This window comes from Lithobates pipiens, unplaced genomic scaffold (genome assembly GCF_037356315.1).
Source record: "Lithobates pipiens isolate NorthernLeopardFrog02 unplaced genomic scaffold, aLitPip1_a1.2 Scaffold_18, whole genome shotgun sequence".
Classification (NCBI taxonomy): Eukaryota; Metazoa; Chordata; class Amphibia; order Anura; family Ranidae; genus Lithobates; species Lithobates pipiens.
In genome coordinates, this window is record NW_027507758.1 from 594765204 (window position 1) to 594872819 (window position 107616).

At 44.7% G+C, this 107616-nt stretch overlaps 2 protein-coding genes across 5 annotated transcripts; one reads left to right on the forward strand and one right to left on the reverse strand.

The window, feature by feature from the left end:
• The first annotated feature begins 13485 nt into the window (after nt 1–13485).
• LOC143989168 (zinc finger protein 783-like) lies at nt 13486–56743 on the forward strand. Of its 4 annotated transcripts, XR_013277001.1 has the most exons (7): nt 13486–13635; nt 20079–20205; nt 22876–22974; nt 27154–27330; nt 29609–29707; nt 50855–53390; nt 54325–56743. XR_013277001.1 is itself a non-coding variant. In XM_077489199.1 (6 exons), exons 1-6 carry the CDS (start codon nt 13615–13617, stop codon nt 51610–51612), a joined length of 1281 nt encoding a protein of 426 aa, XP_077345325.1. In that variant the 5' UTR covers nt 13486–13614; the 3' UTR covers nt 51613–56743. The 4 variants fall into 4 exon arrangements, 3 of the variants coding, with proteins under 3 accessions (XP_077345325.1, XP_077345326.1, XP_077345327.1); XM_077489199.1 differs by having other exon boundaries at nt 50855–56743; XM_077489200.1 differs by having other exon boundaries at nt 22876–22950; nt 50855–56743.
• A 2792-nt stretch (nt 56744–59535) lies between these two features.
• LOC143989173 (extracellular calcium-sensing receptor-like) lies at nt 59536–81498 on the reverse strand. Its single transcript, XM_077489202.1, has 6 exons — nt 81244–81498; nt 76701–76992; nt 72851–73669; nt 71648–71872; nt 63094–63217; nt 59536–61289 (listed from the first exon to the last, which is right to left on the reverse strand). Exons 1-6 carry the CDS (start codon nt 81444–81446, stop codon nt 60355–60357), a joined length of 2598 nt encoding a protein of 865 aa, XP_077345328.1. The 5' UTR covers nt 81447–81498; the 3' UTR covers nt 59536–60354.
• Nucleotides 81499–107616: the final 26118 nt, after the last annotated feature.

Consider the following 107616-nt stretch of genomic DNA (forward strand, 5'->3'; position numbering starts at 1 on the left):
AACTTTCATGAATTAAAAAATAACAAAGCAGAAAAGTTATCCCAATTTTTTTTGTATAACGTGAAAGAAGATGTTACACTGAGTAATAGATACCTAACACGTCACGCCTTAAAATTGAGCACACTTGCGGGATGGCGCCAAATTTTGCTACTTAAAAATCTCCATAGGCAACGCTTTAACATTTTTTACAGGTTACCAGTTTAGAGTTACAAAGGAGGTCTAGTGCAGCTGCGCTCGCTCTAACGCATGCGGCGATACCTCACATGTGTGATTTGAATGCCGTTTACATATGCGGTCGTGAATTAAATGTGCGTTCGCTTCTGTATACGAGCACGCGGGGACGGAGCACTTAAAAAAATGTTGTTATTGTTTATTTTACTTTCTTTTTTTATTGTTTTTTTTTACACTTTCTCTTTAAATTTATTTCTAGGATCACTTTTATTCCTATTACATAGAATATAAACATCCATTGTAAAAGTAACAGTGCATAACAGGTCCTTATTATGGAGATATGTGGGGTCTATAAGACCCCACATCTCTCCTCCAGACTGGAAAGATTGAGATAAAAAAAAAAAAATTAACTATCTCTTTCTTTTCAGCCAAGATCTCGGCTTTAATTACTTCCGCTGGCTGGATTTGACGTCATAATGTCGCACTCGGACCTCCAAAGGTCATAGAGACGACTGGTTACCGGAAATCTCAGATAATTGTCCGGTGGCGGCGGATTCTTTCTCCGGGTCACCAATCGCACGGACGAGCCCAGAGATGCACCGGAGGGCGGCTGGAGGGGGGGGTGTCTCCTCCCAACGCCTGTAAGAATGATCAAGTGGCTGAACTGACACTTTTGATTGTTCTTACAGTGAAAGTAATCGCCGGTTGTAAAAGATGATATCTGAATGATGCCTGCAGCTGCAGGCATTCAGATATCCCCTTTGAAAGTCAAAGATGTCATATGATGTCCTTGGGCTGGAAGTTGTTAAGGACCTGGGCATGCTGTTGCATCCATTCTATGGATGGCAGGATTGACCCCCAGACCAGAACTGATATGGATAATTTTGGTAGGAGAAAGTTCAGACTGTTCTGTCTTCGATTCAAACACCCTGGTCCAGTCTTGAGCCCAATGGTAGTTTCTTTTGAGGTAGTCTTACTTGCTCATTTTCACTGTAGACCACTATAATGCAACTTTCTGTTGGTGTGTGACAAGTCAATCCAGTCACTGGGCAGGTGGATTTGTCGCTGAAGACCATGTTGTCCTTGGCTTGGTGGCTCTGGAATTGGGGAAGTTATTCCTTTCTGTCTGTGGAATAATACTCACAGCCTTCTGGGCTAAGGAATCCTGGTTACCTCATCAACATTATGGACCTTCGGGAAATTTGACTGCCTTTGCAGCACTGGACTGTCCTCCTGCAAGAGGGTCTTCAGACCTGGATTCAGTTTTACAACCATCAACCAGTAGGGAGAATTCAAAAGTCTTGTCCTGGCAAGAGAGGTAAATAAGATCTTGTCCTGACAGTACATCATGTTGCAGCCTTGGTCATCTACTTACAAGGTATAGACAACTGTCTGGCAGCATCGGGACCCAGAGAAGGGGGTCCCTGCACCTGGAGTTTCAGAAGCTGTGTCACAGGCGGGTGAAGCCAGAAATGGACCTCCTGCCATTCAGGTTCAATGAAAAACAGGACAGGTTTTTCTAAAGATACAGGAATCTTCTAGTGTAAGTAGTGGAAGCTCTGGTGGCTTTGTGGAATCAGTATACCCAAATCTATATCCTTTCTTTGCGGAAATTTCTTCCTTATCCACTTCACAGAGATGGAGGGCTTTCTTGTGATCCTTATTGCTTCAAGATTGGCCCATGTGAATGTGGCTCTTGGTGGGTGTTCTTTCGACAGTGCCAGATCCTCCAGATCTTCTGTCCCAGGAACTATTCTGCTTCACAGCTGCTAGCTTAGCAAAGTTATTGAAGCCCAGGTTCCGAGGAACAGGCGTATCTCTGAATCTGGGAATCCTATGATGTTAAAAGCTAGGAAGACAAGATTAAACAGTGGAGATTGAAGGCCTTGAAAAAGTATCCATACCCCTTGAAATTTTCCACATTTTATCATGTTACAATCAAAAACATACATGTAGTTTATTGGGATTTTATGTGATAGACCAACACAAAGTGGCACATAATTGTGAAATGGAAGGAAAATGATAAATGGTTTTCAATTATTTTTACAAATAAATATCTGAAAAATGTGGCATGCATTTGTATTCAGCCCCCCGGAGTCAATACTTTGTAGAACTACCTTTTGCTCCAATTACAGCTGCAAGTCTTTTTTGGGTATGTCTCCAGCTTTGCCCATCTAGATGACAGTGACATTTTTGCCCATTCTTCTTTACAAAATAGCTCAAGCTCTGTCAGATTTGATGAAGAGCGCTTGTGAGCAGCAAAGTCTTGCCACAGATTCTCAATTGGATTTAGGTCTGGACTTCGGGCCATTCTAACACACGAATATGCTTTGATCAAAACCATTCCATTGTAGCTCTGGCTGTATGTTTAAGTTCATTGTCCTGCTGGAAGGTGAACCTCCGCCCCATCCTCAAGTCCTTTGCAGACAGATTTTCTTCTAAGATTGCCCTGTTTTTAGCTGTATTTGGCTCTATCCATCTTCCCATCAACTCTGACCAGCTTCCCTGTCCCTGCTGAAGAAAAGCATCCCCACAACATGATGCTGCCAGCAGCGAGGATGGTGTGTTCAGGGTGATGTACAGTGTTAGTTTTCTGCCACACATAGCATTTTGCTTCTTTTTTTTTGCTCATCTGACCAGAGCACCTAATTCCACATGTTTGCCGTGTCCCCCAAATAGCTTCTCTCAAACTGCAAACGGGGCTGCCTATGGCTTTCTTTCAACAATGGCTTTCTTCTTGCCACTCTTCTATAGAGGCCAGATTTGTGGAGTGCACGACTAATAGTTGTCCTGTGGACAGATTCTCCCACTTGCTCCTCCAGAGTTACCATGGGCCTCTTGGCTGCTTCTCTGATTAGTGCTCTCCTTGCTCGGCCTGTCAGTTTAGGCAGGCCTGGTCCTGGTAGGTTTGCAGTTGTGCCATACGTTTTCCTTTTTTTGGATTGAGCAGTGCTCCGTGAGATGTTCAAAGCTTGGGATATTTTTTTTATAACCTAACTCTGCTTTAAATTTCTCCACAACTTTTTCCCTGACCTGTCTGGTGTGTTCCTTGCCCTTCCTTCACGATGCTGTGTGTTCACAAACCTCTGAGGGCTTCACAAACCAGCTGTATTTATACTGAGATTAAATTACACAGAGGTGAACACTCTTTACTAATTAGGTGACTTCTGAAGGCGATTGGTTCCACTAGATTATAGTTGGAGGTATCAGAGCAAAGTGGGCTTGTCAGAAAGGTTACCTGGCTGGACGACTTGCTGGCTGCTCTGGTGCACGCCGGTGCCTGCAGGTATGCGTGCTCCTGTGGGCACTGGTGTGCACGAACGCATGCGTGTTCTCTGGGGGGCACTTGTCTGCATGCTCCTATGGGCGCTGATGTGCACGCGCCTGTGTGCGTTGGCGCAAACACGTGCGCACTGTTTGGCACCAATAGGGCTATTTAGTTCTGCAGCACCCCTTGCTCGGGGCTGCCTGATCATCAGCTTCCTGTGACCTTGCTCCTGTACCCGTATCTGTATTCTGATCTCTGTACCTCGCTGCCCGCCCGTTGCTGAACCCGGCCTGAACCCAGACTTGCCTGCTCCGCTCCTGCTCGGCACCTGTTGCCTATGTTCCTGTCTACCATCTTGCTGTCTGAAGATCCCCTACTTCCAGCATCAGGACACTCATCACCAGGCTCTCATATCATTCCTTACTCCTGTGCTACCTGTCCTCTCTACCAGGGGCCGCGAGTCGGATACGTAAGGGAGACCACCCTCTGCCCAAGCGGACTCACCAGTCAGGTACGTAGCAGTCTGATAGGGCTGAATACAAATACACAGACATATTTCAGATATTTAGAGCTATCACATAAAATCCTAATAAAATAAATTTATGTTTTTGGCTGTCACAAAGTGTGGAAAATTTTTCAAGGGGTATGAATACATTTTTAAGGCACTTGGTTGTGAGTCTTGGGTTTTTACCCTAGGAGTTTCTCTATGAGATGAATCCTTTCCTTTTTGGGCCCAGACTAGTGTCTTGCTCTCAGGTTTCTGCCCTTTCCATGTTGTTTCAGAGACCATTGACCTCTCTCTCTCTCTCTCTTCTTGAGTAAAACCTATCCAACAAAGCTCTCCCTGTTGGTTACCCTATGACTCCATGGGATCTGAATCTGGTTCTCTTTGAACATCAAAAAAGCACTGTTTGTACCTATTAGGAGGCACACCTCTCTGTACATACACCCAAAAAAGATGGTATTCCTTGTAGCCACCACCTCTTTGAGTATAGGAACTGGTAGCTTTAGCCTGCAATAAACCATTCTGGTTTTGCATTCTTCTCGCCTATCATACACCTCAACTAGGGCATCATTCTTCTGTCCCTCAACCAGCACATCCAAAGCAAATTCCCATTTATTGTCTGTGGTTTTGGCTGTAAGAGTTTACCTCCCAGCCACTGCTTTCTTTAGGGAGGACTGATCCCCTTTTGTAATCCCGTAAGGGTGCTCAAGCTTCTCGTTCCATTGTCTCTATGTGACTCTGGTGCACCATCATCCAAGCTTATGGTCTTAAGCATCTCCTTTCCTGTTAGGGTGCACTCTGCTAGATCTGTGAGTGCTTCTTTGGATTTTCATCTTCAAGCAACTATTTCCCCCATTTCTGAGGCTGCCACATGCTCTTCTGTTCACACGCTCTCTAAGTTCAGTCTGTTATGTCCAATGCCAGCTTTGGACATAAGGTCTTTCAGGTGGCTCCTTGAACCAATGGCAATCCCCAGTTTTCTGAGTCTTGGACCTATTGGTGTTTATTTGCTGTGTTACCCACCCCCCAGTTAGACTCATTTTGGATGTCCTTAAATTGAAAGACTTTTGCGATCTTTAGTCGATGAGAAAGAAAAAAAGATTTTTGTACTCGCCATAAAAAAATCTTTTTCTTAAGCCCCATACACACTATCAGTTTTTCTGCTAATTTTTGTCTTCAGATTTACCAAAACCATGTAGTGCAATGGCCTGCTCGATTGCATACAAATTAAAACTCCTAAGGTTTGACCTCATATTATAGGTTTTTTGTAAATCTGAAGGAAAAAAATCTGAAAATCTGATAGTATGTATGGATGGGGCTTTACAGTCCATTAGGGGAGACAAGTCATACGCACCTGTGTTTATGATCATGCTCTTCGTACTGCTTTGCTACAAAGCTGAAGCATGCTGGTAGAAGGGGTTATCTTGGGCTGACCTACAGTTTTTTTGTTTGCCAGTCTTTCTGTAGGTGGCAATATTACCCAAAGGTAAAAAAAAAAAAAAACATGGTCTACAAAAAAGGATTTTACAGTAGGTATAAAAATCCTATTTTTTCCCATTACATTGGGGAAGAACCGACCACTCACCCACAGACATCCACAGCACCACTCGCTTATCCATGGAAAACCTCAGCACTACTCTCTTGTCCATGGACATCCATGTTATCCATAGGTATCTTCAGTACCAGCCAGTTGTCTATGGATATCCACGGCTCCGCTTGCTTGTCCATGGACTTCTTTGGCATTACTCACACGCAGGGCAGGACTTAGGGTGGTGGGGGCCCCTGGGCTTGAGTCACTTTTGGGCCCTACCTTCTATACATTATCGTATTGGCGTACAACTCGATCCGGCATATAACACGCACCCCAAGTTTATGAGGGAATTTTAGGGAGAAAAAACTTACATTTAAATGCCCATCAATGCAGCTGGCAGTGTCATTTGCAGCCTTGTCAGTGTAGCCTTGTCATTTACAGCCTTGCCCCAGTGCCATTTGCAGCCTTGTCATTGCAGTCTTGAAGTTTAACCACTAGAGATCCGCGCTATAGCCAAATGACGGCTACAGCGCGGACCTCCTTTGCTGGGACTACGTCTATTGACGTCGTCCCGTGCATGAGCTGCCTGCGCGCCCCCTGTGATCGGCGAGTCTATGAGACTCGCCTGATCACGGATCCGAGCAAGGGGTCAATCCCGACCCCTTACCACGTGATCAGCTGTCAGCCAATGACAGCTTATCATGTGATACAACGGAGCCGGTAATCAGCTATTTTTCCTAACAGCGCGAGGAGAAAAAAAAAGAGCCGATCACCGGCGGCCGTGATCGGGACATCAGTCCCGATCACGGCCAGCCCTGCCAGTGCCCACCTGCCCCCTGCCAGTGCCATCTCATGAATAAATAAGTGCCCATAGTGCCACCCAGCAGTGCCCACAGTGCCACCCATCAGTGCCCACAATCTGCCTCAACAACGGTGCTGCACCGCAGTGCCACATATCCGTGCCCATCAGAGTCATCTACCAGTGCCCAGCAGTGCCACCTATCAGAGCCACCTATCAGTGCCACCTATCAGTGGTACCTATCAGTGCCCCTTAGTGCCACCCATCCGTGTCACACATCCGAGCCATCTTATCTGTGCCCATCTTTGCCCATCAGTGCCGCCTTATCTGTGCCCATCAGTACTGCCTTATCTGTGCCTATCGGTGCCACCTTATCTGTGCCTATTAGTGCCGCCTTAACTATGCTTATCAGTGCCCACCAGTGCAGCCTATCAGTGCCCACCAGTGCAGCCTATCAGTGCCGCCTCATCAGCGCACTTCAATGAAGGAGAAAAATTACCTGTTTGCAAAAATTTTTAACAAACTATTAAACATTTTTGTTTGTTTAGCAAAAAATAAAACTCCCAGCTGTAATTAAATACCACCAAAAGAAAGCTCTATTTGTGGGAAAAAATGATAAAAATTTCATTTGGGTACAGTGTTGTATGCCCGCGCAATTGTCATTCAAAGTGCATCAGCGCTGAAAGCTGAAAATTGGTCTGGGCAGGAGGGGGGTTTAAGTGCCCAGTAAGCAAGTGGTTAAAAACGGCGCCGCCGAGATACAGAGTCCTGTGTATCTCAGGGGCTCTCGGGTCCTCTCGTCAGCTCTCGGGTCCTCTCTGGTCCTCTCGCAGTCCCGAGAGGAGCCGAGAATAGTGTACTCGGCTCGGCTTACAGTCGCGCCCAGTCCCTGTGTCATGTCCATCATAGGTCGAGACTGGGTGTGACTGTGAGCGGAGCTGAACCGAATACACTCGGCTATGTATCTTGGCAGGGCCCCCTATTGGGCGGGGCCCATGGGCTTGAGCCCAGTCCAGCCCAATGGTAAGTCCTGCCCTGCTCACACGTCCCTGGACATTTATGGCAACACTTGTCAATGGACATCTGTGGCCACACTTACTTGTCAGTGGATATCCATGTCCCTGTTCACTTGTCAATGGGCATCCATGACACCACTTACTTAATGAACAGCTATGTCACCTCTCTTTAGTCAATGGACTTTCTTGGTATTGCTCACTTGTCTATGGACTACAATGGCACCTCTTACTCATCCATGGACATCAACAGCACCTCTTACTCATCTACAGACAACTTCAACACTACTTGCTTGTCCAAGGACATCCACAATACCATTCACTTGTCAATGTACATCTATGTCACAACTTACTTGTTAATATACATACAGTGCCTTGAAAAAGTATTCACACCCCTTGAAATTTTTCACATTTTGTCATGTTACAACCAAAAACGTAATTGTATTTTATTGGGATTTTATGTGATAGACCAACACAAAGTGGCACGTAATTGTGAGGTGGAAGTAAAATGATTAATGGTTTTCAATTTTTTTTACAAATAAATATGTGTAAAGTGTGCCGTGCATTTGTATTCAGCCCCCTGAGTCAATACTTTGTAGAACCATCATTTGCTGCAATTACCGCTGCAAGTCTTTTTGGGGATATTTCTTCCAGCTTTGCACATCTAGAGAGTGACATTTTTGCCCATTTTTCATCTTTGCAAAATAGCTCAAGCTCTATCAGATTGGATGGAGAGTGTCTGTGAATAGCATTCACTGCACCTCTCACTTGTCCTTGGACATCCACAGCACCTCTCACTCGTTCACTGACATCCATGTCACCTCTGTCAGGGCTGGGCTCAGCCCTTCCTTCTCTGAGCTGGCCGCTTAGCTGTTGGCTAATTGCCAGCTCCCATCTCTCTCCACAGTTACTCAGCTTTTGATGATCCTGCTCGTCAGTCCTGCCTACTTAAGCCGTCCATTCCAGAGGAGCTCTGGCTTCACCTTGGTCACATCACAAGAAACTATCTCCTGCAGTCCTGTTTAGAGTGTCTTTGCTGACATCCCTTCTGGCTCCAGATCCTGCGTGCTGTTCCACTACTTTGATCCCTGACTTCTGGCTTGGCTGACTATCTGTTCCGGTTACTGAACTCTGGCTATGTTTTGACTATATTTGTTCATTTTACTTTTATTATTAAACAAGTGTGATTTAACTGTACTTCTGTCTCAGTCTGATTTCATGGTTTCTGACAACCTCTCACTTGTTCATGGGCATTCACGGCACCTCTCACTTGTTCACTCACATCCATGGCAGCTCTCACTTGTCCATGGGCATCTATGGTGCCTCTCACTTGTCAATGAAAAAACAGAGGAGGTGCCACTGGGATTTTATGGGCAAAGGATAAAAAACAAATAAAGAAGTAATAAGTGTATATAAAAAAGTAATACAAAATGTATTAATTGCAAAAGACAAGTTTATACACAAAATTGGATTATTCTAAAAGCAAAATGGATAGTCATGCTATATAGATATAATACAGCTAGGTTCTGGAACACATGATTGGTCTCATAGTGGGAGGCCAAAGGAAGTGCGTGTACACAGAAGTCCCAACAAGTTTCGGAATATATGCTTAAATATTTAATTCCTTCTTCAAGGGATGATTTAGAACAAGCTGAATTATAGAATGACAATCTCTGGTGAATCATAGTACACATCAGAATTCACACTTAGGCAGGGTTTGAGTCTCCGTACTGTCCCATCGCACATTAGAATACTTTTGAGAATAGATGGGGAGTGTGTGCATGTCTCCAAACCGCCGATGATAAATAGTTCACCGTAGTAAAAAAATATATATATTTTGATGTATGAGATAGACTGGGTAGGGCATAAAGCACTCCTGCCAAATGGACATCAGAAACCACAAGGATTGGCAAAAATGGAGACGGCCTTATGACTGCTGATATGGATGGAAACTCCCTTCTTTGTGGGGTTGCGTGATACTGGCTGTGTATCACAAAACCCCACAGAGAAGAAAGTTTTATCGGCAGTCATAAGGTCGTCTCCATTTTTGCCGATCCTCGTGGGTTCCGATGTCAATTTGGCAGGAGTACTTTATGCTCTACCCAGTCTATCTCATACATCAAAATTACATTTTTTTACCACGGTGAACTATATATCACCAATGGTTTGGGGATGTGCACACACTCCCCATATATCCTCTAGAGTGAGATGGGACAGTACGGAGACACAAACCCTGCCTAAGTGTGAATTCTGATGTGTACTATGATTCAACAGAGATAGTCATCCTATAATACAGCTTGTTCTAAATTGGACCCTTTGTTTGACTTCCCACTATGAGATCAATCATGTGTTCCAGAACCTAGCTGTATTACATCTATATAGCATGACTATCCATTTTGCTTTTAGAATATCCCAATTTTGTGTATGAACTTTTATTTACATGTCTTTTGTAATCAATACATTTTGTATTACTTTTTATATACGCTTATTACTTCTTTATCTGTTTTTTATCCTTTGTCCATAAAATCCCTGGGGCATCTACTGTTTTTTCTCTGTATTTTGGGATGTGGCTTAGGTCTCCAGTCCAATATCTATAGGTGGCTCCCCATTGTTTTTTCTCTCTAGTTTGTCAATGGACTTCTTTGGCATTGCTCACATGTCCCTGAACATTTATGGTACCATTCACTTGCCAATGGACATCTGTGGCCACTCTCACTGGTCAATGGACATCCATGACAAAACTCACTTGTAAATGGATATCCACAACACCGCTTATTTGTCAATGGACGTCCACGCATCACTCAGTTGTCCATGGACGTCCACGCATCACTCACTTGTCCATGGACGTCCACGCATCACTCACTTGTCCATGGACGTCCACGCATCACTCACTTGTCCATGGACGTCCACGCATCACTCACTTGTCCATGGACGTCCACGCATCACTCACTTGTCCATGAACATTTAGAGCACCTCTCACTTGTCCATGGACATCAATGGCCACACTCACTTGCCAATGGACGTCCACAACACCACTTATTATTTGACAGCTATGTCACCTCTCTTTTGTCGATGGACTTTCTTGGTATTGCTCACCTGTCTATGGACTACAATGGCACCTCTTACTCATCCATGGACATCTATGTCACTTCTCACTTGTTCAGTGACATCTACAGCACCTCTCACTTGTCCACTGACATCCACAGCACCTCTCACTTGTCCACTGACATCCACAGAACCTCTCATTTGTCAATGGAATTCTTTGGCATTGCCTAAATGCCATTGGGCATTTATGGCACCACTCACTTGTCAATGGACATCTGTGGCCACACTCACTTGTCAGTGAATGTCCAATCCACCATTTGCTTGTCAACGGACAGCCATGACCAAACTCACTTGTTAATGGATGTCCACGACACTGTTCACTTGTTGTCAGGTCACCTGAGACCAGGTGACAGATGCACTCCATAGGAGTCGGAAGTGCACGGCTAGGTAATGGACCTTAGGACTGACTGCTGTGGATTGTACCCAGGGAGAGTCAGGATACAGGTCTACTGGATCACTAACACAGATCCCAGTGGGAGCTAGAGCACAGATTCTCCAGGAAGCGGAGTCTAAGAGCCAGCAGGTGTTCACCAGAGCCTCCAGTGGTGAGGATGGACTTTGCTGCAGTCTGGCTCCAGGTCGCGTTCTGGGTCACAGGCAGACAAGGATGGTCCAGGACATGCCAAAAGATCAAGGTCACAAGCAGACAGGAGTCATTGAGAACACGCCAAGGTTGGTAACAGCGACAACCATAGAGCACACAGCAAGCAGGAAACAGGAAGCCAAACACACACAGTGAATACACAATGGGTGATCAGCATCGGTTAATATAGGGTTCCCTGATAGGGCCTGGGGTGGAGCCATGCTTAGAGGAGAGGTTATAAAAACCACCAGGTGGAAGTGGCTGGCCTCTTAGTCTGAACACATGAGGAGAGGTAGGCAAACAGAGAAAGATTACTGCATAACCATGACACTTGTCCATGGGCATCCATGCACCACTCAATTGTCCATGGGCATCCACGCACCACTCACTTGTCCATGGACATCCATGCACCACTCACTTGTCCATGGACATCCACACATCACTCACTTGTCCATGGGCATCCACGCACCACTCACTTGTCCATGGGCATCCACACATCACTCACTAGTCCATGGGCATCAGCGCATCACTCACTTGTCCATGGACATCTGTGGCACTACTCACTTGTCCATGGACATCTATGGCACTACTCACCTACTCACTTGTCCATGGATGTCCACGCATCACTCTCTTGCATAGCTCTGAACTGTCCCTTATTTTGAGGGACTGTCCCTGATTTGGTGCAATTTCCCTCTGTCCCTCATTCCTCCTCATGTGTCCCTCATTGTGGTCTGATCTATATAGATTTGGGCTGTTACTGATTAAAATTCTCGGGTTCGATTAATCGATTTTTTTAAAATCAATTAATCAACTAATTTCGATTAATTATAATGCACATACAGATCCAACTACTTGTTGTGGCAACGGTCAAAGCCGGACATAGCGGGGCATGGCTAGGACGTCACATGTCAGCCTCACCGTGCCCATAATGCAGTCTCACCGTGCCCATAATGCAGTCTTATCATGCCCATAATCGCAGCCTCACCGTGCCCATAATTGCAGCCTCACCATGCCCATAATCGCAGGCTCGCCGTGCCCATAATTGCAGCCTCACCATACTCATAATGCAGCCTCGCTGTGCCCATAATGCAGCCTCTCCGTGCCCATAATGCAGTCTCGCTGTGCCCATAATGCAGCTTTGCCGTGCCCGTAATGCAGCCTCACCGTGCCCATAATCGCAGTCTCGCCGTGCCCATAATTCAGCCTCTCCGTGCCCATAATGCAGCCTCGCTGTGCCCATAATCGCAGCCTCACTGTAGTCAGGACCTGTGCCTGGATTACATGGTCTACGGGCATCTCCCCAGTATGTGTCTCAGAGCTGAGTGTGAAAACTTTGGCCGCACTGTGAGAAAAGTCCCGCCCTCCTCCTAGATCAACTCGTGTGATAGACAGAACACTGCGTCTATCACACGATGTGATCTAGGAGGAGGGCGGGACTTTTCTCACAGCGCAGCCAGATTTTCCACACTCGGCTTGGAGACACAAAGCGGGAGATGCCCGCAGACTGTGTATGGCGTATCGTGGAGGAGGAGGGAGCGGAGGGCTGCGCTGCAGCCACAGCTTGGCCCAAAGCGGCCCCAGGGCAGGCAGCAAGAATTTTGATCGATCAAATAAACGATTAATGGAAGGAATTAATCGTTAATTTCCGCAGCCCTAATATAGATGTATATAAAATGCACTTTTTATCTATCAAAAAGTGTTTCCCAGCGCTAAACCTTTCATCTGATTTGTAAATTGCTGCATTTGTAAATTCCAAAAGCCAATATAAAGGAATAGTAGTGGTAAAAAAGCACTTGTGGGTATAAACACTCTTGTTGCTTTGTACAATTCTCCTTTAAGGAGGGCGTGGTGGGGGGTGTGTCCTATGCCTGCATACTTTTGCTGATAGGTGTCCCTCATACCCATCTCAGAAAAAGTTGGGAGGTATGTTCTTGTCCATGGATATCCACAATACCATGCACATCCATGGCACAGCTTAATATACAGACGTGGCACCATTGAGGTATCAATGGATGTCTTCAGCGCCATTCACTTACTTGTGGACAACTTCAGCACTGTTTACTTGTCCATGGACATCCTTGGTGCCATTTAATTGGTCCAAACATGTGATTTTTATTTGCGTCGCTCATTTTTTCCCAGGAAATTCTGGTTATTTTCTGTGATCTTAATAATTTTACAACAACTTGTAACTCAAACCTAAAATGTTATCACTATGATAATAAAAAAAATCTGCACTCCCTGATTGGAGGGGGCCGGTCACATGACATTGGTCAAGCTATTAGGCCTAATATCTCCAGCCTGTCTCTGTTTGTTTTAGAGCCCATTTGTAAAGATTTATATTCATCCCTTGTTTCCTAGAGGTAACCTGTGATTTCTATTCTCATGGGAAGACTACTTCTGCCTCTCCTACAACAGACATCAATGAACGCACCATGTGACCACAGAGCCATTAGGCGAGCTCACGCATGCGCAGTAAAGCTGGCTGCCCGTAACTCCCGCGCAAGCGCAGTGGGCGGCATGGAGGCGCTTAGCGCCTGCGCAGTACGCCACCCTCTCGCGGTCTGGTCCTGCGCGGTGGGCGGTGGCTAGAGACCGGAAGCGGTGACCGGGCAGAGGAGCGGACAGGAGACTGGTGAAAGATGGAGGAAATCCGGGACCCGGTAAATGCAGCAACCTAGTCTCCTCTCCCGCAACCAATGAGCGCACGGGAGGCCCGGCCCTCCTCAATTGTAGGCTCAGCATAGCACTGCGGGGACCAATGGGTTCGCTTCTCCCTTCTCTACCCTGAAGGGGCCCTACAGGACCGTGCATGGGGTTTCCTGAGACCTGCAGGGCCACAAAGGCAGGGTGGGAGGAGTCCCAGCATGCCAGTTGTCTGTCTCTGCAGGGGCATGCTGGGAGTTACAGTCCTCTGCAGGGGGCGCTACACCGCCATGAGCTAACACACCCCTAGCCAGGCTGAGCTGTCATTGTCCATTGGCTCTAAAACTGGACCATCTGGGTTAGAGGTGTGAGCTTGAGGGGTCGGAGGTCCCCCTGAGGTCTGAGCTTGAGGGGTCGGAGGGTCCCCCTGAGGTCTGAACTTGAGGGGTCGGAGGGTCCCCCTGAGGTCTGAACTTGAGGGGTCGGAGGGTCCCCCTGAGGTCTGAGCTTGAGGGGTCGGAGGGTCCCCCTGAGGTCTGAGCTTGAGGGGTCGGAGGGTCCCCCTGAGGTCTGAGCTTGAGGGGTCGGAGGGTCCCCCTGAGGTCTGAGCTTGAGGGGTCGGAGGGTCCCCCTGAGGTCTGAGCTTGAGGGGTCGGAGGGTCCCCCCTGAGGTCTGAGCTTGAGGGGTCAGAGGGTCCCCCTGAGGTCTGCGCTTGAGGGGTCGGAGGGTCCCCCTGAGGTCTGAACTTGAGGGGTCGGAGGGTCCCCCCTGAGGTCTGAGCTTGAGGGGTCGGAGGGTCCCCCTGAGGTCTGAGCTTGAGGGGTCGGAGGGTCCCCCTGAGGTCTGAGCTTGAGGGGTCGGAGGGTCCCCCTGAGGTCTGAGCTTGAGGGGTCGGAGGGTCCCCCTGAGGTCTGAGCTTGAGGGGTCGGAGGACCCCCTGACATCTGAGCTTGAGGGGGTCGGCGGTCCCCCGAAATATCACCTTCAGATTCCGGGGTTATAGGTATAGTCTCAGTTTGAGGGACAGAGGTTCTCTAACGTATCAGTTTGTGTTTCAAGGGTCGGAGGTCCCCAAAAATCTCAGCCTAAATGCCAGTGGTCAGAGAAATCCTAAAGTCTCAGATTGAGCATGAAGTGCCAAGGGTCACCTACAGACATAGCTTAAGGGTCAAAGGTCATCTAACATTTCAACATGAAGGTCAGAAGTTCTCTAAAGTTTCATGCTTGGTGCTGTGGATCAGAGGCCTCCTAAAGTCTCAGCCTTAATGTTGGGAGGCAGAGAACTCCTAAAGTTTCAGCTTTAGGGTCAGGGGTCCCGTAAAGTCTGCTTGAGCATCAGGGGTCAAGGGTCTCCTAATGTCTTGTCTTATTGGTCAGAGATCCTCTAAAGTCTCAGCTTGTTGAAGGTCAGATGTCCCCTAAAGTCATCACCTGAATTTCAGGGTTTAAAAGTCTTTCTGGAGTATCAGGAGTCAGATGCCTCCTAAAGACTTTGCATGAGGGTTTTAGGTCTCCTAGAGTATCAGACTGAGCATTAGGGGATCAGTGGTCCCTAAAGTCTCAGTCTGCTAATCAGGTGTCAGAGGTTACCTAAATTCTACGCTTATTTGTGGTCCTCTAATGTTTCAGATGTCCTCTCAAAAGTTTGCCTGAGTGTCAGGTCTCCCAAAGACTCAGCTTGAACATCAGCGATCAGAAACCTTCCAAAGTCTCAGCCTGAATTCCCAGGGAATAAAGTCTCGACTTGAGGGTCAGAGGTCCTCTAAAGGTTTAGTTTTAGTGTCAGAGGCCTCCTAAAGTCTCTCTCTCTCTGGGTGTCAGGGGTCAGAATTCCCTTAAAATCTCAGCCTTAGGGAATAGAGGACATCTAATATGGAGGGTTAGGGGTCGCCTAAAGTCTCAGATTAAATATCAGGGTGAGAGGTCTCCTAAAGCCTTAGTTTAAGGGTCAAAGGTTCTGTAAAGTCTCAGATTAAGGGATGTCCTCTCCCGTGTTCGCATCAGGAGTCAGAGGCCTCCTAATTCCGCAGTATGATGGTAATAGGTTTCTTAAAGTCTCCACTTGAACATCAGAAGCCAGATGCCTTCAAAAGTCTCAGCTTGAGTGTCGAGGGGCCTCCTAAAATCAAGTGGTTACCAAAATTCTAACATTTGTTTTTGCTGGAATTAGGTGTGGCCCCTGGAAAATCGTTCAGCTCACTGCTTCATTTGAGTCTTGACATACCGGTGTAAAGTAAACCCTTTACCTGGTGCGTCCAGCATTTTAGTCAGGGCTCCTTTACTCAGTAGGCAGAATTTGTGAATCCACCAAGTCCATATTACACTGTCCCTATAGCTACAGCTATTGACCATTTTGCAGATCACCCACTCTCAGAAGCATGTCTCTGGGGGCCCATGATTAATAAGCCACATAGTTTGGTAATAGAATCTGGATTAAAGATTTTTTTGGATAGGGATGAAATCTTTGCCCCTTCCACCAAAACACACACATGGCCGGTGGTATCTGGCTGTTCCTTCTCGGTTAACCGGTCAATGCTTGGAGAAGACTTTTGTGTAGGCAGAGGGGGTGTGTCAAAGTCTGCACTGGTAATGCCCCCTCTGCTGCCAGCCCCTTGTATTACACCAATGCTATGGAGGTAGCATGGCACTTCGTAGACTGTTGTTGCTTCCAAGGCCAGTTGTCCAGCCTCTTGATGAAAGGTCCACTTTACTATATTTTTTTTCACTTTGTGTAAATGTAAGAAAACCTGTAAGGGGGAAGCAGGCCGCCAGTAATTTCTAATTGATTGTGTCTTCCTGATCACACCACAAGCCCCCCTAATACCTTCCAACTCCATTAAAGCTGATGTAAACAGGCCCACATACTGGTTTCAACTTCACCTCTGTTCTCCTTCCTTCGTTTTATTTACCCCAAAAAATATTGTAAGTTTACAAAGCCCAGTTACATCACAGACCCAGTCCCCACTCCCTCAGCATACTTCACCTCAACAGGGGCTTCTGTTCAATGGTCTCGTGTTTGTGGGTTGGGGAAACACGTAAAGGCAGTAGGGAAAGGGTCTGGCGGAGAGCGATGTGCTGTAACTGGACTTTGTGAGTATGTTTAAAGAGCAGAATCTTCTATCCTGTTTTCCGAAGACTAAAGTATAAGAAGCTTACCGCTAGGGACCATTTTGCGGCTCACTTACTGGCAATGGGTGGCGACTCACTCAAGTCCATCCCTCCGTGACAATCCAGCACAAACAGAAGAACCCGCACATACAATCCTCCTTTCTTTTGTATTTAAAAAAACTTGATTGTAACTTATTACATTCATTAGAAATTTGGACTTGGGGTGAATGGTAACTAAAAAGATTGTAGTGTAAGCTTTGAAGACACTCTGGCCTCTTCTTCTTCTTCGGGCACTACCTATTTTCCTGAGGAAGGGGTCAGCAACCCTTAAAAGCTTCTGCTACAAACGTTTTAGTTGGTATCGCCTGAAATCCAAACTTTTAATGAATAATAAGTTGCAATAACGTGTTTTTTTTAATACAAAGAACTGAGGACGATTGTAAGTGCGGGTTCTCCTGTTTCGATAGTGGAACGTCATGGAGGGATGGACTCAAGTGAGTCGGAACCCATTGCCGGTTAGCGAGCTGCTACATTGCCCAGATCAGTAAGCTTCATATACATATATCGCCTCTGTAATCTCCAGAGTCCAAACCCTTTATGCAACTTTGCTCTTCAGACACCTCCTTCATTACTGCAATGGTGCCACTGCACACATCAATACTCTGTAGATAGGGTTTGCCAGTGTCTTATTGCCTCTCATACTGTTTTTCTGCCCATAAATCTGCACAGAGCCCTAAGTCACATTACCGGAATCCCCTGAACACTTGGCACCCATATAGAAGCTTTCAGGTAGTCCTCTGCCTATGTATGTAGCCACCTCTGAAAAATAAAATGACTTCTGAGTAATGTTGTGTTTTGCACACCAGGATTAAGGGCCAAGTCACGCTATATGCGGTGACAGACATTTTACTACGTCGTAAAATGTTTGTAATCGCAGGGACACACAGGAAAAAGTTGTTTCCTATGTATCCCACTAATACTGCAATGCAGCTTGGCGCTGTGCTAAAATGCAGGCAGTCTACGTTTTTTTTTATTGCAGCGCAGCAGCCTGAATTGCTTTGCATTGCCGAGCAGCGCATGGTGCCACCCCTACATTGCTGTGAATGAAGCGTACGTTTTGTACACTTCAAATAAAGATTGTTAAAAATAAAATAGGGACAGTGCGATGCGATGAATTGTGCACTACACTGCCCCCTAGCCAACCGACATTCGTTCCGGTTGCTCTGCGATTTGGCTGAGGGCCAGTGTGAATTAGCCCTAAAAGCCTTTATTGCTAGGCCTTGGGCTTTTGTTGATGACACCAGCTTAAGCCGCTTTTGATATCAATCAGAATTCGATAGATTAACCACTTTCAGACCGGACCAATTTGCTGGTCAAAGACCAGACCACTTTTTGCGATTCGGCACTGCGTCGCTTTAACTGACAATTGCGCGGTCGTGCGACGTGGCTCCCAAACAAAATTGACGTCCTTTTTTTTCCCACAGATAGAGCTTTCTTTTGGTGGTATTTGATCACCCCTGCGGTTTTTATTTTTTGCGCTATAAACAAAAATAGAGCAAAAATTTTGAAAAAAACACATTATTTTTTACTTTTTGTTATAATAAATATCCCCCAAAAATATATAAAAAAACATTTTTTTCCCTCAGTTTAGGCCGATACATATTCTTCTATATATTTTTGGTAAAAAAAATCGCAATAAGCGATTATTGATTGGTTTGCGCAAAAGTTATAGCGTTTACAAAATAGGGATAGTTTTATAGCATTTTTATTAATAATTTTTTATTCATTTTTTTTTTTACTAGTAATGGCGGCGATCAGCGATTTTTATTGTGACTGCGACATTGTGGGGGACCCATCGGACATTTTTGACACATTTTTGGGACCATTGTCATTTATACAGTAATCACTGCTATATAAATGCAGTGATTCCTGTGTAAATGACACTGGCAGTGAAAGGGTTAACCAGTGGGTGGCAGTGTAGGGGTTAAGTGTTCCTAGGGGAGTGTTACTAACTGTGGGGGGGTTGGGCTTTCATTTAGTGTACACTGATCTCTGCTCCAATCACATGGAGCAGAGATCAGCGTCACTAGTTGCTAGGCAGAATAGACAAATGTTGTTTACACAGCATTTGCTCTATTCGGCCGCTCCGTGAGACGATCGCGGGGATGCCCGCGGCGATCGAGTCCGCGGGTCCCGCGACCGGACTCACGGGGGTCCCGACCAGCGCGGGAGCGCGCCACCGACGGCGCGCTCCCGATGGCAGGGCGGCATCGAATATTGGACATACCTGTACGCCAATATGCCTGCCCGTGCCATTCTGTCGACGTACATCGTCGTGCGCTGGTCGGGAAGTGGTTAATTTGACTTATGGTTGACCTCGTTCTGACTCACAATTGACCACATCTTGACCTGCAGTGGACCTCCTCCTGACCGCAGTTGACCTTCTTGTGGCCCGAAGTTGATCTCATACCGACTGGCAGTTGACCTTCTCCTAACTCTTATTTTAACCTCCTTCAGGTTGCTTTTAGCATTACCGTAGAATTCTGGCCTGAAGTTGTCCCCCCTCTGGCCTGAAGTTTGCCCCCTCTCGACCAGCAGTTGGCCTTCTCCAAATGTCTTTTAGCATTTCCATTGACTTGTATGAGAATGCAAAACCCATTTGAAGTGAAATGCTCATTGACATAGGCCCCCAAGCAAATTCAAAATTTGGCATTACCCAGAAATCCTTTCTCCTTTTAGCAGGCATCCAATGTGTTCAGGTTTACTGCACCTGCTTCACATTAAGAACATGCATTCTCAATCGGGGTCTCTTTAGGAGTTGCTAGGGGTTCCTTGAGTTGTGGCTGATTGACCTCTAATCTCCATAGTTATAGGAACAATGACACTTAGCGGCATTAGAGAACAGGGATCTTTTTAGCCATCAGTAAAGGGGGCATTCTTCCCACTGGCCAGCATTGTGAGGAGCATTTTACCCCCTGACCCCTGGTTTTGGCAGAGATTCTTCAAGACCTGAAATTTTATTTTAGGGTTTTCTCTGGGGTAATAAAGTTGCGAAGGGCTGATCTATAACGTTGCTGAGTGTGGTTTCTACATCACTGATTATAATAGGAAGAATATCCCACACAGTAAGTGCACAGGAGTGCCCCCCCCAGTATCTGTAGAACAGAAGCCAGTCAGCATCTAAAGTCCTTGTGTGTCTGTAGTTCCACCTTAGAGGGCTTTTCGGGACCAGTTGATTTGGTGTTGATGATGAGCCTGGTTGTCTACTCCCTGATCTTCCCCTGTCCTCAGTGTTCTCCTGTAGTGTTGGTGTGACTCTCATTGTGGTCCTTCAATCCCTTTCTATCTCAGGGCACCGTGACATTTAATGATGTGGCCGTCTACTTCTCTCAACGGGACTGGCAGCTGCTGGCAGACTGGCAGAGGAAGCTGTACCAAAATATCATGAAGGAGATCCACGGAGCTCTCACCGCACTTGGTAAGCTGTCTCTACTGTAAATTACACAGACAATGTGGGGGGTAGGATTTGTAGAGGAGAGACACAGGCTGAGATTGGTTAAAAACAAGCCGCATGAACCCTCTATTGTGATATCAATATTGGTGCATTCCATTGTGGTCATCTGTCTCCGACCCAAACCCACCAACCACCCCCTCCTCCCGTGTGTTATTAATATTGGTGCATTATGCCCCCATCATATCGTTACCTGCCTTCTACCTCCTCCATTGTGATATCAATATTGGTGCATGCTGCACCACCATATGGTTGTCTGCTCTCTACTCCCCCCTCTTCCCAATTGTGGTATCAATATTGTTGCATTCTGCCCCCCATCATATGGTTGCCTACCTTCTACCTCCCCATTATAATATCAATATTGGTTCATTCTGCCCCCATCATATGGTTGGCTGCCCTCTACCTCCTCCATTGTGGTATCAATATTGGTGAATTATGCCCCCACCATATGGTTGCCTGCCTTCTACCTCCCCCATTGTGGTATCAATATTGGTGTATTCTTGCCCCCCTTCATATGGTTGCCTGCCTTCTACCTCCTCCATTGTGGTATCAATATTGGTGCATGCTGTCCCTACCATATGGTTGCCTGCCCTCTACTTCAACCGTAACCCCTCCATTGAGCTATCAATATTGGTGAATTCTGCCCTCACCATATGGTTGCCTGCCTTCTACCTCCTCCATTGTGGTATCAATATTGGTGTATGCTGTCCCCACCATATGGTTGCCTGCCCTCTACTTCAACCGTAACCCCTCCATTGAGCTATCAATATTGGTGCATTCTTCCCCCATTATATGGTTTCCTGCCTTCTACCTCCCGCATTGTGGTATCAATATTTGTGCATTTTGCCCCCCATCATATGGTTGCCTGCCCTCTACCTCCCTATTGTAATATCAATATTGGTGCATGCTGCCCACATCCTATGGTCGCCTGTTCTTTACCTCCCCCATTGTGGTATCAATATTGGTGCATTCTGCCCCCACGGTTATGGTTGCCTGTCGTGACCCACCCCCTCCCATTTGTAATTTCAATTTTTTTTTATTGATTTTTTTATTGATTTTGCATCCATTGTTATAGTTGATATATTTGCTCCTCCCCCCCCCCCCCCCATTCCCATCTTACAGAATCTTGTGACCACTCGCTTTCTACCCCTGCACAACCGCTGTTCAGTGACCCCCTTCTCCACTCAGTGCCATGTGTCCCAGGCCTTCCTTCCCAACTGGAGTAATATTGCTCCATAATACCAGAGAGGCTAGTTGACATGTGTGTCCTGAGACCATTGCTTGTAGTCTCTCTACTTTTACATACTACTGCCGAGAAATCACCTCTCTGGTGCTTTGTGCCGCCAAGGTGATGTGACACTTTTAAGAGACCTTGTTGCCGGACCATTAAAAAAAAAAACACCTTCCCATAATATTATGTGTGCATTTTTGCATGTTATATCCCAGTAAAAGCCTCCCTTGTGTAGACATCCAAAGGCCCTGAGACTTTTGCTGGGCACCGCCATCTTGTATGTGATGTTCGCTACCTCAGAGCTGTCACTCACTCTACATGAAAGATTATGTAAAGAGGGGAGTGGTGGAGGAGCTGGGCCAGCAATAATTAGACACTCTCACAGTTTGCCTGTCTATAAATAGGCGACTTGAAGGGTCTGTTAACTTTGTTAGTCCAAAAGCCCTTTTCTGTGACCCTCCCTGAATCAGTCCAGTTTCTAGTGACTTTATATCCTTAGCCTCTGGGCTAAGCACCACCTACTTGCCTTCAGCCAGGCCAAAAAAAATTCTGTTAAAGTGGTTGTAAACAAGTTTTACCTGTAGGTTCAAGAAATATCTCCTAAACTGTGCAAATGACAAGCACCGCTGTCTACAGCGCATGCGGGGGTGACGTCACGGTGGCTCCGGCCAGTCACAGCGCCGAAGCCGCAATACCCGTAAGTCACTCCGGGTATCATGGCGGCGTCGGAGGAGGACGTCGAGGGTCGCTTTTGGGGGCTTCCATCTCAGGTAAGTTATTCATAATGAGCTAGTATGCTATGCATACTAGCTCATTATGCCTTTGCCTTGCAGGGTCTATTTTTATTTTTATTAAGGCTTTACTTCCTCTTTAATGGCTACTAAAAGGCTCTCTGGTTGGTACCCGATGGGGTATCGGGCATTTCTCTTTGCTCCTGATGGCTGAATGGAGCAATGAAGGGTACAAATGAAAGGTGACTGAGGGAGTGAGCATTAAAGAGGACCCGTTTCATAGCCCTAAGCATTTGCCTGCAGAATTAGTTGTAGCCTTTACAAAACTTTATTGTTCTAGGACAAGATCTCAGGAAGTCTCCCTTCAAGGAGGCATGGTTAGTGAGGATTTTCTGTGATCTTATCGGGAACAATAATGTTTGGTGAAGGTTGATGTTCCCTTATTTGTTCTACATTGGATGTGCTGATCAGCAGCCACCTGTAGCGGCAGAGGTGGGTGGATTTCAGGCTTATGTGTAATGGCTTCCTTTGGTATTTTTGCAGTAACGCCGGTGGGGTTCTTCTCCCCTTTTACAGAGAAAATTGCACAGTTCTTTAACACCATCAATTCTTCCAAATAAACCGTAAGTGTGTCTGTTTATGATGACCCCCGGCTGTTTTCCTTCCCTTCCTCAGGGTACGAGATCGCCAACCCCGGGACCCTGGTGAAGATTCAGCAGCATGAGGAGCCGTATTTCAGGGATGAATTAAGTAAGGAAGAAATGGCAGCCAGTGGTGAGGATCTATAGCACTGTACACACACGAAAAAACAGGCAACCCATTGCTACCCTAACCTTATCCCACCCACCTACAGGCTGTGTCCACCTTTTGCAAAATAAGTAAATGCATCCACGTTTGCCAAATTTCATTTTTTTTTTCTTTTGCAAATGAGCCTGTAGAGCAGTGCATATGCTCAGTGGGTCAAAGGTGTAATGCACAGGCTCCTGCAGACTCTTCCTCCAGCTCCCTGTCCATACGGTACAGACTTTCAGTTACAGAGCTCAAGGAAAAAACAATGAAGTACAATTGTAGTAATCTTTAGTGCTGCAGTGGCAGTTGGGGTTTCTAGTTCATTCACAGATCTCTGTGGATGAATGACAAGGTGGTGGGTGGTGGTCTACAGAGCCATGCAGAATCCAAAGGGAGAAGAACCCTTTGAACGTGCCACATTCAAGTGAATGGGGCTGCTCTGCAAGAACCCTGCAGTCACATGCAATTATTATTATTATTATATAATTATTATTATTATACAGGATTTGTATAGCGCCAACAGTTTTACGCAGCGCTTGACAATATAAAAAGGAGACAATACAGTTATAATACAAGAGGATAAAGAGGGCCCTGCTCAGAAGAGCTTACAATCTAATAGTGTGGGGCAGGTGGTACAAAAGGTTGTAACTGTGGGGAATGAGCTGATGGAAGTGGTAGAAGATTCATTGGAGACGTGATAGGCCTTCCTGAACAGATGAGTTTTCAGGGATCACCTGAAGGTAGCAAGAGTAGAAGATAGCCGGACAGGTTGAAGTAGCGAGTTCCAGAGGATGGGAGAGGCTCTGGAGAAATCCTGGAGATGAACATGGGAGGAGGAGGAGACGAGAGAACATGAGAGTAGGAGGTCCGGAGACGGTTGCGGCATGCTAATGCAGGGTTAAAGCAGGCTAAATGGATAAACTCAAACGATTGTGGGTGTAATTTGCCATCATCCCAATACGTCATTTTTAGAGCGTGTCCTCATTTAGTGGGGTTTTTAAGGCAATAAACACATTGATTTTTATAAAAAATCATTTATTGAAAAAAAAATGTTGTCATTAAAAATTTTAGAAAATTGTAAAGGGGAAATTATACAATCATAACATGAACTTGAGTCAACATATCATTATATCAAATATTTCAAAGATGTTTTGCAAAGTGGTTTCCCCCATCTAGAGGCTAACATCCCACCCTGTTGGTCCATGGATGGATGGGTCCAGTAAGGTGGGAGTATCCAACGCATTTCAAAGTATAGGTACAAGTAACTTCTTCCTCAGGGATATTGCCACATCTGCAATGCAAAATAATAGTGCTTACAGCATTGGTACATTTGATATACATGTATAATGATTCCAAAATTATATCCATGTGAACGGACTCAAAAACATACCATACAATCTATATCTAATGTGAGCGCTTTCATAGCTTCATAGCTTCAAGAAGAGCCCCAATATGCACTTCTTGCTACACAAAGACCACAGACTATTGTCCAAAATGAGGCGCCATTTGCCTGAAAAAAAATAAAAGCGTGTACACATATGAGTATAACTGGCCCATCAAACAAGCTGAAACAAAAAGATATTTCACAGCCCGCTGGTCTGGTCTCTGGATGTGGCCGTTCCGGAGACGGGCATGACGCAGTGGCGTATTATGTCACCACGTCGAACATGCGCACTTTATGGTAACGCCGAGGACCACAGCAGGCACCATTCCTCCTTCCCACTTCGGTGGAGAAGGATACATGTTTGTATCATCTTCAGCTTACTTGAGGATGAATTAATAAAGCAAGGATTTCATGGCAGCAGCTTCTACTGTGCAATATATGCGAAAAATACCAGGCATCAGTAAGTATAAATATCCCCGGGCTGTGAAACATCTCTTTGTTTCAGCTTGTTTGAGGAGCTAATTAGCCTGATATTTGTATACTCTTTTTTTTTTTTTTCCAAGCAAATAGCACCTAATTTTTGCACAATAGTCAGTGGTCTTTGTGTAGCAAGAACGTCTGACAGGGAGTGCATATTGGGGCTCTTCTTGAAGCTATGAAACGCTCAAGTTAGATATAGATTGTGTTGTAAGTATGTTTTTTGAGTCCGTTCATATGGATATCATTTTGGAATCGTTATACATGTATATCAAATGTACCAATGCTGTAAGCACTATTATTTTGCATTGCAGTTGTGGTAATATCCCTATGGAAGATGTTAATTGTACCTATACTTTGAAACGCGTTGGTTACTCCCACCTTATTGGACTCATCCATCCATGCACCAACAGGGTGGGATCTTAGCCTCTAGATGGGGGATACCTCTTTGTACAATATCTTTGAAGTATTTGATATATGATATGTTGACTTAAGTTCATGTTATGATTGTATAATTTCCTTTTACAATTTTTAATGACAAATTATTTTTTTCAATAAACGATTTTTTATAAAAATCAATATGTTTATTGCCTTCAAAAATATCACTAAATGAGTACATGCTCAAAAAAAAAAGAAAAAAAAAAAGGGGGAGGGGGTTAAAGCAGGCAACTAATGCCTCCTCACCACCTATCAAATGACCTCTGAAGAGGGATACGAGGCAGATTGCCCTTCAAAGAACTAAGGTAGAGTGAACAAGCCCCTCAAGCGGTATTAAACCCAAAACGTATATTATCTTGAAGCTTACCAATTCTTATATCTGATAGCTGATATAGATATAGCGAGAGAGATATAGATATATCTATATATTAATTAATTAATTTATTTTTTTCTGCAAGTTTATTTCTTCTGTTCATCTGCTGATCCAGCCACCAAGTCTGTTTGTCACAAGAACAAGCTCTCTTCCAGATGTATCAGTTTACTGGAATGAGACAAACCATTTACCACTGACAGGGTGCCTAAAACGATCAGCTTTTATTTTATATAACACCTTTACCCTAAGACCTCTTTCACACTGGGTCGTTTTGCAGGCGCTATTGCTCTAAAAATTGCGCCTGCAAACCGACCTGAAACAGCAGCTGCTGTCTCTCCAATGTGAAAGCCCCGAGGGCTTTCACACTGGAGCGGTGTGCTAACAGGACGGTAAAAAAAAAGTCCTGCTAACAGCATCTTCGGAGCGGTGAAGGAGCGGTGTGTACACCGCTCCTGCCCATTGAAATCAATGGGGCAGTGCGGCTACACCGCCGGAAAAGCGCCTCTGCAGAGGCGCTTTGCGGCAGTTTTTACCCTTTTTCTCGGCCGCTAGCGGGGAGTAAAACCGCCCGCTATCGGCCGAATAGTGGCGCAAATCTGACTGTAAAGCGCCGCTAAAAATAGTGGCGCTTTACCGCCGATGCTCCTCCTGCCTCAGTGTGAAAGGGGCCTAAAAGAAAAAAAAACTGCTATACTGTGGATCCTGGCAAGGCTTTGGGGAGTAGATGCAGCGCCTCACTTTTTCCAAATTTTGTTATGCGACAGCCTTATTCCAAAATGGAGTCAATTCATTATTTTCCTCCAAAATCTATGAAAGATAACCCATAATGACAACATGAAAGAAGTTTGTTTGAAATCTTTGCAAATGTATAAAAAATTTTAAAATAAGTATCTGCTCTATGATTTTTGTAAACTGTGTTTACTTACTATGCTTTGGTTTATGAATGAACAGAGGTATTCCTGTCCATTCATTCTGTGCAGCTGAGGCTGCAGAGATGGATATTGAGGGCTATGTCCTCTTGTCTCTCCTTTCTCTGTCTCTAAGAACATCAGAGATCTGTTTAGACCCCTGATATCTCACCAAAGCCCCCCAACGGGTAAGGTAAAAATTGATTAAAATTGTAAAAAATAATATAACAAAAATAGTCACACCAGTTGTGGAACTAAAGGGCCCCTGGCATTCCGCAGCCGAGGGGGAGCCCTTTATGGTTTCTTGCATCGGTGCCCTGAAGGATTTAGTTACGCTTCTGACAAAGCATATTGCAGGGATATGCAATTAGCGGACCTCCAGCTGTTGCAGAACTACAAGTCCCATGAGGCATAGTAAGACTCTGGCCGCCACAAGCATGACACCCAGAGGCAGAAACATGATGGGACTTGTAGTTTTGCAACAGCTGGAGGTCCGCTAATTGCAGATCCCTGGCATATTGCTTACATTCCCTTTTTATAAAGAAGCCTTGTAGTCATTTTCCTCCTCTGTTGTTCCCCTCCAGCCTGGGTTTCACACGACGACGATCTGCAAGAACGTATGGCTGACGTCTCGGACAGCGTGCCGCAACTGCCGTCCATCAAACCTGACATCTTGCTGCGTGTGAAAATGGAGGGCGTGACCAGCGAACGAAGCAACCAGACCCCCGCGCCAAAAATGGAGGAGGAGAGCAAAGACCCCGGTACGTAAGCAGCTGTCAGGTCACATAAAGTGCAGTGAGTCTTCATAACCAATCAGGTTTCAGATTGCAGGGGCCAACCGAATGGGAAAATCTTTTATTTTTAGGAAATTTCGATTCATATGTGAATGTGGTCAGAATGATTTAATTTACGTAAACGTCAAGCTCCAAACAGATGCAAGACCTGGACTTGTAGTTGCCTTCCCTCGCTGGAGATCATCCAGCATCATCTAGCCCTCCCCAACTCAACTGTCCCTAGCCTGCCCCTTTCGTTGATTGGATTCAGTGCTTTAAATCGTAGAAGACCGTTTGCTGCACTTAGAGTAGATCAAATTCATATATACATGCAGAACACAAAATTAATAACGTCCCATTAGGTGATGAAACAAAGTGCTCGTGCTGAAATTGACTTCTCCTGTGCAATGGTGCTCAGACTGGGTGCCCCACATAGATGTACACTCACCCTGGATGTTGACCAACTATTGCTAGTATGGTCTCTTAAGCATGTGGGGAAACCCCTGAGGAGCCTGTTGAAATGCCGTCTCATGCAAAGATACCGTATATACTCGAGTATAAGCCGAGGCACCTACTTTTTACCACAAAAACCTGGGAAAACTTATTGACTCGAGTATAAGCCGAAGGTGAGAAATGCAGCAGCTACTGTAAGTGGGAAAAATAGGGTCCACAGTGCCCATTGCAGCCTTCCCTGTGCCCCTTGCAGCCTGCCCTGTGTCCATGCCTGCCCTGTGCCGATCTGCCTACCTGATCAGCCCGTGTCATGCAGTCAGACAATGGCCATTCCGGTGTACAAAAGCCGTGCCTCCTCGTCTGTGATAGGCTGAACACTCCGTTTCCCAGCAGTCATTGTTCAGTGATAGGCGGAACACTGACTCACTGCTGGTAAAATTAGTGTTCCCCTATCACGGACGAGGAGGAGGCACGGCTTTTGTGCACTGGTTGGCTGCTGTCTGAGCATTACACATGGGCTGATCAGGCAGATCGCAGTGACTCGCGTATAAGCCGGGGGGGGGGGGGGGGGGCACTTTCAGCACAAAAAAATGTGCTGAAAAACTCGGCTTATACTCGAGTATATACGGTATACCTAGGGATGGGTGGAAATGACCAAGGAAAACCTTCATTGCGCAATTCCATTTAAACTGGTTTATTCAATACACAAATGAAAAGAATCCCACTTACATTTAGAATTGCCTTTATAGTCCTGGCACCCGGGTGATTGTTATAGGTAATCAGCCCTGGTAGGGAAAGCTGACGCTCACGGCGTTCTGCTTGATTCCTGGGTAGTTTTGTATGGGCGTAAGTGACGTGATGACGCGCTGTAACCTTCGACGTTTCGGGCTATCACAAAGCCATCATCAAGAAATGGCTTTGTGACCATTTCCTGATGATGACTTTGTGATAGGCCGAATGTAAACATCCCTTGTGTAATAGAAAAAAAGCATGACAGGACTTCTTAAAATGTGAGATCTGGGGGCAAAAAGACCTCACATCTAACATTTACACTAAAATTCAACTAAAAGAAAACAAAAATGTCCCCTCTAAGACCATTGGGGGTGGACGTTAGGTTTGATGTTGTTTCCACCATCCAATAGTGTGGGGGCCGTCTTTCCCTCACTCGGCTCCATGCCCCTCTGGGAAGAGGACCCGATCGTCTCCGCCTTTACCGGTCCGTAAGTGGTTAATAAACTGGTGGTATTTATTACGTTTTATACTTTGAGCAGAACATTAGTCTGCCCCCTGCAAGAGCTTACTATGCAGTATAACCTTCATCATTCATATACACACACTGCTGTCCTGATCAGAAACCAGTTAAAAGGGAAAACAGGAAACCACTAACACAGCTGAATTTACGATATACTGACCATTTGTGTTCATTAAAAAAATGGTAAAAAGGTATATTTGGGGGAGAGAGAAAAAAAAATAAACTGTTTAGTACATCTCGTCAATGCCTGTCGAATGCTGTCTGTAAAGTGATCCAAACGCAGACGGCACTGAAAGCTGAAACTTGGCCTGGACAGGAAGGTGGTGAAAGTGCCCGATACTGAAGTGGTTGAATAAGCTAAATCTGGTGCAGCTCTGCATAGAAACCAATCGGCTCCCAGGTTTTATTTTCAAAGCTTAATTGAACAAGCTGAAGTTAGAAGCTGATTGGCTACCATGCACAGCTGCACCAGATTCTGAGTGCTCCAGTTTTAGTAAATCTTCCCTCCCCTATTTATTTCCATGATGTTATTTCACTCCTTGTTCTCCCCCCCCCATGCAGACAATGCAGTGTTTAATCCAGAGTTGGCGCTGTGGATCAAGCAGGAAGAAGCGCATTCCTTCCCGGGGAAAGAGGACGGGACACTTCCTGCCGTGGAAGGTGAGCAGAGAGAACATAGTACATGAATTGGACCTGCCATGGACCAAGCTGCCCAAGGCCGGCACCAAGAGTGTCCAGTGAGCCCATTAACATGGGAACTCTGCCTGCAAAGGTCAGCCTCCACCTCTAAATGAGGAGCTCTGTTACGCCCCCTGCAGTACTTGTTTGTAGCTGCAGCATTTCATTGGGGGATGTAGGTTAGAGGGAGGGTCTGGACGTGGCACAGCTTGGACATTGGAGATTGAGGCTCAGACAAGGCAGACACCTCGGGGGCCGGCTTTGGACAGCAGGTTTTAGGTAAAGACTAGTATAATTTAAATAGCAAGCAAGTGTTTTTTTTTTTCGTTTTTTTTAATTATTGGATCCTTTACCTGAGAATAAATTTAGCTTAACTCTAATTTTATACCTCCTTGCTGTCCAACATATTTTCACATATGGATCTGTAGATTGTCCTGCTATACAGCATATATAAGCAGAAGATAATAAAGGCCTCACATTCTTGAATTCTAGTCTCGTTATTTGTAGAATCTCTTGACCTGAACATGCATACCATGCATATTTCAGGCCAGAGAAAAAAATCCATTTAACTACTTGGGTTTTAGTTGCTTACATTTGCAAATATATATGGAAGCCACACTGCTACATCAAAGCACCCCGGATAAGTGTGGCCCCCAGCTCTGAACTATCTATTGGAGACATACTCTGATCAGCCATAACATTATGACTCGCCTGCCATAATCCGTCTAGGCATGGATTCCACTAGACCTCGGAGGTTATGCTGTGGTATCCGGCACCAAGCCTTCAGTAGCAGATCCCGTAAGTTGTGAGGTGGACCTTCATGGATCTGACTTGTTTTTCCAGCACATCCCAGAGACGCTCAGTTGAATTGAGATATGCAGAATTCGGAGGCCAAGTCAATGCCTCAAATTTATTGCAGTGTTGTTCTGACTGTTCTTGAATTCATCAGACCAGGCCATATTCTTCCGTTGCTCTGTGATCCAGTTCTGATGCTCACGTGCCCATTGTAGGTGCTTTTGGCTGTGGACATGGGTCAGCATGGGCACTATGACCGGTCTAGGGCTACGCAGCCCCGTACACAACAAACTGTGATGTACTGTGTGTTCAAACATCTTTCTATCTAGCATTACCCTTTTCAGCATTTTGAACTACAGTAGCTTGTCTATTAGATGGAATTACATGGGCTAGTCTTCGCTCCCCACAATCATAAGTGGGCCTTGGCCGCCCATGACCCTGTCTCCAGTTTGCTGGTTCTCTTTCCTTGGACCACTATTGGTCAGTCCCGACCACTGCAGACTGGGAAAATCCTACAAAAATGGCAATTTTGGAGTTGCTCTGACCCAGTCATCCTGCCATTATAATTTGGCCCTTGCCAAGATCCCTCAAATCCTTTTGCTTGCCCTACAAATCAACTTCAGGGACAACACATTAACTTGCACGTTCACTTGCTGCCTAATATATCCCACCCACTTTCAGATGTCATTGTAATAAGATAATCAATGTTATTCACTTCACCTGTCAATGGTCATAATGCTATGGATGATTGGTGTATATGACTTTGCACAAAGATCAGGAGCAGTGATGTAGATGTTAGCACTTACCTTGTTTGTATGTTCATTCTTCTTTTAATGTTGTGTCTGCTTTCAAATCCTCTTTTGGAAATTCTTCCCTCTCTGGTTCCTTTCTTCGGGTGACTCCATTCCCTTACAGAGACCCACGGAGTCACCGTTGCACGCGCAATCCTATCTGGCTACATGGGCAAGTCCCCTTACGTCCATTGAAGCTGATAGCCTCAATGGCAAGCCACTCCCCTGCTCCTTGCTCCACCTGCTGATTGGTTGAGGCTGTGGGGCCTGTGCTGTCCTTAGAGTTCTTTTCATGTGAAGGGCATAGGGAGAGCATTGCACCACCTGCAATTTTGGGGTAAGCGTTGCTGAAGACTTGGGACCTCATTTAACCCAGCGCTGAACCACCATGGTGCAAAGCCTCAACTCTCCTCTTCTGGATACACAACATATGTAATAAAATGGCAGCACTCATAAAAACCTTTGTCACTTTAATTTCAAATGCAAAGTCCATAAAACAGCAATCGCCGACATGTTTCTGACCTACAGGGGCCTTAGTCATAGCATCTTATGACTGCATAATGCTAACTGAATGCTAGTATATATTCTGATATTAAGTCATGACAAATGCTTTCTATTAAAAGTTTCCCACTGAAAGACAGCTACAGCGTGGGTCTCCACTTCTGGGAGGACGTCCTCCCTTGTGCGCACATCGGGCATGCTCGATGTGCTTTGGACACAGCTGAACACGCATCAGGGTAAAGAGCAAATCACAGTGCCCCTTTACCATGTGATCGGCTGTGTCCAATCACAGCTGGTCTCATGTTAACAGGCTTGCTACTTATTGGCTCTCCTTTGCTCAAATAGACAGCGTGTGAGGAAAGGAGAACTGATCTGACAGGGCACAGGGAATACATTGCTTGCGCTGATCATCAGTGCAGCCTCATTAGCGCTCATCAGTGACCATCAGTGCAGCCTCAGCTGCACACATCAACGAAGAAGAAAAATGACTTACCCTATTTATCGGGGTATAACACGCACCCCAAGTATAGGAGGGCATTTTAAGGAAAAAAGTTTTAGGAGGGAAGTTTAAGGAAAAAAAAAACGTACATTTAAATGCCCGTCAATGCAGCCTTATCAGTGTGCATCTGCAGCCTTGTCCATCATTGCAGAATGATCAGTGTCATTTGCAGCTGGCCCAGCATCATTTGCAGCTTTGCAGTGTCATTTGCAGCTTGGCCAGCGCCGTTTGCAGCCTTGCCCATGTTTAAATTTCCCGCCGCCGAGACAGACCAAGCGCGCCGAACAAGACAGAGCCGACTTGCTCGGCTCCGCTCGTAGTCCCGCCTCCCTGCTGTTTCTCTAGCGAGCGCTGCCGAAAAAGACCGAGCCATCTGTACTGTGTATTCGGCTGGGCTCCTCTCGCAGTCCCGCCCAGTATGGGCGGGACTGCAAGCCAAGCCGAGTACACAGTACAGTCGGCTCGGTCTTTTTCGGCAGCGCTCGCTCCAGAAACAGCAGGGAGGCCGGACTACGAGCGGAGCCGAGCAATGGGCTCTGTCTTGTTCGGCGGCGCTCGGTATTTTAGACTCACAGACAGTGGGGATCGGCATATAACACGCACCCACGACTTTCCCCCGATTTTAAGGGGGGAAAGTGCGTGTTATACGCCGATAAATACGGTATTTGCAAAATTTTATAACAAACTAAGAAACATTTTATTTTATTTTTTTTTATTTATTTTTTTGTTTACTTAGCAAAAAAATAATAAAACCCAGTGGTAAAGAAAGCTTTATCTGTCTCAAAAAAATAACGTTGAATGACCGCACTGAAAGCTGGAAATTGGCCTGAGCAGGAAGGGGGTGACGGTGCCCAGTATTGAAGTGGTTAAGCAGTGTAACACCACAAATACACTGTCTCTCTTAGCTAGAAAGAGAACCTTTAATTAAATTCTGCTTGTATTCATTTAAAAGAGGTCTATGCTACGAACGTGGGGTTATAAATTGATGAGAAGCCTGCCTATTTTTTTTGTACTGGATGCATGTCAGCAGCTGCTTTCTTGCATGTTGCTGCACCTCTGGGGGGATGGATCACCCCCTTAGAGGGTTTGCACTGAAAGCTTTTTCTCGTACCCTGTGAAGCAAAATATCCTTGCCTAAGTTGGGTCGTCCCCACCAATGCCATCTTTGGGGGTGGGACGCTAATCCCGCGCTGCATATGTACCAAAGCCAGTTGGCCCTTGACAGTCCTTTTGTGCTGATGTCAAGGCTGCAGCCTTCTCTTCTGAATCCTGAAAGGGACCACAGTACTGGACAGGAAATAGGAAGGAGGCATAGGATTGGAATGGCAGGTGACTGTGGCTTTAGGTTGGTAAAAAGGGTATTTTGGGCTGGAGGTACGACTTGCCCATGGGCTTCTGAAACTCTTTGATACTTCATGCATCACAGAGGATTTCATAGTTATGGCTACTTGAGTTCTACCACCACATTCGGGTAAATGTTCTGAACACTCAGATTTTGCGACAACTTTGTCCGACCGTGTGTATGCAACACCAGTTTCGGACAAAATCGGATTCTGTAGACAGCTATCTCCAGTGTACTGTGTACAGGAGGGACATGCTGGCATGGTGTTTTACAGGTTCAGGGTACAGTTACATAGTTTGAATAAAGACACCAGTCCATCCAATTCAACCTGAGTGTCTACAATGGTCCCTATCCCTGTACATTGCACACTCACACCAGTCCCTACCCTTAAGGAGCCCACAATCCAAGGTCCCCATTCATATACTAGGGCCAATTTTGGACAGAAGCCAATTAACCTACCTGCATGTCTTTTGGAGTAGCAATACCTCAGAGAGGGGAGTCGAGTCCCTGAATGCCCATGTACCGTGATGGGTGAAGATTGGGTCTGCTGGCCCTGCTACATGGCCAGATGAGTGATTCTGGGCTATATGTCACATGCGGCAGTTTTTCCCTTGGTGTTCTGGTGTTTCTGGTAGTAGGACCAATTTGGCTGTGTTTTTTCCATCAGTAGTGGTGTTCCGAAGGGGAAGACCATCATGTTATGTCTATACAGTGATTCTATTGAACATTCATGTGTAATTGCCATTTTGCCAGTTATATTTGGACTAGCAGCATGCATTTACAAATCTTCTGCAGCTCAGAAACGGCTAGCAATTCTACTGTTGGAATACAGCATCTGCATGACACAGCAAGTGTCCAGGGACATTTGGTCAGGGGATTGATCGTTGCTTTAGTGGTACAGTTCACCCTGCACTGGCTAACCGAAGGTTCAACTTCGCTATTGAATATGCCCTTTTCTTGTATTTCCACTGTCTCGGACACAGTCTTCTTCCTTTGTGTCAAGGGAAGAGTTATTTTGCAGCCCGTTGTCTCCCTGTAGTAGGATAAGGGGTCAGAGGAACATCCTCAAGATGAGGAATATAAGGAAGCTGTCGAGGATTGGGGATCCTCTATAGACAAGTCCTCACAGGAGAGATCTCTGGGTCTGGGGCTGTCCCAGACTCAGCAGACCACAGTGTATTTCCTAGCAAAAAATTTGTTTTTTGCACTAACTCGAAAGAACCACTTCCAGAATCCTCTTCTTCAATGGCCACTAGTTTTGGGTACTGGTGGCTGCCAAAAAATTCCAAATCTTTTCTGGTACTCCCTCACTTGCAGGAAGTAATGTATGCTGATCCCAGAGAAGGAGAGTGCCCCTTATGCCGCGTACACGCGACCAAATTGTCCGGCGAACAATTCGATAGTGTGTGGGCTCCAGCTGACTTTTTCATCGTAAAGTCCGGCGGACTTGGAAAGTAATTTTGACTCAAAATTTGTCCGCCGGACTTGGCTTTCAGCGGACAATCCGTTCGTCAGTGTGCTAGTCCGGCGGACTAAGAATGACGCATACTCAGAAGCAAGTACGAGAAGGAAGCTATTGGCTACTGGCTATTGAACTTCCTCTTTCTAGTCCCGTCGTACGTGCTGTACGTCATTGCGTTAGAAATTGACGGACTTTCCGTGTGTGGCCAAGTCCGTTCGTTAGAAAGTCCGGCGGATTGTTTGCTGGACTAAGTCCGCCGGACAATTCGGTCGTGTGTACGCTGCATTAGAGGAGGAGTTCTACAAAAAAATTGACTCTGCTGGCCTTCAACCTGGCTATTTGCTACTTGAACAAGACCCTAACAGTTGCTTTGATTAAGGTCCTGGCCTTTAAAACTGAACTTTAGCCATGCCAACTTTATAAAAATGTATGTTCTTTAGCAAGGAACATGCATTAATAATTATGCTACCAAAATTAGTGTGTGCTGTAAATTGCCTTCAGCATTGCTCCTGTTTCTTCTTCCTGGGGGTTGCCATTTTGCTGAAGCCCAGAGCCCCTGACCGATAGTAAATCTTCAGGCTGTCAGCAGATCCACCTCTATATTTTTCGCCAGGTGGCAAAAAATAGAGAGCAACTGAGGATGTGCAAAGCAGGATATATTGCTCCATTTTAAACAGTATAGGCATGTATTTTTAATGGCAGAAAAATGAAAGAAATGGGACTTTGAGTGAGGCAGGTCACTGAATGGATACCCTATTCAAATCATTTGTATAATTATTTATTAATAACAAGTCACGTTATAGAGAATGTCAATCTGTAAATATGGGACACACTATGCTATGATACACTTGTAAGAATATATAATTGGTATACAGAATAAGGTAAAACATAATCAGCATTACAGTTACATAAAAACACTCATCCATTCATAAAAATTAAATGAATATAATCCGTTGCTCATGGTCAGCCAAACTTGCCTAGACATCAGCTCGATGCAACTCGACGCACGTTTCATGGCTCATGCCAATCGTCAGGAGTAAAAGGCTCTGAAATTAAAGCAATATTCTCTATAAATAGAGGATATCCTTTAAATGGGGAACAATCTCTCAATATTTACAATACGGCCCAAAGGTGGTGCCCAACCTTGGATCCAAGGGAAGACGAGGATGATCATCTCCCCCGGGGGTGAGGTGAGGAGTCCCATCCAAACCAGATACAGCAAACAGGTGAAGACCAGGCGATCATGTCATGACTATGTGAATCTAGTGTATGTTTAACAGTCCACGCTGCTCTGCAAGAGTATGGAAATAAAACCATGTGAAATGAAACTACTCATTTAATGAAATAAGCCTATACCTGTGAGGGAGTGACCCTTTTTTGGTCCGCACCAGAATCGCCAATTCATGTCCGAACTATTATTTTGCAGTGCGATATTCGCGTTGAAATCGGGGTGTGGTTAATATTGTATGACGCTCCCCAGCAGTTCGCATACGGCAGTGTGAACTGCCGTGCGAGTCAGGTGCGATGCGAGAACCCTCACTGGATTCGCAGGGTTCCCACATCACACAATTGTGAACCCATCCTAAATCGATTTTCAGTATGTTGAGTTCTGACATAGGTCTGGTACAAGTGATCATATTACCTCTATCTTGGAGTCCTTGCACTGGCTACCTGTCAGGTTTCACATAAACATTTAAGATCCTCTTGCTCACCTACAAGGCTACATGGCTTGGCAGTGCACCCCATTATCTCTGAACTTTTACAACCTAACCCCCCCCAAAACACCCGCTCCTCAAATTCTGGTTTACTGTGTGTCCCCCCCCCCCACTCGCCTGCACTCAATGAGAGACAGAGTCTTCTCATGCTATGCTCCAAAGCTCTGGACTTCTTTTCCTAAGAACGTCAGAGAGTCACCTTCTCTATACTCATAAAAATCAAATGCAAAAAACGTTTTCTTTAGACAAGCTTTCACTTAATTGTCAGTTTTTCCCCTATGTTATCCTGTGTATTTCTTGTACAGCGCTTTCAAAAGCCACCTTTTAAAGGCGCTATATAAAATAAAGTTTATTATTATTACTATGATGATGAGGCAAGTAAGGTAGGATGGGAGCATCTTTGCAATGTTCTAGCAGCAAGGTAGGATGGGAGAACACCATATCTGGGAGTTTTGCTGGCAAGGCTTTGGGAAGTAGATGCAGTACATCCAGAAAGTATTCACAGCGCTTCACTTTTTCCACATTTTGTTATGTTACAGCCTTATTCCAAAATGGATTAAATTCAATATTTTCCTCCAAAATTCTAGAAAACAATACCCCGTAATGACAACATGAAAGAATTTTATTTGAAATCTTTGTAAATGTATTAAAAATAAAAAATGAAAAAATCCCATGTACATAAGTATTCACAGCCTTTGCCACAACACTCAAAATTTAGCTCAGGTGCCTCCTCTTTCCACTGATCATCCTTGAGATGTTTCTACAACTTGATTGAAGCCCATCTGTGGTAAATTCAGTTGATTGGACATGATTTGGAAAGGCACAAACCTGTCTATACTAGGTCCCACAGTTGGGCCCCTTTCAGATTAAATACGGACATACATGCATCCCTATGGGATCTGCGGATGAACATCCTCTGACATCCGATATCGTCTGTCTCCACTATGGTCCGATTTTGCAGACGGAGGAGAAAAAAATTCTATCCGTCTGCAGAGCGGATCAGATGAACACGTACAGACGGTCCGTGTTCACCCGATCCCCCATAGAGGAGAGCGGAGATCTGACAGGTTGGTCCCTGCACAGTCTACTGGGACCACCCTGTCATCCACCGGCTCAGCGGGGATAAACCGAGCGATCCCCGCTGAGCAAGCGGATCATTACGGATCCATCCCGTGTGAAAGGGGCCTGTATTATGGCCCGTACACACAATACGAATATCGTATGAAAACTGTCGTCCGAGGAAGAATCGTATGATAATCGGATCATTAGTACAGAGCCTTCGAGAGCCAATCACAAAAATTCATCTGATATTGTTCGATCAAACAAGCACGAAAATTTTCCCCGTAGGATACCAGATTATACGATTTTTGTTTTAGTCAGTATAGTTATCGTCTGAAAATACAATACAAATACATTACAACACGTGACATCGCTTCCGATTTTTTTTTTTTTTTTCTGTCGTATGAGAATTTTCATGGCTTTAGTAACCTATTCAATTTCTAATTGGGACTATTAAGCGAAAAAAGTCGGACGATCTGTCGTCCGATTTGCGGATCGTGAGTACGGGCCATTACAGAACACAAACCAATCCATGAAGTCCAAGGAATTGTCTGTAGACCTCCGAGACCGGATTGTATTGAAACACAGATTTGGGGAAGGTTACAGAAACATTTCTGCAGCATTGAAGGTCCCATTGTGGCCTCCATCATCCGTAAATGGAAGACATTTGGAACCGCCAGGTCTCCTAGAGCGGGCCGCCTGGCCAAACTGAGCGATTGGGGGAAAAGGGTCTTCGTCAGGGAGGTGGCCAAGAACCAGTCACTCTTACAGTGCTTCAGTGCTTCTCTGTGGAGAGAGGAGAACCTTCCAGAAGAACAACCATCTCTGCAGCGCTCCACTAATCAGGCCTGGATGGTAGAGTGGCCAGACGGAAGCCACTCCTCATTAAAAGGCACATGACAGCCTTCCACTTGGAGTTTGCCAAAAGGCACCTGAAGGACTCTTAGACCATGATAAAATTCTCTGTTCTAAAGAAACAACTCTTTGGCCTGAATGACAAGCGTCATGTCTGGAGGAAACCAGGCACCGCTTCTCACCTGGCCACTACCATACTAAAGAGAAGCGTGGTGGTAGCATCATGCGGTGGGGATGTATTTCAGGGGCAGTTACTGAAAGACTAGGATTAAGGGAAAGATGAATGCAGCAATGTATAGAGACATCCTTGATTAAAACCTGCTCCAGAGCACTCTGGACCTCAGACTGGGGGGAACATTCATCTTTCAACTGGACAAGGCACTAAGCAAACAGCCAAGATGACAAAGGAGTGGCTACAGGACAATTCTGTGAATGTCCTTGAGTAGCCCAGACTTGAACCCGATTGAATATCTCTGGAGAGATCTGAAAATGGCTGTGCACCGACACACTCCATCCAATCTGAGCCCAAGAGGTCCTGCAAAGAAGAATTGAAAAAATAAAAAGGAGCGGTCTGGTGTCACCGGTAACCCACCCCCATCCTTGAAATATGCAACAAAAGAATCGCCCTAATGGGACTTTAAATGAGGTGGGCACCATTTGGCCAAAAAGCATCATACCAGTAATTGAAGTATAAAATATATGCGTTTATTCAGGTAAAAGTGCTGATCATCCATTTGTGTACCATTGTCCATTTTACATGTATGTTGTTTAAAAAGTGGCCATTGCTGATGATACCAATATATGCATGACTTTTACCTGAATAAACACATATACATTATACTTCAATTTCTGGTGTGATGCTTTTTGGCCAAATGGTGCCCACCTCATTTAAAGTCCCATTAGGGCGAATCTTCTGTTGCTACAAAGAAGAATGGGAGTAACTGCCAAGCTTGTAGCACCATACCCAAAAAGACTTGACGCTGTAATTGGTGCCAAAGGTGCTTCAACAAAGTATTGAGCAAAGGCTGTGAATACTTATGTGCAAAGATTTCAAACAAAGTTCTTTCATGTTGTCATTATGGGGTATTGTTTGTAGAATTTTGAGGGGGAAAAGGGGAATTTAATCTATTTTTGGAATAAAGCCCCATACACACTGATTTTCTGCTGCTTTTTGTCTTCAGAGTTACCAAAACCATGTAGTGCAAGGGCCTGCCTGATTGCATACACATTGAAGCTCCTAAGGTTTGTCCTCATATTACACATTTTTTTCCTTCAGATTTACTAAAAAAAATATATGGCGCTTTAGGCTGTAACATAACAAAATGTGGAATAAGTGAAGGCGCTGTGAATACTTTCCGGATGCACTGTGTCCTACATGTGGAGCAATAGTAATTTTCTATTTTATTCAAAATTTCACGTTTCAATTTCAAGTTTTTTAATAAGCAGAACTTCACCCAAAAGTTCCAGTCTTCCTTCTCCTTTCCCCTACTCCTTTACATTTGGCACTTTTTTTTGGGGAGTGTTGGAGCGGGTACCTGATTTTGACAGGTACCCGCTTTCCCACCCCTGGGTGGATCGCCGAGGCGCTCCGAGCGGAAGTTCACCCCCCCCTTTCTCCGCAGCGTTCTGTGATGCATCACAGGTCCCAAAAGACTGCAGGACCATTCACAAATGCGTGACTCAAGCATGCGCAGTGGGAAACCGGCTGTGAAGTCTCACAAGGCTTCACTGCCGGTTTCCCTTCGTCAAAATATTGGCGCCTGGACCAAAAGTCGATTTTGAAGAATCATCTCGGATGACAGTGCTGTATCCAGGGGCAGGTAAGTGTCTTTATATTAAAGGTCAGCAGGTACAGTATTTGTAGCTGTCGACTTTTTTAGTTTTTTTGAGAGGACTGGAGCTCCTCTTTAACTTCAGACACCCCTTACCTGCATAGGCAATTTTTTGGTAAATGGGAGCTAACCCTGGTCTGGTACTTTCTCCATATTGAGTTGAGAGCTGAGCCATGGCCTCTGTTCTCCAAAGAGCTGCTTAACCACTTGCCGACTGCCTCACGCACTTATACATTGGCAGAATGGCACGGGCAGGCAAAGCAACGTGTGTATATATACGTTGCGTTTAATCTGCTGCCTAGCGGGCACGCCCGCCATGGTCTCTGTCCGCCGGTGTCCCGCGTTCGGGTCACGGAACTGCAGAATGGGGGGGATGTCTTTTGTAAACAAGGCATCTCCCTGTTCTGCCTAGTGACAGGACACCTCTCATCAGGAGCAGTGATCAGTGTCGTGTCACAGTAAGCCCCGCCCCCCACACAGTTAGAATAACTCTCTAGGACACACTTAACCCCTTCCTAGCCCCCTAGTGGTTAACGCCGTCACTGCCAGTCACATTTATACAGTAATCGGTGCATTTTTATAGCACTGATCGCCTTATAAATGTGAATGGTCCCAAAATAGCGTCAAAAGTGTCCACCATAATGTTGCAGTCACGATAAAAATGCAGATCACCGCCATAACTAGTAAAAAAATAAAAAATAATAATAAAACTACCCCCTATTTTGTAGATGCTATAACTTTTGCGCAAAACCAATCAAATGCTTATTTTAATTGAATTAATTTAAACTAATTTAATTTATTTTATTTTTTTTACCAAAAATATGTAGAAGAATAAGTATCGGCCTAAACTGAGGACTAAAACTGGGTTTTTTTTTTATATTTTTTTGGGGGATATTTATTATAGCAAAAAGTAAAAAATATTGCTTTTTTTTTTCAAAATAGTCACTTTTTTTTTTGTTTATAGCGCAAAAAATAAAAACCGCGGAGGTGATCAAATGCCACCAAAAGAAAGCTCTATTTGTGGGGAGCCACATCGCACGACCGCACAATTGTCAGTTAAAGCGACGCAGTGCCGAATCGCAAAAAAGTGGCCCGGTCCTTTGGCAGACAAATCCTCCGGGGCTGAAATGGTTAAAGTAGAACTGTAGTCAGAAAATTAAATCCTGCTTATATCACTTCAGGCTGTCCCCTTTTGCACTGCACATGCTCAGTTGCTCTCTATTTTTAGGCACTGTGCTGCATTTGTAGAGGCCAATCTGTTGATCGCCTAAAGATTTACTGCTACTCGGGCTCTGGGCTTCAGCAAAATGGCAGTCTCTGGCAAGAAGAGACAGAAGCAATGTTGGAGGCAATTTACAGCACACAATACGTTTGGTAGCATAATTATTAATGTGGAATGTATGTTCCTTGCTAAAAGAACATTTTTTATTATCAAGTTGTTATGGGTAAAGTTTTGTTTAACCACTTGCCGCCCGCCCTATAGGGAATTGACGGCGGCAAAGTGGTTTCATAATCCTAACCGGACGTCATATGACGTGATTAGGATTATGAGCCGCTGCGCGCCCCCGGGGGCGCGCATCGCGGCGATCGTTGTTGCGGGGTGTCAGTCTGACACCCTACAACTACGATCTCGGTAAAGAGTCTCCGACGGAGACTCTTTACCATGTGATCAGCCGCGTCCAATCACGGCTGATCACAGTGTAAATGGGAAGAGCCGGTGATCGGCTTTCCCTCACTCGCGTCTGTCAGACGCGAGTAGAGGAGAGCCGATCGGCTGCTCCTCTGACAGGGGGGGTCTGTGCTGATCGATTATCAGCACAGCCCCCCCGAGGATGCCCACACTGGACCACCAGGGACACCACTAGACCACCAGGGAAAAGGTAATAAAATCCATAATCCTCCCTAGACCACCAGGGATGCCAGTCAGCACAATGAGTGCCAATCAGTGCCCATAATGGATGCCAATCAGTGCCCACAATGGGCATCACTGATTGGCACTGATTGGCATCCATTACTATAACACCGATGCCGCCTATGAGTGCCCACCTGTGCCGCCTATGAGTGCCCACCTGTGCCGCCTATGAGTGCCCACCTGTGCCGCCTATGAGTGCCCACCTGTGCCGCCTATGAGTGCCCACCTGTGCCGCCTATGAGTGCCCACCTGTGCCGCCTATCTATGCCCACCTGTGCCGCCTATCTATGCCCACCTGTGCCGCCTATCTATGCCCACCTGTGCCGCCTATCCATGCCCACCTGTGCCGCCTATCCATGCCCATCCGTGCCGCCCATCCGTGCCAGCTATCAGTGTCCATCTGTGTCGCCCATCCGTGTCGCCCATCCGTGTCGCCTATCAGTGCCACTTCATTGGTGCCCATCAATGCCACCTTATCAGTGCCCATCAGTGTAGCCCCATCAGTGCCCATCAGTGAAGGAGAAAACGTACTTATTTACAACGCTTTGAAACTGAAACAAAAAAAAACATTTTTTTTTTCAAAATTTTCGGTATTTTTTTATTTGTAGCGCAAAAAATAAAAACCGCAGAGGTGATCAAATACCACCAAAAGAAAGCTCTATTTGTGGGAAAAAAATGATAAAAATTTCATTTGGGTACAGTGTAGCATGACCGCGCAATTGTCATTCAAAGTGCGACAGCGCTGAAAGCTCAAAATTGGTCTGGACAGGAAGGTGTTTAAGTGCCCTGTATTGAAGTGGTTAAGGAAAACTTCACACGCCAAGCGGAACACTCGATTGGGAATTCCATCGTCGCATTCAAGGAACATTATTCTGTATACTTGTCCGTGCTTCTGAGGTTTTTGGGTGTGAGTAGTCCACTATCAAACTTTAATTAAAAAGAATAAACTATTTAACAGTTATTGACGTAGAGGAAACAATGAATCTTGTGCCTGGAATTGATGACCATCGGTCAGGGTGATGTTGAGTTGTGGTGATGTAGAGTTGTTGAGTTGGAGCTAGTCTCCACCTTTTGGAATGGATACAGCTTTGGCTCACCTTCGGCACACAAACCTGTAACCTGGTTCCTTCCTGTCCCTTTCAGCACTGAGCCAGCACATCCAAACTGAAGGGACGCATTGGACAAAGGCTGGAAGCCTACCCAAGCCTTCCCGCGACAAGCCGGCCGTGCACAAACGCAACGGGCTAAAGCTGAGGGAAAAGATCCTGGTGCTGTGTGCCTTTGAAAACAAGGAGTCAGTGGGATCCCTGGCTACCCAGTTCGGAGTCAGCCGTGCTCAGATCGTTCAGATTATAAAACGTCGAGAGGAACTACTAGAAGCTCTGCAGAACAACGTGAGTGGAGATCGCATCAGAAGGCAGAGGAGGACTGCAAACGATCGGGTTAATTCGGCGGTGTGGGACTGGTTGCTGTCCATTCGTGGCACCGGCATCACGCTCTCCGGCCGGATCATCCAGGATAAAGCACTGCAGGTTGCTCGGGACATGGGCATCCAGGACTTCAAAGCTTCCAATGGCTGGTTGGAGAGCTTCAAAAAAACACACAACATTCATCGGAGCTCTTCGTCCTCTTCCATGATGGAGTTTGGGGATTGTCGGATGGATGAGTGGCTGGCCAGCTTCAGTACCACAGACAGATAGCGACGAGCCCCCCGTTCTGGAGACCTTGCAGAAGGAGGACTTGTATATATTTTTTTCGGGATTTTTTTTTCCTAGTTTAGAGTCGTCTTCTTTATGCTGGCATTGGAAGGCTCTGCAGATTTGGACTCCTGTCCGTAGACTTGGTATGGCCTTCAAGAACTGCATTACCTTGGTATCAATCTACGTCACAAAGTATTGCCTTTATTGGTCAGAATTTCATACCCTGGTAATGGTTAATGACGATGGTTGTTAAAGATTTTGTTAGAGTTGTTCAAAGCACCGATCTGTGTTATGTTATTTGTACTGGTTTTATGGTTTCTTGCCTTGATTTAGTGGTATGAATTGAAGGAGACCTTGGAAGAGACTGTGCACAGGGGAAACATCCAGGTCTTGTCTTTGTGTTTCCATGAACATATAGTTCTAATTTTAGCCTAAAGCAGATATTTTATCTTTATAATAACTATAATAATAAATAATGCAGCCCAGTACTTGATTTATTTTTTTTGCTGCAATTCTTGCCTCTAATCCAGGGGTGCCCAACCAGTGGCCCGCGGAGCCCTCTGATGTGGCCCGCGACCTCCTGCTCTGGGATAGAATAGAAAGAAGACCATTATTAAAGCTCAGTTTATTACTTAAATCACAGTGTATATGGGCATATTTTTTCTGCAGTGGTTACTGGGCTGCTTTCAAACTGATCCGCAGGTGCAGAGCAGTTTACCTGCAGGTTACCTGCACTGAGCCATAGACTTCTACTATTACCTGCAAGTTTGGTGAGCTTTCTGAAAGTGCACCAAACCTGCAGAATATAAGTCTATTTGCAAACTGCAGGAAAGCCAAAGGAACACTGCGTTGCACACGTGGTGTGGGTAAACCACAGCGAATCAGTGTGAAAGCAGCCTTGGACCCCTTTCACACGGTCAGTCCAACAGTCCGACCAATTGGACCCTCCATTCACCTCTAAGTAGTGGCAGACATAAACCGACTTATGTTCTACCTCCAATACGATCTGCTAAAAAGTATCGTGGGCTACGTCCATGTCCGCTCTGCAAATGCAGAGCGGACACGGACATGCCATCCACCCGCTCCACTCATTGTGGCCCGCGACCGGTTACCAAGTCACTTAAGTGGCCCTCGCTCTTCAAAAGGTTGGGCACGCCTGCTCTAATCCAACACTGTCACTCTGAGAAAGTCCTTTCTAAATACTCCTAGATGTCTTCAATCCTCCAGTGTTTTAATGTCAGACAGCATCGTCCAGTCACACACCAAAAGAACATTTCCTATGGGACTTTTAAAGGTACATCCCCATTTATGCAGTAACCACATTTGCTTGAAGTGGTTCTAAAGGCAGAAGGTATTTTGCATTCTATGCAGTAAGGTAAACACCTTCCCCTGCAGCACCCCCAAATACATACCTGAGCACAAACTCCATTCATCGATGTGCAGGAAAGCTGAGGCTGTCTCTGCTCTCTTGCTCCTCATTGGCTCAGATACAGCAGCGGGGAGACATTGGCTACTGCTGCTGTCAATTGGAGCCAGGAACGGAGGGGTGGGGTCGAGCCCCGTTATGCGTGTCTTATGGGGACACATAGCAGGGCTCAGGAGCAAGCATGCACGAGTGCCCCCATAGCAAAGTCTTGCTGGGGGGGGGGGGGTGTGAAGCCCAAACTGCTGGCAGGGGACCCCAAAATAGGATGATCACTGCTGCTCTGTGCAAAACTATTAGCCCTTGTACACACAGTCGGAGAATCTGTCAGAATGTGTCCTATCGGACCGTGTTGTCGGATAATCCGACTGTGTGTGTGGTATGCATCGGACTGATTCCGTCGGACCCAATTTTCCAACTTGTTGGAAATATTTCCTGACCAACTGGGCCGATCAGACATACTCCGATCATGTGTAGAGAATTTTGATCGGACAAAGTGCCACACCTGCTCAGATCAAATTCCTACATCAAAGCTATTGGCTACTAGCCTGAATGTAGTCCCATCATAACGAAATTACGTCATCACGTTCTGAAAGATCGGATTTTTCGACAACTTTGTCCGACCGTGTGTATGCAACAGTTTCGTACACAATCCGATGGACAAAATCCGACGGATTTGGTTGTCGAAATCTCCGACCGTGTGTACAGGGGCTTAGGCCTCATGCACACTGAACGTTTTTACAGCTGCTGTTTTTGGCTTGTAAAACACCTTTGGGATGAATTAGAGCGCAGACTGTGAGCCAGGCCTTCCCATCCAACATCAGTGCCTGACCTCACAAATGCGTTTCTGGAAGAACGGTCAAACATTCCCATAGACACGCTCCTAAACCTTGTGGACGGCCTTCCCAGAAGAGTTGAAGCTGTTATAGCTGCAAAGGGTGGGCCAACTCAATATGGAACCCTACGGACTAAGACTGGGATGCCGTTAAAGGTTATGTGTGTGTGTAAAGGTAGGCGTCTCAATACTTTTGGTGACCGTGTATAAAAGGAAAAAACTTTTGTTTATAAAACCTACAGAGTAAATTTTAAAAAAATGCCAGGACCAAACGGGCAGTCCCAGAATAACCTTTTATTTTGTAAAGTACACACCCTAAGATTATAATTTTTTTTTTTTTTTTTGTAAATGAGAAAACATGCTGATATTGAGGATTATGCCTTTGTCTTGCAGGTTTTTTTTTTTTTTATTGTGGGTTTACAACCACTTTAAAGCAATCTACTAGGCTGGCCAGAACCACCTCTGCAGGGAGTCTATTCCACATTTTCACAGCTCTTACTGTGAAGAAACCTTTCCATATTTGGAGATGAAATCTCTTCCTCTAGATGTAAAGGTTGCCCCCTTGTCCTCTTTGTTGACTGTAAAGTGAATAACTCAACACCAAGTTCATTATATGGACCCCGTATATATTTGTACATGTTGATCATATCCCCCCTTAACCGCTTAAGGACCACCTCCTGCACATATACGTCGGCAGAATGGCATGGCTGGGCACAAGCACGTACCTGTACGTTGCTCTTTAAGTGCCCAGCCGTGGGTCGCGAGCTTGCCGCCAGCGGCGAGCTCCGTGACTGGCCGCGGGACCAGCGGACCCGATCGCCGCCGGTGTCCCGCGATCGGGTCACAGCTGAAGAACGAGGAGGAAGTCTGTGTTAACAAACCTCTCCCCGTGCTTCCCTGTGTAGCTGTCACCGATCGTCTCTTCCTTTTTATAGGGAAAGACGATCAGTGACGTCACATGCCAGGCCACGCCCCCCTTACAATAAAAAAAACTCATAATTTCATACATAACACCTACACTGCCCCCTAGTGGTTAACTCCTTCACTGCCAGTGTCATTTACACAGGAATCACTGCATTTAAATAGAACTGATTGCTGTATAAATGACAATGGTCCCAAAAATATCCGATGTGTCCACCATAATGTAGCAGTCACAATAAAAATCGCTGATCACCGCCATTACTAGTAAAAAAAATTATAATAAAAAATTATAAAAATGCCATAAAACTATCCCCTATTTTGTAAACGCTATAACTTTTGTGCAAACCAATCAATTGCTAATTGCGATTTATTTTTTACCAAAAATATGTAGAAGAATACGTATCAGCCTAAACTGAGGAAAAAACTTTTTTTTATATATTTTTTGGGCATGTTTATTATAGCAAAAGTAAAGTTTTCAAAATTGTTGCTCTATTTTTGTTTATAGCACAAAAAAATAAAAAACAGCAGGGGTCATCAAATACCACCAAAAGAGAGCTCTATTTGTGGAGAAAAAAAGGGCGCCAATTTTGTTTGGGAGCCACGTCGCACGACCGCGCAATTGTTAGTTAAAGCGACGCAGTGCCGAATCGCAAAAAGGGGCCTGGTCCTTTGGCTGCAAATTGGTCCGGGGCTTAAGTGGTTAATCTCCTCTTATCAAGAGAGAATAAATTCAGTTCCTCTAATCTTTCCTCATAGCTGAGTTCCTCCATGCCTCTTATCAGTTTGGTTGCCCTTCTCTGCACTTTCTCCAGTTCCCCGATATCCTTTTTGAGAACTGGTGCCCAAAGGCTCGCTTTGGAAACCGCAGCTTAGCATTGCATGCTATTATTGAGCTTATGATCTACCAAAACCCCCAGATCCTTCTCCACTATGGATTCCCCCAGTTGTACTCCCCCTAGTATGTATAATGCATGCATATTCTTAGCCCCCAAGTGCATAACTTTACATTTGTCAACATAAACCACTTGTTGACCAGCTAACACCGATATACATTGGCAGAATAACACAGCTGCGCAAAGCAACGTACAGGTATGTTGTAAACAAGGCATTTCCCTGTTCTGAGTAGTGACAGGACAGTGATCTACTGCTCCCTGTCATCAGCAGTGATCACTGTCGTGTCACTGGTAGCCCAGCCCCCTCACAGTTAGAATCACTCCCTAGGACACACTTAAACCCTTCATTTCCCCCTAGTGTTTAACCTCTTTCCCTGTCAGTGTCATTTACACAGTAATCAGCACATTTTTATAGCTGTATAAATGACAGTGGTCCCAAAATAGCGTCAAAAGTGCCCGATGTGTCCACCGTAATGTCGCAGTCACGATAAAATCGCTGATCACCGCTATTAATAATAAAAATGCCATAAACATATCCCATAGTTTGTAGACGCTCTAACTTTTGCACAAACCAATCAATATACGCTTATTGTAATTATTTTTTTTCTACCAAAAATATGTAGAAGAATAGATATCAGCCTAAACTGAGAAAAAAAAAAAAAATATTTTATATATTTTTTGGGGATATTTATTATAGCAAAAAGTAAAAAAAAAAATACATTTTATTTTATTTTATTTTTCAAAATTGATGCTCTTGTTTATAGCAAAAAAAATAAAAACCGCAGAGGTGACCAAATACCACCAAAAGAAAGCTCTATTTGTGGGGGGAAAAAAGGACATTACGTTTGGGTGTAACGTCGCACTACCACACAATTGTCAGTTAAAGCGACACAGTGCCGAATCGCAAAAAAAGTGCTCTAGCCAGGAAGGGGGTAAATTCTTCCGGGGCTGAAGTGGTTAAACCTTATTTGTCGCATGTCTTTGGTAACAAAAAAAAAAAAAAAATGCCAAGAAGTGTATATTAGCCACTTGACCTCAAGAAGGTTTATTACCCCCCCGTCCCGTCCTCCCCCCCCCATTTTTTGCGATACGGCACTGCTTTACTTTAACAATTTTTTTCCCCCACAAGTAGAGACTTCTTTTGGTGGTATTTGATCACCACCTGTGTTTTTTTATTTTTTACACTATAAACAAAAAGACCAATTTTGAAAAAAAATATTTTTTACTTTCTGCTATAAAACAAATAATATCAAATTTTTTCATTAATTTAGGCCACAATGTATTCTGTTACATATTTTTTGGTAAAAAAAGAAATCCCAGTAAGCGTATATTGATTGGTTTGCGCAAAAGTTATAGCATCCAAAAACTATAGGATCCTGTATATTTACAGAATTTTTTTAAATTTATTTTACTAGTAATGGTGGCAATAAGTGATTTATAACGTGGCTGCGATATTGCAGCGGACATATCGGACACTTGACACTTTTTTTGGGAGTCAGTGGCACCAATACAGCCACTGTACTAACGACACTGGAAGGGAAGGAGCTAACATCTAGAGCAGTGATTCTCAACCAGGGTTCCTTCAGAGGTTTCTAGGGGTTCCTTCAGCATTGGGCCATTTCTGCCTCTCAGATAAGTTCCCACTGACACCATTGATCATTTTAGCTACTTGTAAGGAGGTAATTCTTCCCAATGACCACAAGTGTAAGGACCATTCTTCCCACTGACCATCCAACTATTGTATCATGAGTTGTTAGCAGGGGTTCCCCGAGACAGGGGAACTATTTCAAAGGTTCCTCTGTGTTGAAAAGGTTGAGAAAGGCTGATCTAGAGCCCTACACAAGGCTCTCTTCTGTAATCTCTGGAGCCGATCATCGTGTGCCGACGACCAGTCAGCGGTAGGCACCAGCTCATTGGTTTGTGCTACAGCCAGTTAACTATGTACCTGACAAGTGTAATATGTGCTGCGTTACTTTACTATCCGTTTTTTTCTCCCTGCTTTGCAAAGTAAAGAAATGGCTAGATCGCTGTTCCCTGTACAAAGTAAACACAGAACTGTTTGTGATTGGCCACAGCTTCTCGGTTGTCTTCAGCCAAAATCATTTGCTGAAATCAGCTGCCAAACTCGTGCTGTGTCCAATCACAGCATGGGTCGGCAGGAAGCACGTGCATGCAGGTCACCGACCCGGAAAAGCACAAGCCAACTTACAGGTATGTGTTTGTGCCTGCGACTGCCGCCTTCTCGCAGCATTGAACCAGAATTCTGACTGATGCTGTGCAAACTCACACTTCAGTATATACTTATTTACTTAGTCCATATACATTTTTGAAGTGTACACCCTAATGCAATAGGCTGCGCACACCTATGCTGTTACCACAAGGTTACCACATTGTCCAAAATGTCTTTATACGCTGTAGTATTAGCAGTACCTTTCACTAGAAACCCCTGAACTCAGTCATTTGGAGGGGTGTCCACATGCTTTTGTCCATACAGTAAGGGTATCTCCACAAACTTTAATTTATATAGCCTAATAATTCTTCTGTCTTGATATTGCATCCATCAATATTAACCTCTTATGTTTCCCTTCACACAGATGTCACCCCACACAACAATCCTGAGGAGCCAGTGAAGGCCGTACATGGCGGGCAACCTCTTCCGGAAGTGCTGGTGGGAAGCCTGCTGCGTTATTTCGATGAGGAAAAAGAGAGACAGGCTCAGCTTAGGAGATCGTTACCAACAATTGTAGCTGAGCCGCAGCCGTTGGTGGTGGCAGACAACAGCGCTCACCACTTCTCCATCGACTGGGGTCTACCTGGCGCAGCCAGCACTTTCCAGGAAAGTCTGACCACCGGCGGGGTAAAACAGTACAAGTGTCCGCAATGTGAGAAGACCTTCCTGCGTAGCACACAGCTGAAAGAGCACCTGCGCACGCACTCTGGGGAACGCCCCTACCAGTGTCTAAAATGCCCCAAGACTTTCAACAGAAGCACCCAGCTGAAGGATCACCAGCGTACCCACACTGGGGAACGGCCCTTCCAGTGCACCGAGTGTGGCAAAACCTTTACACACAGCTCCAACCTCATCCACCACCGGCGGACCCACAGCGGGGAAAAGCCTCACAAATGTCACCTGTGTCCAAAGAGCTTTAGCCAGAACTCCGACCTCAACCGCCACCAACGCACTCACATGGCTGGAGACCGCCCCCACCAGTGCACACGCTGCCACCGGACCTTCATATATAAGTCTCAGCTGCGGATGCACAGTCGGGTGCACGTAGTGGAGGATATCCTGCGAGGTGTGGAAAGAGGTGGCGAAGGAGAGGATGTTGTATTCAGTACACCGCCACTCTGATGGTTATCCTGTGCGCCACGAACCGTGGCACTTATGCGTTTTAGAATCATATTCGAATGTAATCATTTATGACTAGTACACTAGGTAGAATACTGCAGCGTTGGGTATTAATAAGAATAGTGGCCACCACTGTGTATGTGTCCTGTCCAAACAGTCCAGCAAACCATAAGGTATTGGCAACAAGTGCTCTGAATTGACAGACGTAAAGGTAAATTGTCCTGTGCCACGGATGGTTGGCTGGAATGCACTCTGCATCAACAACATAACAAAGATTACCACATGTCCTGTCCAAGGTATCTCCTATTACTGTGTTTCCTGTCCCAAAGATTCTTTGTGCTGTATCAGCAGTACTAGCCATCAGAAGCCATCTTCTTACTGTAGAGCCCTAACAAGTCCACCACATAAAGAGAAAGTGGAAATCCATTCAGCACTATATGTACATAATACAAAATTATGTGTACACTACGTGTGCATAATACATTTCTCAGCACTCAGCCCTGCTAGCAAACGGAGATCCAACTAAATTGGTCTCTATTAAAAAAAAAAACTAACAGAAGTCTAAGTTTTATACTTTTGCAAATGTACTATATGATCTCATGTAATGCACGGTCTGTGAGAGCAAAGTCGCCTGGAGGTTACACCACAGCTGCCTGCACTACTAGTGTGAGATGCAGACTGCACAGAGCAATTGAGGACCTCTTTGTGTGAGGTGCATGCTTTCACTGAGTGGTTGAGGACCTCTCCTCTGTGTGTTATGTAGGCTTCACTGAGTGGTTGAGGACTTTTCCTTTTGTGTTTGATGCAGGCTTCACTAAGTCGTTGACGACCTCTCCTCTGTGTGAGATGTAAGCTTCACCGAGTGCTTAAGGACCTCTCCTCTGTGTGATGCAGACTGCACAGGACAACTGAGGAACTCTCCTCTGTGTGAGATGCAGACTTCACAAAGTGGTTGAGGACCTCTCTGTGTGTAAGGTGCGGGCTTCACTGGAGTGGTTGAGGAACTCTCCTCTGTGCGAGATGCAGACTTCACCGAGTGATTGAGGACCTCTCTGTGTGAGATGCAGGCTTCACTGAGTGGTTGAGGACCTCTCCTCTGTGTGTTCTGTAGGTTTCACTGAGTGGTTGAGGACCTCTCCTGTGTGTTTGATGCAGGCTTCGCTCAGTGGTTGAGGACCTCTCCTTTGTGTGTGATGCAGGCTTCGCTCAGTGGTTGAGGACCTCTCCTGTGTGTTTGATGCAGGCTTCGCTCAGTGGTTGAGGACCTCACCTTTGTGTGTGATGCAGGCTTCGCTCAGTGGTTGAGGACCTCTCCTGTGTGTTTGATGCAGGCTTCGCTCAGTGGTTGAGGACCTCTCCTTTGTGTTTGATGCAGGCTTCGCTCAGTGGTTGAGGACCTCTCCTTTGTGTTTGATGCAGGCTTCGCTCAGTGGTTGAGGACCTCTCCTTTGTGTTTGATGCAGGCTTCGCTCAGTGGTTGAGGACCTCTCCTTTGTGTTTGATGCAGGCTTCGCTCAGTGGTTGAGGACCTCTCCTGTGTGTTTGATGCAGGCTTCGCTGAGTGGTTGAGGACATCTCCTCTGTGTGAGATGCAGACTGCACAGGGCAACTGAGGACCTCTCCTCTGTGTCAGATGTAGGCTTCACTGAGTGGCTGTGGACCTTTCCTTTGTGTGAGATGCAGGATTCACAGTGGTTGAGGACCCCTCCGCTGTGTGAGATGCAAGCTTCACTGAGTGCTTAAAGTGGTTGTAAAACCTTACAACCAACTTTGACCTACAGGTAAGCCAGGGGTTGACAAATCTGCTTGGAATCTAGGAGCCAGCTAAAAAAGTTAGGAGCCAGGTCCGTGACGGCGATCTGGACCTGTCCCTGTCCTGACATGGAGATGAGCGAGGGGAAGATAGCCCCCAGCCCCCCACATATGAGATTACCTCCCATTGGACACACCGCTCGAGTGCTAAATGGCCGCTGTGATTGGCCATTTAGCATGATCTGTGATTGGCTGTATCCAAGGGACACGGCCAACACAGAAATTCCCTGATGCGCGCCCATGGCGGCGTGCAGAGGGGAAGTAAACAGGAGGATGTCCAGGGACGCCCTCCCGGCAATTGGTGTCCGCGCTGTAGACATCTTTTGTCTATAGCGCGGGCACGAAGTGGTTAACAAAAGAATGTGACTTTTATTTCCGCCATATTCCCGCTTATTTACTGCCATATCCCTGCTAAGGGTTCGATCAGGTCCACCTGAAAAACTGACAGGTGAACCTGATCAGGCAGCCCTTGTGAAAGGGGCCAAGCAGGTAGGATTACAAATAATAATTTTTTTTTTCCTTAATTAAAATTAATTTTTTTTACTTTTTAAAAAATAAATAAAAATACAAGCTATTATATATAAATAAAGCTATTTACCAGCCACCACACTCATCGTTGGGCAAAAGGTGCCAGGCAGGGCTTTGAAGCTCCATTAGGATTAGCATTATTGGAAGGGGTTGTAATTTCAACATCCACCACAAGATGGCGCCAGACTACGGAAAGACATTAGAAGGCCGCAAAGCCGCGGCCTCAATTACTGGCCGGCGCGGCCCGATGCAATCGCACGGCGGAGTTCTGGGTCCACACGGAGACCGGATACCCCAGCTGTGTTGCCCCAGGCGCCAGGATGCGAATTCTAGTCGCAAATGCGACCTGACGCCCGGGGTTTGTCGAGCCCTGAGGTAAGCCTAGATTAAGGCTTACCTGTAGGTCCAAGAAATATCTCCTAAACCTACACGTTTTAGGAGATATTTGCCGAAAGACAGGCACCGCTGTCTACGGCGCAGGCGCACTGAGCGCGCCACGGTCAACGGCGTTATGCCGCGAGTGGCGGCTCCCGTGCGCATGTGCGGGAGTGACGTAATCGCGGCTTCGCCGAATGACAGCGGTGGAGCGGCGAGACCCACCAAGAAGATGGACGCTCGGAGCTACAGGGGACAGCGGTGACTTCGCTGGCTCCTGTGTCAGGTAAGTGACACATAATGGACTACTATGCGATGCATAGTAGTCCATTATGCTTTACCTTTGCAGGGAATGTAAGCGGAAATAAACCCATCAGGGTTTACTTCCTTTTTAAGGACCTCTCCTCTGTGCCAGATGCAGGCTTCACAGAGTGGTTGAGGACCCCTCTGTGTGAGATGAAGGCTTCACTGAGTGCTTGAGGACCTCTCCTCTATGTAAGATCAGATTAAACGGGGTAGCAGATGACTTTTCCTCTGCCTGAAATCAGACTAAACAGAGTGGCTGAGGACCTCTCCTCTGTTTTTGAGAAACTGACTAAACATGATAGCTCCTCTGTGAGATCAGGGCAGCTGAGGACTGCCCTATGTGTGAGATTCTGTCAACACAAGATGGCTGAGGACCTCCCCTCTGTTTTGAAATGCAGACTAAATGGGGTGGCTGAGGATCCCTCTTCTGTGTGAGATTCAGGCTGTACAGAGTGGTATGTGAATCTGTGAATTACACAATGCATGAAACCTCTCCTCTGTGTGAGATGCAGATGACACAGGGTGGCTGGGGACCTCTCCTCTCTATGAAATGCACAATGCATGGACACTCTCCTTTCTGTGAGATGTATACAGCGCAGAACCTCTCCTCTGTGTGAGATTCAGATGACCCAGGGTGAGTGAGGGTCTCTCTTTGTTAGATCCAGGAAGCACAGGTTGGCTGTGGACCTCTCCTTTGCATGAAACACAGGCTGCACAGGGTGGGTAAGGAGGTTCTTGCCTCTGTTTGAGATGCACACTGCACAGGATGTTCTGAGGACCTCTTACCTGTGTGAAACTCAGACTAAATGGGGCTGCTGAGGACTTATTTTCTTTGTTAGATGCAGACATAATGGGGGTGGCTGATGTCCTCTCCTTTATTCTTAGATTCAGACTGCAAAAGTGGCTGAGGACTTCTCCTCCCCATGAGATGCATATTGCACAGGACTGCTCTGCTGTGTAAGATGCAGACTGCACAGTCAAGGCAGCTGAGGACCTCTTCCATTTGTGAAATGCAGACTGCACAGGATGGTTGAGGACCATTCCTTTTGAGAGTTAAGCCAGCCATACATAGACCGAAATTCATCCAGTTCTGCAGGGAACCAGTCCACTGGTATCCTCTGGTAGCTCCCCCGTATAATTTTCATTACCATATTCTCAGCATAGAACATCAGATTGAAATAACGCTAAAACCCTTAAAACAAATGTATATAATACCCCAAAGAGCAGTTGACAGTAAGCTTGTGTAGGTAGCAGAATGTCTTCTAGGTAAGTACAACTTCCATTATTGGCCATACAACAGTCTGAACTCTGCCCTGCATCCCATGATCCAATGGGCATACTTAGCTGCTGGGACCGAGTCCTGGGTCACCGCTTTGCATTGTGGGATGCTCTTAAAGTGCATCTCCACCTCAAGGTAAGACCAGGGTGGTTTTGGGGTTTGTATAGGTAGTGAGAAGCATTCGAGACAAAGGAGACACAATCAGTGCAGCTGTGTTTCCTATTTCTTTGTGTTGTAATGGAGTGTGTAAGGTCCGAGAAATACTACCGGTCCGTATAAGGAGCATTGAACACATCTTTAGCAATGGCTGCAGTGACAGTGACGTCATTACAACGCTGCAATCATTCATTCCCTCAGTGTTCAATTGCACTGTAAAGATTTTACTGGCACTAAGTATATATATATATATATATATATTATTTATATACAGTATTATAGTTATAGGATCACGTTATATGGTACTTTTACGACTACACACCTGGTCCTCAGGCTGACACAACTGCATCCCACTGGAAGACAATACAGATGTGCAGAGGATAGGATGGACATTGCAGCCTCCAGTGTTAATAAGAATATTACCCATCCTGCTCTTGCTCAGTAGACAAGGGCCTCTTTTCTCTTGTATTTCTCAAATTTTTAACTCCTTAATATAATAGCCGATTCTCGATGTGGTTTCGGCATTTGAAAAGTGACTATCAACTGTCATTTATTTACTTTATTAATTGACTTTGTTTTTGTCTATGCTGGACTGTATAATACAAGGAAGACTGTATATAGCACCGTGGGATTCAGTGTCAAAGAGTATTAAAAAAAAAAAAGTATACAAGACCGAAATGTGTTTGTTTTTTTTTGGCGAGTAAAAAGTTGAAGTTCTTATTATAAGTTGTAATCACACAGCAACATGAAAAGGGAGGAACCCATGGGTAAGATGTGTTTTATCAACAGATAATCAAAAAAAAATCTGTTCTATGACTAGACCAACGCATAAGCTATGGAGAAGATGGTTGTTGGTGGTCAGTTATTTAGTTTCCCAGGGGGGACGTGGCCTCTGGCAAAATATTTGTTATGTGTGCTAAGCTCAGAAGGTGCATCATGAATTAGGGGATTGTTGTGCCATAGTCTGGTTAGATACCACTGGGTATGGTGGAAGCATACCGTGCCAGGTGGAATATTCCAAACTGTGCAGCACAATCAAGGCCAGTGTGTTTTCTTGGTCAATGAGTTTATTAACGCATTTACGATGAATAAACAGAAATATACATGGAAACACATATACTGTACATCGTCATTGGATTCAAATACAAATCAGTGTAAAAAACTCAAAAATACAAAGATACCAGCTGACCATGGAAATTAATTGGACTTATTGACCATTTCCATGAGGTCACCAAGCTTCAATTCATCATGGCTATATGGAGCCTGCAATGAAAATCCCACAATCGAGTGATACATATATTTGCGCAGTGATTGTAATAAATATTGTGTTGACATTAGTACTGTATGTATGTTATCATGGATTGGAGTGCATGCGAATAAAAAAGCAACATACAAGGAGGAAGTTCAGAAAGCAAATGAGATGTTTCATGTTGGGGGTAAATGGAAAGTAAGTTGAGAGGTTAGAGGTAACTGAGAGAAAGAAGGGAGGTGAGAATAATGGAGTAAGAGGTAGGAAAGGGAGGGGGAGAAGAGAGAAAGAAGGGGTTAAATCAACAAGCCGTATCATGGCCAGGAAGCCCAAGAACCCCAGAGACATGTAGTGAAATCTTATTCTCAGTTTCAGTGTTCATAGTTGGAAACGACTCGTGAAGCCACACTGAACAAATCATTTGCAAAACTGAGCAAAGTTCTAAAATATTATGAGGAATGGTGGAACTCAGCCATTTCCTTTTTTGCACTGTTGTGTATTGGGTTCTGGAATTAGGTTAGGAATAAGCTATCCAGGGGGTCTAAATCTGAGAACCGTTCATGGGTATCCAGTGTAACAGTCATCAGGTTTTTTTTTTTTATTGATCAAGGTTCAATGTAGGTGAGGTTTTTACCTTCCAAAATATCCAGTAAAGGAGATTTCAGAGCAGTGGTGCCGCCCCCCGCTATCCATGCATCTGGCCCCCTGATCTACATACAGGGCGCTGGACTATGTATTCCAATGGGGGGGGGTCTAAATCTAAGAACCTTTATATGGGTATCCACTGTAACAGTCATCAGGTTTTATTTATTGATCAAGGTTCAATGTAGGTGAGGTTTTTACCTTCCAAAATATCCAGTAAAGGAGATTTCAGGGCAGTGGTGCCGCCCCCCCCCCCCCCCCCCCCGCTATCCATGCATCTGGTCCCCTCATCTACATACAGGGCGCGGGACTATGTATTTCAATGGGGGGGGGGGGGTGCTTTTTTTTTTTTTTTTTTTTGAAGCACGTGGTTAGAGCCAGAGGCTCTAATAGGCTACAAAAAAAGGGTAGGCTCGGGCGCAGGGCACTGTGCCCTGAGCCCACCTAGTTATGTGACAACAGCGGATGAATATTCACTATTTTCACACTAACTCTCCTCCCCGCCAATCAGAAAGCGGGTCATTATACCCATTTCCCGATTGGTCAAAACATCAGGAGATCCTATAGAACATCTAGCGCCTATGAGGAGGAGAGAGGAGAAGCACTGCAAAAGCCGCTGTGCTGGAGATGAGAACGCCGCAGCCCGCCGCCAATCACCCGCCACCTAGATCGGGTCCACCATGCTGGAGCAGAGGACCCTGGAGCCGCAGCCTGCCACCTACATGGGGGTAAGTGCTGGACCGATCGGCAGACAGAGTGGGGGGGGGTCACCAGCCGCCTGAGGGGGAGTCGGGTGGTTGTTTGCTGCCCCCTCAAAAAATAGAACCACTAGTTTCCACTGTTTCAGAGTGGTTTATTTGTTTTGTAGAAATTAATATAAAGCTAATTTAGCTTAGTGATTGAGAAATTTTAAGTTTGCCTAGTAAAGCTTCTATATCTTTGCGCAGACTACAAACCAGCGCTGTCTATATTCATGAATAAACTCTGATCCATAGTCTTGGTGCACCACCACCAACATGAAACATTGTTCCTTCCTGTCCACGGTTACAAAAGCAAGGGGGCTATTAAAGAGGAAGTAAACCCTGTTGGGTTTACTTCCTCTTTGATTCCCTGCAAAGGTAAAGCATAATGGACTACTATGCATTGCACAGTAGTCCATTATGTGTCACTTACCTGACACAGGAGCCAGCAAAGTCACCGCTGTCTCCTGTAGTCCGGAGCATTCATCTTCTCGGTGGGTCTTGCAGCTCCGCCCCTGTCATTCGGCGAAGCAGCGATGACGTCACTCCCGCTCATGCGCACGGGAACCGCCACTTGTGGCATATCGCCGTTGACAGTGGCGCACTCAGTGCGCCACTGTCTATGGTGCATGCGCCATAGACAGCGGTGCCTGTCTTTCGGCAAATATCTCCTAAACCGTGTAGGTTTAGGAGATATTTCTTGGACCTACAGGTAAGCCTTAATCTAGGCTTACCTGTAGGTCAAAGTTGGTTGTAAGGGTTTACAACCACCTTAAGCCAAAACTTGATGATCCATGAGGGAATGAGGTATGAGCGAAGAAATACTTTATATATTTGGGTTGTAGAACAAAAATTTCTCCCCAGTCCTTGTCCGGCAGGGTCTTACCCAGTTGTTTTTCCCAGAGTAGCATTTAATGCAGGGGTCTCAAACTGACGGCCCTCAAGCTGTTGCAGAACTACAATCCCATCATCCCTCTGCCTGTGGTCATTCTTGTAACTGTCAGCTTTGCAATGCATTATGGGACTTGTAGTTCTGCAACAGCTGATGGTCTGTCAGTTTGAGACCCCTGATTTAATGTGTTTTGGGGTGTTTTAGAGACACAAGGCTGTGGGGATAGGGCCAAATGTTGAGACAGAAGGTACAGAGTTCTCTTCCAAAATGTAGCTCTATTTGGATGTGAGGGGTTCAGTTGATTTTATGGCAAAGTTAATCGGGAATAAGAGGTGCCAGGAGGCATACGTGTTGACAGTAGCACCAGCAAACATGAAAATACCCGGGGAAAGTGTTAATTTTTGTTAAACATGTATAAAATAAATGTACTGATTTTCAGTAACATCTACAGTTAATTTTTGGTAGTTCTTTTTTTTTTTTTATCCAGGTCAGTTTCCTTTTATTAGAAATCGGCTTCTGAACCACAAATCCCCCCCCCTCTCCACATGACAAATGCAGCAGGGCGGGCTAGTACCTCAAAAACATATTGCACTGCCACCAGCCAGTGGTACATCCTTGACACCCAGTAGTCCTTGGTATGGTTGCTTGTTCCACAAACCAATTGTTTCTGGTTTAAAAGTGTGAAGGTAGTCTACTGGTGGATCAAAACTTGTCAGCCTATAAGGTTGAAACATGATACACTTCCAGCAGTATGATGCAGCACCTGCTAAATCTTTGTTGTCATCTGTAATCTTTGATGTCTAAAATATTTTACACTAATCGACTGTCGGCTGTTCCTTTCTGGTCTCAGTAGAATAATGCAACATTTGGGAAGAAAGATGCAGCTTAGCAGTCCAGCACTTGAAGCCAAGATAGCAAATATCTGAACAGCCACTGTGTACTTGCCACTGGTGCTAAGATAGGCCGGGATGAAGGAGATCCAGACACAACAGAAGACCAGCATACTGAAGGTGATCAGTTTGGCCTCATTGAAGCTTCCAGGTAGGTTCCTTGCCAGGAAAGCCACTAGGAAGCTTATCATGGCCAAGAAGCCCATGAACCCCAGAGACATGTAGTGAAACACTTTCTGACCTTCATTGCACTCAAGAATTATTTTATTGTTTTCTGTTTCAGTGTTCATAGTTTGAAACGGAGGTGACCTATTAAGCCACACTGAACATATAGCAATCTGTAAAACCGAACAAAGTCCTACAACAATACGAGGAATGGTGGGACCCAGCCATTTCCTTAATGGGCTGTTCAGCTGTGTAGCTTTGAAGGCCAGGATCACCGTGATTGTCTTAGCCAGTACTGAGGAGATACTAACAGAGAAGATCACACTAAAGATGGTGTGTCTTAGGAGGCAGGTGACAGTGGATGGTTTACCAATAAACACAAGACAGCAGAGGAAGCAGATAATCAGTGACACCAGCAGGATGTAACTCAATTCCCTGTTGGTGGCTTTAATCACAGGCGTGTCTTTGAACCTAATAAATATCATTAGGATGCAAAGTGCCAGGATGGAGGACCCAGTGGCTATCAGTACTAGTATAATTCCCAGTGGTTCTTGATAAGAAAGGAACTCTATAATCTTCGGGATGCATCTGTTCCGTTCTTCATTTGACCACTGATCTCCTGGGCATCGGAGACATTCAGCAGCATCTGGAATGAAACACATTTTACCGTTCCCACACTTTTTTGGGCTTATTCACATACGTAAACATCCATCTCTTTCTGTGCTCAATTTGCACACTAAACCCTTGAAATAATTTTCCTTGCAATATGCAGGTTCCTCAAAGCCTTGGGTGGACTAATATGTAAATAGTGACTTCGGGATTTGAGCTGTGGCATAGACACTCCTACCTCTGACATTTTACTTTTGCTCACTTAGGATGGCCATTATAGTTAATGACCAATATTCATGTGCTAGAGGTGGGTTAGTAGTTGAGGCTATTCTGTATGATAGAATGCCTTGGATTTTGAGGCACCGGCAATGTATCTGATGGTCTGTGCACCCATCTCTATGTGTCTCGGGTCTACAGTCATCCTACTAGATTTAATCACTTCAGCTCTTGCACCTTATAGATCAGAGACATTTTTACATTTCTGGGCCTATTTATTTGGTAATAAATTTGTCATTACTAAAAGTCTGGAATCTATGCCCAAAAAGGACAGACGGAAGGCAAAGGATTAGTCACAAGTATTGCTTGTAGTTTCCCTGCAGATAAAGTCCAACTAAACCCTCAATTTAAATCGCCTAAATACATTACTGGTGCGTCAAAAGAAAAAGTGTGCAAATCTTAGTTGGTTTTCCTTCACCCACAGCCTTAGTAGGAAATCCTGTCCTCTGCCAGCATTTTTCAGAGTGGGACCCTTGCTCTCCGTGTGGAAGCAGTTAGCTCATACAGAGGTCCCCGTCCGAGTCAGATATCTAGCTCAGCAATCAGAAAAGCTCATGTTCCCCGCTGATTGGAGAGCTATAGGGTGCGCGTCAGAACTCCCCTTTGAAAGCAAGGGTCCACCGTGCAACATGTGCACCGTTGACCCCCTGAACCCCATTTTAATTATCATGGTTTTGGTAGTGGGTGCCAAACAAACTGATATAGGTCAAGACAGCCACGTGACCAAAAATCTTAAGCCATATAGTGTGCATAGAATCCTGAAAATGTTTCCAGCTTGGCGTCTTGACCTTAAAAAGATGAGCACCAATGATCAAACCTATTAGTAGAAATCACATGACCAATGGAAGGTGGACATTTGTCATTTCCTTTAATCTTCTATACTAGGATTGACCATCTTGAGTAAAATACAGTTAAATTGTATTTGAACCGTAGGTCCCCTTTAAAATTGAAATCTGATTTTAAGTGAGTATTTGATAAAATGTCATGAAGCCTGAACAAACCGATAGTGGACAGCCAACATCTATCCAAGATGAAGGAGTTTTTTCTTTCTTCGGTTACTTTAACAATATGGATTTAAACCAGATGTCAGCTATAATAGCATTTCTAATAGATTGATCTTATTATACTGTTTACATTAACTCTAAAGCTGCCCATTCACAAGTAGAATTTTGTTTGACAAAATTCATTTCAGAACATTGATTTTCTAATGGTTAATAGGATAAATTTGATTTTTGACTGTTGTGCTGAAAAGAATCGGAGGAACAGGATGGAATTTTTTTTTTCCGAACAAACAAAAATGAGTGTATGCAATTTCCAGTAAAAAATGTATTCACTCCAAAATTGAATGTTAAAAGTAAATTACATTTTTAAATACTATTGAATGACATTTGCCAAGTCTCTTTAGGCATCCCCTACAGGTACTGGTGTAAGAACATTTTTATGTATGGGCATTCTATTTGTTATTTTTTTTAATGTTCTGCTGAAAATAAAGCCATAAATACCCTCACAGACGTGTTCCTTATCTAATGATAAAAAAAATTATTATTTTTTAAAAGTGAACTCACCAGTCCTGTTTGAAATATCTCCTGCAGAACACAAGACACAGTCGAAGCAACAGGATGGTTGTCCCTCTCTGGTGACCCTCCTGTATCCGGGAGGGCAACTGTCACTGCAATTTGAGGGGGGGACCTGCAGACATGGAAAACACCACATAGACTAAATTACTGATAGAGGTGTTAGAGACATATTTCCCCAGAGGATATTTACCAAGTGATTTATTGGGTACATCTCCAGCTTAAACCATATGAATGTCAAGCATACCTGCAGTGTTGTTTTCTTTCGATAAATGATTTTGTATTCACCGTGCCTTTAAACTTGCTAAAAAAAATTTGGCCCCTGGAGAGTCAGTTCTCTAGCACAGCACCCTTCCTCCTTGCACATCATAGCCCTCTTCTCTTCTGGGAGTGTCTAATTACTATTTGTGCTGGCCCAGCTCCTCTGCCTTAACCTTTATTTTCATGGAACACCTCCAGAGGTTCCTTGCACTATGGCTAATTGGCCTTCTATGTGCTGGTGCCTGTATAGTTGCAGGTCCAAAGCTTGTGGCAGCACCAGTAGCTTGACAACAATGATCTTTTTAGCTGAGGGTCAGAGATCCAAGGTCCCTAAAGTCTCCTTGAGGGTCAGAGGTCACTTAAAGGCTCAGTTTGAGGGTCATAGGTCTCCTAAAGTCAAAACTTGATGGTCAGAGGTCCCCTAAAATTTCAGCTTGAGGGTCAGGGGTACATAAGGTCTCCTCCTAAAGGGTCAGAGGTCTCCTCTAGCCGTTTCTTGAGGGCTTTTCTCACTAACCACCAATGTAAGCAGCATTCATCCCACTGACCATCTGTGTAAGCATTTTTCTTAAAGATTAGCAACATTAAGAGCATTCATCCCACTAACCACCAATGTAAGGTGCATTCCTCCCACAGACCACCAATGTAAGGTGCATTCTTCACACTGATCATTAATGTAAGGGACAGTCTTCCCACTGACCACCAATGTGGTCTGCTTAAGGGTCAGAGGTCTCATAAGGTCTTAACTTGAGGGTCAGTGGTCTTCCTAAGGTTTCAGCTTGAGGGTCAGAGGTCTCCTAAGGCCTCAGGTTAAAGGTCAGAGGTTTCCTAAATTCTCAACTTGAGGATCCAAGGTTCCTTAAAGTGGTTGTAAACCCTTACAAACCACTTTGACCTACAGGTAAGCCTAGATTAAGGCTTACCTGTAGGTCCAAGAAATATCTCCTAAACCTATACGGTTTTGGAGATATTTACAAAAAGACAGCCACCGTTGTCTACGGCGCATGCTCCATAGACAGCTGCATGCAAGCACACTGGGCAGGCCCCAGATCGCGGCGATATGCCGCGAGTGTCAGCTCCCGTGCGCATGCGCGGGAGTGACGTCATCGCTGCTCTGGCGAATCACAGCGCTGGAGCAGCGAGACCCGGAAGTCACTCCGGGATCCATGGCAGCGGCGGACATGAAGACGGAGGACCGCTTCAGGGACTTCGTTCTCAGGTAAGTTATTCATAATGAGCTATGCATACTAACTCAATATGCCTTTGCCTTGCAGGTTGCTTTTTTTTTTTCCATGGGTTTACAACCACTTTATAGTCCTATCTTGAGGATCCAAGTTCCCCTAAAGTCTCCTCTTGAGGGTCAGAGGTCACATAAAGGCTCAGTTTGAGGGCTAATTGACCTTCCATGTGCTGGTGCCTGTATTGTTGCAGGTTCAAAGCCTTGTGGCAGCACCAGTAGCTTGACACCAATGATCTTTTTAGATTAGGGTCAGAGAGCTCTAAAGTCCCAGCTTGAGGATCCAAGGTCCCTAAAGTCTCCTCTTGAGGGACAGAGGTCACTTAAAGGCTCAGTTTGAGGGTTATAGGTCTCCTAAAATCAAAACTTGATGGTCAGAGGTCCTCTAAAATCTCAGCTTGAGGGTCAGGGGTATCCTAAGGTCTTCTCCTGAGGGTCAGAGGTCTCCTCAAGCAGCATTCATCCCACAGACCATCAGTGTAAAGGACATTCTTCTCAAAGATCAGCAACTTTAGAAGCATACCACCCACTGACTATCAATGTAAGGAGAATTCTTTCCACTGTCTGCCAATGTAAGGAGCATTCTGCCCACTGATCACAAATGGAAGGGGCATTCTCCTGATTCCTAATGGACTAATCTTAGCAGGGGTACCCTTAGAATTATGTTAAAGTCTCCTCTAGGGTAAAAAGATTGAGAAAAGGCTGATATAGAGTGCTACTCGAGTAACAGCACTGAGTGTGCAGAGGTTGCTAACATCGCACTCATTATGGTGGTGCCCAGCAGTCTCAGAGCTTTTGGATGTCTACAGGTTTAAAAGGTAAATAAAATGCATAGCATATGTTAAATGCACATGTAACCAGATGAGAGGATTTTTGTTGAAGTTAATGGTCTGGTGACTATACTATACTATGAATTTATGAATATAATATATTATTAATTCTGAAGGGCATTCACACCTGCAGTGCTTGAAAATGTTTGGAATAATTAAGCATTATTAACCGCATGCCAACCAGCGTACAACGATGTACGTCGGCACAATGGCACGGCTGTGCAAATGGGTGTACCTGTATGTCCCCATTAAGACGCAGCTTAGTGGGCGAGCACTCCGTGACCGTGCCAGCGGGCTTGATGTCTGCTGGGGGCCTGCGATCATGACAGAGCGACAGAACGGGAAGATGCAAATGTAAACAAGGTATTTCTGTGTTCTGCCTAGCCAATATGACAGGGATCTACTGCTCCCTGTCATCGGGAGCAGTGATCTCTGTTATGTTGTTAGGAGCTTATCCCCCTCACAGTTACAGTCACTCCCTAGGACACACTTAACCCTTTGATCGCCGCCTAGTGTTTAATCTCTTCCCTGACAGTGTTTAATCTCTTCCCTACACAGTAATCAGTGCATTGTTATAGGACTGATCGCAGTATAAATGACAATGGTCCCAAAATGGTGTCCGATGTGACCACCATAATGTCGCAGTCACGATAAAAATCGCAGATTGCCGCCATTAAAAAAAAAATCCAATCTATCCCCTATTTTGTAGACACTATAACTTTTGCGCAAACCAATCAATATACGTTTATTGCGATTTTTATTTTTTATTTTTTTTACCAAAAATATGTAGAAGAATACATAGCCTAAACTGAGAAAGAAATTATTTTTTATATATATTTTTTGGGGATATTTATTATAGAAAAAAGTAAAAAAAAATTGCTTTTTTTTTCAAAATTGTCTCTATTTTTTTGTTTATAGCACAAAAAATAAAAACCACAGAGGTGATCATATACCACCAAAAGAAAACTCTATTTGTGGGGAAAAAAGGACATCGATTTTGTTTGGGTGCAACATCGCACGATCGCGCAACTGTCTAGTTAAAGGGACGCAGTGCCGTATTGCAAAGAAAGTGCTCTGGTCTGGAAGGGGGTAAATTCTTCCAGGGCTGAAGTAGTTAAGGTGAACATGTCACTATGCCAATTTGGGAACAGGTTTGCTTTAATAAAATCTGATGAATGTCTTTTAAAGGTAAATTCACCTTTGTATATAGTTAAGTGTGTCCTAAGGAAAGATCACTAAAGCCCACCTCTCAACCCTTAAAACAGTACTTTGGCCTAGCGGATGATCACTAGGCCTGAGCACTGTCACATGACAGAGAGAGTAAGGTCACCGCTCCCTTTGAGCTCCAACACCAGCCCATGGTGGGTATTTTAATGGTGGCCATGATGAAGGTTGTAGTGGCAGAGGATCACTGAAAACGTAAGTGTAAAATGGTTGGGGCGGGAGGAGCATTGCATCATGGATGGAAGTCCCATACCTTCCTATACCTGAAGGCACCTAGTGGACCCTGCACGTCATATACTGGGCTTAAGACATTTGGAAGAGCTAAATGTTGAAAACAAAAAGTATAAAATACATGTGGGGGGGCAAGGGGGTTAAAGCCTGAAATTGGCCCTGATGGAGTTTCCTTGTGAGTTGGGCAACTATTGTGCATATACAACTGCCACTATAGTTTATTGAAAGGCCCATTTTCACCATTATGGATGTGCTGGGCTGTGAGTCAGAATTTTAAGCTTTAAGGACATTGGGCTGGCCATACACCAGTAGAATTCCATTTGAAACGTTCTTATGGAAGTTTAAAAAACAATTTTAAAAAAATGCATACATTTGAATCTTGAATCTCCAAAAATTATTTCTTTTTTTCTGAAAAATAAATTATAACAAATTTGAAATACACATGTCTACCCAGGGCTGCTGATAAGCCAGTACAACTGGCCCTGTTGTACTGGGCCCAGGCCAGCAGGGGGGGCCCAGGCAATCTGACAGAAGAATGCATGCAGAATAGAAAAATAAAAAAATCTTCACCCAGCGCCCCTCCTGCAGCAGCGCACAGGGCTGATCTAAGTGCCGAGTCCTCCCTCCTCTCCTCTCCCTCCCTCTGCTTGTGTAGCTAATCACACACAGAGGGAGATGGAAATCTCCCTTTGTGTCCTGGAGCTGGGGTCCGAAACTGTTCGGCGGCTGTCCACTTACTTTAACAAAGCCCCGCCTCCAAGATCATGATAGACAGAACACTGATCCAACACCGGGAAATTGAATCAGTGTTCCGTCTATCACGATCTAGGAGGCAGGGCTTTGTTACAGTGGACAGCTGCTGAACAGTTCAGACCCCAGCTCGATAACACAGAGGGAGATTCCGGTGTAATACTCTGTGTAATCAAGGTACTGCAGATGGGCACAGTGAGGCTGCAGATGGACACAGTAAGGCTGCATTGATGGTCACAGTGAAGCCGCATTGATGGGCACTGATAAGGCTAAAATGGGTAGAGTGAGGCTGCATTGATGGCACAGTGAGGCTGCATTAATGGGCACTGATCAAGCTGCAGATGGGCACAGTGAGGCTGCATTGATGAGCACTGGTGAGGCTGCATTGATCTCTTGTATCATGTCCGCAGCCTCTGACCATCTCTTGTATCATGTCTGCAGCCTCTGACCATCTCTGGTAGTATGTCTTCAGTCTCTGACTATCTCCTGTACAGTGTCTACAGTCTCTGACCATCTCTTGTATCATCACAGTATTTATTTTGGATAATAAAACTTATAACTGGCTGGAGAAAGATAAATATCACCTGAAGACAAACCTGCACTTTAATTCAAGGTGAGGTCTGGGGAGGGGCCAGGGACAAGACCAGGGTGGGGCTGAAGGAGGGACCAGCATTGGGACTGAATGGGGCCCCGTGATTTATATCAAATGCCCTGTGTCTACCAGGCACATGCACATTACAATATGTACAATTTATCCCGAACGAAAACCACTTTCACAATTATAATTTTGTTTATTCAAGAAACATTTTCCTTCCTGCTCTTTTGAATCTACTCATCTCTACAGTTGAAAAAGATCACAGATTGACCCCATTAACCATTAGAAAATCAAAGGAAATTTCAAATGAAGTTCTGCTGGTGTGTAGGCAGCTTTAGGCTTACTGGCTCTTGCTTTGTAGCATATTATTTGGTATTTCATTGTATTTTGGGACAAAATATTCCATTATCCTCTCTGGCACTTGGTACTTGGATTAAGAAAGTTTCAATATTTTATGAGCTTTGGAAAAGGAGCAGTAAATGCTATAAGATCCCGCCTGCAGGAATTATATTCACATTTTGTTGATAGCTTTAGTGATAATGGATTAGAGCTAATACAATCCCATCTCTTATTTTACTAGTGGTGGAAAACACAACTTGTAACCAGTGGTTTTGGCTGGCAAATAGAGATATTTGAGACCCTTGTTATTTGATGGGTTTGCCGTAGAAGTCCTAAAGAACCTCTTGACCTAGCAGAATGCCAAGAAGGCTCTTATAGCAGCCCATCTAGGAAAGACTGATCTGACTGGGAAATTTAAACAAGCACTGGAACCCTCAAAAGTAGTAAGTCACATTCAGTTGGATGTCTTCTGTAAAGTTGAAGGTGTTCATAGCTTCTCCAAGCCACTGCTTGAAGAGGCAGATTGGAGAAGCTACAAAATATCTTCAACAAGTCCAGTGGAACATGATTAACATTTACTAGATATACCATGAACTAGAGAAGAGTTACAACCTTTTTATTGCTGTCTATTTCCTCAGGAGAGATTTAGCCTCTGTCTTTGTCCTGGTGACAATTGTTACTGAAAGTGAGGGGAAATCCAAAATTTTACATCTGTCACCACAACCGGAGGTGACATCTTCCAGTGAAGACACCTGTGGCACTAACTGGCTAAGCCCTTGTACACACGGTCGGACATTCCGACGGAAAATGTCTGATCGGACCGTGTTGTCGGATAATCGGACCGTGTTGTCGGATAATCCGACCATGTGTGGGCTCCATCGGACTGTTTCCGTCGGGAATATCGGACAGACCAAGTTTTCCAGCTTGGCTATAAAACTTTCCGACAACATGATCCGATCGGACATAGTCCGATCATGTGTAAAGAATTCCGATCGGATAAAGTGCCACGCATGCTCAGATCAAATTCCTAGACCAAAGCTATTGGCTACTAGCCTGAACGTAGTCCCGTCATAATGAAATAACCTCACCACGTTCTGAACGATCGGATTTTCCGACAACTTTGCCCGACCGTGTGTATACAACAGTTTCGGACAAAATCCGTCAGACAAAATCCAACGGATTTGGTTGTCGGAATGTCCGACCGTGTGTAAAAGGGCTAAGAGGGGTTTTCCCCTCATTTTGGAGACATTTTCTCCCACCTCCTGCAGTATATCTAGAGAGAGACTTGAAGAAAAAATTTCCTAACAGGACACAGAAAAAAGAAAGTAGAGAAAAAAACCTGATATTGCTAATACAGTGGTGTGAAAAAGTGTTTGCCCCCTTCCTCATTTCCTGTTCCTTTGCATGTTTGTCACACTTAAGTGTTTCGGAACATCATACCAATTTAAACAATAGTCAAGGACAACACAAGTAAACACAAAATGCAATTTGTAAATGAAGGTGTTTATTATTAAAGGTGAAAAAAAATCCAAACCATCATGGCCCTGTGTGAAAAAGTGATTGCCCCCCTTGTTAAAACATACTATAACTGTGGTTGTCCACACCTGAGTTCAATTTCTCTAGCCACACCCAGGCCTGATTATTGCATCACTTAAATAGGAGCTGCTTGACACAGTAAGGTCCACCAGAAGATCCTTAAAAGCTACACATCATGCCGAGACCCAAAGAAATTCAGGAACAATTGAGAAAGAAAGTAATTGAGATCTATCAGTCTGGAAAGGGTTATAAAGCCATTTCCAAAGCTTTGGGAATCCAGCAAACCACAGTGAGAGCCATTATCCACAAATGGCGAAGACATGGAACAGTGGTGAACCTTCCCAGGAGTGGCCGGCCGCCCAAAATTACCCCAAGAGCGCAGCGACGACTCATCCAAGAGGTCACAAAAGACCCCACAACAACGTCCAAGGAACTGCAGGCCTCACTTGCCTCAGTTAAGGTCAGCGTTCATGCCTCCACCATCAGGAAAAGACTGGGCAAAAATGGCCTGCATGGCAGAGTTCCAAGGAGAAAACCACTGCTGAGCAAAAAGAACATCAAAGCTCGTCTCAATTTCTCCACAACACATCTTGATGATCCCCAAGACTTTTGGGACAACATTCTGTGGACCGATGAGACAAAAGTGGAACTCTTTGTAAGGTGTGTGTCCAAGTATATCTGGCGTAGAAGGAACACTGCATTTCATAAAAAGAACATTATACCAACCGTAAAATATGGTGGTGGTAGTGTGATGGTCTGGGGCTGTTTTGCTGCTTCAGGACCTGGAAGACTTGCCGTGATAAAAGGAACTATGAATTCTGCTGTCTACCAAGAGATCCTGAAGGAGAATGTCCGACCATCTGTTCGTGTACTCAAGCTGAAACGAACTTGGGTTCTGCAGCAGGACAATGATCCTAAACACACCAGCAAGTCCACCACCGAATGGCTGAAGAAAAACAAAATGAAGACTTTGGAGTGGCCTAGCCAAAGTCCTGACCTGAATCCTATTGAGATGTTGTGGTATGACCTTAAAAAGGCCGTTCATGCTCGAAAACCCTCTAATGTAACTGAATTAGGACAATTCTGCACAGATGAGTGGGCCAAAATTCCTCCAGGACGCTGTAAAAGCCTCATTGCACGTTATCGCAAACGCTTGGTTGCAGTTGTTGCTGCTAAGGGTGGCCCAACCAGTTATTAGGTTTAGGGGGCAATCACTTTTTCACACAGGGCCATGATGGTTTGGATTTTTTTTCACCTTTAATAATAAACACCTTCATTTACAAATTGCATTTTGTGTTTACTTGTGTTGTCCTTGACTATTGTTTAAATTGGTTTGATGTTCCGAAACACTTAAGTGTGACAAACATGCAAAGGAACAGGAAATGAGGAAGGGAGCAAACACTTTTTCACACCACTGTAAATACTCCATACTCTGTCCAAAATTAAAATAAAAAGTTCTAGCTTTGGCTATGCTTTAAAGGGGCACTTCTGACCTGCTTCGGCATTGTTTTCCAGAGGTCAGTGAGTATTAATAATTCTTACCTGGGAAAATCGCTCATTCCATAGAATGTTACTGGTGTTAATATCGATCACATGACCTGAATTTGCCTCAGGGTTAAATGATCCAACAGTCAGCATTTGGAATTCTTCTTTAAGAATCTGGATGGTCACAATGTCATATGATGCAGAAACATCTCCATTGGTGTCAAAAGTGATGGTGTCCCCAGATGGGGGACGGAAAGGGGTTTTCTGTAGAGAATGCAGGACCTGTGGATCCATCAAAGAAAAAAATGTTAATGTTTTTCTGTTCTATGAGGTTCTCAAAGTCATTGGAACGCTTGAAGAATTCATTCATTCATTATGTCTGGATTGTGTTGAGGACCACTAGAGCTAGGCTGCATCAATTGATATATGGATCCATGTGTCTAGAAATTCATGGAGCATTCATGAAAAATCCACACTACATATACTAAACATGCCTGTCTAAATCTTCTAAACTACTTCTATGAATAAAGTGTATTTTCATATACAATGGTTATAGATGGCCCAAAGAATAAGCTTGGGTGAGGACATCGCTGGATCCTTGGACAGGTAAGTGTTCTAAGTGTTTTATTTAAAGTCCACAGCTACAGTATTTGTAGCTGCTGACTTTAACATTTTTTAATTTTTTTTTTTGGGGGGGGGGGGGGGATGCTGGAGCTTTTCTTTAACTGTTGGCCTCTTTAACAGCTGCCCCCCTTCAGTGTGTTGTAGAGAAGGATGCTTGCTCTCCATGTGGAAGTTTCTCTGCAGAGCTCTTGCATCCCCTGCTACATTAGTGTTGAGATCTCCAAAAAGCAGGGGGCACAAGCTTTACTGAATGGAGAACTCTAGCTCTGCCTCAAAAAATTGTGTATGATACTGCTGCAGAGAGAGGGAGCAAAGGTCCAATCCCATTCTTCATAATGTAAATACGTCCAGGAATGGGACTGCATCATAAAGCAGGTGTACAGAGATCCCACCACTGACCTCTGGAGAAATCTAAGAAATCATTGTGTAGTTAAACACTCCAACACCTACCATAAGCTAATATGTCAACTAATCCTTTAATTATTTTGGATCACTACTCCATAAGATTAAAAAGGCCACATCCTAAATTTTGTTTGCAAAACTTGATATGCCTAGCAATTGACTATGCCTTCATCTTTACTGTCTACCTGCTCTGTTATCTATGTTGATGTTAGAACATTGTCTCATTAATTTTACCTGCCAGGGCTGGGTACCACTGACATCAGCACAAATACGGTTTGCTGGTTGGCACTTGAGCAGAGCGTGAAGAGCATGGGCATAGGCATATATAGCCAGGTATGCATGGTGTGTGTAGCTTAGGTCATAGATTTCAAATAATTCTGGGATTTTCATCCTCAGAGTTCCATCTTCAGTGCATGGTGACCCACCACTCGTAGACTTTTCACCTTCCAGTGTTCCTTCCCCAGACCAGCTGCAGTGAAATGCTGTTTCCCAGAAGGGTTTAATGAAGGGAAATGTAGAGTTTGAAGCTGGATGTAGATTTTGAAGGAAAGACTCAAATCCTGGCATTGGTCTTGTTTTCGGCATTAGTCCTACAGTCCCATTAAGAACTTTCCATGCCTTCCTGGAGAACAGGCCAGGAGTGATCGTAAAGGAAACAGAAGAAATGAAAATCTTCCCAGTCACACCATCATCAAACAAGGCATCGAGCAATGCCATCACATGAGGCTCAGTGCTGTGAAGGATAATTACGTTGGCTGAACTTTGTCTTACGATTCCCACCAGCCTCAGGACTTGTTTTCTGGAGTAGCTCAGGTGGATTTTTTCAACAAAGGCCACACAGCTTCCACTTTTCTCTATCTCAGCCCTGATCACCCTCCCACCCTGCTCACCCACATCGTTGTCCACTATCAGCATTCCAACCCAAGTCCAACCAAACAAGTTAACAAGTCGTGAGAGGGCAACGTTCTGAAACATGTTACTGGACACTGTGCGCATGAAAGATGGAAAGTTCACCTTGTCGCTCAAGGATGATGAAGAGGCCCCATGGCTGATCTGAAAGGTAAGAATGCAAAGTCATTAAAGTAGATTTAATGACTGACTGAATCATTTACTAAAGCTTTGGATGTTTTTTCAGCAATCTTTGGGCCAGTCCAGTAACATCAAGTGTTCTCCTTGCCCTTTTCTTCCTCTGGTAGTGGGTGGATTTCTAAAGCTGTAGAGTAGACCATTTGGGCATGAGTCCATCCACTGAAAACAACCATGGGGCACTTTCCCTTTCAATGACACCAACAATGGTGCACTACTTCTTCCACTGACACCATCAAAAGGGTACACTTCCTTTCATTAACACCTATCCCTCTATGTCAAATAAACCTTCCTTCTATGAGCATTCCTCACCTCTATATTAAACGTATACCTTTCTTCTATGACTATTCCCCACTTCTGGAACACTATCCCTCTATATCACATCTTATACCTTCCTTCTATGACCATTCCTCTCCTCTGGAACACTATTCTTCTATAACTCACTTGTATTTTTATTTGAACTTTCCACCACCTCTAAAATACTATACATGTGATATACACTATATTGCCCAAAGTATTGGGATGCCTGCCTTTACATACATGAACTTTAATGGCATCTCAGTCTTAGTCCGTAGGGTTCAATATTGAGTAGGCCCACCCTTTGCAGCTATAGAAGCTTCAACTCTTCTGAGAAGGCTGTCCACAATGTTTAGGAATGTGTTTAACCATTCTTCCAGAAGTGTATTTGTGAGGTCAGGCACTGATGTTGGATGAGAAGGCCTGGCTCACAGTCTCTACTCTAATTCATCCCAAAGGTGTTCTATCGGGTAGAGGTCAGTCAAGTTTATCCACCCCAAACTCGCTCATTCATGTCTTTATGAAAGAATAAAGTCCCAAATAAATCAGTCCTATTATGCAGAAAAAGTCTTGGCTAGGTTCCAGAAATCCACTGTGACAGCGTAGTGTGCCAAAACACTCACCAGAAAGTGAAAATAAAATAGCCTTGAAAATCCAAAATATTCCACAGTGCTCCTTAGTGGTGGAATCCATTCACCATTCTATGCACTCACCAGAAGTAAAGCCTTTAAAATGGAAGTCCATGCATGCATGTACGTATACTCAGTTTTTCTTTACAGGGATAGATAGGTTAGTGGTAGATCAGTGGTGTCTATAGATGCAGGGATTTTAGTTTTTGCATGGACTTCCACTTTAAGAGCCTTGTACCAATATCCTGGAGCTTGGCATCATTGCATTCCAAGTGGTAGATAACCACTTGAGAACATGCTTGCAAACGCGTTGGGAGGGGCCTACACGCTGACGTCATTGCGGCCATGCCCTTGTGTTGGGGGCGATGGCCATCTTTTGTAAGTTTCTGTTTTTTGGCCATGTTCTGTTTTCATGCTGCAGCAACTTGTTTTAATAAATACTACACTATGTAAGCATTACTTGGGCTCACTTGCGTGAGCTTTATTTTGCACAGTGCTGGTCTCTCATGAGGTTCACCCCTATTATCTACCACTCTGAATGGGTAGATATCCAATCCAATCCAAGCTCCAGGATTTTGATACAAGGCTCTTAAAGGCTTTACTTCTGGTGAGTGCATAAGGAGCACTGTGGAATATTTTGGATTTTCAAGGCTATTTTATTTTCCCTTTCAGGTGAGTGTTTTGGCACTGTGGATTTCTGGAACCTACCCAAGACTTTTTCTGCATAATAAGACCGATTTATTTGGGACTTTATTCTTTTGTTTTGGAATTTCACTAGATATATTCTTTTTAGTGCTGAACTTCTGTTATTAGATTGCTTTTTGTGGGTTGTATGTTCACCTTTATGAGTGTTAGCTGCTTTTTTTTAATTTTGACTAGCGCTCATTTTCCCCATTGTTGTCATGTCTTTATGGACCTTGCTTTTATGCATTGGTCTAAATCATTTGGTGGACGGGGAATTATGATGTGGGGTTGTTTTTTAGGGGTTTGGCCCCTTAGTTCCAGTGAAGGGAAATCTTAAGGTGTACCGTCAGCATACTAAGACATTTTGGACAATTTAAAGCTCCCCACTTTGTGGGAACAGTTTGAGGATGGCCCCTTCCTGTTCTAAGATGATTGCGCACCAGTGCGCAAAGCAAGGTCCATAAAGACACGGATGAGTGAGTTTGGGGTGGAGGAACTTGTCTGGCCTGCACAGAGTTCTGACCTCAACCCGATAGAGCACCTTTGGGATGAATTAGAGCAGAGACTGCGAGCCAGGCCTTTTCACCCAACATCAGTGCCTGACCTCATAAATGCACTTCTGGAAGAATGGTCAAACGTTCCCATAGACACACTCCTAAACCTTGTGGACAGCCTTTCCAGAAGAGTTAATGCTTCTATAGCTGCAAAGGATGGGCCAACTCAATATTGAACCCTACGGACTAAGACTGGGATGCCATTAAAGTTCATGTGTTGTAAAGGCAGGCGCCGCAATACTTTGGACAATATAGTGTATATCATACCTCATAACCTTCTTTGACCGATCCTAACATTGGAACCTTATTCCTCTATCTCAAACCTTCTACCGCTCTCTGATGTTTCTCGCCTCTGGAACGCTATTCCTTATAATTACACCATATTCCTTTTTTTGAGCATTCCTCACGTCTGGAAAGTTCTTCCGCTGTATCACTGCTCATACTTTTCTCTGAACATTCCTCACATCTGGAACACTATTCCTCTATGTCACACCATATAACTCACTTTGTTCACTTTTAGAAATCTATCCTTCTATATCACCCCTTGTACCTTTCTCTGATTGTTTTCACTTCTGGAACACTATCCCTCTATATCACCCCTTCCACTCTGCTAATACTGTCCTTTTTGCTCTGGAACACTATAAATATATATCAAACCCTACTTCTTGCTTTGACCGTTCCTCACATGGACGACAGAGGTCCCAGGGAAGGGACCTGATATAACTGTTATTAAAAAGTTACGAGAAAAGAGGGTATAAAAAAAGTACTTAATCTACAAATTATTTTTTAAACAATTTTTAACTTTACTCTATGTTTATAACTTAAGTTGGATACCTGTGGATAATGAAGGACTCCTAGGATCCTGGCAATGGGAATAGACAGAGCTGACACCATATCTCCAACTATCCCAACCATGGCAGCGGTACTGTGGCAGTCATACTGAGGAACAGGGTTTCCTAACCCTGATAGAAGGGACATAACCCCTCCTATGGCCCGGAGCTCTGACATACAAGACTCCAGGAGGCTGAAGCCAAGAGTGATGTTAGGCAGCAGGTCTGGAGAATTGTTAATTTCATCAACTGCAAACTTCAGGCCCAGAACATCCCGGTAATAACGGATGTGGAACCTGTGCAAGACACAGAGAGGAAACATAAGGTCATGTCTTTACTCTCTTAACCCTCTTATATTTATGTGATTTAACGATATTGCTCTTGTTGCTTCCCATTCCTCTGGAAATCCCTTATTTTCTGCGAAACATTTTACACCTTTGTAATGTTCACTTCTAGAATTCCACTCTCGGACACCTTATGAGAGCTCATTAACTATGGACCTTTAATATCAAATTGTATACCTTTTCTTCTATGACCATTCCTCACCTCTGGAACAACATCCCTCAATATCAAACTGTATACCTTTTTCTATGTCCATTTTCACCTATTGAACACTATCCCTCTATATCAAACCTTATACCTTTCTTATATGACCATTCCTCACCTCTGGAACACTAGCACTCTATATAAAACCTTAAACCTTTCTTCCTATTCCTATTCCTCACCTGTCGAAACACTATCCCTCTATGTCACATCTTATATCTTTCTTCTATGAGCATTCCTCACCTCTGGAGCACTATTCCTCTATAGTAAACCTATACCTTTCTTCTATGACTATTCCCCACTTCTGGAACACTATCCCTCTATACTGTATCAAACTTTATACCTTTCTTCTATGACCATTCCTCACCTCTGGGACACCATTCCTCTATACCAAACCTTACACCTTCCTTCTATGACCATTCCTCACCTCTGGAACACTATCCCTCTATACCAAACCTTACACCTTCCTTCTATGACCGTTCCTCACCTCTGGGACACCATTCCTCTATACCAAACCTTATACCTTCCTTCTATGACCATTCCTCACCTCTGGGACACTATCTCTCTATACCAAACCTTACACCTTCCTTCTATGACCGTTCCTCACCTCTGGGGACACTATTCCTCTATACCAAACCTTACACCTTCCTCCTATGACCATTCCTCACCTCTGGGACACTATCCCTCTATACCAAACCTTACACCTTCCTTCTATGACCGTTCCTCACCTCTTGGACACTATCCCTCTATACCAAACCTTACACCTTCCTTCTATGACCATTCCTCACCTCTGGGACACTATCCCTCTATACCAAACCTTACACCTTCCTTCTATGACCGTTCCTCACCTCTGGGACACTATTCCTCTATACCAAACCTTACACCTTCCTCCTATGACCATTCCTCACCTCTGGGACACTATCCCTCTATACCAAACCTTACACCTTCCTTCTATGACCATTCCTCACCTCTGGGACACTATCCCTCCAAATGACATCTTTATCTTTCTATGACCGTTCCTCACCTCTGGGACACTATTCCTCTATACCAAACCTTACACCTTCCTCCTATGACCATTCCTCACCTCTGGGACACTATTCCTCTATACCAAACCTTACACCTTCCTTCTATGACCATTCCTCACCTCTGGGACACTATCCCTCTATACCAAACCTTACACCTTCCTTCTATGACCGTTCCTCACCTCTGGGACACTATTCCTCTATACCAAACCTTACACCTTCCTCCTATGACCATTCCTCACCTCTGGGACACTATCCCTCTATACCAAACCTTACACCTTCCTCCTATGACCATCCCTCACCTCTGGGACACTATCCCTCTATACCAAACCTTACACCTTCCTTCAATGACCATTCCTCACCTCTGGGACACTATTCCTCTATACCAAACCTTACACCTTCCTTCTATGACCATTCCTCACCTCTGGAACACTATCCCTCCAAATGACATCTTTATCTTTCTATGACCATTTTCCACCTCTGGAAAGTCATCACTCTTTATTACATTGTATACCTTTCTTTGACTTTTCCTCACCTATGGAACATTATCACTCTATATCACATCCTATACCTCTCTGATTTTTTTTTACATCCCTGGAACATTATCTTTCTATATTACATCTATGCCATTCCGCTGAAACACTATCCCTTAGATTTTTTCAGGAATATTATATTATTATTATACAGGATTTATATAGCGCCAACACTGGGGCAGACAGTACAGGTTGAATACAGGAGGAATCAGAGGGCCCTGCTCGTGAGAGCTTACAATCTAAGAGGGAGGCTCAAGTGATACAAAAGGTAATAACTGTGGGGGATGAGCTGATGAAGAAAATTAAAGTACAGTTGTTGGGTGGAGTCAGGATAGGCTTCTCTGAAGAGCAAAGTTTTCAGGGATTGCCTAAAAGTGGTTAGAGTTGGAAATAATCGGACAAATTGGGGTAGGGAATTCCAGAAGATGGGAGAGGCTTGAGAGACGTCCTGGAAGTGAGTATGGGAGGTGGTAACGTGGGAGCTAGGGAGCAGGAGATCTTGGGATGAACAAAGAGGACGATTTGGTTGGTATTTAAAGACTAGATTAATGATGTAGCTGGGGGCAGAGTTGTGTATGGCTTTGTCATTTATTGTTAGTATTTTGAATTTTATTCATTGGGAGAGTGGCAGCCAATGGAGAGATTGGCAGAGAGTGGTAGCAGATGCTGAGCAGTTTGTAAGGTGGATAACCTGGCAGCAGCATTCATGATGGACTCAAGGGGGATAGCCTATTTAAAGGTAAACCAATGAGGAAGGAGTTACAGTAGTTAAGGTGAGAGATAACCAGGGAGTGAATCAGGAGCTTTGTTGTTTCATTGGTTAGGAAAGGATGTATTTTAGAGATGTTGTGGAGGCTTAGGCGGCAAGTCCAGGATAACACCTAGCACCCTGGCATGCAGGAAAGAGTGTATGGTTGTGCCATTGCTCTTGACAAAGAAGTCAGGGGGAAAGGCACGTGGGGTAGGAAATATTATGAGCTCGGTTTTGGACAAGTTGTGTTTGAGAAAGTGTTGTGACATCCTGACAGAAATGGCTGTTACTAAATTAGTGATGCGTGAGAAGACTGAAGGAGTAAGCTGAGGGGTGGAAAGATAGATTTGGGTGTTTGTCAGCATAGAAATGATATTGAAAGACATAGGAGGCTATTAACTGACCCAGGGAGGAGGTGTAGTTTTAAAAATCGGAGAGGTCAAAGAACAGAACCTTGGGGTACCCCGACGGAATAAGGAAGAGGACCGGAGGAAGTAAAATTGCAAGTGACACTGAAGGTGCGGTGGGATAGGTAGGATGAGAGCCAGTGAAGAGCACAGTCACGGAGACCATAGGAGTAAAGTATTTTGAGGAGGAGGGGGTGATCAACAGTATCAAAGGAAGCTGAAAGGTCCAGAAGTAAGAGTACAGATTAGTGTCCATTGATTATCGCTGTTAGCAAGTAATTTGTGAGTTTTAAAAGAGCAGTTTCTGCGGAGTGTTGAGGGAGAAATCCAGACTGAAGGGGACCAAGAAGGTTATTCTTAATGAGGTGGTCACTCAGTTGGTTGTAGACTAGGTGTTCAAGGAGTTTAGAGAAAAAGGGGTGCAAGGAGATTGGGCGTAGATTATTAAAATTGGCAGGGTCCAAGGACGGCTTTTTAAGTCTGGTGGTGACTAGTGCATGTTTAAGGGAGTTAGGTAAAAGAGGGAGAGATTGTAGATGTGGGTTAGAGAGTGTACAATAGAGTCAGAGGGTGGCCGCAGTGTTTGATTGGAGAGGTCTGTGTTGCAGGGTTGACTCCACATGCTTAGGAAATCAGAGCTGTGCTGTCATGTCAAAGAGGAAGGTAGAATATTTTTGGACCCTAAGCAGGTGTTTTTCTGTACTTGCAGCATGTTTAAAGGAATAAAACTTGTATTTATGAGAGTTACTAAATATGTTTTTTTTTTATTATTATTACTTGACATACACTTTAAGATGAAAGTAATTATGCAAGAGCCTAATGCCGCATACACACGACCGGACTTTTTGACGGACTAGTTCCGACAGTCTTCCCGACGGACTTACGGTGGAGTTCCGACGGACTTTCCGAATGAACGGACTTGGCCACACACAATCACACCAAAGTCTGACGGATTTGAACATAATGACGTACAACCGGACTAGAATAAGGAAGTTCGTAGCCAATAGCTGCCCTAGCATCGTTTTTTGTCCGTCGGACTAACATACACGAGCGGATTTCTCCATAGGAACTGGATCCGACGGAGTTCCGGTGAAAAAATTTGAAACATGTTCTATTTCTAAAGTCCGTCAGATTTTTGGACAGCAAAGGTCCGATGGAGCCCACTCACGATCGAATTGTCTGACAGATTCGTTCTGTCGGACCTTTGCTGACGAAAAGTACGGTCGTGTGTACGCGGCATTAGTCTTAGCTTTACACTGCTGTTTTTGAGGAGGATACTGTTGTCACTTACCCTTTGCAGGAGAATGGCTTAGGCGGTTCATGGAAGTTCACCAGTGGGAAATCATACCCAGAGTAGACCAAAAATATTCCTCCAACCATGACATCACCTGGCTGGGTAAAGGTGTCCATGTTCCAGCCCTGCAGCATGCACCCGGGGGGTATTTGTACTGCTGAGAGGGGGAGGAGCAGCAGAAGGAAGAAGAGGGTCTTCATAGAGACCGGGGTTTGGTCCTCATTATAATGACCAGGAGTGGTTTCCTTTATGGGAGCCCTAGACAAAAAGTTAAGACTTGAGATTTGCATGAAGCAGATTATCTCTCAACAAAACTATTTTTTTTTCAGTTTTTGATAGTGGAGAGGAGTCACAATGTCTGTTTGCGTATGCCCAGTCTTTGGGTGAAATGCATCAGAGAAGGAGGTCCCAGGGATTGCTCTATGTCTGGCTGGATTTGTCTGGATCAATAAAGCCACTTCATGTTTAAAGTGGTTGTAAATAATACTAATAATGTAATAATCACGCATTCCCCTGGTGTTTTTATAATACTAAGTGCCCTGGGTATGTGTCTTATTAAAAATATGCTGTTCTATACCTGATTTTATAGCGTTGCTCATGTGACCTGCCTCTCCTCTCTCCCAATCTGGCAGCTAGAGTGGGCGGGGCAGAGAATCCCCCACTGATGTCAGTCGGAAGCAGAGGAGGAGAGAGCCGGCCAGTCAACATAAGCGCTGAGCAGGAGAGCTGCAGATAGCTGTGGATGACGGAGGCACATAAACTGACCACGGTGTAAGGGCTCAGCAGCCACGATAAACCGTGGTCAGTTTACAGGGGAGAGGGCATAACCAGGCAGGATCAGACAGGTATTTCAGGTGATACAGTGGTCCAAATTATACAGAACAAGCACTGTGCTGTTATTCATACTTTAAAGGAGCAGGCTCCATTTAAAAAAAAAAAACATATTTGAGTAACAAACACTTTAATGGACTGCTACCAGCAATTTATTTTTTGGAAATAAATTTGTGTCACCAGGATGGGGAGACACAAAGAGTAACTAAAATCTGATAGATGCTCTAAAATTTCCTCAATCTGCTAAATATGTGCGATTTTGTCCTATAGGATGTGTTTGTGTTTCTCCACATTTAAGAAAGATCCGTGCATCCATTCCTGCCATTGTGACACCCTGCCACTGTGCCAGGAACTGAAAGGATAGCTAGCCCACTGGGCACAGAGAGCATCAAAAACCTAGGTTCTAACCCCCTCCCAAGCAAAAAACAAAACAGTGTTGTTGCGCTGAATCCGTACCAATTAAGTCACACCACAGTCCAAAAAGTCACTCTTAAACTATAACAGCAGCTGACAGTTCAAGGGTAGTGTGGACCAATGATCCATGGGTGAAGAACAAACTGGAGGGAAAAAAAGAAAAGAAAAAATGAAATGCATACCCTAGTGAAGTTAATCCTTTTATTGTTGCTGAATAAAGATAAAATCATCAAGCTCACATTTAGCAGTAATTATACAGGTACTGTACATGACCAATACGTTATAGAGTCCAGTAAAGTAAAGCTGCCCTTTGTATGTTGACTGGTGTCCCAAGTGGAAGAACCAGCTGAACGGCTAAAGAATGTGAAAAAGCTTATCCTCTAGCCACTCAGCTGATTCTTGCACATGGGATGCCAATCAACACACACAGGGCAGCTTTACCTTACTAGACTCTACCGACCCTACTGTACTCTACTGTACCTGATACCACCTACCTTGATCAGTTACCACCCAGTCTGCTACCTGGGGGCTCCTTAATCTATATGATAATCCCCAGACAGATTGAATAATGGTGAATACGTTAGTAGTTTAGAAGTGTCAGAAGAACTAAAAGAACGCTATTTGGACAAATATTTGTGGACACCTGAACGTTGCACGTACTGTATATGAGCTTTTTAGATATCCTATTACAAAACCATGTAATTAATTATGGAGTTGGCCTCTCCTTTGCAGTTATAACAGCCTAGTTCTTCTGGGAAGGCTTTCCACAAGTTTTTGTAGTGTTTCTGTGGAATTTTGCACCCCTGTTTAGCCAAAAGAACATTTGTGAGGTCAGGTACTAATATTGGATGAGAAGACCTGGTTTACAATCTGTGTTCCAATGCATCTCAAAGGGTTAAGGTCTGGGCTCTGTGCAGGACACGGGGAACTCCTCCACAACAAACTCATCACAAAGCATGTCTTTATGGAGCTGGCTTTGTGCACGGGGGTACAGTCGCGCTTTAAGGACCTCCCAAAACTGATAACACAGGTTTGGAAGTGCTTAATTGTCTAAAATGTGTTTGTATGATATAATATTAACAGTGCCCTTCACTGGAGACACCTGAACTAAATCATTCGGCAGGGGTGTTCACATAAGTTTGGCCATGTTTTATTTTTTATTGAGAGACAGAGGTTGAAAGGTAATAATAATACAGCGTGTTAAAGATAAAGTATTCCAAGTGTCACATACACAAACCAAAGTGTACTTTTTAATCCATAGACAAAATTTCATTTCAATGATTGATCAGTTAAGCCCCATACACACTATCAGTTTTTCTGCTGAGTTTTTTCTTCAGATTTACCAAAACCATAAAATATGAGGTCAAACCTTAGAAGTTTAAATTTGTATGCAATCAGGCAGGCCCTTCCACTACATGGTTTTGGTAAACCTGAAGGAAAAATTCAGCAGAAAAACTGATAGTGTGTATGAGGCTTAAGTCCTTTGGTGACATTTCTATCCCCAGCCGAGTCAGCCTTTCTGATCTTTAACCTAAGAGCAACTCTTGAAATAATTTTTAAATCTTGGGATTACCCCTGCTAAAGCCAATCCATTGGGAAAAATGAAAAGGAAAAATGCCTCTTACATTGTTGGCTACTGGGAAGAATGCCACTCTTACGGACAATTAAAAGATCATTGGAGTCTTGCTACTGGCACAGCCAAATGGTGTTAGACCCAGAACTATGAAGGCACCAGCAGATTGGCGGTCAATTAGCCACAGCTCAAGGAACCCATAACAACCTCTGGAGGTACTCTAAGGTTCCAGGGAACACTGGTTGAGAATGGCTGCCTTAGATTAATGATATTGTTTATAACAATATACCATTATCTTTCCTCTGGTGTTTTTCCATCCTCCTTCTGATAATATGTTGTACCTATATTGAAAAGTCACAGATGACAGACAATTTGTGGTAAGTTAAACCTTTATCTTAGTGTTATTACAGCTTTACTGAGATGCACAATTTTAATTAACACTTATGCCACGTACACACGACCGTTTGTTCCGCTGAAACTGCCTTGCCTACAGACGCTCACACCAAAGTCCGGTGACGTACAACGCGTACGACGGGACTAGAAAAAGGAAGTTCAATAGCCAGTAGCCAATAACTACCGCCTCGTACTTGCTTCAAAGCATGCGCCCGCTTTCGGTCCGTCGGAACAGCATACAGACGAGCGATTTTCCAGATGGATCAAACAATAATTTCTAACCTATTAAAATTAATATTAATAAAAATGTCCAAAATAGCTTATATATCTAGAAATCCACGTGAGAAATCTTCAGTGGTGTACAATCAGACCATGCATAAAGTGACTTAGTGCCAGGGAGGGCCACCACCAATGGTAGAATTGGCTGCTCACCTCATCGTGTGGACCCTTTAAATTACAGAGGGTCAAATACACTTAATATAAATGAATGCTTATCAACTCATGCAATTGCTGTATTCCTCCTCGCAAATAGTATCCGACTGGTTCACAAATTCAATCGATGATACAGCTTTCTCCCATTCAGAGTCTGTTTATCCGCCAGTTAAGCCGTAGGGAATCCTACTTATATTGTGCTACTGGGGGAACAAACTATCTCCATGTGTGGTGTCTAGGCAGTTGAACAGCTTTTCGCTTTTCTCGATAGGAATTGATTCTGTCGGAAAAATTTAAAAATTGTTCTATTTCTAGGCCCATCCGAATTTTCGAAAAAAAAAAGTCCGATGAAGCCCACACACGATTGGAATATCTGATGAAAATATTCTGTCTGACTTTTTCTGCCTGAAAGTCTGACCATGTGTACGCGGCATACGAATTATCTTTGTATTTTTAGCATAAGGACAGAACAAGAGGACCCTATTTAATGACATGGTCTATACATTCAAATCTGAACTCTAAACAAATAGCTAAGTTACAATTAAAATTTATACAATGAAGCTGTGTGCCCAAAAGTTTCGCATTTCTGTCTACCCAGTTTTGACATTTACACAGACAGCACAGCTAACCCGGTGACTCGCTAGTTAGTAGGGTGCTGTTGTGCGTTGGATGTACCCACCTGTCTTGGTTGAGTTGACCTGAATTTCAGTTCCTTAATATTACTTGTCCACAAATGATTGTGGTTGTTGAGTAGCATCACATTTCCTATAATAGTAAAATACTAGACTATAATACTGTATTGTGATGTAGGTAATGTCCCATACTGACCTCTAATGTATGTTTCTATACATAGATAAACATTTTATATATGTCCTTGGCCCATGTGACCGGTTACGGTTCTTCAGCACTCAGCATACGCTGAGATGGTATGATTAGAGATTTTACTTTACTCTGAGGGCCACACAGAAGCGTCACATTGTAGACACCTTGATGAAGGGCTCAGGGATTATATGCTGTGCTAATTACATGCTGACACCCCTTTGAGCCTCAGCAAATCACACTTAATACCAACCTGTGGCGTAGCGTCAGGGGAATGGAGGAATCTGCCTTCTGATGACAAGGTTGTCTTTGCTCTCTAATTACATCCTTAGACACATCCCTGAAGAGCCAGATATCTATGAGGCACTGGCAGCTGTTCCTGAATTGCAGCGCTCATCAAATACTTAGCAGTTTGGAGTTCTGCTTTTGTTTCCTTTGTTTACCAGCTGAAAGAATAAAAAAAAAAAAAAAGATCTAATGTCATCATATTCTTTTTTCCTTTTCAGTCATTCTGCCCAGTCCAATATCTAATAGGGCTAATTGATGGGGAAAATTAAAAATGTACTCAAATACTGTTAAAGTTTAGCTTCACTTTTGTACACTTATCCATTACATTGGCCCTTCTCACAGCTAATTTTTATACTTCTTTGCCCACACTCTTGTTGGATCCACATTGTCCTTGTCCTCAAGGAGCTGCACATTTACATCTGCATATGAGGAGGAACTCCTATTGATTCTTATAAAGAAGCTGTCCATTATGGTGGATGACCTCTCCGTAGGAACAAATAGAATTTGTTCTCCAGAAGAAGCGGTCGGAGAGTTTGCAGTGCCAGCTGCGTGATTCCTTGTGGGCGTGGAGAGCATAGATTTCACAGGATCATGAGAGTGGACAGTTGAGTATAATGCTTTGGGGGGTGTTGGCGTAAAGGGGTATGTGAAAATTTCCAGACAAAAATGGCAAGACAAAAATGAATAGCCCATTAAAAGAAAAAATGGCTTTTGTTGCAATATTCACTATCAATCCAGAGACTCATTCCCCCACCCACAGTACTTTGTTTCTTCCACTAGATATCTTCAGTCTGATGGCTGGTATCATTCAAGCCACATAGTCTGACCCCAAGTTGTCTTGGACCTAACCAGTCTGTGCCAGGACAGTGAAAGGAGAAGCAGCAGTGAAAACATATACTGTATCTTTCATAGTAGTGTGGAAAGTTTAGAACTTAAGAAAATTTTATTGTACTGTCCATTCCTTCCTGTGCCAGTGATGACTACGCAGTCCTCAGATTAGGCGACTGCATTTTTTTTTTTTACCTGGTGATCCTGCAAATAACACTATCTTTCCATGGCTGACAACACTTACTCCTCCACTGTATCTATGAAGGGAGCCATGGTTGTTACCCAGGCTGGACTTCAGATATCTCTTTCTCTTTTCATTCCCTTTACATGATGGTTGGGGAAAGGGGTTGGTAGCCTACAGAAGAAAAATAATATTGTTTGTGCTTTCATTCAGCAAACAGGAATTGACAAGGCAGGGTCAACAGGTATTTTCGGTATTTTCTGAAATAGTTCGCTGATAAAATAAAACTAGTGCAGCCAGAGCATCCAAGGACTGGTAATCTGCAAAACATAAATTTTTTTTCTTAGGTTTAGGCTTGCTTCAATCAGTACTTTGTTTATGGGCTAGTTTCATCTCCATTTATTCAGGAGATATAGGAATATAGTAATGTGTTTCATTTTCTGTTTTTAGTCTAACTTATGCCATGTGGAAAAGTCTGGACTTTTTTTACCCAAAAGTAAGAAAGTAGTTTTGCACCAAAATACGGCCGTGTGTATGCTAGTCCGCCGTACTTTTGAAATGAACAGACTTTTCCTGCCTGGAGAAAAGTCCGGTCATTTTGAGCGCGGCTCCAGGTAGCTGGAACTAGCGAAGGAAGTGTCGCTGGCCCCGTCACCTGGTATGGAGTTAAAGGGGAAGCCCTACGCCGAAAAAACAACGTGGGGGTCCCCCCTAGGTCCATAACAGACCCTTATCCGAGCACGCTACCTGGCCGGTCATTTTTCCGGCGTAGGGCTTCCCCTTTAACTCCACACCAGGTGACGGGGCCAGCGACGCTTCCTTCGCTACTCCCGGCTACCTGGAGCCGCGCTCAAAATGACCGGATTTTCCTCTGTGTGTGTGGGCAAGTCCGTTAATTTCAAAAGTACGGCATATAGTGCGCCGCAAAAGTACTGTGTGTGGGCAGGTACGCTCGTTCGTAAAGTCTGGCAGACAGTCCGGCGGTTTGTCCGCCAGACTAAGTCCGCCGGATAGTCTGATCGTGTGTACGTGGCATTAGTAACACGCATGCAGTGATTAATCATCAACAACTGCATGTCTTATCACCTTGTTAAATTTCAAAGAATATGGGAGGTTCTTGGATGTTCAAATGGATATATAAATGATGAATAAGTGATGAATGAGAAGGAAACGCGTTAACTGTTTTTCTTCTAATATGGATATGTCATTTTTTTCATGTGCTTTTCAAAAAATAGATTTTAGTCGTGCCGCAGGCAGGATTTGTTCTACTTTTCTATGAAGACAGCCATGAGCTGGGCCAGCACCTATCAGTATGGTAGCAAAGGCAGATCACGTTATTGTGCAATGAGCGTGGAGGCCATCTTGAAATAAGATCATAAACAGGAGGAAAATAAATAGAGCCACCATTTTTGCAATGTGGGGTTAACTTGCACTCCTTTTCATTTTCATTTTGTTTGGTTGCTTCTTTTTATTTTATTTTGTACCCCTGATGAAGCTCTGGTATTTTTGAGCAAAACATGTTGGGTTTATTTGGAAAAACTTTTTAAACATTTATTTTTGAGGGCACACATGGTTTATTGGGGAAGGGGCTAGTAACTCCTTGTTAAATTTATGGTGCAGTTTTATACAGTCCACATTTTTCCCATGGAAGGGGCACAGTTAACGGGGAGGCTGCTAAACTGTCCCTCAAATCACTGAAATCTATATTTTGGCACCTCCATTGGTGCTTAGTCTTGCATGGGGTCGTATTGCATGCTAAGAATTGTCATCACTGAAGGTGGAGTGAAGGTGACTTCTTCACCTTGTGATTATGACATGATAAAGATATCCATTCATTGGCTATTGATGCATGGATATAGATGTATTGACGTAGAGCTGCAAACAGGGATTTTTACTTTTCTGGGCGGCTGAAAACCATAGACCATTTTTTTTTGATTATCATATCTTTAGAGTCTATTTTATCCCCTCCCTATAAGTAAATAGGCACACACACCATGTTTGATTTACATTTTAATAAAGTCCTAAATAAATGTTACATTTTATCCTATTGCTATTGGTGAGTAGGGAGACGCACCCTCATCCTAGTGCACAGATTAGCGAGCCGACATGGAGTGGTGCTTATCCTGCTTTTGCTTAAAGACAAGTCCAGTTGCTTTGAAAAATGGTACTGTACACCGGGGATGTTGCTTTGGGTTTGTGAATTACATGGAGCACATTAAGACTTTTCACACTTCAGAGATTTGAAGCGTGTTTCCTGAAGAGTTTCAACCCTAAAACATCAAGGTTCCCTGTGTGTTCAGTGGTTCCCATTCAAGGGTTGAGTTTCTTGAAGCACGTCAGGCATGAAGTACACTGCTACAAACTGTAGATGTGGCCACATAGTTGTTGCCAGGAGTGTTGCTGCACTACTGCCACCGCATACGTAGAGGAAATCTTTTTTTTTTTTTTAAAGCTGCTTATTAATAGATTTTTTTAAAATTATTTTTTTAAGAATTTACAGGATTTACAATAAACAAGACACAGAAGTTTAACACAACTGCAGGCTACACACATGGCCGGTGCTGGGCAATGTAGGTAAGCATTAAGGTCAAAGGCCGGGGCCATTACTCTGCTTTTAAAGGAAATTATAAAGGCTTTGAGCCCTTTGGCAGTTGTCAGTGGAATGCCTGATAGGATCCGCAATAGGTCCAACTCCAATTTCCCAAACCACCAAGTAAGAACAGTAGGTGAAAGAAAAGAAGAGGATGGGGGAGGGGGAGGGGAAGGAAAAAAAGAGGGGGAGTTAGGCAAAGAAACCCACTGGGTCAAGATCATGGGTAGAATGAGAAAGCAGGCTCCAAGACAGAAGGACATACTCTTCTCGAGAGTAAAGACTCATAATCAAGAGGACTAGTGCAGGCAGCGCATCCAAGGACTGGTAATCTGCAAAATAGCACATTTTTATTTTTGGGTTTAGATTAGCACTTTGTTAGCACGTTGCTTTAGTTAGCACTTTGTTTATGAGCTCGTTTTTTGGTACTAGCACTGTGAGATCCTACTGCATCGCCTAATGAGGTCATCCTGAAATGTTCCAGGAACTGAGTCTGGAGGGGAACATTTTCAAACAGTGTATTGGAAGGAAAGAGCCTAGGAAGGACCTCCCCAGATTGATGATATTCATTTATGGTCCAGAGCTTGAACAATAGTGCCACCCCTTTGGCCAGGAAATGAGAGTGATGTGGGTTGTAACTGTGGGATGTAAATGATAATAATAGCTGTGATAGATTCAGTCAGGATAGGGGCTTTTGGAGAGGACTAGGGGCAAGCCTCCTACCCACTTATTATGGCCAATGGAGAGAGCAGATAATTCTCAAATGATGGGAAACCATTTAATGGATGCTAAGAGCATGGTTTGGATTACTTCTCTGAATAAGGACAATAAAGCTTCCCTTCTGGAGTGGATGGAAAGAGGTATTATTATTCTTGTACAGGTTGGCCCTCCTGCAGATTGGATTGGAGAGGCTCCTTCAAATGGGACAGGACTATTTCTCAACAATATCCCTTAAAGTGGTTGTGTGTCCCTGTGCCTGTGTTCTGTACAAAATCCGCTGATCTGTACTTATATAAGCTCGGCCTCTGGCACACAGATTCCTCTCCTCCTTCTCTCTCCGGCTCACAGCTGCAGTGGACAGGGCCGAGCCGTCCCGCTGACATCAGCCGGGAGGAGGGGGAGAAAGGAGAGAATTGACAAATCAGCTGAGCGTCTAGAGCTGCACTGATTCAAGGTACAGATCGGAAGATTTTTTACATTAAACAGGCACAGGGACACATATTATTAAGGTACAGAGGGATAAGATTTCATAGCAGACAGAGAGGAGCAGGAGTGGGGGAGGGGTTGGCGCTGGTACAAGCAGGGAGGGGAGGGTGGAGGAGGACAGAGGACACAGGGAGAGCTGCAGAGAGCAGGCCTGCGGCTGCCAGAATCACGCAAATGGACCACAATCTCAGGGCTCAGCAGACATGATTATTGTGGTCTATTTTCAAAGGGGAGGGCATAGCCAGGCAGGATCAGCCAGATTTATTTAGGGTATACAGGGGAGGGGAAATGACACAGCACAAGCACTGTGCTGTATAACATGCTTTAAAGGAACAGTATCTGTTTGTTTTTTTTGGGGGGGGTGGGGTTAACAAATGCTTTAAGAAATCGTTGAAGATAAATTAATCCCACCTTTTCAGACTGCTGGAATATTATAGGAGTTTGTTTCATAGAGTGTCGTTGACATTTTGATGGATAGTCTGAGGTGGGGTTTGTTATGTGTTTATTGTTAATTAGGTCATTCCCATTGTTCTGTTGCTTCTGTCTGTTTGAGCATGTCTTGTACATGAGATTAATTTTGTGACCACTTTAACTTGTTATGGGACTATTGTGAGATGTTACGCTTTATGCTTATAATGTGTATTGTACAGTACTTTGTATTCAGGTTTATAGGTGCTGAATGATCTGGTCACCTAGGCTGGTTTAAGTGTCGAGTTAATTAGCTCAAGATAATTATATCACTGTCAGCTAATAATTGCTAGAGGGAGAATTTCTTCAATGGTCCTTCCTGCTAATAAAGCTGTCTACGTGCACAGTTACTGATTGAATTATTTGTTGAAAAGATTGAATGTACCTGTGTCTCATGTTACTGGATGTACAGTTTACCCCACCCTGTGTGATTATGCAAATAAGGGAGGATTGTCCCAGAGTGTATATCTCTTTGTGCCTGTTTCAATAAACAGTTGATGTGCCACCCTACACTGTGTCCTGACAAGTGACTGGGTGAATTACGAATCTTGGATCGTTCTGTTACCGAGCAAGGGAAGCTTACAGTATACGATGGACATACTCCTTTTGAGTACCTAGGTCCATCACAATGACTAATTATAAACTTTATGCCAAAATGTTTGTGGACTTCTTCAGAAACCATGAATCAGACTGAGACATAAGTACAGTTAAATCACACTTGTTTAATAATAAAAAGGTAAACAGAGTAAATGTAGTCAAAACATAGCCAGAGTTCAGGAACCGGAATGGATAGTTAGACAAGCCAAAACGTTAGGGAGCCAGAGATGAGCATAGCAGAACAGCAAGCAGGATCTGGAGCCAGAAGGAATGTCAACCAAACAAGTCTTTAAAAGGAACACCAAGGCGATGGCAGAGATCATCTGGACTGGATGGCTTAAGTAGGCAGGACTGACGAGCAGGATATCATCAATAGGGGAGTTACTGTGGAGAGATAGGAGCTGGTAATTATCCAACAGCTGACCAGCCAGTTTTGAGAAGGAAGGGCTGAGCCCAGCCCTGACAGTACCCCCTCCTCAATGACCACTCCCCCTCGGAGGACCACCAGGCTTGAGGGGAAAATGTCTATGGAAATCACGGAGAAGGACAGGGGTGAGTACGTCTGAGGATGAGACCCATGAGCGTTCCTCCGGACCGTACCCTTTCCAATGCACCAGGTACTGAATGCACCCACGGAACCTATAGGAGTCAACAACAGACTGTACTTCATACTCCTCATGATTCTCAACCTGTACAGGGTAAGGACGAGGCACCAAGGTGGTAAAGCGGTTGCAGACCAAAGGTTTTAATAAGGAGACATGAAATACATTCGAGATACGCATATTAGAAGGAAAGTCTAATGCGTAAGCCACTAGGTTAATCCTGTGAAGAATACGGTAAGGCCCAATAAACCGAGGTGCAAACTTCAGAGAGGAAACATGAAGTCGGAGGTTGCAATATGACAGCCAGACCCTGTCCCCAACCTGGTTGGAAGGCACAGGCTAGAGTCTGCGGTCAGTATGGAGTCTGTATCTATCATCTATCTGCCATGTCGCAAAGCCTCCTGGACTTGTGCCCAAGTAGAAGAAAGACCACAGAGATGCTCCTCTAACGCAGGACTACTCTGCGGAACAAATGAGTCAGGCAACATGGAAGGTTGGAAACCATAGTTCACCATAAACGTGGACAATTGGGAAGCAGAATTCAAGGCACTATTGTGAGCAAACTCCACCCATGGTAAGAGGTATGACCGAGGTATAACCGACTCCATCTTGAAAGTAGAGGAAAATTGTCCAGACAAAGTGTCAGTCCTTACATTCTTAGTACCGGGTAAGAATGAGACAATGTAATTGAAACTAGACAAGAAAACAGCCCATCACGCCCTTCTGGGAGAGAGGTGTTAAGCCTCAGACAAGAATGTGAGATTCTTATGGTCAGTAAGAATGAGAACCGGCACAGTGGTACCTTCAAGGAGATGTCTCCATTCTTTCAGGGCTAAAATGATTGCTAACAGCTCTCTGTCTCGTAATTGCATTCTGCAGGTGACAATTTCTTGGAAAAGTAGTCACAAGGATGCATAGTGCTCTCAGAGGTAGGACTTTGAGACAGAAGGTCACCAACTCAATTTTCAGAAGCATCAACCTTAAGGATAAAAGGTAACGTAGGATCAGGATATGCCAACACAGGAGTAGAAACAAAGGCAGCCTTGAGACTCTCTAAGGCTTTAATGGACTCCAGAGACCAACTCTGTGGGTTACCGTCTTTTCTGGTCATATCAGTCAGGGACTTGACCAGAGATGAGAAGTTAGGTGAAGGGCACCAACTCCATTTTCAGAAGCATCAACCTTAAGGATAAAAGGTAACATAGGATCAGGATATGCCAACACAGGAGTAGAAACAAAGGCAGCCTTGAGACTTCCTAATGCTTTAATGGACTCCAGAGACCAACTCTGTGGGTTACCGCCTTTTCTGGTCATATCAGTCAGGGACTTGACCAGAGATGAAAAGTTACGAATAAACTCTGTAGAGGACATAAACACATGGGTCGGCGCCACTGTATGACTGCGGAAAGTTCCTCTGGGTCCATCGAAAAACCAGCAGTGGAAATGACATAACCCAGGAATTTAACCTGTTCACGATGGAATTCGCACTTCTTCAATTTCCAATAGAAATTGTTCTCGCTTAGTTTCTGAAGCACACGACAGACATCTGTGTGGTGGGTCTCCAGGGATTTGGAAAATATGAGGATATCGTTGAGATAAACCACTACACATAACTGCAAAAAATCTCAGCAAACATAATTAATCACATAACTGCAAAAAATCTCAGCAAACATAATTAATAAATTCCTGTAAAACTGCTGGGGCATTACAAAGGCCAAAAGGCATTATGAGGTACTCATGATGGCCTGTTCTAGTATTAAATGCAGTTTTCCACTCGTTGCCCTCCTTAATCCTCATGAGATTGTATGCCCCTCTCAAATCAAGCTTTGTGAAAACCCTTGAGGCGGTCAAATAACTTCGTAATCAATGGAATCGGATAGGCATTGTTAATCGCGAAATGATTGAGACCCCTATAATCAATACAAGGTCTCAGTTCACCACTTTTCTTCTTCACAAAGAAGAAACCAGCACCAGCAGGAGACGAGGATTTGCGGATGAAACCTTGAGAAAGTGCATCTGCAACATGCTCCTCCATGACCTTATCCTCCAAGACCGACAAAGGGTAAACCTGGCCACGAGGGGGTATGGCACCAGGTTGAAGGTCAATTGCGCAATCATCTTACGACTGGTGTGGAGGCAAACTACTGGCTTGACCTTTATTAAAGACATCACTAAAATCGTGGTACTGCTCCGGCAGGGAGGAGAGTGAAGAGGTGCACAGGACCTTGGCTACCTTCTGGAAGCATGTCTTACTGCATTGTGGTGACCAGGAGAGAACTTCAGCACAGAGCCAATCAAAAGAGGGGTTGTGCCTCTGTAACCAAGGAATAACCAGTAGAAACTTAAGTGAGAAAATAACTTTGAATTGGATTATTTCATGGTGAAGAGCCCCTACGGCCATGGACAATGGAGCAGTCTCATGAGTCACATGGGCAGGCTGTAGAGGTCTCCCGTCAAGAGCCTCAATGGCAAGTCGAGTGTCATGCAGCTGCAGCAGAATCAAGTACTTCGATACAAAGGCAGAATCAATGAACAGGCCTGCAGCCCCAGAGTCGATAAAAGCCTGTATCTCGACGCACGACTCAGCCCAAGAAAGGGTAACCGAAACCAGGGGCTTATCCTTCTGGATAACTTGGGACGAAACAACGCCACCTAAGGTCTGTTCATGACAGGACCTCAAGGTTCGGGCGTTCCCTGGAGGGGTAGGACAAAACTTCAAAAAGTGACCTGCCTGGCCACAATAAAGGCACAATCTCTCCTTCCTCCTAAGGGTTCTCTAATCCGCAGAGAGACATGTGAAGCCCAAGTGCATGGGTTCATCTTCACAGATCGACTCAGTACCGAGAGGCATGGGAGGTGAAGGAGGCAAGGGTGGACTGCAAAGTTCGAAAAACAAATGTACAGGAGGCTTCCACAAGCTCTCCTTAAAAGGTAGTCTTTCCTTGAAGGGCACTATAGCTGGACAACTATACACATTTGCGACGCTTTATGCCCCTAACGCCGACCAACTCACTTTTATTGACCGTACATTGGACCGTCTAGCAGATTTTAGGGAAGGCTTTTTAATTGTAGGAGGCGACTTTAACGTAAGCCCTGACCCCCAGCTGGACACATCCCATGCGAGACCCTCACATTCCTACAAATTCCTTAAACACTTCCGCAAGACTATGCAATCTCATCTCCTATCGGACGGTTGGCAGACACTACACCCCTCTGATAGGGACTACAGTTACTATTCAAAGGTACATGATGTATACACACGCATTGACCACATCTACGTTGACCGCAATGTTCTGGAACTCCTTCAGTCCGCGTCTATCGACGTAATTTCTATTTCAGATCATGCCCCAATGACGGTTGCCTTTGCCCTGCCCATGGGCCTGCAGAGGACCTGGACATGGCGGCTCAATGATAATTTACTGGATGATGGGGTCGCGGTGAAGGAGGTCACAGATACACTAACTACTTTAGGGAAAATTCGTCAGCTGAATTGGGTGAAGGGGTTGTATGGGAAGCACATAAGGCGGTGGTTAGAGGGGCCTTAATTTCTCAGGGGTCTAGGCTGAAAAAGGAACGACGGGCTGATTTTACACGGGTATATACTGCCCTTCAGAAAGCGGAACTCGATCATAAGACTAGTGGGAGTCCAGAGGCATTGTCGGCTTTGACGGAGCTACGGGAATTATTTCTGCGGTTATTAGACCGCCAAGCCCGCAAACAATTTCGCTTTTTGGCCCATAAATATTACGAACACGGGAATAAATGCGGAAGGATGCTGGCCCGCGCCCTCCGTAAACGCCACGCTCAGACATATATTCACAAATTGCACAATTCTGCGGGGGTTCCGGTGATCCAATCCTCTAAAATAGCGGCCGGGTTCCGAGAGTATTACACAACACTATATAATCTAGACTCTACAATCTCCCCCGCAACCCGAGTGGATAGACTCACGGCGACCCGTGCCTACTTGGCGGCGGCTGACCTACCGAAACTTACTGAAGAACAATCCGCAGCCCTGGAGCTCCCAATTACTGCGGAGGAGCTTGGGGCCACGGTGGAGTCCTTGCCTAATGGTAAGAGTCCTGGTCCGGATGGATTTACTAAGGTCTACTACAAAGCTTTCCTGCCCCAGCTGCAGGCTCCCATGTGCGCCTATTTTAACGCAATAGCCAGCGGTGGTGCCATCCCCCCAGAAGCCCTTCTAGCTCACATTACTGTGATACCGAAGGAAGGCAAGGACCCCGCCGTCCCCCAGAGCTACCGCCCTATTTCCCTTCTTAATTTGGACATAAAGATTCTGACAAAAATTTTAGCAAATAGAATGAAGCACCTTATTCCTGACCTTGTCCACCCTGACCAGACGGGCTTTGTAGCCGGGAGAGAAGCCAGGGATAACTCCCTTCGGGCAGTCCATCTTATTCACTGGGCCCGCTCCCACCCAGTCCCACAACCGTATATTGTTTTGTCCACAGACGCTGAAAAGGCCTTTGACCGCATAGACTGGTCCTACCTGACAGAGGTGCTTCACTCCATACAATTAGGCCCGCGGATGTTGACTACGATCGCGGCCCTATACTCCACGCCCTGTGCTCAGGTCAAGGTGAATGGGACTTTGTCGGCCCGGTTCCCCATTAGAAACGGCACGAGGCAGGGGTGTCCTCTTTCACCCCTCTTGTTTGCCCTGGTGCTGGAGCTTTTTCTCTGCACGGTGAGAGCTAGCCCTGATATTAAGGGCCTCCAAGTTGGTAATACCGAACACAAACTCTCGGCCTGTGCTGATGATGTGCTGTTTCACCTTACGGACCCCCTGCTCTCTCTGCCAAACCTGATGAGGGAACTGAAACTTTTTGGGTCGTTATCTAATTTTAAGATAAACTTTTCAAAGTCAGAAATACTCCCCATTCAATTGGCCCCTCACCTCATAGCATCCCTCAAGGCAGCCTTTCCCTTTGTTTGGACTATGTCGTCCCTGCGATACTTGGGAGTGCACTTAACAAACCGTTTTGATACCCTATACCTAGCCAATTACCCACCTTTATTGGATGCGATCAAGCGAGATCTCTTGCAATGGACGGGGACGGCGTTTACGTGGTTTGGTCGGGTGAACGTCATAAAGATGAATGTCCTACCACGTATACTCTTTTACTTGCAGATGATTCCGATCCCCTTGCCCTAGTGCTTCTTTGACCGCTTAAGTAGTATGATGTCTCGTTTTATTTGGAACGATTGTAAACCTAGAATAGCGTTACGGGTGCTACGTCGTTCGAAGAGGAGGGGGGGCCTGGGTGTCCCAGACATCAGACAGTATTATCGAGCCATAGCCCTCCAGAGGATTCTGGATTGGCATTTCCACTCTAGAACTAAGCTCTGGGTCCCTCTGGAGAAATGTCTGGCGAGTAGGAACTTATCTTACGCGCCCTGGCTGCCCCGGGAATATAGAGGCCTGGCGGAGATGACCTCCCCCCTGACGACCCATGTGTTTTCAGTTTGGGACAGGATCAACCCACTCCTAAAGCTGGCTCCCCCTATGTCCCCGTTGGCCCCACTGGGTGGCTTCTTATGGTTCCCACCGGGAGAACAGATGGCTTTCTTCGAGACTTGGGTTGATGATGGGAATGCTAGCTGCGGGAAACTCTTGAGGGATGGTGGTCTTATGCCGTATGAAGCCCTGCCCGTAGGTAGTCGCAGCTCACGAATGAATTTCTGGAGATACAGACAACTGCACCACTTTTTCCAGGTACATGGTCGATCTATTAGGGATCCCCTGTCCCTCACCCCACTTGAGCGCATTTTTCTTGCAGAAGAGCCGACTCCACACCTGGTTTCTGAGTTATACCAGCTGTTGGACTCGGCCGGCCCCCAGGCCACCCCTGCCTATATTAGACGATGGGAGACTGACATAGGGACGACGTTTACGGAGACGCAGTTAGCACACCTTTATTCCCTCACCCATTCGTCCTCTAGAGACTCCAAGGTCCAGGAGACCAATTTTAAACTATTGGCACGTTGGTACCGGGTGCCAGCGGACTTAGCTTGTATTTACCGCTCCGCATCGGAGTTCTGTTGGAGAGGGTGTGGGGACCGAGGGACCCTAGTTCACATATGGTGGGATTGCCCCCTAATTCGACCCTTCTGGGAAGACATACGGGACCAAGTAAAGGTAGTGACAGGGATAGATGTCCCTCTCTCGCCGCTGCACTTCCTTCTGCAGGTACCCCCGGTCCCGCTCAATACATATAAGAAAACTGTGCTGGCACATTTGCTGAATGCAGCGAGACGCCTGATTCCAGTATACTGGAGAAGGCCTGGAATCCCCACTCGGGAGGAGTGGTGCAGGGGAGTGAACGCGGTGAAAGAGGCGGAGCATTGGGTTGCCACCTGTAAGGGCCTTGAAGACCGATTTCATGATGTCTGGAGACCCTGGTCGGCATATGCATCGGACCCTAACTAAGTACCCTCGAGTTTAGACGTGGCCCTGCTGGAGTTGGCAGACCCTACCCTTAAAGCTCTTAGATTGGGTGGAGCCCGGGGGGGGGGGACTAGATTTCCCCCTGGGAGCTCTTAGCAAGGGAATACTGCCTATGCAACTTAACGTTCGAGAGTGGTGTGCCCGGTGCGGACAAAGCGGACATTTGGAACTTATACTCAGGTAAATTGGCCTACTCTACCTGTTCTCTACCTGCCCTTTTCTTCCTACCTCCCTTCCCTTCTTCCTACCTCTCCCAATCTATCCCCCTCCCCTTATCCGCTGCAGCCGCAGCTGTTCTTCCTTTCTACCCTATGCTGTCCTTTTCTCTCCCCCTCTTCCTCCTTTTTTTTTTACGTCTCAACCTCTCCCTGGTCTGAATGTCGTAGAGCCTGATATACCGGAGCGGGTAGATGGTGGGCTGTGATCCCTTCTTTAGCCCCGGGGCATCCGGGTGAGAATTTCCGAGGTTGGCAGGTGGAGACGTTCTGGTTGACCCTCTGTGGTGACGCTGGATTCCCGGGATACGCTGGTGGTGGAGGGCGGCTAGCTGGCGGCTGTTAGGCGCCCCCCCCTCTACCCTAATGACGGGATGGTGTCCACTCTTCAGATAATTTTTATACCAGAGTAGTCCCAACGCCTACAAGCCTGTTTTTTACCCTTGCAACTATAAGGTTTCACCAGCCTACCCACTAGATGTATGCCCACGACATTCTTCCATTTTCTATGACTCTGTGACCTCTTTCTTTATGTATGTCTATTTGTTCAACTTACATGCTGTTAAACTGACCCTAAGGCGGCTCTTATGCAGCCGATAGGTATTGCACTTAAATGTGATGTTGAGCTTGTCTTGTATTTCATGTTTCTGTTTCTGTTATATTGCAAAAAATACTGATTATACAAAAAAAAAGGTAGTCTTTCTCTAAGTCTGGAGTCAATGAGGATGGCAAATGTGATCAACTTCTCCAGCTCAGTGGGTATATCTCGGGTGCTATCTCATCCTTGATGGTATCCGAGAGATCATGAGAAAAAGGAGCCACGAGGGCCTCATTGTTACAAGCAACCTCTGCTGCCAGAGTACAGAATTCAATGGCGTAATCGGCAACAGTTCTTGTAATGGACATGAGGCACTTTGCAGCAGAAGCAGAGAGTGTGGGAACCTCAAATGCCTTTTTAAAAGAAGCCACAAACTCAGGGTAACTCAAGACAACAGGTTTTTGCGTCTCCCATAGAGGATTTGCCCAGGCCAAGGCTCTCTCAAAAAGCAAAGATATCATGAAACCTACTTTGCTTCTGTCTGTGGGAAACGCCTGGGGCAGCTTCTCAAAGTATATCTCAACTTGGTTGAGAAACCCTCTGCATTGGACTGGATCTCCCCCAAATTGCTGGGGAAGTGGAGCAGAACCAGACATACCTCTTATAGAGGCGATACTCAAGGCAGGGGGCCTGCACAGAGACTGGAGCAGCAGCAGGGACGGTCTGCAACACAGGTTGTACCAGAGAAGCCACAGTGGGAGATTCCAGGTGAGCCATGTGACTCAGGAGCGTTTATAACGCCATGGCAAACTGATCCATGCAATGCTCCTGCTTATCCAATCTGGAAAAAATATTACCAACAAGTGGATTGACTGTATCTTCTGAATTCATGGCCTTCACCTCCTGTCAGAACCATGAGTCAGACTGACACAGAAGTACAGTTAAATCACACTTGTTTAATAATAATAAAAAAAGGGAACCAGAGTAAACGTAGTCAAAACATAGTCAGAGTTCAGGAACTGGAACTGATAGTCAGACAAGCCAAAACATCAGGGAGCCAGAGATGAGCATAGTAGAACATCAAGCAGGATCTGGAGCCAGAAGGAATGTCAGTCAAGCAAGTCTTTAACAGGAACACAGGAGAGTGTCTCTAGAGATGTGACCAAGGCGAAGGCAGAGATCATCTGGACTGGACGGCTTAAGTAGGCAGGATTGACAAGCAGGATATCATCAAGAGGTGAGTCACTGTTGAGAGATAGGAGCTGGCAATTAGCCGACAGCTGAGCTTTGCGAAGGAAGGGCTGAACCCAGCCCTGACACTTCTAACCATGACACCTATATGTGTTTTTTGGAAGTTCCATTTTAAAACCATGGGCATTGATATGTAGTTAGCTTCAGTAAGTCCTATCAGTAATGCCGCGTACACACGGGCGGATTGTATGGCGTACTTAGTCCGTCTAAACACATTTCAGCGGACAATCCGCTCGTGTGTGGGCTTCAGCGGACTTTTTCAGCGTGCAGACCGGAGTACTAAGTATTTCGGTTTTTTCTAAATTCTGTCCGTCGTACTTTGGTTTCAGCGGACAATACGGTCGTCAGTATGCTAGTTCGACGGACTAAGAATGGCGCATGCCCAGAAAGGATTTACACGGCGGAAGGGTGCTTTGCTGTGTCTTGGACTTCCTATTTCTAGTCCCGTCGTACGTGCTGTACACGTCATCGCGCAAGCTTTCGACGGACTGTTTGTGTATCCGTGTGTGGTCAAGTCCGTTCAGTGGAAAGTACGACGGACTGTCCGTCGGATTGTATGTTGGACTAAGTACGCCATACAATCCGCTCGTGTGTACGCGGCATTAGAAATAAGGAATACTACTCCACAAACTGTATCGAAAATTTGATTTTGGTTGATCATTTGGTAAAAAAGCTTGTGATCCACACCTGATTTTGTTCACCTATAACCTAAAGGTTCCAAATTTTAGGTCCCACCCTGGTCTACTGGGGCTCCTCAACAAAATAATTCCCATGACTCTGAGGCAAATCAGACCCAAGCAGATTCAGCTTTGGTCAGAACTAAGAACTAAGAGTACATTATTTGGCCAAAAAATGTGGACAACTGATCATCACACCCATGTGTGCTTGTTGGACATCCTATTTCAAAACCATGGGCATTCATTTCCCTCCACTCTTCTGGGAAGACTTTCTACAGGATTTTAAGTGTGTGTCTATGGGAATTTGTAATCATTTGTCCTTAAGGTCAGGTACTGATGTTGAATGAATAGATCTGGCTTAGAGTTGGTGTTTCAGTTCATCCCAAAGGTGTTCAGTAGGGCTGAAGTCAGGTATTAATGTTGGAATAAGAATGGTGTTACAATCTATCTAAAGGATGTTCAGTAGGGTGGAGGTTAGGTACTGATGTTGGATGAGAAAAAATAGCTCACAATTTGTATTCCAATTTGTCCCAAAGGTGTTCAGTGGGGTTTAGGTCAGGCCATTCAAGTTCCTCCATCAAAACTGGTCAAACCATATCTTTTTGGAGCTGGCTTTGTACACAGGGGTACAGTCATGAAGGAACAGAAAAGGACCTTCCCCAAACTGGCACAACAAGGTTGGAAGATCATAATTGTCTGCAATGTGTTTGTGTACAGTACTAATAACAGTACCCTTCACTGGAGACACCTGAACTCAACATTTGGCCATTTGAAGGTGTGATGGTCAGGTGACTGCATACATTTGGCCATATAGTGTAAAAAATTATAAACTGCACACAGAAAGGAGGTTTCTAAAATATGCACACATTGATAAGTTTTCAAATATATACCATATAAAACCGTGCCTTGAAAAATGATTACATATAAAGAAAAAAACGCGCTATAAAGATACCTCTTAGCCCTTGTACACACGGTCAGACATTCTGACAACCAAATCCGTTGGATTTTGTCTGACGGATTTCGTCCGAAACTGTTGCATACACATGGTCGGACAAAGTTGTCGGAAAATCCGATCGTGCAGAACGTGATGGCGTAATTTCATTACGACGGGACTACGTTCAGGCTAGTAGCCAATAGCTTTGGTCTAGGAATTTGATCTGAGCATGCATGGCACTTTGTCCGATCGGAATTCTCTACACACAATCGGACAAAGTCCGATCTAAACATGTTGTCGGAAAATTTTATAGCAAAAGATAGATAAGATTGCGCTATGGACAAATTCCGCCCGTTCGCCACACAGGCAAGGGGAAAAAAGAATATATATATAATGTAATATGGTGAAATATAGATAAATTAAAAATAAATTATAAATTGAACTAAAGGGGTTAAAGCTGCCTGTGCTTGAGACCTGTCCCTAAGAGTAGGAATAGGTTAGAAATCTAAAATATAAATTAAGCTTTGGCGCTAAAACCTTTTGTGCACTGTGAATACTAAAATCATATATAAGTGTAAGATGATCTATTATCTCTGCTGGTGCTCTGAAGAATATTAAAACAAATTGCGGTGGAAACCTCTTAAAACCACTGTATATGTGATAAAAAATGCGTGAAAAAAGAAAAGAGGATGTATGTCTGTTGATTTACACCTCAAAAAATGCACATATGTATTGGAAAAGTGGTGAATCGATCATATAAAAACAATTCTACTGTGCTCGATAAACATACATAAACCAATATCTGAAAGATCATATGCAAATGTGTTCAAAGTGATAACGTTTTGTGAAAGTACCCAAAAAAATAATAATAATAGTAACAAAAAATCTTATAATGTCCAACGGAAATTTTCAAAGTCGCATCAACCAGTTGCTGCAAAAACGCATGGAACTTTCATCAAATGAGGAAGGTAGAGTAAAGTGACTAGTGCAGAAGGGTTAAATACATTCCTCTCCGGTGCGCCACTCTGTGTTAGGCAAAAGGTATGTATATGTGCTCACCAGACAAAAAACCCTCAATGGGTTAGTCGAGCAGCCACAGTATGAGCCACTGTGCAGCTTTCTTTGGGCTCTGTTTCTGCTATGCTGGGGAGATGCTTTACACTTTTCCTTCCACAAGTAGTCCGTTTAGCAATTATGCATGAAGGGAAACAGAAGTACAAACATAGTGCAATACTGTTGTTTGAACGTTTTTTATGTTTATTAAGAAGTCAGATTACTCACAATATCCAAAGAGACAAAATCGCTTTCAAATTAGCCGCGCCGGCGTTACTGCTTGTATGCCAGTGTAAGGTGCACGTTCTAGGCCACACCCTACGCGTTTCGTCAGAGCGACGTCATCTGGCGCTCCAGATGACGTCGCTCTGACGAAACGCGTAGGGCGTGGCCTAGAACGTGCACCTTACACTGGCATACAAGCAGTAACGCCGGCGCGGCTAATTTGAAAGCGATTTTGTCTCTTTGGATATTGTGAGTAATCTGACTTCTTAATAAACATAAAAAACGTTCAAACAACAGTATTGCACTATGTTTGTACTTCTGTTTCCCTTCATGCATAATTGCTAAACGGACTACTTGTGGAAGGAAAAGTGTAAAGCATCTCCCCAGCATAGCAGAAACAGAGCCCAAAGAAAGCTGCACAGTGGCTCATACTGTGGCTGCTCGACTAACCCATTGAGGGTTTTTTGTCTGGTGAGCACATATACATACCTTTTGCCTAACACAGAGTGGCGCACCGGAGAGGAATGTATTTAACCCTTCTGCACTAGTCACTTTACTCTACCTTCCTCATTTGATGAAAGTTCCATGCGTTTTTGCAGCAACTGGTTGATGCGACTTTGAAAATTTCCGTTGGACATTATAAGATTTTTTGTTACTATTATTATTATTTTTTTGGGTACTTTCACAAAACGTTATCACTTTGAACACATTTGCATATGATCTTTCAGATATTGGTTTATGTATGTTTATCGAGCACAGTAGAATTGTTTTTATATGATCGATTCACCACTTTTCCAATACATATGTGCATTTTTTGAGGTGTAAATCAACAGACATACATCCTCTTTTCTTTTTTCACGCATTTTTTATCACATATACAGTGGTTTTAAGAGGTTTTCCACCGCAATTTGTTTTAATATTCTTCAGAGCACCAGCAGAGATAATAGATCATCTTACACTTATATATGATTTTAGTATTCACAGTGCACAAAAGGTTTTAGCGCCAAAGCTTAATTTATATTTCGGAAAATTTTATAGCCCAGCTGGAAAACTTGGTCCGTCGGATACTCCGACGGAAACAGTCCGATGGAGCCCACACATGGTCGGATTATCCGACAACACGTTCCTATTGGACATTGTCCATCGGAATATCCGAGCGTGTGTACAAGGGCTAATAGCTGCAGCTCAAAGTGATATACAACACTACAAAACAAATGAAAACAAATGGAGCTGCGCTAAAAACGTGATATATAACATGTGAAAAAAGTGATAATGAAACCACGTGTATATATAAAAAAAAATATATGAAATAAATAAAGATGGACAGAAATGTGATATATGTTACTGATAAAACCATGTGAGTGATTAAATATAAATTAATAAAATACACCCAAAAGTATCTACAAATCAAATGGTGACAAACAATAAATCACGAATAAAGTGCATGTGTACACATTACAATCTAATATAGATTGTCTCCCCTATACATTGTAAAGCGCTGTTGGCTCTATATAAATCGTTAATAATAATAATATATAAAGGAGCCCATTCCATGAAAGAATGAACAACCAAAGAAGAAACACCCGGTGTCAAATCCTCATACACTCCACTGTATTGTGTATCCACCACCTAGTGGTATTAGGCTTACCAGATGGCCAATCACATATGGCTTATCTCCTCACCGCACTTAGGTGTGATGGGATATGTCTCCCCGGGCTTGGGATCCTGAATTGTCCGTCCTCCCCAAGGATATGATCGGCACTGGACAGGTCCCCCTCTGCACGGCTGCTCGTAGCACTCAATGGCAGGAATGGTTATGTATATATGGCGATCAGCACTCCAAGGCCATAAAAAGAAAAAAATCCAAGGGGGCCAACATCGGTAAGATCCGAGAGATTTATTTGTAAAAAAAAAAAAAAATTTTAGAACATGTAAAAAGCTTTAAAAAATCTAAAATCATAGCCGGCCAGCTCAAAATAATCAGTTTGCCCGTGAAATACGGAGTGAGACCACACGTGGTGATGTCAGCACAGCGTACGCCACCCGATTTTAGTTTTTTAAAGCTTTTTACATGTTCTATGTTATAAAATTTTGTTTTTTTACAAATAAATCTCTCACCTTGGGGAGGACGGACGATTCAGGATCCCAAGCCCAGGGAGACATATCCCATCACACCTAAGTGCGGTCAGCGGCGGATCCAGGGGGGGCAACGGGGCAATTGCCCCCTCTGAGAATATGCCCAGCGGGTGCCAGCGTGGCCGGTTCCGCGGGTACAATCGCGGCCGGTTCCGCGGGTACCCGCGGGCGGTTCCACGGGTACCATCGCGGCCGGCTCCGCGGGTACCAGCGTGGCCGGCTCCGCGGGTACCAGCGTGGCCGGTTCCGCAGGTACCCGTGCGCCTGGTTCCGCGGGTGCCAGCGCGCCCGGTTCCGCGGGTGACTGTGCAGAGTGGACGGGTGAGGGGGGGCAGCTGGGCAGCTTAGGAGGGCTGCTGGCCAGTCAGGAAGCCAGCGGGCAGGGGAGCAGAGAGATGACATCATCTCTCACTGCCCTGCATCCCTCCAGCTCCGCCCTCACTGTGCAGGAAGCTGTGTGCAGCAGAGAGATTACATCATCTCTCTGCTGCCTATCTTCACTCTGGACTCAACAAAAGAACACCTTAGCAGAAAAGTGACACAGTAGGTGACAATCCGCAATGTGTGACAGGCTACGTGGCAATCCGAATGTGTGGCAGGTGACGTGGCAATCCGCAATGTGTGGCAGGTGACGTGGCAAGTGACAATCCGCAATGTGTGGCAGGTGACGAGGCAAGTGGCAATCCGCAATGTGTGGCAGACTACGTGACAATCCGCAATGTGTGGCAGGCGACGTGGCAAGTGGCAATCCGCAATGTGTGGCAGGCTACGTGTCAATCCGCAATGTGTGGCAGGTGACGTGGCAAGTGACAATCCGCAATGTGTGGTAGGTGACGTGGCAAGTGGCAATCCGCAATGTGTGGCAAGTGACAATCAGCAATGTGTGGCAGGTGACGTGGCAAGTGACAATCCGCAATGAATGGCAGACTACGTGGCAAGTGGCAATGCGCAATGTGTGGCAGGCGAGAAGGCAAGTGACAATCAGCAATGTGTGGCAGGTGACGTGGCAAGTGACAATCTGCAATGTGTGGCAGGCTATGTGGCAAGTGACAATCCGCAATGTGTGGCAGGTGACGTGGCAAGTGACAATCCGCAATGTGTGACAGGCTATGTGGCAAGTGACAATCCGCAATGTGTGGCAGGTGATGTGGCAAGTGACAATCCGCGATGTGTGGCAGGCTACGTGGCAAGTAGCAATCCGTATTTGGTGACAAGTGACGTGGCAAGTGGCAATCCGCAATGTGTGGCAGGTAACAATCCGCATTTGGTGACAAGTGACGTGGCAAGTGACAATCCGCATTTGGTGGCAGGCGACATGGCGAAAGACACCCTCAGGGCTCCCATTGATTCTGCATTATGGTGAGTTGAACCATTTAATTTTATATTACAATGTAATAATATAAATAATGTGCTTCAATCATCCTGACACCATAACAACCATGGTGCCGTAATGATTGAAGTGCCAATACCAGCCATTTCCCATATAAATTGCCCCCAAAAAAACATATTGTATAGAAGTGCCCCTCCCGAGACTAGACTCTGGACCCGCCCCTGAGTGCGGTGAGGAGATAAACCATATGCGATTGGCCATCTGATAAGCCTAATACCAATAGGTGGTGGATACACAATACGGTGGAGCGTATGAGGTAT

What these genes read in the sequence shown, in the direction of transcription:
- LOC143989168 (XM_077489199.1), top strand. Translation starts at nt 13,615, where the DNA reads ATGGAGGAAATCCGGGACCCG. An exon ending in GGAGGAGAGCAAAGACCCCG is followed by an intron (nt 27,331 to 29,608) that starts GTACGTAAGCAG and finishes CCCCCCATGCAG; the next exon opens with ACAATGCAGTGTTTAATCCA. An exon ending in GACACTTCCTGCCGTGGAAG is followed by an intron (nt 29,708 to 50,854) that starts GTGAGCAGAGAG and finishes CCCTTCACACAG; the next exon opens with ATGTCACCCCACACAACAAT.
- LOC143989173 (XM_077489202.1), bottom strand. Translation starts at nt 81,446, where the DNA reads ATGAAGACCCTCTTCTTCCTTCTGCTGCTCCTCCCCCTCTCAGCAGTA. An exon ending in GAGTCCTTCATTATCCACAG is followed by an intron (nt 73,670 to 76,700) that starts GTATCCAACTTA and finishes CTTACCTTTCAG; the next exon opens with ATCAGCCATGGGGCCTCTTC. An exon ending in AGATATTTCAAACAGGACTG is followed by an intron (nt 61,290 to 63,093) that starts GTGAGTTCACTT and finishes GTTTCATTCCAG; the next exon opens with ATGCTGCTGAATGTCTCCGA.